Here is a 144,179-nt window from a genome sequence, read left to right on the forward strand (position 1 = left end):
CCGCAGTCCTTTAAAGTAGTTGTAATTAAACCTCTTGATTCAGGTGTTTTAGCCAATTATAGACCTTCCATTTATCTCTAACGTCCTTGAGGAAGCAGTGGTCAATCAGTTGTGTGAGTTGGTTTATTTTAGAGCCCATCATAGCCCTGATGAAAGTTACAAATGACCTCCTAATTGCATTGGACAAAGGACTTCTCACTGTACTTGTCCAGTTAGATCTTGATGCTGTATTTGACACCATTCACCATCACATCCTATTACAGAGACTAGAACATTTAATTGGCATTAAAGTAACTGCATTAAAGTGGTTTAAGTACTATTTATCTGATTGATTTCAGTTTGTACATGTTAATAATGTGATCCATGCACAAACGTCAGACATGAAGTTCCAGTTCAGTTCTTGGACCAATACTATTCATCTTGTGTACAGTTAGGTCCGGATATATTTGGACAGTGACGTATGGACATCACCAAATTCTGGGTTCTCTTCTTTGCAATGCTTTGCCAGGCCTTTCCTGCCTTTACAAACACAAGGGACCCATACAGTGCCACTGAAAGCCGTGCATACCCAAGTCATTACTCTGCCTCCACAGATGATGTAGTATGCTTTTGATCATGAGCTGTTTCAATCCCTCTCCATACCTTTTACCCCATCATTCTACAGGTTGATCTTAATTTCATCTGTCCAAACAATGCTGTTGTCAAAGTCTAATCAGGCCTTTCTATTCTGGAGTCTTCTGAGCGGTTTGCACCCTGAGGTGAACCCTCTGTATTTGCTCTCACAAAGTCTTCTCTTTATGGTAGACTTGGATAATGAAATGCCTACATCATGGAGAGTGTTCTTCACTTGATTGGATGTTAAGGTTTTCTTTACCATGAAAATGATCCTGTAATCATCCACTGCTGCTGACTTCCATGGACATCCAGACCTTTTCGTTTTGCCAAGATCACTAGTGTGTTCTTTTTTTTCTCAGAATGTACCAAACTGTTGATTTGGACAATTCTAATGTTCTTGCGATCTCCCTGATGGATTTTTTTTCCTGTTTTTGTGGCCTAAGAATGACCTGTTTCACCTGCATTGAGAGCTACTTTGTGTTGTGGGTTCACAGCAACAGCTTCCAAATGCAAACACTACACCTGGAATCCACTCCAGACATTTCACCTTAATTTGATGACGAAATCATGGAAGAATTGCCCACACCTGTCCATGAAGCCTGTGAGTCAATTCTCCAATTACTCTTGGATCCTGTAAAAAGAGGGAGCTACATATTAAAGAGCTGTAATTCCTAAACTCCTCCTCCAATTTGGATGTGAATACCCTCAAATAAAGCTAAGAGTGTGCACTTTAAGTCCATATTCATTATATTACTGTAAATTGAATATGTTTTTAGTAAACAGGTAAACTTGTATCAGTGTCCAAATATATGTGGACCTAACTGTATGCTTCTTTTAGGTAATATTATTCAGAAATACTCCATAAATATTCCTAGTTATGCAGATGCTACTCTATTATATTTATCAAGGAAGCCATATGAAACCAGTTATATGAAGTTATTGTGTCTGGTCCCAAACACACATTAGCGAATTATATAACTAGTGGATGGCTGGATAGCATTACCCTGGCCTCTAGCACCCCTATAAGGAATCTCTTATCATTGATCAGCATGTCCTTTAATTACCACATAAAACAAATTTCAAGGACTGGAGGAAATCAGACGCACCCTGTCTCAAAATGATGCTGAATAACTAGTCCACCTATTTGTTACTTCTATCCTGGATTATTACATTCCTTAATCCTTATTATCAGTCTGCCCTAACAAGTCTCTAAAGACTCTCCAGTTGGTCCAGAATGTAGCTGCTGCATGTATACTGACAAAAACTTGGAAAAGAGATCATATTTTTAGCTTCACTACACTGGCTCCCTTTAAAATCCAGAATAGAATTCAGAATTCTTCTCCTCACTTACAAAGTTAAAGAGGAGTTTTTTCTTGCCACTGTCACCAAGTGCTGCTCATGGGGGAATGTTGGGTTTCTGTAAAATAAACAGTAAAGTCTTCACCTGCTCTATGTAAAACGTGGCTAGAGATAACCTCTATTGTAATTTGGTGCTATATAAATGAAACTGAATTGAATAAAATTGGACCAGTATAATAAGACAGAAGAAGGTGTATGTAAGTTTATGTATAGGCTGAATATAAAGCTGTGTGTATGCACGTGGTATGTATATGCACACATGACAGTATATTTAAAAATCTCAACACCACACTATGGGAAATATTGTAACCCACCTGCCCACATCCCTGTTTTGTTTTACAATATGTTTAAAAAAGACTTCATAAATTCTGGTTACATATTTATATAAAAAAGACAGAAGAATATATACAAATATCTTGCTGAAAAAGTTGAGTGCCTAACTTTTGCTCTTAGTATGCTATAAAAACAATTTTCAGATGCATCCAACTACAGAGACTGATTGTTATTTTCCTTAAAACCTTGAAAAAGTGGACAATATATCATCCAAAACAACTGAAAGTTCCTGAATAAAGCATATAGGCTGTAGTTGTATTGTTGGTCATTATGATTAGAACATGTATCAATCAATAAAATAGTATTACTAAACCTCTAATAAAAGAAAACACTCGCAGCACTTGTTTATAAAATGAAGAGAGTATGATGATGGAATTATGACACCATTGTTATTACATAACAACAAGTAGAGAAGACAAGGTGGAGGGATAAAGTAACGAATGTTAGAGTATGGGATGGGTTACCGCAGATTTTCTTAATTGGACCTGAATACAGCCTCACTGAGCCAGGAGTCAACTGCGCAACAGTGTGTGTGTGTGTGTGTGTGTGTGTGTGTGTGTGTGTGCGTGCGCCCGTGTGTTTTGTCAGAAGTATGATGCTGCTGGAGAGACTGTGAAATTTTGTCAAACAGATGGGTTAAGGTCAGTCAGCAGGAAAAAAGTCCACGTGTCGGTCAGATTAGAATCGGGCCGGCAGAGCGACCATGCTGGAGCGCGCGCGCGCCCAGCGTCCGTCTCATTGATTTGAATGAGTGCTGACACATCCACGCAGTCAGCGGAGGCACGCGGCTCAGAGCGCAGCGCGAGGGCCAGCTGAAGAGAAGAGCGGGCACAAGTGATGCGTTTACGGGACGTTGGCACTGTGTTTGTACTGTGAAACCTGAGCAGCAGCAGAAGCAGCAGCAGTGTGGAGCTGAACAGCGGGACTGCGTTTGGATAATATGTCTCTGCTGAAACAGCGGGGGAGAGAGCTCGAGCGTTTCGACGGACTGTCTCTCATTTACTGGTACGTGACAGGTGAACACGTGTGGGTGCAGCCAGCGCGCGGGGGTTCTGCTCTGGGGAAACAGATACAAAACTTGATTACAAAGTTTGGAAATGATATGTTGCCTTAAACACGACTGAAGACCTTTAATCAATAGGTTCACACATAGCTTAAATAAGACGCTAAACACTCTATCAAGCGCAGAACAGTGAAATACATAACAGGTGGAGCATTTACAAGTGCGCATTATTTAGAATTACCAGACGTCCTTTAATGATGATTTTCAATATCCTTACTGTTGTATGTGTGTGTATGTGTGTGTGTGTGTGCGTGTGTGTGTGTGTTTAGTTCTGCAAAATGTTCATGTTTCTAAAATACACATTTTCTATTAATTGATAATATGTAAGTGGTGTACGTGCGTGTTGTGAGTGATGGTGATGGCCTGACATTCATCTGAGGTTTTCTGACTCTGAAGAGATATTTAACACGTGCTAAATGCTGCATTTATTTACTCTTTTTTGCCTAATTTTGAATTTCATTTTCATTACAAAAAAAAAAGAAAAAGAAAAAGGATCATTTTTTAGCAGAACTGTGTTATAGTCTAAATCAGCTGTGATTGTAATACCTGTTATTTTCACCTGTGTCCATAACCAATCAATGTAAACCCTACAGATTAAGCAATTGAATAAGTAACATTAATGTACAGTGAGGCATAGTATAGTTAGTGTATTATAAAGCACAGCAGGATGAAACCTTTTATTCTGTGGCATTTTAACATTACATTGACACAATTAAGCACAAAGAAATGACAATGAATTATTTATTTATACATTTTTGCACATTATTGAAATCCCACGTGTTATTTCATGGCACACTGTTAAGGAACACATTGAGAATACATTTAATACTGTATAAAGCATCACTTGCCACAGAAAATAATACACTTTTAAAATAAATAAGAATGACATGCTAATGATCCCATGGTAAAAAAAAAAGTGCAGTTTGGAGAGAGTGAGTTCATGTTGTGCTTGTGTTTTGTCCCAAGGGGAGGAGTCAGTCAGCTAAATGTAGGTGCTGAGTGGACTGTTGGGGTTGGGTCAGTTGGGAGCGCTTAAAGGCGAGCTTAGGGGGAGGTGATGTAACACTGCTGGGTGCCCCCCTCTCTGGATGACACCTGTCTTTTGCCAGCGGGCTCTCTTCCACAAACAACACCACCCCCCTTTAAAGTTTCCCTCATGATTCTCTCCTCCCAGAAGTTACCAGAGCTCTGGGACTACTTTCTGATTTACGTTTCAGGAGCCCTAGAGTTTAATCCTGACAGCCGAGACGTAGACCTGGGACTGTTTCCTCTCAGGATGAACCCCACCATTAAGAGCAGGTAGGTGTGATGCAGGCAGAGACAGGATCAGAGGGTTTTGGAGAGATGTTGAATAGTCTGCTGTGGTTCATGAGAGATGAGAGACTGCTGCTTCATATTGCTGTCAGGAGAGAGTTCGGTTTGTCTGGGTTGCTTAGAGATCAGTTGTGACGAGTGTCGGAATGAAACCTGACTTTTAATGGATTCGATAAGGTGTCGCTCACCGGTAGAGTTGAGTAATGTCAAAAAAAGGAGAATGCATGTGAATTTACATGGATCTTTTTTCACTTTTAGGTGGTGAGTCCTAAATTTGTGACTTTGCATATTTTAAAATGTGTGCTGTTTTACAAGAATACTTACAGGAAGTAGTTCTTGCAGGAGAAACTAGTTTGTTGAGTTTGAGCTTGACTGAATATGGTTCATGGTTTGTCCTCCAGTAGTAATCTATGGTAAGCTGTGGTTGATTTGTTCTCATGTGGTTGTTTGCTTGTGGTAGTGCTTATATAATGACTTTTTGTAATCATTACTTTATTGACACTTTGCATCCATACATCACCATATAATATATATACAGGTATTGTATACAATTCTCATTAGTTTAAGACTGTTGTATGTCTCTGAATAGTCCTTTACAGAGATAAATAATACACAGTGATGTAGATGTAAAGTGTCAGAGAGCTTCTTTTTTTAAGGAAATAGTCATAAAAATCAAACAAAAAAACAAACAGGTAAAAATCTAAAACAGTTAACAGTCGGGAGCGATCTTTCTACAGCAGTATTACACCATTTCATAAATGTCCACTGTAATTTCCATCCATGCACTTAGATTTGGGCTTTCTTAGGACAACCATTTCCTGGTACGAGTCTTTTTATTTGCCACCAGCAGAGCATTTATTCAGTATTCTCTTTTTGGCAATTCTTCATGTATAGAGCCAAAGTACATTATCTTAATTTCCAGAGTTATATAATGCTTAAAAAGAACTCATAGAGCATTATGTATCCTTTTCATATAGTCTTTAATCACAGGACAGTCCCAGAAAACATCATGGTTTGCATTTCCTTCTTTTTTGCATTCTTTTGATAATTATGACAAATGTTCTCTATGTGTACTCAATGAGCCACTAGGTGCTTCCCCTGCAGACTGATCAATAATTGAAAGTGTCAGTCTGTGGTCTGATGTTTGAGATTTTATTTGAGGATGGTATTATTCAGTAACATATATATTCTCATGATTCATGACAGACAGTGAGGTTACTTTTAAACTTGTAGTGTGGTCCGGTCATCCATTGCTGCCTTTTAGTTCTGTTCTGCCTTATATTCACACTGACAAACAAAGACAAAGCTGCAAGTGTGAAGGGATGGACTGACAAGGTTCTGGTGATCATCAGTGATACATGCATACACACACTTCCTGTGACTGACAGGCTCCATGACGTATTATCTTCTCTGGTGTAACTTAGAGCTCATGATGAAAGAAGTGATTATTGGAACTCATATGTTATAAATAATGATGGACAGCATCACAGTGTACATAGTTATTATGTAGTGGCTGTGTTTTTAATGAGGAACAGTTAGAATCCATAAAGAGTGCGACACAAGCTCAACACTTGTCACCTTTTCTGCACTCTTGTACTGATTGGAAAATGTGTAGCCATGGTTACCAAACCATCTTACATGATTACAGATTTATAGTTTGATTTTAAACTGATTTTGATATACTTTAGTAATTGCAAGTGCAAAGAATTACTTCTTTCTACCTTCAATTCCACTTTTCCTCATTTAGGATTCTTTAGTGACCTTCTGCACTGTGAAACACCTGCACAGTGATACATGGAGCCATTGTCATACACAGGATTGTAGATATACTGAGGTCCAAAAAATGAGTGTGCCAGGGTTTGAGGAAATGGCCCCCTGAAAAAATGTTAATTTACCAGCAAAAACTTGGATAAGAAGCATAAGATAAGCATGACATAGCTTCTAACCATATCTGCAGACAGTAACATACATTATCTGTAAAGGAGTGATACATGAGAATCAGGTTAAAGCTCGGAAGGAAATGCTGAGACCCAGCAAGAATTTGGAGGGGGAAAAACAAAAATTCCAACATTGCTAAAAGCCTTCTACTACACTGATATTTAAGCCAAGGATATTTCTACTCCAACTTTACATTGTAGTGGAATTTGCTTTTAACCCAGATTTGTTTTGGTGTAATTAAAATGATGTTTGACCTACTTATTTTAGAGAAGGCAGAACTTCTCCTCTTCTGTTAGTGCTTTATTTTTCCACTTGGCTGGATCATGTAGAAAGGCGTCTGTTTGACTGACATCTCTCTCTCTCTCTCTCTCTCTCTCTCTCTCTCTCTCTCTCTCTCTCTCTCTCTCTCTCTCTCTCTCTCTCTCTCTCTCTCTCTCTCTCTCTCTCTCTCTCTCTCTCTCTCTCGTCATCTTTCTTCCTCAGCATTGCTCTACTTGTCTGGTGTCTCTCTCTCATTTTCCTGACTGTCTCCTGTGCTCTTTTGGTCTTTTTTCTATCTATAACCTGCTGTCTCTCTCTCATATCCTCTTATCTTCTTGTCTATTTGCATTCAACATTATAGATAGATAATGTTAGATAAAACCAAATAAGGTTAAATAGAAATAATTATTAAAGCAAAGTAAATAAACAATAACATCAATATCTTAACATATCGTAATCAGAGGCTTTTTCTGACTATTTTCTGATATTATAAAGTCAAAAATTTGCGAGGAAGAAAACTCACAAATTTATGAGAAATACAAAGTCTTTTCAAAGTACGGATGCTTGGAATATTATTAGATATTTAGTGACTACTTACTGCTAAACCCAACTGAAAAGTACATATTTGATCAGTTCTTCCATGACAGGCGTAATGCATGACAAGTGACAATGTGACCTCTTGGCAGAATAAAACACTTTTTTCACAGTTTTTTTCATTTTGTGAGTTTTTTTTCCTCGCTAATTTGTGACTTTATAATATCAGAGAATATCCAAGTTTTTTTCTGGAAAATGTACGACTTTAATCTCAGAAATGTCTCAAAATATTACCCTTCCTCCTCCAGGTCAGTATTTTTGTTTAGTTTTGTTACATATATGGCTCTAATACGCTGTCGTAGTTACACATGTACAGAAATGAAATGTCCCTAGAGCAAGGTTAAGCTAGCCAGCTAGCATAAAATGTAATGGATGGTCATTGTTTGTAGCCTGACTGCACAGCTGTTTGTCAAATCATGTCTGGGGATGAATAATAAAGTCCACAAGAAAAATGTTGGATGTTGGAAAATGCTGTGTGGAACAATATCCACCTGCAACACACACACACACACACACACACACACACACACACACACACACACACACACGGAAGCACTGCTCAGGCAATGAAGTGAGTGATCTCTGTATAAAAATCTTTGCTGCATCATTTTAAGCAGTTATTTCTCTGTTATTATTATATACATTGGGAACCATAGCAGTGTGCAGAGCTCAGGGACCTGTATCCTGTATCCTGTATTCTGTATGTACCATGAATCACACACTGCTGCTGCCAGCATGGATCAAACAGGATGCTGAGACAGTGAGACAGACAGCGCACTGCTAAATGCAAACACTGTTCTTTTTCTATCTCTGTCTCTTCTACTTGTGTTTCACATTTAGCTTTTGGCTCTATAGATGCTCAGGCTACACAAAAACATCACGCTATTATTGGCCATTTGTTATATTCCTGCCTGAGACTACAGTATGATTGTTTTTTGCTTCAGGAGGATTTGACTCAACAGTCATAGGAAATCTGGCTCAGCCTGCCAGATGAGAAATATCCCCCCTCACATTGGAACAGAACTAAATACAGATGTGACAGAGGCTGGTCAGAAGTTTTGATAATTAGCTGGAGAAGTCAGAGGAGCTGGAAGAACAGTAGAATGGAGGGAGGTGAGGGAGGTCAGACTGGAGGATGGGTTTGGGATCAGATGCTCTTCATGCAGATGTGAATCAGTGACTCTTCTTATCTCTGGCTGGATTAACAGTAACATTATACCCCAAATTTTCTGCATTACAGTTTACAGACCAACTTCCTGGCAGGACATTTCTTACTGATTTCAATCCCTTTAAATCAAAAGTTGGCACATATGGATGTGGTAATAAGATCATTAACACTGAGCTGTATGATGACAGCTGCGCCTCTGATTCAAATCACAACATGCTGCTCCTGTTACAACAAACACTACACACATAGATTCATATTCATACAGAGGAGCTGTGATGCCTCCTTGAAGTTTAGGCAAATAAAGTGTTGGCTATTCAAACAGTGCCCAAAAAGTGAAAAGTTGGTATAGTGATTAACTGACAACAGAGTGAAAATGTTTTAGCATAGAGTTTGTATTTCACTTTTATCTTCATAATAATGATATTGTTATAATTGGAGAGGTTCCGTATAAATTTAGTTTCAAATACATTTTTAAAAACCTTTAGATACTGTTCAGAGTCAGATTTGAGCCTGAAATTTGACATCCTCCCCTAATGTGACGCAGAGTATATATACCTGTATAAAAAAGAAAGAAATATATTTGACACATTCATCGAAAATTTGAAGAATTTTTGATAATTCATTGGAGTATTTTTGTTCTGTAACATTAGACCATAATATAGTGTTTTCCATATAGTTTTTTAAACTCCCTCTGCTCTCTGAAAGCTTCATTAAGGATAAATCATGTTTATTTGTGATTGTTGAGGTCTTTATGAATGATATGTGCTTCATAAGTTTGGTATAGAGACTAATTATGTGAGGAAATACTGTGATGGGTGAGAATATGAACAGTATGTGAGGGTTATAGGAAAAAAAATCCTCTTTATTCTCAAGATCTATAATTTTGTCAACTTTTCCCAAACTAACCTTGGTCAGAATCTCACAGATAACAGCTTTTTTTTATTTGACTTGGTGTCCTTGAGTAAATCTGAACCAAAGCTGTGACAGTGGTTCAGGTGTGACTGGATACACTGTGACAGCTTATTTACTTGACTCCTGTCCTGTGGAATTCAGGCCTCTGGTGGCAACAAGCATCACTTTAGTCCTGCTGTGACAGATGAAAACAACATGCTCTCATTAAGTCACCTGGCCTTAACATCTGCCACTGTCCTATCTGGGACATGTTATTATGATATGCCTCCCTGTTCGTTCAAGGGCATTATTGCAGAAATGTAGGAGAAGAATGCAGCCTGGCAGTATAGAGGAGTGCAAAAACTGCTTTTTCATTCATTTATTTTTTACCTCACTCATGCTGTTTTTTCTCTGCTGCTGCAATTGCATAACCTAACCTCTGGGACTGTCTTAGTGAAAGGGTAGGGGGCAGTCCTGCATGCTCTCTATAGAGAAGCTTAGAAATGCTATTTATCAGAGGTGGGGAAGTTAAGCAGGCATGCCTTTGTCAAACCAACCAGTCAGACATCATCCCTGTAGTCTTTCCTCTTGTAAAATTGAAGAATAGCATTAAAAACAAACCTAATGAAGCATATGTTTTATCTTTCTGCAGCTTTATATGAAAACAAAGTTTGATAAGCCAATAAGATCAGATTTATGCTTTATCAAAAGTTATCAGAGTTCCTCTTTTGAAAGTGAATTTGTTTGTTTGTTGATCTCTGGTCCAAGTTTCAAAAACTGCATTTTTTTTTGTGACCATTTTTAAAATTTCATTTTCCAATTGGACTACACATGCAACACAGGGCAACCAGACAGTACACTTAAGGCCCATTTATGCTCAACATACGTACGAAAATGTATCCGTCCTTTTCAAACAATGTAACCGTCACTGCTCACATACTTCCATGTGTCCTTTAAGTTGGCATAGATGTTAACCAATACATCCACCAGGGGGCAGCGCAGAGTCAAAAGTTTATGACAACAACAAACTCAAAAACAAACATGGCTACTGTGGAGGAGATATTGATAATGTACCTCTTGCATAAAAGACAAAAACGATTTAAAGTTTCTAACCAACTCGCACAACCTTTCCTCAAAAAGTTCCGCCATTGTTATTTCTTCTTCGTGTCTCACTAGGGCTACGTATCGGGTAGTGACAGCAACACTGTCCCCCCATGGTTTCCGGTGGTACTGCTCTGGTTGTAAGCTAAGGTCTGTAAGCTTTATGGAAACGTGCAGAAATACGGACGAAATGAACACAGAGCACGGACAGAAGGCTCTGTCTGTATCCGAATGTGTATTTAATATTGAGCATAAATGGGCCTGTACAACATGCATAAGTAATATAGTCATGCACATATGACTGTGTCATATGTTTATACAGTCTGTAGCCATGAAGGGCAATGAAGGGATTTAAGAATGGGGAACAGGATCCTCTAAGGCAGGGGTGTCAAACTCATTTTCACCAAGGGCCACATCAGTATAATGGTTGCCCTCAAAGGGCCACATGTAACGGTAAGACAGTATAAATGTAACTAAATGTAATGTAAAATAAATGTAACTACTCCTTAATGTTAAATAACTCTGAATGTATTACTTATTGTTTTTTGGAAGGCTAACTTTGGCATACTTCTTTATGGAAATAACCATAAATACAAAAGTTATACAAGATAAGATACACTCACAAATACTAAAAGGTAAATTATAAAGAGTAGAAACACTTCTAATATAAATTAAATAAAGAATCCAATTATCACAAATGATATCATATTGCTAATAAAAAACACAGTAATAAAAGTAAATTGCACAAATCCTGTATCACATAAATACACAAGTAGAACAAAATATAAATTGAGTTATAATTTGTTAGTGTGACTCATTTTACTTTTGGCATCATTAGGCTTCCATAGCTGCGCTAGATTCCTCCGCTCCTCCTACTTCAGACTCAGTGTAGAGACCTGAGGTTAACCTTCTCCTCTCCTCATCTTATACTTCTGACTGAGATCTTCTCAGCAGGTAGAAGCTGCAACAAGCTTAATGATCCACACGTGACATTATAAAAAGAAGACATGACGTGCAAATGAGCGATAGAAAACCAATTGTCTTTCTTTTTTTTGGGTGCACCCCTTAATTATAGCTTAGCGAGACAAAATTCACTTTGACGAGAAATATCATCTCGCGAGATCTCGTCACACCCGTAATGGGCATGAATTGTGGGAAATGTAATTTATGGTCAATGCACGCTTTTGACTTAGTTATTTTAAGACAATCAGACCTTTTAAGTTCTCTTGTTGAGTTTGACACATGTGCTCTAATGCAATGAGTAAACACATAAACCTATAATAACAAAGAGACAGTATGTTTAGAAATGTCTGAAAATGATTTTGTATGAGTCAAAAATATGTCTCATTAAAGTCCGTGTAAAGTAAGAATAAATAAGTGTTCTGAGTTTGACATACCACAGAAAAGTGTGTTGTTAACCACCCTGCCAAATTTGAATGATTAAAAAAATCGCCAAATATATGAAATTATGCTTCAAAGTTGTGTAAAAATCAGCCTCTTTCTCTGCTACCAAACGCTATGGGAGGTCCCGCCGAGTTCACTGAAACCCCGCCCCCTACCAAATGTCATCTGTCAATCAAAGTTACCACCTCTACCAGAAACATGGTCTGAGAGCTTTGTGCTGCTAACTCAGCAATTAGCTCGGCGGCTAGCTCAGCGGCTAACTCGGCGGCTATCTCAGCTGCTAGCTCGGCAGCTAACTCAGCTAATTGGCTAACTAGATTGTAGTAGTAGTAGTGTGTGCTGAATGTATTTATACCTCTACAGCAGCAGGGGTGGGTTTATGCTAATCAGACCCCCCCCCCCCCACTAAATCCTGAACACAGAAATGTTGAAACACAGTTTGTGAAGCCTAGCTCCACAATTCAAATCTAAATGGTTGAAATGCTTTTTACATCTTTTTTAGAAATACATTTATGACCTATTTAATGTGTTTAGAAGAAAATGTCTGAATTCACTTTACACTGTCTTTAAGTATAAAGATGTAACTTCAGTGTGTAGTATAATAAGACTCTTTTATTCTTATAGTGATTACAAGTCTCAGTCTTCTTAGGTGTGCCTCTTCCAGCTGTGCACACCTGCAAAAGTGCAGTCAGTCTAATTCCGATCCACTCATCCTCTGTCAGACTGGATTAGGATCATTATGAACTCTTATCTTTAGGTCTCTCCATAGATTCTTAGTGGAGTTCAAGTCTGGGTTACTCAGTGACATTCAGAGATCTGTCCGGAAGCCTCTTGACAAGCTACTTTTGTGTCATTATGTTGAAATGTAAATCTTTGCACCAGCTTTTAGTTTTGTATTTGGCTTCATTCATGGTTCCTTCAATTCTGACCCAACCACTACAACCATAGTGATTGTTGCCATTTTATTTCACTTCACTCCTTCAGCTTGACACTGTGTTCATGTTAGATGTGTGGTTGGAAGTTATTTTCTTCTTTTTGCCCTTCATCATTTTCAGTCAACACAGGAGCTACACAATCAATACTTGTTGCAATTTTTGTGGCCATTTTTCTGTTTCAGGTTCGCTGTGTAGTTATTATACATTCGGTTCCCATTTTAACTGTCTGGTCAATTATCATCAATAAGCACAACACCAGACCTCTGTGGAAATTGTAATGTTGTGTACTTCCTCTTTCCCCCTGACTGGCAAAGAAACACTGTTGAAATTGTTCCAAAAACAATCAGGAGGCCTTCAGTGAATCAAATCTGTTAAAGTGTTTTGATTGGCTGTAATTCCTGTCACTGTTTGTTAAGAGTTTTAATTTGCCTGTGCCTGTGTCCTAAAATGATTGTTGATCTTGAAGAAGGCCTGAGGACTGAAACGTTATCTACATAAATGAATATGGAGCTAGAGTCTGGAACATTTTTTCTAGTTTTAAGTCTACTTAGTGATCAGAATCACAACAACCATTGGTGTGTGTTGTGTCTTTTGTCATAACTCTTTATAAGGCACTTATTGAAATACTTAATAATGTTATTTTTATGTTGCAAATCAAGGTCAATGAAGTTACCATATATAAAACTCCACATGGTTGTAGAACCTCACAGAGAGGCATGGGGAGGATATTTTGGATGTTTATGGAAGTTATCAAATACAGTCACAGGCCCGATAAAGGGATAACAAGACTGTTGGTATGAAACACGCTGGTGATTAAAAATGAACCCCAACCTTAACCGTAATGTAATGTGTAATGTGTAATGTGTAGTGGTTTACAGACACCTTTCTTTGAATAATACACATATTTTACTGTCAACAGGATTTCTTCAATGTCAGTAGAAAGTAGTTCCAATAAAAACTATTGACAGTGAGGTCTGTGGATTATACAGAGTACATGTCACTCTTTAATTTCACTCTTTAATTTGTATTTGTATTCAAGGCTGCTAATATCACTAATTTCCTTTACCTCGACTGTATCTCCAACAATATTCAGCAATGCAGATGTAGATGGTGAAAATAAGCCTGTGATTTTATTGAACTAACCCATTAGTCCCACCACAAGTATAACATATCTACAGTTTGTCATCATAAGATGCTCTTTGCAAAATGTATGTTACATTTATGTACTCTATTACATAGGGCTGGGCAACTAATCGAAAAATGATTGAAACCGACATTTAGAAACTCTGATGGACTTAATCTTGCTCATGTCAAGTAATGGTGGTGTTCACTGTTGCCATGACAGCAAAGGTTGCACATCTTTAAGGAATTTGAAAACTTGTCTCCAGTGATCATTTGAACCCAAACCATGATCTTTACATAGTTCTAATCAAGTAAACTAGACATTAACCACAGCTTAGTCACACCTTAAAACATCTTTATTTTCACTCCCTAAAGATACTCATGTGTGAGGGCAGCAGTGGAAAATACTAAACTAAAGAAACTGTGAAAATACATCATTGTTCATCAAGGGTGGAGATAATCCTTCATTAATCATAATCAAGGTTAAAAGTTCCATTAATCGTGATTTTGATTTTTGCCATAATTGCCCAGCCCTACTATTTCACCATGCTATAATAATCCAAGCAGTATTCATTATCTATAGTATGGATATTTATTTGGCTTCCTCTGTCATATGGATCATGAACCTTACATTTGGTTTGAAATCTGTTGTGACTGTTGGATGGAAATGTTTCTGGATGCCTCTCAGCGTTAGATGTCCTTGTGTAGCTGTCCATTAAATTCTGCAGACTCTTAACAGACACTGTGAGAATCAGCTCCATTCTTCCCTGTCAGGTAAAATCAATGAGCAGTAAAGAGATTCCAATTCACTCCTTATCGACCTCTCTCGTTCCCCCGTTCCGCTGGTGACCATCGATCTGCTGGGAATGACTTCATTGGATTTGATTTTCTCTCCACCTTTAATGTGGATCCTGAAGTAAAACGCTGACTGGATTTAGCCCCAGGGGGAATTTTGTTGTTGCTGATTTTTTCTCTCTGCCCCTCAACCTATTGATGTTTCCTCTCTTGTGTAGCTGACTGGTCTGTTGTGTCTATTTAGGAGTGTCAAAGGTGTCAGCCACTTGACCTGTTCTTGTTTCTTCATTAGAAGTGAGAGGATGTGTGCCCTAACAGCTGTAATTAGCTGACACCAGCTCAATGCCTTTCATTCAACTGAAGGCTAATTAAGTCATTGAGAGGGCCTTCACTCATGCATTTTAATGTCCATGTTGCCAATAGGATGTGGCAGCTTAGAAGTCAATTCTTTTGTTTTTGTTTGTATTTGAAGTCGTTTAAAAAAGGCAGGTTTTTGAATAATTTACAAATTTATGATACAGTCACTTGTAACTCTTTTATTTCAGAGTTAGGTCTTGATGTGAAAAGTGCAGTGTGTAGGATTTACTGATATTTAGTTATTTAGATATTTAGTGAGGTTGAACACATAAATACCTCCTCCCTCAACCTTCTCTTCCAAGGATGGTCGCAATGAAACAAGAAAGGCCAGAGTTTAGTTAGTCTGTCCATGGAAGAGGAGATTATACACATATTTAAAACATACTTAAGTAAATTATATTCCATTTCTGCCAAGTCTGATCCATTAGATGCCATACTGCACCTTTCAAATTCTACATACTGCACCTTTAACCTCTTAACGCACGCTGTTCCGTCTATGGGACGGACCGGAGGTTGGGAGGTAGTGACAAGTTCTTCTGAATGTTTTAAACACCAACCCTTAAACACATATATTCATGCCGTACATTGTTAGAAAGCTTAGATTCTCCTGATTCATTCAAGACCACTCACGACTTATATGGTTGCTCACAGCCGTAATAGTATTAGCGATTAGCTCGGCTAGCCACTCAGCTAAGTAAGAAAAGCTATAATGCTACATACCTTCAAAGTCTTCCCTTTATCCACAACGATCATCTTATGACTCAGGACTTTCTGTACAGCTCGCCAAGTATCCATTCTTGTGAAATATGAAATCCGTTTCCATAAAACTGAAATACTTTCCTCAATATGTCAACATGTATTTAGTCCAACACGTAACGTAATAACACAAATAACAAACCATATACGGTCCGTTTACGTCATTCCCTGACCTGCATGTCCATCTCAGAGTACACGTGACTAGATTTTTACGACCGTGAGGCTCTTCTGCTTCTGACGACACCACACACAAGCCAATCGGTGTTTAGGATTAGGCAGTACATGTATCCAAAGCCAATGAGGACATGTGACCGACGACAACGTGGCTTTGATTGACAGCTGTTCCAGCCTATGGAAATATTCGGTGAAATGAGGTTGATAACCTTTTAGCCAATAGTCAGAGGTTTCCAACGGTGTATGACACTAAGCTATTAAGTTTGGCTGTCCATAAACAAACTCCAAGCGTAACCGGCGTGCGCCCTGTGCGTAAAAGAGTTGAACCATATATCATTACGCACTCGGCATTTTGGTACACGGTTGGTTCTTCTTCGACTTGACATATGACTTATCGCAAAATAAACAGATAGATAGATAGGCAGTTAGTCAGATAGTTAGTCAGTCAGTCAGATAGATAGATAAGTAGAGTGTTTCCTTTCCAATGATACCAGACACATCTCTGAGTCTCAAACTATGTGGGATCTGTGCTGCTCACAACTTGGGCATGTCGTTTAGACAAATAATAAAATAGGGGCGTGTGTTAAGAGGTTAAGTGTGTATTTTGGTAAAATCATGAGGTAGTGTCAAATTGAGATACTACCAACCCACTTAAAATACATTTTGATCTCAATATTTCAATGATCTAACACCTCAGCAGTAAATCAGGCCTGATGGATATCATAATATTTCTAATATAATGCATCTGTGTTTGTATTGGCCAGCTGCGTGAATTTGCAGAGAAAACTTTAACAGAAGAACTGTGACTGTTGCTGTCTTGTTTGAATGAACCAAAATGAAATTAAGATTTACAATGTCCCTTTGGTAAATGTTGCCCATCCTCAGTAAACATTACACAGTTTTCTGTACTGTTGCGCCAACATCCAGTATCATACAAGCCATGTCCCATTTAAGGTGTTGTACTCTTCAGAGACTGTGTTCTGTCAGGATGACAGCTCAAATCATAGCTCTTTTTCCACAACAGCAACCTAACAAAAAGACTCGAGTCAAGTAGAACAATGTTTGGATAGAGCCAGCTTCATTGTATTAATACCAACCCTACCTAACATTAGTGGGAAATGCAGTAACATAAGAAACACTGACAATCAGTTTGCACTGACTAATGGCAGCAAAACATGTCAAATGAGAATATTCAGAATATTCATTGTGTATTGAAACAAACATCAATACAGAGCTTATTTTTAACATATGTGTCTGCCAGGTTTACTGTGTTGTAAATGCACAGCGTTAAACCTCTGGAGGCTACTGTAGCATACATATTACCACGTGAATAACTGCTGTGATACATTAAAGATTGCTCTGGATCACATGTATATAGTACATTTATTCTTTATTGTATATAGTATTTGGAGATTGTTTTTATTGTATGTAATATTTTATTTTTTCTAATCACTCTTAAAGAATACTGTTGTGTCAATTTTGAATTTCTCTCTAGTGGGATCAATAAAGTTCCCCTAAAGCCCTAAAGCCTATATAATATCAAACAGTGTAAAATGAAGCAGCGTATTTGGGATTGATTGTAGTTACATTGTGTATCTCAAGTCTTCAGATTTCAAGCGTGGTTTCTCTGTTCATCACATCACTCCTGCTTTACCCTCCCTCTGATCCGATTACATGGCGGTGTAAAAAAAAAAAAAGTGAAGGTACTCACAGGAAATTAAACAGAGCAACTACAATCTCTAATGCATGTTGTCTCCTCTCAACACATATCCATCCAGCTTGCTTTTAATTTTAGAATTGTTTATTAATAAACTCTAGATTTTTTTTAATTGAGGTGAGCAAGGACACAATACAAATAACCTTTCAGCACCTTTCACAAATTCAATTACATAGAATTTAGTCTGCTTCAATTGTTTAAGCCACTAACTTACAATCACATTCAGCTGTCATCAAATGAATGATATTATCCTCACCCATGCACACATTTCATACATACCCCTAAACCCCCGAAATATAGAGAGACACAATTACTCACATATGCAGACACACACACACACATACACACACTCGATAAGAAAGAGCAAACAAAAAAAGATGTGGTTCCTTTGATTTTATAGAATAAACTTTTGATTCTTATAATGTCACAATGTTACAATTGCATTTAGCTGACAAGTTTATCCAAAGAGACGTACATCTGAGAGTTAATACAACACAAGGAAGAGACCAACATGAGTGTCATATAGGTTGAAGTCTGATAGGACTTAGATGCCAACAGGCAGAGCACAGATGTAATGCATAGTGAATAGAATGCATTGGTCTTTAGCTTTTTCTTATGATGATGGTGTAGTAACACCAGACACCTTTCAGAGTGTAATGAGCGAGAGGAAACACCTTAAAGATTGTCTTAAGTGAATTCAGATATTTTCTTCTAAACACATTAAATAGGTCATAAATGTATTTCTAAAAAAGGTGTAAAAAGCATTTCAACCATTTAGATTTGAATTGTGGAGCTAGGCTTCACAAACTGTGTTTCAACATTTCTGTGTTCAGGATTTAGTGGGCGGGTCTGAAAATCATAAACCCGCCCCTGCTGCTGTAGAGGTAGAAATACATTCAGCACACACTACTACTACTACAGTCTACAGTTAGCCAGTTAGCTGAGTTAGCCGCCAAGTTAGCCCCCAAGCTAGCTGCCAAGCTAGCCACCGAGCTAGCCGCCGAGTTAGCAGCAGAAAGTTCTCAAGAGTAGCATCCATGTTTCCGCTAGAGGTGGTGATTTTGATTGACAGGTGACACTTGGTAGGGGGCGGGCTTTCAGAAGACTCGGTGGGCACTCCCACAGCTTTTGGGAGCAGAGAAAGAGACTGATTTTTACCCAACTTTGAAGCCTAATTTCATATATTTGGCGATTTTTTTAATCATTCAAATTTGGCAGGGTGGTTAACAACACACTTTTCTGTGGTATGTCAAACTCAGAACACATATTTATTCTTACTTTACGCGTACTTTAAAGAAGAAACAGGAGCTGTTTGAATTGCTGTTTTGTAAGCCAGGGTCATGGTCTTTGAATTTGATGCAGGCAGTACTGAGAGCCAGTAGAGAGGGGGGGGGGGGGGGGCATTTTCTGTTTTGGTCCAACCATGACACCAAATCTGGATCATCTGCAGAGGCTTGATGTACATATGGGGATGCCTACCTGTAAGGAGTTGCAGTAGCCAATATGTGCTATTGCAAAAAGTTTGTACCAGGAATTGTGCTGCCTGCTCACACAATTAAGGCCTAATCTTGCTGTTGTTGTGCAAAGCAAATGGACCTCAAGCAATCAAAGCCATGTGAACCTTACCGTTTAGTCAGTGATGAATTATGACACAAGTTCTGGGAGAGTTGGGCTGGTTTGATTGAGTTGATTCTTGATTCTTCCAAACATCTTCAGGAGGGAAACTACTTCTTTTAGTTCTCAAAGCTTTAATATTTTAAAATGTGCTAATCCCTTGCAGACGCTAATGTTTGATGGCTGGCTGCTATCTCTTACTTAAGTCAGTGAAACTTCTGAATGGGGGCTGACTTGAGGACAATGTACGTCATAATCCTTTTTGTCTGAGATCCTTTTAGAAATGTGTTGTTCCTCAGTTAATACAGGGAAGGTCAAGAGTACATGAGAGTCACACTGTAGAACGCATCATCGTTTTCCTCCTCGTCTTCTACATCAAACGACAACATTCTCACAGATTACAACTAAATAAATCAACTTTGAAAATGAACACAGGCAGAGGAAACCTTGATAAAACAATCTCTTCTAATCATCTGTATAGTAACACACTGTGTTTTTTTATCCTTGAAATATGCAAAAGCTGAAAGAGACTTGTTAAGATGTTTTAATTAATATTTCAGAGGAAGGAGAAGTCTTTGATAATTTTGTTTTGCTTGTTTATCTATACAAAAGGCCAAAGAGGCCACAGGTTTAATTATTTTGGATTCTCAAGATCACAGAATAATTATTTTTTTGATGACAACATCATTATTATTACCAACTGCAGCTGCAACCCATGAAAATGCAATCCCTTTAATATCTCTGAATTATTCCTATAGAAAATCACTTTGTACAGTATAACCAATAGAGACATAGAACCCTGTTATATCTCTATAATATCTGTTTTTCCCTCTCTCATGCTGTTATCAACCACTATCTGATTTCAAATGGATTTAATAGCAGCTCGACTTTTGAAGTCATGTTAAAATGATCACATAACCTAACACATAATAAAAGCAGCAGTGTATTTAAATGGCTGTGTAACTAACTGTGGACTTTGTGACCACTGTTAGCGCTGTGGAGCAGTGTTTTGATGAGCGCGTCCCCTCTGCTAGCACAAGGACACACATGCACGCTCCAGAGCATGTGGGTGTCACACACTCGCAATACACATCACATCCCTGGCAACAATTTCAGTTGACTGCCTGCCAAGCCATGAACACCCACGTCCTCCCAGCAGGGGGTAGCGGGGCTGAGCCGCACTCTGGTTGTCCTGCATGATATCAGGGTAAAATGAGGTCAACTTGAGATGCTTCTAACTAAATCTCTGTAGTGTGCAATCTCATTTTACTCCTTTGTTCATGTTTGTAACTGCTGATATCTTCTATTTCAACCATTTCATACTGCTTCACATGAAAAGACTTCCTTACTTCCACCATGCCAGCATGATGATAGCTCAAGGCTCAGCTCAGCACAAGCATCCTCACCCACACAGGAAAACACTGAATGTTAACAGAACTGTTTGTTAGGAAGAAAATGTCCTCATGCTGCTGGTCTCCCTGAAACCTCTACATGGAGTCCTGAAACCTCCAGAGGGAACGCTGGATGTTGTGGACCTGTTACACTCAACATGCAGTTTCCCTTCCTCTTCTATAGAGGGCAGCCTTGTAACTGCAAAGTCTTCACAATGATTGCCATCAAACAGCCCCGGTCCCAAGCACACACACACACACACACACACACACACACACACATGTGTCTGTGCGTGTGTGTGGGTCTGTGATTGGGTCTGGGCCTGTTTGATTTCTCAGTGTGGTTTGGATTATCCCATAATCTGATAACGACCAACTGTGCAGATTTAGTGATTAAAGTTCTGAGGCAAATGGTTGTTGCTATGGCTGCCAAATAGAAGAAAAGAAGAAGAGAATAAATCTGTGTGTCTGAGGAGAAAAGTGTGTGTGTGTGTGTGTGTGTGTGTGTGTGTGCGTGTGTCATTGGGGTGCTATTAATACACAGAGTAATGCTATTAGGCTATGTGTATATGAGATAATATATACAGATTTATATTCTAGTAAGACAGTGCACGCATCTGTAATAAATGCACATTATTCAGATGTATTCCTCTAAGAGAGACGCACTGCTGGCATGTTTACATGCTGATCCTACGAGTCATTTAAAGGATCATTTAGTGATTTCCTGCTGTTTAACACAATTCATTTCATTAATAAATGTCCTGCTTTCAACTGCTAAATATGGAGACTCTAAAACAAAACCTCTAATCATTTATTTTCTTAGCAGTGTTGTGATCAAAACTCAAACAATGTAATGGATTACACATTACTCCAAAAAAAGTAATTTGTTACTTTACTTATTTACTCCCTGTGGAAAGTAATTACTTGTTGTATTACTTTTGCATTACTGCTTAGCAACGCCTGCAATGTTGTTTAAAAATAATATATCAACAAATAAAATAATATCCTGACCAGTCTAATATATTATATTATATAGTCAGTTCACTATTATCGGTATATTTATACATAATAATTGAAGAAAACTGTAACACAAGTAACATCATATTTGTTTGTTTAGTAACTGTAATGTGATTACTGAATGTAGACAGTAACATGTTACAATACTGTGTTACAGATAAATGTAATGTGATTACATTTGGTTACATTGTAATGCATCACACCAACACTGTTTGATAGTCTCATTAGATTTAGCTTGAAGTCATTTATTCAGAAATCTGGGTTTTGTAAAATGACAAATACGGTATGATCCCATCTTCATTATACAATTCCACTGCAATTCAGTGAATGATAGTCAAATATGACATTATTTAAACACTCATCGAATTGTTGGAGTTGAAGCAGCTTCACCGAGAGTCATGCTCTCTGGTCACTTTTATGTAAAAGTCACTGCAGACGTTTGAAAGAAATGCTGTGAAATGAACTTACTGTAAAGGTTACAGCAGCATAATGAATGAACAGAGACACATTCTGCACTGAAACCAAGGAAATACCATGAAACAGAACATTCATTTAAGTAAAATGTGCTTCATAAATTATTAAACATAATGAATATGCTGATTTGACAATAAGGACATAAAGATCATTTAACCCCTTGCAAATGGGGCAAAGAAAGTTAAAAAGGTCATGTTACCATAATAATAATCAGACCAGCTGTGTTCCATATACAGTTTGTATTCATCTCACCTGCATTGATAAATAAATGCTGTAGATATACAGCAGCATGTGAACAATAGGAATTAAAGATTGTATGCTTGGGTAAAGTCACAATGAATAAAGTAGGCAGCAGAAATCTCTACTTAATAAATGATAAAGTAGAGCAAATGTATTAGATCATTGACTACAGAGAAGATGAGACACATGCTCACAACTGTCATTTATTATAGCTTCACTGGAAATGTTGCTTCAGTGATGGAGCTTGTGAGAGACCTTTCTGATCATTAAACCTTTCAACTCACTTTTGTTGTCCAGCAGTGATGTCACTATCCCCTGTGAGCATTAGACTCTGTAAACATGTGAATGAATGTGTGAGGAACATTAATGTAGAAGACACCTGCAGTATGTCTAAATGACATGAAGTCAGCTTTAGCAGTAGTGTTACCTACTCAGTCTTAAAATTGCCCTTTGTTCCTCTCAAACATGTTTTAGATGAGGAGGCATTACAAGTCAGCATTTTTCCCATCACATCAGATATACTGTAGCACTGCCTTCAAATCAGTCAGTAGAAAGTAGGAGTTTTCTTAGGAGTTGGTGGATAATAAACCAGAGCTAAAAGGAGACTGAATATTGGACTTACATGACTCCAAATGATGCTCTGTGTCTGCTGGACGTGTAAATAGCAACCTTTTGCTAACATGTTCACCATATCAAGTGTTATACTGTGTACATAGTATGATAAATATTAATGTTTTTTTCATCTTGTTCTGCTTCCCAAAAATGGCCAAAAATCAACAAATGCAGTTTTAACCCTTACATACTGTTCAGGGTCAGGTCTGTTCAGGGTTTTTTTTTACATTTGAAAGTTGTAAAAACACCATATACACATTTCTTTTAACTAGACATTTCCTAATGTGAGCCACCGTATTCAAAAATAGAAATACAATTATTTTTGTGTGTGTGTGTGTGTGTGTGTGTGCAGCCGATCCACATTTTTATATATGCAAATGTACAAATTTGACCTGTGTTGATTTAAAAATAATAATAATAATAATCAAAAATCTGCATTAGAACATTCTTCATATTCTATTCTATGACTGATGGGGAGAGACTAATTATGAGTCATTATGAACAGTATGTAAGACTTAAATCTTGTCAATTTATTTCATTTTGACATAAAAAATATAAATGAACAGAATCATTATGTATCCCTGCTTTAACCCAGACTCAGGCAACTCAGAATGTGACCAAATAGTAGCATGCTGGACGCATGGTGACACCCTGCAGCCTTCTGCTCTTTTGGTTTTGGGTTTAAAGCGCCCTTCAGTTCTTCAAAGCATCTTCCAACGATGCTTTGAAGAACTGCTAAGCTTCTCTAGGTATTAGATTTTTTTTTAATGTGGGATTTCATATGTTATGTAATCCAGCAGCTGATCAAAGTAAACACAAGTCACCAAAATCAAATGCTCATTGAGAGAACTTCAGATTGGATTGTCTTCTTTTTTTTTAAAAACACGTAAATAAGCTAAACCATTCAAACATGTATGACAGAGAAAAGAAGCTGCTGATGAAGTGAATGTAAGGCTTATGGTCCTGGGTGAGAGAGTCATGTCCTTTTTAAAGGCTGTCAGGATGATGAAAGAAACAAACTGCAACTCAAGTGATTCCTTTGGCTCACAAATAATAATGTCGACATTGAACATAAATGTATGAAGCAGTAGTGTAGTAGTAGCAAGTGTTCCTCTGATCACTGCTGCAGGAGGACACTTTGAAACATTGTATATTCTATTCATGCCATTAATTCATGTAGCTGCCTCTTAATGTAGTAGATTTGTGGAATTCAAATAGGGAAGGAAATGGAATGATGCATGTATGTGCTGGACATTATGCATCACAGAAGAAAAAAGCCAGTCAGTATTACAGTCAGTTAACCTCGTTCAAATCTTTTATATTAAAACAATGTGAGGTGATGAATCCTCTCAGCTCACGTTTGATTGGCTGTGCTATAAACAGTTAAACCAGTTGTACTTCAGTTGCATTTATAACAAGATAAGCTGCTTAAAGAACAACTTAACACTTTCACAGATCACTGCTGTGATCAATCAATCAATCAGTCAATCAATCTATATCTAAACTTAAATCTTTTATATAGCTCCAAATCACAACAAGAGTCATGTCAAACACTGCAGCCAACCACACCCATCAGTGATGTTGCTTGTGATTAGACTTTACAACCTGCTGCCCTCAGTGATCAACATGTGTCATCTCCAACACATCTACATTATTATCATACACTTTTGTCATCAAATCATCCAGGACTGAAATTAGGATTATTTATTATTTATAAGATTTATTCACTTCAGTTGAATTTTTTCTGACTAACATACATTATTTTTGACTTTTAGAGCCAGTAATGTCATGACATTAATGACAGAGTTTCCCCTGGTTCACCCCCAGTAAGAGCTGCTAAAGAAGGGATAAGACACTGGAGGTTTTAATACACCTTAGAGACCAACACAGTGACAAGCTTATTCAGCCCTGTGTTAATCTCAACAGAACCCAGCAGGCCCAGTCACAGAATATAGATCATATAATATAGGTGTGTGTGACAGTCATGCCAATTTATTCCCTCATTATTTTGTGATCTTTTTTTAAAATTATTATTCAGCAATAAAGTTTAAATTGAATATAACAGCAAATCATAAGCATCCTCAAACATCTCTAATAATGGACATAGATTGTTCCAACATAAGATAGATAGAATAGATATTTATTGTCATTGCAAGTATACAATGACATATATGAATATATTGAGTTTGAACAGTCCAACTGCAGGATAAAAATATAAAATATAACACATAACCCTAGTACACACACACACAAGCCCAAACACATCTCACCCATACCCATGACCACAAAACTTTAAAATATGTGTTAATACTCTGAAATAAAATAAATAAATAAATAAATGTATACATAAGGGGCAATGATCATATGCATACAAATATGATGACATTTATCAACTGACTGACAAGTCTTTGCTCCTTCAGTCTTTAAAGTTTCCCCTCCTCCCTTCCCCCCTCCTGGATGGCATGCATCAGCATGATAGCAGCAGCATGATGCAGTAAAGATTAACTAGCAGACATGGTGTGAAAGAGTAGCAGTATAATATTAACCCTTTCATGCATGAATTATGATAACCTCAGTCAGGATTTCTTTCCTAATTTTTTCATTTCTCTTTAGGCATGAAAACAATTTTTTTTCTTTCACCAAATGATATAACATGACATTATAATCACATAGATCAACTGATCTATAACCAAAAGCATTACTGCAGGTTTAGTGCTGATGTATGGGATGACACACTGTGGAGGCTGAAGTGTAACTATGCATCAGAATCCTTTCATATATTAGAAAACAGCTATTGAATAGCTGTCCACTGCAGTAAGCACTATGTGTGAATGTTCTGAGAATGAATAAAGTCGTAGAAACAAATCCAAAAGATAATTCATTTATATACGTGAGCATGTAATGTTTGGTATCAGTAAAAGTAACATTGGTATCGGCTTTCAAAAACTCACATCAGTCAAACTCCACAGACACTAATGGAGCTTTCCAGAGGCAGAGAGTGATTTACAGTGAGATGTCAGAAGCTGCTGTGACTTCTATCAGTCATTCTGTCCTGATGCCATTATCATTGGCATGTTGGTGTGTAAGTGTTACATCATCATGATGATGAAATTTGGTTGTAAAATCTGACATGCGATAAGTCGATCATGTGTAGTTGCTTTGCACCTTAGTGAGTGCTGGCACTAATCTCTACTGCTGCTGTCATAGAGTAGACCATTCAATTTAGGAATAGTAAATAAAACTGAATATGCTTAATAAACTTTATTTTAATTCACTATTCTCTCATTTTAAGTTAATACAGGTTTCCATCCAATATGTTGTGGTACACATACAGTAAGAACGCTGTTTTTTTTTTTTTTCAATAAACTGCTTGTGGCCCAACAAGACAGCATGACCAAATAAGATGACAGCAGTGACAACAAGTTGGCTACCCAAGCAGTCAAGTGTTAGCAAAGCTTACATCTGTGCTCCCAAAGCCTGTCTCTGGAGTCCGTACAAGACCTCTGTTAGGTAAGAGGCTGGCCTGCCTCCAGCATCTTCTAATCACAACAACTGAGTAAACACCAGAAACCCTGGCTCAGCTTTACAGGAAGCTTTTCTTGTGTAGGTGGAAACAGTACTACTACGTGTTTAGTAGTAGTGCTGTTATTGTAAATGATGCTTGATTTCATTTGAGAACACAGAGATCCAACGGGGCTGATGAAAAACTACAAGCTAGTTTGGAATTAGGCTGATAGTTGGTTCAAAATTCAACCAAACAGTATTCAATCTTGTATAATATGTTTCTTTACAATGCATGCTTGGTTTGTAATTAAAACTTGAATAATCTAATATAAAGTTTCTCACAGAATCAGGTTTATTGCCTAGTAGAATTGCACATGCAAGGACTTTGGTTTGGCGTCATGAGGCAAAAATAAACACAGAATTATAAAATATGATGAAATAAAAGTGAGAAGAGCCACTGTAGCTTTTAATGAATGAATAATTATAATTTATTTAAAAATGAATCATAATCACAGTAAATGTTGCTAGATCAAAGATCACAGATGGGAAAATATGAGATTATGGGATTTTACATTAATATAACATGTAGTGTCTATGGGAGGGGTAGAGTCTGTGTCAGTGGGGGTCTTGAAGCTGGCAGACGGCATGAAGCTGTTCTTGTGGTGTGACGTTTTGGTCTTGACTGATCAGTCTCTTGCTGCAGGGGAACGTTTCAAAAAGTTTATGAGTGAGATGGGAGGGGTCAGCCATGATCTTTCCTGCTCATCTCAGTATCCTGGAGGGGGACAGCAGATTGCAGCCAATCACCTCATATGCTTGTCCTTGGTAGAAGCAGCATTGCACTAGTTGGTGATGGAGGAGGTGAGGATGGACTCTTTCACCATCATTGACTTTGGTAGGTTGAACTTCTTCAGCTGCCACAGGAGCCTTCTCGACGAGGCTGCTTGATGTTCCGTTCCCATTTGAGGTTCTGGGTGATGATGGTTCCTAGGAAGTGGAAGGACTGTTCTGTGTCGAGTCACACAGGGTGATGGGGGTGGGTGGGGCGGTGTTCCCTTTGAAGTCCACATCTATCTCCACTGTGTTGAGTGTTGAGTTCCAAGTTGATTTGTCTGCACCGAATCACCAGACGGTCAACCTCCCACCTGTAGATAGTCTCATCCCGAGATCAGCCAAGTGAGGGTGGTGTCATCTGCAAACTTCAGGAGCTTGACAGACTTAAGAGTCAAGGTGCAGCTGTCAGTGTACAGGTAGAAGAGTGGAGAAAGGATGCAGCGTCAAGGGGGAATAAGTAAATGGTAAATGGACTGTACTTATATAGCACTTTTCTACACTTCCAACCACTCAAAGCGCTTCTACAATACATGTCACATTCATCAGATGGAGACTATCATCCACCATTGATGCAGCCATCAGGAGCAATTGGGGGTTCAGTATCTTACCCAAGGACACATCAACATGTGGACTAGACAGGCTGGGAATCAAACTGCTGATTTTCTGATTGGTGGATGACCCACTCTACCTTCTGAGCCATAGCCGCTCCTGCTGCTGATGAAAAACGTTTCCCATCAAGAACTGGAATGATCATGTAGCGGTGTTTAGCTCAGTGGGTAGAGCACCCGCCCCATGTGTTGTGGCTACAGTCCTCGGTCACCTGTAGCGAGGACTGTAGCCGCAACACATGGTGACCCCGGTTCGAATCCTGCACCCAGCGATCCTATCCTGTGTGTCATTCCCCCCTCTCTTCCTGTCTCTCTCTACTAACCTGTAAATTAAAGGCAAAAAGCCCCAAAAAATAAAAAATCATGTTGAAGGCAGAGCTGAAGTCCACAAACAGGATCCTGGCATTGGTTCTGGATGATGCATTGTTGACAGATGTGTTGGTTCTGTAGGGGGACTGTAGGGGTCCAGGAGTGGATCTGTGATGGGGTTGAGGTAGGACTGCAGAGGAGGAGATGCTCAAAGGACTTAATTACCAGAGCAGTCAGCAGTCTGAGTGCTGGCAAGACTAGGAAGGTGCTATATAAATGCCGTCCATTAATCATCTCTGCTATCCACCTCAGCTCCACAGAGGAATTTGGCTTCTTTTAGCTCTTTGTTTTGGTTTCCAGCCCAGAAATGTATTATCTTATCACCAGGAGCATAACTCTAAATGAATATTGCTTCATATCTATAGGATACAACTTTGTAAGATGATTTCAATATTGTGTTTACAACTTTTTCTGTTGCCACCAAGTGGTCAAAAGAAGGAATTGTTTCAGCTTTAAAGGCGTTAATAGAGTTACACACTTAGAGGATGCTTCAACAGCTGCTTGTGCTTCATGCTAAAGCAAACCACAACAGGCAGAACCAGTAAAATATGAAATACAGTTGTACAGCTGTGTAATCTGTGCTTCCTGTTTGGAGTGATTGAGTAGCCCTCTCATAAAGGCCTATATTTAGCACGTTGTTGTGGCATATGGATTTGTGTGTATTATCCTTTTGCCATAAGCTTATCCCCTCTTTATCAACTGGCACTCCTCATATGTGTTTGGCAGCAGCAATGCATCATAAAAGGGAATATACAGAGCCAATGTTAACTACCGGCAATCAGACAACCAGGCTGTTTCCCAAAAACAGAGCCATGTTCCAAAGGTTGAAAGTGCCTCTAGGTTTTGCCAGGTATGTTTTCAAACTGCTTCACATCAGCCACATTTACACGCAGATGGATCCTGTGCCTGCGTGCCAGGGATTAGAGACTACACTGAGCTGATGTGGTATTCTAGGGAATGTTCACGTTAACGTAGTCAAAATGTTAAAATGTCTCTTACTTATGTTACTCATGGTTGTGTTAAATTAATATTTAGTTTGCATACTACTACACAGGGATTCAGAGTTGTATGTAGGGTTAAGCTAATGTTGTTTAAAGCTGCCAATAGCTCTTATTATATGTCAGTAACTTTATTTTTCAGTGTTACTCACATTTATTAACAAAATAGTTTTCAGACAATGGAATGGAAAAGAATGACTGTTTGAACTCAGACATGAATTACTGCATTCCACTGCAAGCTTATTGAACTCCTAACATGTTAGTAGTTTATTAAAGCAGGTGTGCAGTAGGTAACACAGCTTAAATTGACATAAAACTGGATTGTATTAGTGTGATGATGTTTCTGTGTGTGATGGGTTGGACATCTGGGTGATTTCCCACCTTTTGCCCAGCATGTGATGCCCTGCAGGAATAACAGAGAACATGGACAGATGGATATTTCAAGTTGTGCCAATGAGCTGAAAATGTTCTACATGTGACTCATCATCACTGGTTGCGGTTCATGTCTACAGGTTATGACCAGGTCATTTAAGGAGATGCTTTCTCCCCTGTTTTATATGAATTTAGATTTTTTTTAAGCAGTCCAAATGTGTCAAATTTTCATTTTTAAGAAAAGCAAAAATTAAAAGTCTGAAAAAATAAACACAGTGGTCGGTGACAGAGCAGTTTTTTTATTAATCTGCTTTTCTATCTTGTTTTTAATCTGATGACTGATCTGAGAGTTATCTTGTGACTCTCAGGTTAAGAACCACCGCTGTAAATAGATGCATGAAATGATGATTTTGTGGGATTGTTATTATCATAACTGCTCATTTGGAGGAACCCCTGTAAATCAGAGGAAATAGAGCTACAAGCTTGTGTCAATTAATCAGTTAGTTGTCAACTATTCAATTCATCATTTGGAGATTAATCCATAATCAAAATAATCGTTAGTTGCTAGACTGAGCCACAGCAGATTTGTTGTAATCACACACACACACACACACACACACATACACACACACACACACATAGACACAGGGATAAGTCCTATAATCAATCACATCACATCATCAACATAAACATCACTGCATACTGCACACTGCTCTGTTAACCATTTAGCACATTTAACATAAAAAAAACAACCTTCACAAAAATAATCAATATATTGACTGATAATGACATGAATTTTTATATTTGCTGACCCAGCAGGCAGCGATAAAACACAGATGGTTTAGAGGCTAGAATGTCAAATAGCAATGCTAAGTGATGGCTGTAAAGGAAGGATTAAATTGCTGTTTCTAAATGGAGAGCAGGGCACTTGCGCATTAATGTGTTTTAAGTCAAATAAAGCTCCTCCTGCTCTGCTTCAATTCTGAACTAACATTTGTTAGTGAGGTGTGGGGGGGGGGGGGGGGGGGGGGCAGAGGAGATATTTGAGTCCCAACATCCATCCATTTATGATTGTGTGTTATAAGTTTTAATATACTATAGATGTTAAATATTTAAACATGTGAGTATATATAAGAATTGCCTCCAACGATGTCTAATAATGTCTTTTATAAGCTGGTAAATATTGCACATACTTACTGTAACTGAGAAAAAAATTAAAAGCCTAATAATGTATCATTAATAGCAATAATAACAGTGGAAAAAAGGGGACAGGCTTTGCTGTGGATATCACATTTTACAACTTCAGCTCTTCTTTCATGCATCACATAAATCCTCGTCCTGCTCCATCAGGCAGAGAAAGATGACAGGTGTTCTCTGAGAAAACGTGTGAGAGACAAACCTCAACACAATACATTTCCAGCCTCTTTTTTTGTGTGTGTGTAATTTTTCGGCGTCTTTAGTTATGTAAGAGTAAGAGATTAAATCTGTGGGTGAAGGTGGAGATGTTTGGAGCGGACAGTCTGACTCTGTGGCTAACTGGAATTAAAGGCAGCGCGTGTAGACAGACCATCATGAAGCTGCTGGCTGAAGACTGAAAGGCTGGGGAAGCTCCGACCCGACCGTGCGTCCTACCGATGAAGCGGTCTCCATGTCAAAATGCCAACCTTTTCAGTCATGTATAAAGGAGCTGTCATCATTAGCAGGTAACTAAATAACAAAACAAAAAAAAGTAATGGTGGAGTGTCGTGTGAAGGTGATTGTGGATGAAACGCTGCGTGACACTGCTGTACTTTAGTCAATTGTTGCGTGTGTGTGTTGTAGTGGCGGTGCTGTACGGCGTCTGTTGGTGGAAGAGCAGGTGAAATGTTGAGGTTATATTCATTAATACATATTTTCATTGAAGTGTGGTGCTTGTGCGTCTGTGCTTGTGCGCGTTGATGCCTTATACACGCGCTGGAAACCAGGGAACGTGCCGCTGCGTTATACTGGCGTTTACATGCTGGAGCTTTGGTGTGCAACATTCATTTCCTTACAGGTGTTCAGAGCAACAGATGATGTATCAGCTGCAGGTAGAAGCACACCTGGCTGCAGATCGTCATTGTGTTGTTTAGGTAATCATTGTGCAGAACAGGACAGAGCTCTCCATCTGTCGTGTCCGTGCGCCGCGCGCAACGAGAGCTGCTTCAATTTGCCTCCATGCTGTAATGGACATTCTGTGGCTTAAGCCTTTGTTTTTATTATGTACTCTCTAAATAGTTGTAGATTCTTTTAAAATGAAACAAATGATGGTTTGTGACGTTGGAAATAGATAGTGAATCCATATCAGAAGTAACACCAAGCTTCCTTATGATTTAAACATGATTTAATGATTAGTGCTCTCTGCACATAATGAGCACTGGGACTTGTAGCTAATGACCTCGTTTCCTGTCTTTGGAAAAAGAATAAAACATGTTACCTTTACCTTTTTTAACCTTAACCTTTTTTCTTGTAAAGAGGAGGTATAGACACTCTTTTCTCATTTCTGAAGAATATGGTGTCATGCAAGTCAAATATCAGATCAATCAATTTGGCAATAATAAAAGGTTTGACTGTACTGGTAGTGTTATCTTTTACTGATTTTGGATCATGAGTTGTGCAACCCATGATCCCCAATCAATCATTACTTAAATCACATGAGAATGTGTAAAAACTATATCTTTTTCAATACAATATTTCTTTAATGATTGAAATGAAGTTCAGGCTTGTTGATTATTCTCATGTTTAACATAACTGGGTGAATTCTAGAAGGAACACCACTGCCAACTCAGCAAAAACATATCATTTTAACTTATGGTGTTATTATTTAATGGTTAGTTTTCAACACTGAATAATATACAGACAACTGTTGTAATGTTTAATCTTTGTGATCCACAAGTTTGCCATCAATACCAATTAAAATACAATTTGATGGAGCTGGATGTAGACAATATTCTTGCTAAACAAGTGATGGGCACATATTAAATAATGAGAGTGCACTATAACTTGTTGGTGTTTTTTAGGCATAGCCAGAATACAGAAAGAATTCAAAAGGAAATACCAACTTTTCTTTGTATACAGAACTCTAAAGCTGATTTAACAGAGTGAATAGGTGGATAAAGGACACAAAGCCTCTACTTTGTCTAAAGTCATTTTTTCCTCTTTCTCATTATAATGCAGTCTATATTTGCCTAGTTTTTCTTGGTATGGCTCAGTGTAACTTGTTTTTTCACAGGTGCATATCTTATTTAAATATGCCAATGTCCAACATGCATGAAATGAAGGAAATGTAGACTATAGTGGTGCTGTAGTGCAGTGTTTGATGTGATACATATTCCTGCTGACTAGTACTGGTTGTTGGTGTTAATGAACTATACTATGGCTATAAAAGGTGGTATAATAATGTGGTGGCATAAGAGGAGGAGAAGATGACTGCAAGGCAATGTAAACAATGTCATGTTCCTAAAAATAGAAATAGCCTTTATGTGACGGAAAATGCATTAAACATGTTTGTTAGACTAAATGTCAGACACGAGACAGTTGTTTCTGACCTTGATAAATAACTAAATAATAATACAAAAAATAATAATACATTTAAGTCACGGTCAATTTGCCATTTTTTCCCAGAGCTTTCAACTGTATCTCTTAGCAAACTCCGAAATGACAAACTCTAAAATGTCCAAAGTGTGCTTTTAATAGAGAGTCCCATACACTTCAGGACTGTCAAGATCACCATGCAGATGTTATGTCCCTCTTAAGAGAATCTCTAAAATCTTGTGTTATGTGTTAGTGTGCTAGTAGTCTGAATGATGATCCAAATCCTCCTCCTGTCAGATATTATGCTGACCTCTTAAGGACAGTGTTTTCATTTGAGTTCAGCATGGTCTCATTGTTTTTACTGACAGGAGTAGGAGTGTCAGGTTGCTCCTGGTGGACGCTCTGCAGCTGAAATATTAATCATTCTTCTTGTCATATGGGTGGCCGTCATACAGGAATGTGTAGCTTCATTGCTGAGGAGACAGTGTTTTAGATTTCCAAAATTATGTGCACAAAAAAATCCTTAAACAAAATGTTACTACTGGTAAATAACAGATATAATGTACTTTACATTATCTTTTGTAGTGTACAGTGCGAGTGAATGCTTGCTACTTGAGCCAATGCTAGTTAGATTAGGAATAAGCAAAATTGGACAAAACCAGTTTGGGCAGTTCTTGCAGTACTGTTACATAAGACTACAATCATTTCTGCCAACTTCATTTATTCAAGATTATCCACAGATCATCCACCATCCTATAGCTAAAATTATCTAGTTAATTAATTTAGCGGCATCTAATATAGCTTAAGCTTCCAAACCCATCATAACCAATTGCATTATCAGCAAAACTCAGTATGCACACAGTGACAGAGGGTAGAAAACATACGTGCCACATCTATGTCTGGTGTATTTGAGCTTTAACATGTCAACCACAAAACCTGAAAGATAAACACAACTATGGGACAAAGTCAAATATTGATGATCATTGATACAAAGGAAACCTCCCCTTCATATGAGTGTTTTCTCTATCTGGTGCCTCCATCAGCAAGACAACAGCTTTGCACTTCCCCTCTGCTCTCTGAAAGGTTTTAGCTCATCGTTATGGTTTTGCATGCTAGAAACACCCCTGTCATCATTGTCATCCTCCACCAGCTTTTTCTTCAGTTAAAAAGCAGCAGACACACAGTTAGCAACTAGCTTGTGCGCATTGCAGAGCATTTAGCAGCGAGAGAGACAGGTATGTTTTGGTGGAGACCAAACCAAAGCAAAAACAATGTGAGTGAATATTGGATTTAAATTAATCAGGTACAGACACACACAACTCCAAATGACTGTTTATAGTGCTCTGCAGTAATTGGTTGTTCACCATAGAAATGTATAAGATGATAATATTGGTGGAAGTTGGAATTTCCGAGTACCTAGTCGGAAAATTCAACTGGAACGCCCCCTGATGTCGGATCTCCAACTCGAAAAAGTCACATGTACCCAAACAGCCCCAACCTCAATATCCAAGATAGCAGCCCCATGTATCAACAGTGTGAACGTTGTAGTAATATCCTGTATATTAACACTTTTGTCTTTTTTGTGTCTCATTAAATCAGTCATACACACAGCACTGTCCAACTTCTATCTGTGGACATGTTTCTGTGGTGTTTATATGAGCAAAATACAGAAAAATGTGTTTTTATCAACTTATTTTTCTATCAGTGGCTAACCTGGCTACAACTGGCTTTCTGACTTGTAAACTGGAAAGACACAAACTTGGGTTTGACGTCATTCCCAGTTCCGACATCCGACTTCCAAAGTAATGGAACGCAGCATAAGTCATTGTTGTATTTGCATCTTGTTACACTGCGCCCAAGTGGCCAAAAAATAGATTAATGCAGCTTTAAGTTCAGGCGCCTAAAAGTACTTGGTTGAGGTTAGAGCCAGATGGGGGACAACTCTGACCGTTGATAGACTCCCTAACAGCTTTTGAGGCACTGTAAGGGTTTGTGTTAGAAAAGAACTAGTTAGTTTGACAATATCATGTTGTTCAAAATGTCAACACTTAATGACAGAGAGTGCTGAGTCATTATAATCATTTACATGTTGATAATGCTGTCTCTCCTGGAAGACATTCATTTTATTGCACTTGTTAGTATCATAGACTGTATAAAGATGGACTTAGTGAAATGAAATGTTTGCATTGGAGTTGGTTTGAAGCCCTGAGTTGCAGTTTATGGTTAGCGCCATAGCGCCGTTTTCTGTTTGGAGCCAGGAACTTCCATATAAGGAGTGCAGGGTTTGCCTCTTCTGTTTACTCTGGAAACACGCCGTGCTACCTTGGACCCAAGCTAACGGTAACTTACTGTGAACATCGGTTGGTTTAGCAAAATTTGTGCGAAATCTAGTAGCATTAAACTTATCATGACAGCATTCTGTGAGCTGTGGTACAAATTCTCTGGAGATAAGTTCCAGTGGACTACGTTACTGCATTGTAAGGCTCATGGATATTTTTCTGTTTTTGTATTGTTTTCCACTTTTTTCAACATGTCCTCATACCTGATGTTAAAATATCTTGCGGTCATAGGTTAAGGCCATGCTTAGAGACTAATGGAACACATGGAATGGCGTTATGTAATTAGTTTACTAAAAAAGGTCACTATATTCCGTTAAAGTTACAGGAAAAAAGGATGTAATCAGATTACAGATACATTTAGTAAAAATGGGGATTATTAGCATGATTATCATTTTAAAATATGTGGTAAAATAAAGAGCAACACACTACCATGCACTGTAAAAGTCACAAACGTAAGCAGAGCAAGAACAAAAGGGAAAAAATAACTCAGTGATCCACAATTGTGTGAGTAGAGGATGATATCACAGGGCAGGTGTGCACAGTGAGCGCACGTACACACACTTCACACACAGTGAACTTACATGAATGTTGGGAGAGCAGCTAGGGACGTTCATTACACACTGTGGCACTCCCAAATACTCATACTAGTTAAAAGAGTGCTTGAGTTTATGTCAGCTTGAAGTGCATATAATGGTTCTCCAGTGAGAACATGCCCAGAGATGACAGTGTGTCACTGGTCACTAAATAAGTTGGAGAAAACTCCAACTTATCACACAGATAGAAGTGAATAAAAGGTCACAGTGAAGTTCATGATGCTGCTGCATATATGTCTGCTACTGCTATTCCTCTGAGAGGAGCTGTGGAGGAGGACAGTGAACACCAGCAAGAGGATCTTCTGTGACATACAGTATGTCTGTGGGCCAAGTGCTGTTTCATTAGAGGCTTTCCCTGGGAATGTTCTCTGTAATGCACATTATGTGTTGTGCACTTCTATTATAGATCCATAGGCTACTGGCTGAATGTGATTAATGAAAAACAAGTTGAGAATACACAGAGCAGAGGTCATGTTTTTGATGCTAAAAATCCCAATTTTGTGATAATACACTTAAAGTCCGTGTAAAGTAAGAATAAATATGTGTTCTGAGTTTGACATATCACAGAAAAGTGTGTTGTTAACCACCCTGCCAAATTTGTATGATTAAAAAAATCACCAAATATATGAAATTATGCTTCAAATTTCTTTCTCTGTTTAGATTAGGCTTTCTCTGCTCCCAAACGCTGTGGGAGTGCCTGCCGAGTTCGCTGAAACCCCGCCCCCTACCAAGTGTCACCTGTCAATCAAAGTCACCACCTCTACCAGAAACATGGACGCTACGTCTGAGAGCTTTCTGCTACTAACTCAGCTGCTAGCTCAGCGGCTAACTCAGCTAACTGGCTAACTGTAGACTGTATTGGTAGTAGTGTTAGATGTAATAACAATAACTGGCCACTAGGCAGGTTAACCAATGAGGAGAGCAGACTAGTCTTATATAGTAGGGGAGGGACCAAGGGTACGCCACTACTGTACGTCATGGAGTAGCCCTTTTCTGCAGGCTCAGAAAATCAGGAAAAATGAGAGGCTGAGAAACAGTTTAAGGCTCTATCTCCACAATTCAGTACTGCATAGTTATCAGCCTTTTTCCAACCATTTTCCAACATGTATAATATGTTTAGAAGTAAACCAATGAATTGACTTTACACAGACTTTAAGCAAAAATCAAAATATAGATGTTCTCGTCTTTACTATTGCATATTTAGTATTAGGGTAATCCAAAAGTAACATTAAGTAACAAAGTAACATTACTTTAATATTGTGATACATTTTTTAACAGGTAATTTTAGTAATTGTATTAGAATACATTTTAGAGCAACCCTCCCAAGTTTTTATTGTTATTTGTTAGCTAACAAGATGGTCAGAAGAACAGAAGATTTTAAAAAAGTCAACCCAAGATAGTCTTTAACTTCTGTCAGTGAAACATGTGAGGAATATTTACATGTGGTAAGTCAAAGCTGTCAGACTGAAACCACCTATGTCTGTTTTAAACATTGTCTTCACTCTGGGTGGATCGTTGTCTGAGGTGGCAGACATTCCACACAATTGAATATTTTTTTCTTCTCCAGGCTCAATGTTGGGATGCTCTATTGTTAAAAAAGTACACAATCTTTCTACTCTTGCATCCAGAGCTGAATGTTTGCACCTATCAGCAGGTGATGGCAGACAGCGTCAACAAAACAGTCTCACCAGAATGACTTTGTGGAATGTTACAGGGAATACAGGGACTATTTTACCTTTGACTACACACTGGTCAGACAAAAACTGTCAAGAAGACCATAACCTGTGTCACTGTAATGTGCTGGTTTTCACATGTCAGACTGGTCTGAGCTGGAAGAGTTGTTTTACTCTTTGATTGATCCAGCTAACTCTTCCCCTGCAGTGTTTCAGAGCTAGCAGCTGTGTTTCATTGTGTCCACTCTTAAGAAAAGGAAATGTGGCTTTTTTGAAAACAATTTTGGAACTTTTACAGGTTTACAGGCTTCAGGAGTTGAAGATTTTTGAATGGTCTCATGTATGTGTCAGTGTATGGAAGACAGTAGTCATAGTCTGACTTTGTAGCTTTGTAATCAAACGGTCTCATCTTGGAAAAACAAGCAAAATCGCTGATTTAGCTTCCCAAGTTATGTTTGTGATGTACTTATTTTTCCTCCTTTCTCTCTCCTCTTTCAATCCATCCCTCCATCTCAACCAGGACACTTATGGGTCCATACGGAGTCGACCGCGCTGTTCATTCCATGGAGTTCACAGACTGTGAGAATGGCCTGGGTAAGTAGTGTTTTTTCTCTTCAGCTCCTTCCTTCCTTCCTTCCTTCCTTCCTTCCTTCCTTCCTTACTTCCTTACTTCCTTCCTTCCTTCCTGGCACGTGGCACCTTTAGCTGCAAATATTAATGATATAATAGGACATACATTTGTAAATTACAGCTGTTGACCTATATGATCAATAAATGTAGTTGGATATGGTCATCAGTAAATATAAATCAATATAAGTTCTTAAAATCCTCTGAGTAAGAGATTGGCTGTGGAGTACACTGTTTAAATTCAAACTTTTAATAAAGTGCCATAGGGCGTGTCTCAACAAACAAAAAGCATGTCTTCATTACAGTGAGTGATGAGGACATGCTTCTTGTTGAAACCTCCAAATCTTTACAATTCACTTATTTGATGCTGCAGGCCAGAGGTGTTATTGTTGCTGGCACAGCACATCTAGACAACTTAGCATAGCTACTTCCCTGGTTTCAGCAAACTCAATTTCTGACCACGTTCATCATCCACAGACTGCTTTGTGATACACTAAACTGATCATTGTGTTCTGGTACTTTTTCAAAATCTTGTGTGGCTCCACCTGTTAGCAGCAGCTGTAGCCAGTTTGTTTTTCCACTTGTTGAGGCTTAGAAGTATGATAGACATCAAAAGAGTAAGTGCATCCCATTCTGCCACTTTCTAGCAATCAGCATTAACCCTAAATAGTCAATATATTCACATAAAGTCCAAATCACATTGCTCAGCTTAAACTAACAACATAATGAGTATCCCTACTCAATCATCCCCCATGGTTTGACAACGCAGCCTGTTTTTGAATAGCTGGAAATAATGTAAATCCTACTTTTAAAGGGATTTTCAGTGCAGAGTAGGCATCCTTGCTAAGCATCAATGTATTTGCCTGGGAGGGAAAGTAGGTCATGTGGCAAAGCCCTAACCCACTTAACTCAGCTGGGTTAAGAATGCGGGGAGCTGCTGTTGTTTTTATCCTTACTTCACTTCCATACCATCATGCTGGTGGAGCCTGGACACAAAGCTCACATGCATGATTACAAATACAAACTGCTAACTAACCCACTCAGGAATAGGTGCAAATACATGTAAATATACTCACGACTAAATTATAGCTCACTGTAAATGTGTTAATTTCTATGTGATGCAGCTGCACCAGGTCAATCATTTTGAATCTGTTGACGTATATTAAAAAAAAATAGCCCATATTACAGTTTGCATGTCTTTATGCTGCAGTCCTATAGTATACACATCAGAAGGTAGCAGCAGTGGCTCAAGGGAAGAGCAGGCCAGCCATTAAACTTTGAGTTGATGGTTCAATTCCTCCGCCTGCCCACATGTTGTAATGCCATTGAGGAAGACATGGGACCCAAAATATCTGGCCTGGCCGGCACCATGCATGGTAGCGCTGCCACAATCACTCTGTGAATGAGACACACATACTGTAGTAAAGCACTGTGGATTAAAGCACTTTACAAATGCTGTCAATTTACTATGAGGAGAGGCATGTCACTGTGGATCTGATGTAGAGGGAAGCTTTGGACAAGATTTAAACATTCTGTTTTAATCAGTATCCTCCAGCTCATGGTGATGTTTGAAACTCAGCTGTGACTGATGGGTTCACATGAATCATTAGTATATCTGGTGTGTGAATACAGAGGCAAGATTTGCAATTAGCTTCTTATTTGACAGTATGAATATCTCGTATTAGTTTAAGTCTATTCTTCAAGATTATTAAACCATCTCTGGAATCATGCATGGGCCTTGAATTGTGTGGTGACACGCACTGTGCACAATTGTCAGAGTGTGACTTTAACTTCAATCAATCAATCAATCTTTATTTGTATAGCGCAAAATCACAACAAAGTAATCTCAAGACACTTTCCACATAGAGCAGGTTCTAAACCAAACTCTTCAGGTTTTAACTTTAAAGAGACCCAACATTCCCACATGAGCAACAGTGGCAAGAAAAAACTCCCTTTTAACAGGAAGAAACCTCAGAACCAGACTCAGAGTGGGTGGCCATCTGCCTCGACCGGTTGGGGTTGAGAGGAGAGAAAGGAAGGATAGGAGAGAGACTTGTGATTCATTCTTGCTATACAAACATTGTTTACATTTCAAAATTAAAACCTTGTATTGGCTGAGTTATATTTGCAATGTAAGTGAAATGGGCAACACTTCAGCATTATGGGCTTTAATGCATTATGGAATATACACTGTACATGTCATTATTGTGAGCTTATGTACAACTGTGCAAAACTGAGACTTCTGAAATTTTAATGGTAATATTTATGTAAAGGAAGTGAGTTATAAATTAGACTGAATGTATCTCTGAATGGTAGGCATGAATGCATTATATAGTTCATAATAACTGCTCATGAACGCATTTTTAATTTGAATTAAGTTTGTCCTAATTTCAATGTCACAGGCATGCTGTAAATACAATATGGGTCAGCTAGGCTTTATAGATATTAATGTATTATATAATGCATAAACTAGAAATGTCATTGTAGTGAACTCATGTACAGTTCACAAGTCTACACTGATGAGCACTTTGAAGTAGAGTTACAATGAAACTAAGTGGGCCTCCATAGACTTTAATGCATAATGTAATTCATAACTCAGCTGTAGGTAAACAGTGTATGTAAATGATCATTTTTGAAATATTAGTTTGTACTATATATGGTGGTTGAGATATAAATATGAATAAGTCAATAAGATAAACTTCAGCTCCCATCCACAAAGAATTAGGCACAATATGACTTTGCAACTTCTTTAGGTAACTTTAAATCTATAGGAGGAGATGTATACAAAAAGTGTCATTTAAAGCAGGATTTTTTAAAATAGCACATTAAATATGTAAATTAGATAAATTAGGCATGCAATGTATGCAGTGAATATGTAACATTAACAATTTGCAGATTAACCAAAAAAAGTTTAAAAATAATTATTTAAGACAATTATGCCTCCAGACTTTGAACAGTGAGAAATGACAGCAGCATAAACCACATGATCGCCTGATGTACTGTAGGAAGATAAAGACTGAATATAGTGTATGAAGATAGTAATGGAAGGCATAGCATGTGAGGAGAGAGCTAGACTATAGGCTGCGTGTGTGTGTGTGTATGCACTCACAGTACTTAAAACAACACACAGGTGAGAAGTAAAGCAGCTTATCCAACTTATGCATGTGCATGTACATGCTGTCCCAATACATAAAGCCTAAAGACCCCTTTACTGTACATCTGAAGCACCCTCAGCTGCTGCAGTGTGTCTGCTGTACACACTGTAGCAAACATTCCTGCTGTCCTACACTGAGGACAGCACATGCTAATCTCTTTGTTAATGCAGCTGAGAGCTGTACCACCTCAGCGTGTGGGCGGGAGAAAGTGTTCATAGTGGAAATCATCTCTGTCACACTGAATTTTCTCGACATTTTGGTAGAAGAGTGGGCTTTAAAGAAGCTCTTATTCACTTCTCAGAAATGGCTCTGCTTAATTCTTTTAAAAGATATTTTCTTGTATCATTATGCATATTATTAAGCATTTTTTAGAAGTGATCATTTCATTTTCATAACATGTAATTTTATGATCTTTACAATAACTTAAGTGTCGGAATATTAAATCATTGGGAAGTAAACATGCCCTTGATGCATCGTGAGCAAGAAATAATGATTTGAAAATACAAAATGTGAAGCTGAATGGGGGGAAAAGAGGCATGTATTTTATATTTGCTCCTGCTGCTTTATGCATTAGAATGATGTTTTTCTTATCTGATGATAGGCGGGGGGAGGAGAGCGCTTTGAGGCTGAACAAAAGAACAAGGAACCATTTTCCTCTGTGAAGAGTAAGAAGTGAGGGAGGACTGAGACATGGAATTTTATAACCCCAATTCTTCCAACAGGCAGTAATTAACATGCGCCCCTTTGCTCCAGACCCAATTAGTGTTACCATTTTGTCTCTGTGGTAACAGGCCAACAGCAGCCTGCAGCTCAAGAAACCCTCATCTAATGGTTAAATAAGAGAGACTTTGCCTTTTTCAATCACTTCAGTGGAACACAAGTACAGTGATGTAAAATGTCTGTTGGGGGAGATCTGAAGGACTGTCAGAGATGTGGGTGCTGTATGCTCTGAGTGGACTTCTATATGTGTTATATTCAATTCAAAGTATGAACAGAAATTTGTTAGTAGAAAAGATTTTCGCCAGTTCAGATTTGTCATCACTGATGACTTTACTACATGGTGTTAATAATGAAATGCTGACTTCACTCTCAACAATATCCACTGGCTGCCATGAGACACCTGCAGGAGGAAACACCACCAGTCTAAGCTCAACAGTCCAGTTATTGCTTCCTCTGTGTAGTATCTCTGTAGCTGCCGTAGCTCTGGCATGTTTGCATTCTAAGGTTTAATATATAGAAAATGTAATAAAAACAAAAATATATGATATTTGTATTTAAAGTCTGATACCAGGAATACCCAGTTCCCAGCCAGCATGTCCATGTGGGCCACACATGGGTTAAATGTGGGCTACGTGGGTACTGAGTGGGCATGGGCTTGAACTGGGGAAATGTTGTGGGTCCCACATGGTTTCAGTAACATGGGCCCCACATGTGAAGCCCATATGGGCTGACTATGAGTCCCATAAAGGATGAAAGTGGGCTAAGCAGGCATGGGCATAAACAGGGGAAATTGTATGGTCCCCATATTGTTTCAGAAACATGGGCCCCACATGTGAAGCCCTTGTGGGCTGGCTAAATGGGCCCCATTTAAGGTCCATTCTGATCCCACTTAGTGGGATCATGTGGGCAGACATATTGTGCCTACATGGGTCTCACTAGGTTGGGCCCCTCCTGATACTCAGTCAGAACCCACTTGAAGTCCATATGGGCAAACACAGGTGGCCCCACCATGGAAACTATAAAAAACCCACTTGGGACCCATATTTGCAGTGTGCAGAGTGGCAGTGTGATATTTTGAGTCAAAAGTACAGGTGAGCATTGTCCTGTGAATCCCTCATTTGCAGCAATAGCGAACTCGATGTCTAAGAATAAAAATTACCATAGAGAGCTAATGAAAGGATTTAAACACACTGGGTGGCTATTTTGAAAACATTTGAAGTCCTGAAAATCCTAAAGGGTAAGGCTTGGCAATTGTCTATGTTTTTCTTATTGTCAAATAATCTCATGTGCAGAGCAAAACCAACAATGAACTCATCCTAGTTTAAAGTATTGTGTGTGTGTGTGTGTGTGTGTGTGTGTGTGTGTGTGTGTGTGTGTGTGTGTATCAAAGTCTGAGACACATTATTCCTCTGTGCTGTGGACCTCAGTTGTTGTCCAAAAACTATTAAAAACACGAGTCACACTGCTGCATTGGGTGACATGTTCCTTCTCCATGATGATGATAGTTACTGTAACTTATATAGAAATGTCTCAGAAGGGTAAAACAGCATCAAGACGGTGGCCTGCCACCAAACTAAAACCCCTGTATTTACTGATGAAGGAACATGTCACCCAGCACAGCGCTGTGACTCACTGGGGTTTTTTAAATAGTTTTTGGACAACAACGGAGTTCTACAGCACAGAGGAATAAGACACATCAGACTTTACTTGTTAGCAGATCAGTTCATTGTTTGTTTGGCTCTGCACATTAGATTTATTAATATTAAGAAAAATATAGAAAATCGCCAGACTATTCAAATATACGGGGTGTGCAGGCTGGTCAGGAAGAACACAAGCTTCTTCTGTACGCAGATGATGTTTTATTGATTTCCAGTAACCCTGAATCTTCGGTCCCAGAAATCTGCTCAGTTATAAATCTATTTTCAGAGATATCTGGATATACTGTTAACTGGTCGAAATCAGAAGCCATGCCGTTATTGAAAATGTGCCCTCCAGATATCAGAAAGAATTGGAAATTCAGATGGATGCCGGAAGGATTAACATACTTGGGCATCAAATTAACGCCTGGTCTGGAAAAAATAATGGAGGCCAACATATCTCCAGTCATACAGAAAACCCAAATTCTGTTACATAATTGGGGTAAGTTGTGTATTTCCCTAATAGGCAGACTCAATTTGGTAAAAATGATTTTAACTCCCATGATTAATTACATCACTTCCATGTTACCGCTACATCTTCCTTCCTCACTACTTAAAACATATAACAGAATGATAGAGAAGTTTATCTGGGCAGGAATCGGACCAAGCTATATGCTGCAAAAGACAAGGGGGGATTAGCACTATCACAAATAGACTGGTATCACTTATCAGCTATCTAAGATTCATCTACCACCTACAAGGGTCCCTCTGCGGGTCAGGATAAAAGAGCAACTAGTGTATCCTTCTTCTGTGGAGGCCTTCCTTTCACAAACAGATAGACCGGTTCCCTCCCAAGACCCGGTATTGGCTTTTGCTAGAGAGTCATGGAAAATTGCACATCAAATAACAAAAGCCAATCCATATTTATCAAGCAGATCATCCATATGGTATAACAAGAAACTGTTAAAAGAAAAGAAGAGTTTCTTTTGGGATAAATGGATTAGGCCTGGTATTCACATTCTTGAGGATGTGATGGGAGATGTTGGATTCAGATCCTTTGACGAAATCAAAAATAAATATGATCTGTGTAATTCAGAATTCTGGAGATTTCTACACCTCAGACACTGCATTCTCTCAAATAAAGAACATATTTGGCATGCTAAAACTGAAATTCAAGAAATAAGGTAGGAGATAAAAACAGAGGAGCATCAAAATTCTATGAATTTATTAGAAGTACACAAGTGCCAAAACTGAATGGTCTAAAAGTATGTTGGGATAGGGACCTGGCCCAGGAGATACCAGAAAATGATTGGAAAAAACTATGTGCATCATGGTACTGTTACTCACGTGAAACACAGTCACAACTCATTTGTTATACGATATTAAACAAATCCTACTGGACTCCTTCCAAATTGGCAAGACTAAAACTCAGAAACAGTGATGCTGGAGATGCAATAGAAAGGTGGGAACTCTGGTGCATATGTTATATGAGTGTGATAAAACTAATGATGTGGAATGCAATAGTTGTGTTCTTGAATAAGATGTTGGGCACACATTTGATCAAAAATGCCTCATTATGTCTTTTGGGATTACTATGAGATAATGTTCAAATGTCAAAACGCCGAAAATCATGGTGTCGTTTTTGTAATTGTAAAATGTAACAGTTGTGGTTTTGTATTAGTCTGACCAAAATATCAATAAAAAAAAAAAGAAAATCACCAGACTTATCCGTCCTCCGAGGCATTTATGAAACGTCACCCAATCAAATGTGACTTTGTGCAAGCAGTTGATCACACTAGACATATAAAACCACACTTCACTATTTGTGAGTCATAGTAGCTAACAGTAGCATAATGGAGAGATACTGTATAGAAGAGATATGTATTTTGATATCAGTGGGCAAAAACTTTATTTTCATGTCCAGAACAATGTGACTGAACTCTAATTGATTTAAAGCAATCTTTGTTATCTTAAATTAATATTATCTATCACATTACAAGCAAAAAAAACTGGATCACAGCTGAAAACTCTAAAAGAAAATGTATCTAAATACAGTTTATAAAACTTCACCTAAGCCAGAGGTCCAATACTGCCTCCAGTGAATAAACAAACGTGTGCCCCTTCAAATCAAAGAATGACCGTTGGGTTGACATCCATGACCCTCCCATTCTTCTGTCAGCAGTACGCCAATAAAACAGCAGCTGCCCACAAATGACCTTCCCTTTGTTCCCCTGAGGTCACGATATTCAAAATCCCATCTGGATCAAGTTATTATTATTCATATATGGACAGTAATTAGCATTTGTTCTATTTGGAGTTTATCAGCTTTTTACTGTGAAACCTGAGATAGTGATACTGACATGGAGGAGACTTATAGGTTGAATAGTCTGAACTCTTTTAATGAGACTCTGATATTTGAGGAAAGTGCTTGTTTGTGCTTCTGAATATGAAACTTGTACTAAGTAAGTAGTTGTAGATTTCTTTTATATTTCTTAGCTCCTATTAATGATCATTTTGATTGGTATGTTCTTGTAAAAAATATACCCATAGAACAATAAGGGAAAAGAAAGTCAAATTTTCCCTATAATCTACACCTCAGGTTGTAGATTGATGGCATGTCTGAAGTGAAATGTATGATGTACGATCACAGTGATAATGTGATAAATCAAAACCAAAACAGTCTTCTCCTAAGCAGCTGTAAGCAAGAAGAAAAAGCAGAACTTTACAGCGAAGTCTCTCGAGTCACTCTGATCATATCTCTATGGATTAGAAATGTACCCTTTAGTGATTTTCTTCTTCTTCTTCAACAGGAATTAAAGTGATTGGTGGAGTGAAGGAGCTGACTGGAGAAGAGTTTGGAGTCTACGTCAAACGGATTTTACCAGGTGGCCTTGCTTCAAGTGATGGTAAGCTTCACCTTCTGATAATACGTGTTCTTGCTGTGCCATGTTTACTTTTATTACTTCCAGCTCATTGCCTATACTTGAAACACCTCATATCAACAGCTGTTGCTTGTGTAACCTGCACTCGTAACCATTATTGAACAAACTGGTTGAGCAATGTGCAAAATCTTTCATGTTGTAGGGTAAGTAGATGATTATGACAAGTCTCTAGCATTATGTTCTCACTCCCACTGTAGATAAGACTGTCCAAAACATCTGTGATGACAGCCAGCATGTCCATGTGGGCCCCCGTAAGGGTTACATTTGGGCTGCAAATATGGGTCCCAAGTGGGTTTGTCCGTAGTTTCCATGGTTGCCCCACCTGTGTTTGGGCTTCAAGTTCTGACTGGGACCCACATGGACATGCTGGCTGGGTTATTACCTTTGTTTGACATTCACTCGAGCCAGGAATAAGCAGTCAACACCATGACTTTGACAGGTGGTCTTGTCTTTAGAGTGTACCAGAGATGTTAAACTGTTGAATGGTTCATGGTCAGTGCTGACTCTGTAACCTGAGGACTCTGGCTATATGTTTGTATTTTTTACTTGAAATAACACTTGTATGTCTTTCTTATGATTTACCTATTCTCTGTGGAGCCAAAATTGCAAAAAAAGGCCCATATTCTGTTAGAAGATGTGCCAGGAATACATATATGACAGATTACAGTCATTGGCTCCATGAGAGCTACATGACATTATCTGGATCTTTGTAGAGTATATGGTAGTTGTGTCTGAGGACAGTAAAGTTCAAATTAAAACCTATTAAGTGCTAAAAAGGGGTCACACTCTATTTAAAGTTTAGTGTTTTTAATTGTAGTCATAGTGAACAGATGAAGTGGACGTCCTGTCTGACTGATGACCTCTGGAGTAACATGAGACTTATTTTTGGAGCTTCTCTCATGTGACTTTGAAATTATTAATAAAACACGATAACATAGCCACGGCCTACTTTCACCACACCACAAATAACAGATATAGGACACAGATTTGTGGTGAAACAGAGAACAGTTTGTACTTCAATCATCCTGTTTGATATTGAAGTTTAGATACATGTAGTGTAAAGATGAGGTTCATTCAGTGTCATCCATCTAAGCAGTGTTATTGTCCAGAACACTATTAAACACCACTGAATTTCTCACTTATCTTGTCGTATTCAGATCAACTGGCTTCTCTCTGCCTTTGCAGTGTTAACCTGCTACTGACCTACCACATAGACATTTCTACTTCAGTTCAAACAACAGAGAAGCTCCACAATATCTGTCCTACACTGAAAACTCATCTTTTTACATGGTATCACCACTCCTCATTTAATAAGATTGTGTATTTTCCGTATTAATTTAAACACATCTCTTGACACTGTTTCATAACCTGTATAAGGTCAAATTGGTGACGGGCATTTTAAACACCTTCATCACATTTTTCATATATGTAGTTTTTATGTAGGGATTTTGGGGGGGATTTTTCCCATCTGAATCGAGGGTCAAAGAACAGAGGATGTTGTTTAGATATACAGACTGTGAACCCCCTGCGGCAAATTTGTAGTTTCAATATTGGGCAATATAAATAAAATTGACTTGACAGCTCACACAGACTTTACTGACGTTTTCACCACATTTTATGACAAGCCAGATAATCAAACTGAATTATCATTTCATTTAATAACATTATTTAGACTAGCAGTGTTCATGTAGCTGTGTTCTATTTGAGAGGAGATTCAGCAGTGACTAAGGAATCTATCATATTGACACCAGTTTTAGTTGATATGAAAGCTGTGGTAGTGTTTCACCAACAGAAAGGTAGCATATTAATAAAGTTCAAATCACACAAATCTGCTACTGTCTATATGTAATGAACACTATATCTGTAATGATTGATCAAGGTCTGTCAAATAAATACAGTAGAATTCATTTATTACTATTTATACTCAACTTGTGGGATTCAAATAAATAATAAAATAAGATAAAAAAGAATAAGATAAATACATGTTCTTTTCTTATATCAAATAAAGATGGTATTTCAAAATAAAGTGCATTACAGAAAGCTTTTGGTTGTGCTTCTTAAATAAAGTGCTTAGGTTTAGATAAATAAAAAAGAATTTTACTTTACTTTTAAATTTAAACCATAAACTTCATTTCACATCTAATAACTATAATAAAACATCTCAACATTTTTTTCTCTGTGTCTATCTCACTGACAGTCCAGTCTCTCCACATGTCTTGAATGCACGGATTTGATTGGCTGATAACCATCACATGAGAAGACTGGCTATGCACAGTGGTTTGTGAGTTTCTGAAGACCGCTCCACTTTTACCGTAATAACTGGAGAAGCTGCGCCTGTTAAAATAGAAACACTAAGACAAAATTTAACAATCCTCAAAATGTCATCAGTTACAGGTCCAGGTAGGACGGCGTCTGGGTCCGGATGCAGACCGATGCGTCACTGGCACAAACACAGCGTTGGTGTCTCACATCTGATGTAAATTTAAAAGTTGAACAACACATCTTACCCAAACCACTGCACTTCAGGCTTTACTCCAAATCTGCAGTCCTAGATCAGCAGTCACTACTTCCATTAAAAACTACAAAACTCACAGAGCACAGAGCACAGAAAACTTTAACCACAGAGCACACTTTTCATCAAGTTAGACAGAACAATACGCCATGGTAACAAAAGGACAGATTAGGCACACTTGCCCAGCAGTATGTGACCCCTACCCACTGTTGTGTGAGCCTAATCACTGGACCTTATTTTATAGGGTTTTTTTTTGCATTTGGTTATTACATTTATTCTGCACTCTTCTAAGAGTGAGTAAGAACTAAATGCAAATTAAAAGTGTGATTAAGAAGGCTGTGAGTCGATCACACAGAGGTTTAATCCTTATCCCCAAATTCTAAGTAGAGGAGTAAGACAGCATGTAGAAGGGTGTGGAGAGTTTTTTTGAGGACATGACAGGATAGAGGAGGTGAGGAGGTGACTGCAGGCCAGACTGCGAGTGCAAAAGGTCATCCCATCGTCACACAGCGAGGGGGAGAGGAAAGTCAGTACTAGGAAAAGCAATGATCAGATTGCGGGGGGGGGGGGGGGGGGGGGGGACTGAAGGAGAAGATCTGTTAGTAGTACGCTTGGATCTTGTAGCAGATCTTAAGAGTTAAAGGCATCACTGTGAATATAACTGATGGCTTATAGACTTGTAATTCCTTCATATGACTGCAGCACATATTTTCAGAGTGAAGGAGTCAGTGGTATCAGCTGGTGTTCTGTTCGCTCACATCTACAAACTATTTTTCATATCGCTACAGTTCTTGGCCCAATTACTATGTTAAATTATACAATATTCATTTGACAGTCTATTTATCTTTCAGCATGATGTATCCACAACTTCACCAAGGTCACCAAGGTCAACAACATTGCTTTCATGTTGCTATATTTTAACAACATTTCTAGCAGGAAATGTGCATTTATTTTTCTTAATCTTTGTTCAGTTAATGTATATAATGATGTCACTGTCTCTGTTATGAAAAGTAGAATGTGAAGTTGCTCATTGAATTTGTTATTGTCTGTTGTTGCTCATTTAACCCAGTAGGAACCCACTTGAAGCCCAATGGGCAAACACGGGTGGGGCCACCATGGAAACTGCAGACTAACCCACTTGGGACCCATATTTGCAGCCCAATTTTAATTTTAACTTATGGACAAGTTGGCTGGGATGGCTGACATGGGATGCCCCTAACCCTAACCCTGCCCCCCCCCTCACACACACACACAAAAACCCCAACAACAAATAAAACAAAAACAAACAAAAAAACCTCAAACCTGAGCACTTGAGGCCTTTTCCCAAGCCTACTGTCCTAGATTATCAGCAGTCACTACTTCCACTAACAAATACAAACTAAAAAACAAACAAAGAAAAAGCTTTTGTTTTATATTATAAGGCCTTTAAAGTGCTCTCTGAAACTAGGTCTGGGACAGCTTGTGTAAAACTTTGTTCTAAGAGCTAAACCAAATACATTTGGAAAGGTCTCAACCTGGAGGGTAACATATGTCAATCTGAAGATTTCAAATAGCTCCGGTTTTGAAATACTGACCTTTGAACCGTGAAATTGGTGCAACAGCTTATAATTCAGCAATAAAAGGGGTTACAGACATGTTAGAGAGAGCTCTTGACCTCAGCTACAATTATACCACTGCAAAAATCAATTGAGTCAAAGAAAAGCTTGTGAAATAAATAATGAAAGCCAAACACAACTGATAGCTTTGACTTTTTACAAATGTTGTTGTATATGGTGTGTGACAAATTTGAACTTAAGAAATTATGGTGAGATGAGATGTTGCGTTAGTGGCTGTGAGCAGCTGTATGCAATAAAGACAATTAGCCATATCAATGGGTTCATATTGTAAGTGGTAAGACATTGGCCACAGTCTAGCTTTTGGGTCAGTGTTGGTCTTGGGGTGGGATATGGGTTCTAGTGGTGACCAGACACACTGGAGCCTTACCAGCTCTCATACCAGCCTCATGACATTGGGCCCTGCAGGAAGTGAGGAGAAGAATAGCCCTGATCCAGGTTATGATATTGCTTCATACAAACTGGGCAATCTTCTTAACAACTTATAAGGTGAAAGAATAAATGACAGGCAGGTGTAAACTAACAAAAAATGAATTACCCAGTACGTGAAAGCTCTACCTTTCAATATGATGAAATATCCAGGGTCTGGAGCGTGACAATAGAGAAAGGACTGGGCTATAGATATAGTTGGAGTGACTTGACGGACTCAAAATGTATTGCTTCTTGTTAGGGACCAAGCAGTGAAGGAATGAGGACACATGAGTATAGGATGGAAGTAGGGTTTTTATTAGAGCCAGACCGATATATATGGGTCAGCCGGTATTAACGGCCAGTGTTGGGAGGGTTACTTTTAAAATGTATTCCCCTACAGATTACTGATTACATGTCCTAAAATGTAATCTGTAATGTATTCCCTTGGATTACTCAAGTAAAGTAATGTATTCTAAATACTTTTGGATTACTTTCAGCTTACTTCAAAATCATCTAGTTGAACGTGTTTATCTGGGACACTGATTTTAGTTAACACTTTCTTTAGAGAACTATCTTATTCCTGTCTTCAGAGAAAAAGTTATGCAAATACACAAAACATAAATGTGGTACGTTTTGTCCAGCAATTGATACTATTTAAAGAAAACCCTGTGTTAGCATTGAGGACGATGAGGCAGGCTATCTGCAATTCATCCTCCATGCCATGTAAATAAATGGAAACTGGCTTGAATCGACTCAAAATGATCCAGAGACATTGAAGTAGCTGTTACTAGGAATATTATGCGACTAGACACAACTTTTAACCATAAAAACAGCGGAGGTATGATATAATTTGTAGTTGTAAATTTAAACAAACTTTGTTTGGATTTTTCTTTGACGGTTTACTCCGCGAGTCACGGTGTCATTCGTGCTTGTTTAACTGCGAGATGTTTTTAATTTATGGGGGGCGGGCTCTCGGGTTTAGTTGCCGGTGTCGTGCCAAAAAGTGATCGTCTGCCAGAATCTGATTTGCGGCCGCGGGAGCGCGCACAGCAGCCCGTTGAGCGGTAGCGCTATAAAACGTCTGATTTTCTTTGGATTAAACGGTCATAATATGCATATACACACAATTATCACACAATATCACAACTGTGGCCAAAAGAAGTGTAGTTTGTAGCGAAATAAGACATGGCAATTACGTGATAGACATGTCTCTACAGTGTGTTTGATTTATGGGTGTGTTTTCAAGAAATTATCACTTTTGCAATGATCCTTGTGACTCTGCATTGTTTTTTATCTGATCTGGGCCCTACGTAGTATTTGCTTCCCATGTTTGGATGTGTTTTGTATATCTAATATTATTGTTTATGCCTACTATTAAAATAACAAACAGTTTTCACCTGCCAAAAATTGATTGGAGGCCAAATGCAGTTACTGAATGGTGATTTCTGCCTAAATATGACTTGATCTCATTCAAGAGCTTCATAATATAAACACTAGAGCTCACAGGACAGTTTGGAACTCTTTTAAAGGACCATTTCAACACAAAATGGGCTTTTTCACCTGCCAAAAATTGATTGGAGGCCAAATGCAGTTACTGAATGGTGATTTCTGCCTAGATATGACTTGATCTCATTCAAGAGCTTCATAATATAAACACTAGAGCTCACAGGACAGTTTGGAACTCTTTTAAAGGACCATTTCAACACAAAATGGGCTTTTTCACTTGCCAAAAATTGATTGGAGGCCAAATGCAGTTACTGAATGGTGATTTCTGCCTAAAAATGACTTGATCTCATTCAAGGGCTTCATAATATAAACTCTAGAGCTCACAGGATAGTTTGGAACTCTTTTAAAGGACCATTTCAACACAAAATGGGCTTTTTCACCTGCCAAAAATTGATTGGAGGCCATTAATTTGATAATGAAAAGTGTTTTCTTGCTTTAAAAGACTTCCTATTATTCAACAGAGCAATATTTAGCTCATTATAGATTAACCTTTACTCTGTACCCTCTGGAAATGGTGTAAAGGGCCAATGCTACGCAGAAAATGCAGTTTTTTACTTGCCAAAAATTGATTCCTGCTCCAAATTTGATACTGAAAATGGTTTTCTGCCACGATATGTCTTCATGTAACTCTTCAGAGTTATATTTACCTGATTATACCTTAACCAGTACTTTACTGTTGAATGTCTTCAATAAAACAATGTTCCTACTTTATGACCATAGAAACAGCGTCTTAAAATAAGTAAGCCACTCCATACATGTCATCACAAAATATTATTATTATTTACATACATACATACATACATACATACATACTTACATACATGAACTATGAATTATTAACTGTCATAAAATGTCTTAACAGCATGCTAACAAATATATACAAAAATACTACTATATACATTAGATAAACAAAATGCAACTATATACAATTGGGGTTACCAGCCAGTAGCTACCCTTGCTACTGGCATGCTGCACAAATAAATGTCTTTTTTCCTCTGTCTGGCTTCTTTGTACACGTCCTATGATACCACCATGGGCACATGTCACAGCCAATCTGAAATTATTAGACATTTATAATATTAAACACTAAAATGTATTTTGTTTTGTGTATTCATTTTTTTATGAAATTAGAAATAATGTTTGGATTAAAAAAAAAAAAGCTTAAGAAGGACAAGGAAAACATAAGCAGTTACCCAATTGGTGTCCCCATCCAGCTCCCCACAGATATGACACAGGTTTGACAAGTCATCTGCCAAAACAAGGAATAAAGATAATTTTCTTAACTATGAGCAATGTTTGTCAGAGCAAATGAGCCTAATATATGTTAATTTTAAAATGTAAGAAAAAAGAATAACCTGTGTTCTCAAGAAGAGAGACTGCAATGCACTCTCTTATATTGAAGACACCTGTAGTGGAGTTGTCAAACTCCAAGGGCAGTCCACCCAAGATGCACTCAGCAAACTGTGAATAAAAGATGCAAGAATGGATTTATCATGGGAAGGAACAGTAATCTTAAAATAATCATTTGAATGTCATTGAACTATACAATGCCCAACACCAACACTGGCTTTAATCTTTGTGTAATTTTAATTAATTAAAGCAACCCAGTGCATGTAAAATTGGAATGCCAAAACATTCTTAACTATTTTACATTCTTTCTTCCTCTGTATATCAAATAACCCTACTTTTGAGTAATACTCAAAAAAAACGAGCATTGCACCTGTTCCGTGCAATTTTTTAATGAATTTAGTTGTAATGCCTTTGCATCCATGCATGGTTATTAAACATGCTTTTGTGTAACGTTAAACATTTAAGGCAAAGTTCAGAGTTTAGATCATCTAATCAATGATGGAGTTAATGTGACTGACATTAGCTTCAACTTATACATGTTACAACTTTCAGACGTCTCTACGTAAATGTTTCTAGATTGACTACATCAAATCATCAATAGACAGTGTGCACATTATCAATTAAACTTGCTATTTTGATGACCCAAGAGCTTTTGCTGCTTGTGATTAAACATCACTTTCATTCAAATTCTTATAGTATGCTTAATCATACTGTAATACAAACCTTCAATGCATAGGCCCCACAGGACGTTGCATAATTTTGAATTGGGTGGGGCATGGTCTCACATGCCCATCTTGAGGGATTTAGCCCCCTGTGTCTCATGAATGATCTATGAATGATCTAAAAGACATGCAGTAAAAATTGGTGCAACATTACTTGAACAGTCTTTTAATAAAATGAACATTTTAAATGTCCATTGCATCAATGTCATTAAAATTTTGATAACAGCAACATATGCAAAGTTTCTTACAGTTTCAAACCACATTTTTATTGGAATAAAGCATGAAAATGGAGAATGATGTAGTAATTACAGACATAACTTTGACTTGTAAGTACAGAAAGCGTTGTAAAAGGCTAAATCTTTTACAAATGTTTACTACAGCACTGGGAAACAATATTAGTATAACTGTTAACTTGTTTTTTTCCTCATTTGCTTTAAAACTGAGATTCACATTGAGAAATGAAAAAAATCAGGGTTTTAATAAAGTAAGACTTTTGAAAAAGGAAATAGTGAAATAACAGTCTAGGAAAGTTCTATATTTTTAAAGTCATGTGGCAGACATTCAACAGTAAAGTACTGGTTAAGGTATAATCAGGTAAATATAACTCTGAAGAGTTACATGAAGACATATCGTGGCAGAAAACCATTTTCAGTATCAAATTTGGAGCAGGAATCAATTTTTGGCAAGTAAAAAACTGCATTTTCTGCGTAGCATTGGCCCTTTACACCATTTCCAGAGGGTACAGAGTAAAGGTTAATCTATAATGAGCTAAATATTGCTCTGTTGAATAATAGGAAGTCTTTTAAAGCAAGAAAACACTTTTCATTATCAAATTAATGGCCTCCAATCAATTTTTGGCAGGTGAAAAAGCCCATTTTGTGTTGAAATGGTCCTTTAAAAGAGTTCCAAACTATCCTGTGAGCTCTAGAGTTTATATTATGAAGCCCTTGAATGAGATCAAGTCATTTTTAGGCAGAAATCACTGTTAGAGCCATTTTGTAATTTACACGCAAGATGGTAAATAATTTAATTTGGTGGATTTACCCTTTATGTATTATTTGAGGTATAAGAGTACTTATTGGTTAATAGCAGCTGCTCTCTTCTTATTGGCTGAGACGTGCGTAATGTGATAGCCTATGTGCGTAATTTAGTTCAGTACGAATATGGAGGCGAGGAGAGCACACTAGTTTTTGACCGTGACAGCCGTGATAACAAGATAACGTGACAAAAGTGGATTTATGATAATGATTATCGCCTAAGTTTGGATTGCTGCACAGTTTATTTCTTTTTTGTTGTAACTTTAAGAAAGGTTTCAATAAACCCTCGTGAGAAAGAAGAACTGTGGAGTTTTTTGTGGCCTAAGACACGCGTCAACTACCTGCTCGCTCCATAATTGAAGTGTGTTTTTTATGAAAGATAAAGAGACGGAGCCACACTTACAATCACCATTCAGTAACTGCATTTGGCCTCCAATCAATTTTTGGCAGGTGAAAAAGCCCATTTTGTGTTGAAATGGTCCTTTAAAAGAGTTCCAAACTGTCCTGTGAGCTCTAGTGTTTATATTATGAAGCTCTTGAATGAGATCAAGTCATATTTAGGCAGAAATCACCATTCAGTAACTGCATTTGGCCTCCAATCAATTTTTGGCAGGTGAAAACTGTTTGTTATTTTAATAGTAGGCATAAACAATAATATTAGATATACAAAACACATCCAAACATGGGAAGCAAATACTACGTAGGGCCCAGATCAGATAAAAAACAATGCAGAGTCACAAGGATCATTGCAAAAGTGATAATTTCTTGAAAACACACCCATAAATCAAACACACTGTAGAGACATGTCTATCACGTAATTGCCATGCCTTATTTCGCTACAAACTACACTTCTTTTGGCCACAGTTGTGATATTGTGTGATAATTGTGTGTATATGCATATTATGACCGTTTAATCCAAAGAAAATCAGACGTTTTATAGCGCTACCGCTCAACGGGCTGCTGTGCGCGCTCCCGCGGCTGCAAATCAGATTCTGGCAGACGATCACTTTTTGGCACGACACCGGGTTAATTTCTCCGTTGTTTTGTCCCCACTCCCCACACAATGGTTATAATTTATAACACCCGACCGGCTAGCTAATGCTTATTAGCCAATTTAACTCAAGATGCTTCTTCAAATTAGACGTGGAGTCTCTCGATGCTGAATGCAGCTTAGCAGCTAAGCAGAGCTTGCACTGCACGTTGATGTTGCAACCTTCTTTACCAGGTGTGTAGGTAAAATGTTCTCTGTATTTTCATGGCAAAAAGGCATTATTGTCCACTTCAGCAATTGTCATTTGGTGTTGTGTAAGTGCTCAAGCGCATTGATTTGCAGCGTATTTGCGCGTGCATAATGCTGCATGCGTCCGCACAGTGCAACCTGCGTGGTGCAGTAAAGTAATCAGTAATCTTTTTTAAGAAAGTAACTGTATTCTGAATACACCAATTTAAATTGTAACTATAACGGAATACAGTTACTCGTATTTTGTATTTTAAATACGTAACGCCGTTACATGTAATCCGTTACTCCTCAACCCTGTTAGTTTCCCTATTGGCAACAGCCCCAAAAATGTAAGACTCAAAGTTTAAAAAACTCATTCCAAATCAAAGAAACTGTGTCAATTGTTTGGTGTGGTTGCCTGCAAATGAAATGAACCTGTGTAGATAAGTAAACTTACTGTGGAGTCAAATATCGTCCAGTGCTGCTCGTGTTTTTTCTGGAGGTATTGTGGACATACCTGCTTTTGGTCCATTTATGTTGACATACCTGACTCATTACTTACTTTCTCACATAGGCTATCCTCTGGTCCTGTTGAGCTAATACAAATGTTTTCTCACCATTGTGCACAAAATGACACTGTATTACAAGTTCTTCCTGTAGCTACCTCCACTGTACGCTGTTGGACTACTATCTGACCTTTCTCTGATCTGTGACAGGAAACCTGTTGCCAGGAGACCAGATCTTGGAGGTGAATGGGGACAGTTTAGTAGGAGTCACAAGTGAGAGGTAATCTACTAAAGTCTACCTGCTCTTATCTTTATCTGAACACTATTATTGACCGAAGTGACACTGTAACAATCATGTAATGTGTTTTTGTTTCTTGCATTTCCTTTTCAGAGCTGTGGACGTCCTGAGAGCAGCCTCTGCAACCAATCACATGCGCCTTCTCATAGCCAGAGATGAGGAAGCAAAGTAAGTACAGTACAGTGCCACGGTGCTTGTTAGGGGAATGATCATTTTGTGAATGTTCCTCAAAGCTAAATAACATCTGTATAGTAAACTATCAGTTCAGAGTCATAACTTTCTAGCCTACTGTTCAGTATTCATACCCAGCCAGCATGTCCATGTGTGGGTTAAATGCAGGCTACGTGGCCATAGGCTTTAACTGGGCAAATTATTAGTTTGCCCAGTTTGCCCAAATTATTATTTTCAGTAACATGGGCCCAACATGTGAAGCCCATGTGGGCTGGCTAAATGGGTCCCATTTAAGGTCCATTCTGATCCCACTTAGACCCCATATAGGCAAACATATGGTGCTTATGTAGGTCTCACACAGTTGGGCCCTACCTTAAACACAGTCAGAACCACCAACATAAGAGGGGCCACCATTGAAACATCAGACAAACCCACTTGGGACCCATATTTGCAGCCCAAATGTAACCCTTATGGGGCCCACATGGACATGCTGGCTGGGTTCTTTAATATTTGATTCATACTTGAAGTGGTTAATCTCACATATGTAATTAGAGAAGAGATGGCCATTTTAAATTTCCAAATTGAATGTTGTTTTTTTTCATAAATGAGATCTAAAGCCCATGTTTCTAAGGCTCAAGTCTGGCAACCTCTTTAAACAAGCATCCTGGGAGTGATGCCAGCATTTTGAGGAGGGTTTGATGCTCCCCCTGCAATCACTCTGCATCAGAGCTAATGAAAACAACTGTATTCGCTGAAAAGAAAAAATAGTACTACAAACAGTTGCACTAGTTGTTTATCTGGTTTTGTGTTGTCAAGATAGTTTAGTGTACTTCCAGTGAACTCTGCTGTATGTTTGCTCGCAAACTCTAGTACAGCTACAGGATTTAGTGTTTGTAGATATGGAACTGTGGAAAGTGATCAAGAAAATAATATGCTATTATGATGCATTCAAGAAAAGTTTGTCATTCCAAAGAGGTTGCTCTTAGCAGCTGTTGATCAGGCTAGTGGAACTAGTTATACGGTGGTTTGATACCTGAATAGGCCAAGGCACTGTAGTTTCTAGTTTGGCTGAAGATTGGATTCAAATAGACTTTTAAAGATGCAGTGGGTCAGAGGATAAAACGTCTCCTGATATAACTATTTGGAAGACTATTGGTGTTAGATAGGTAGGATAAGTAGGAATAAAGGCTGTACTACTGAATAGGTCATGGCATTGTGATGATACTGCCTATCATGCTAGTGGAGCCAACCAGTCTCATGGTACAAGATGCCTCTTTTTCATCCTGTTTCTACCTGTTTGTCATCATTGATAAAAATGAGATTGAGTTTTAGTACTGAACTAACAACTTTTATGATCAGTTATTTCTTCATGAACTCTGACACCAGAGAAGAGAGAGAAATACATCAGGTGTAGATTTCATTCCATGTGTTCATGTAGTTTTAATGATACAGGATGACATCATCACAGCAGTCTAATGAATGAGTTATCTGTCAGTCCACATGACTTCATGTTTGCTCCTCATGATCTGTTTCTTATAAGTCAGCATGTACATGAAACAGACCTATGGATCATGTATTCTTTGGTCAGACTGTCTTGCTGTCAAAGCAGCCACAATGAAAGTAGTAGTGTGACTATGTGATCTCAAAACAACTTGTAGACAGCATATGAAACAGATACCGGAAATACTGGCAGCAGAGGCTGGTGGTATTAGTGTTCCGCCGGTTTTCTAATCTCACCGTAACCAGTTTATGGTCAAAACAAGGTCAGTGCCAGCTGTTACCATCACAGGCCTCATCTTCCCCTCAAATCCACCTCATGATCCTTAACTGCAAGTTAAGGAAGGTAATAGTGGATTTGCATATTTTAAACGAGTGAGACTACTGCACATGAGTGTCAGCCCTGATATTTCCTAAAAATGTTAGCTGGGTTCTGCCTGTACATGTAATCCTCACTGAAGAGACTCTGACACAGGCAGGATTTACACCTCAGCTATTTGAGAGAGTGCGTGTCAGAAATGAGAAGTTCATAGTGGTAATAGTGCTGTGACACATCCACACTATGGATTTATTGGGCATGATCAACATAGTGAACTGCATGAATGTGAAGCAAAATGTTAACAAGTCATGTGACAGTTTCCAGGCGATTATTACTCTTATTCTTACAAACAGTAGTGGTGTCAGTGGCATGGTAACCTGAGCACCACCTTCTTAACTTTGTGTTGCTATGGAGTGACAGCAGACTAAGGGAGAGGAGAAGGCTTAACCTAGGACTGTGCTCCTGACGAGATGAGCCTTGTATGTTAATCTGTGCTCTTACTACCATGCAGCCCACAGCAGAGAAGCTGGAGGGGGGGGGGGAGTGGGTGGCAGGGAGAAGGGGGATTATGCCTGTCTGTCTGTGTCTTACCCCCAAACAAATTCCCTCTACTTCTTTTAAGAACAAGTCAAAACTAGCTTAGCACTAGCTACATGCATACCAGCTATGAGAACCTCGGTAAATATAATGAAATGAAATCCCCACTCTACTGTTATCATACGCTCAGCAGGGCCTAGAACTTAGAGACAGACCTACGTAAGCCACAATAAAACACAAGACAACATTGTCAAAAATAATGTGGCTTTCCTTTTTTCAACTACAGTACAGTTTCCACACACACTGCTGTCTGCCACACTGTGTTTTATGATACTACCTTTCAGGGTCAAGTTGGAACATTTCAAATTCTATACGTACATGCTTTGAAAGTGTTGCCAGGTGTACTAATAAATATTGCATTTCTAGGAAGAACAAACATTATATACAGTGTTGGGAAGTAGCAGTGTTACTGGTTTAACTACATTTCTCAGTAGCATGGTCGCAACGCCGCTGTTTTCTACATCAAATAGCTTTTCAGTAGTGAAGCTATTTTACTGATCAAATAACACAGTAGTGTCCACAGAAGCTACATTTCCCCAGGCATTTCTAGACCTTGAATGCAGCTGAGTTTTTGCTGCGGTCTGAAGCAGTAACCTAGGTGACAGACGCTCTTCCATGTGATGTCACGTACCTATCCTTCTGCTGCAGAGAGGCATAGGGCTGGGAAGAGCGCAGCAGGTGACAATGACAGAGGGAAGGGGGGGGGGGGGGGGTTGTAGTCCTAGTTCATCTCGTTAATCTCCATAGCCGTATCTTGACAAGTTTCTGTTTCTGTTGTTTTTGTTAGCTTTGGGAAATACTTGAATGTGTTTACTTGAATTCATGTTTGACGTCACTCATTTTTAACCAGGCTGTTACTGTTTGGAGCAGATCTTTCTTATTTTGCTCCTGTGGTTTGAACCAAGTTTTTGAGGTCATTTTATAATTTGTCCTCCAAATGTGCCTTAAATGAACCATACATGCAAACACAAGTGTACTTCCCCCACACTATCATATACACACCACCTGTTGTTGTGATTATGTGACTATGTTTTTGTTGGTTTTTGTTGCCATGCTTTTGTAGCAGTAAAAGCAGAGAGAGAACAGTTTAATGAACTATTGAACTGAACATGTATTGCCTATCTGTCTTACAGTTTTATTGATCACTAGATAGCAATGAATTGGAATGAAGTTGGTTCGATGTTTAAAAAAAAAGCTTTGATGTACTTAAACTTGAGACATTTCTCTGGTGGGAAGCTTCAGTGTAGTGAAGCTTCATTTAATGTAGACTAACTGGTAGCTTAGCTCACTACATTTTCCAAGTAGCTTGCACAGCTAGCTCATTGCTATGTAGCAAATAAGAGCGTACATCCGAACCAGCTGCAACAGCAATGATCAAAAGAATGCGTGTGACCATTTGTCAGATTATAAAGACTGCTTCATTGTTACGATCATTCATTTCAGTGTGAGATAAATGAGCCAGCCCTTAACCCAATCATCTGTTGCTGCCGGTTATGAAAGAGGTGCAGTCTAAGGTCGTCTTTTTGTGCTGTCCAAGAACAATTTGTGTCCTTATTTACCATGCAGCCAATGTGACTGCTTATCATAATCTGCTTAGAAACGCCACATTCAAATCATCCTCCTCAGTGGATATTATATTGTTGTATTATAGATGATGATATTCCAGCAGAAACAGGGAGCGGATGCACCGTTTCCAGTCCTGTGAAGCTGTGATGTTGTGGATTTATACCCCAAAATTATCAGTTTGTTATTGAAGTATGCCGATATGATTATTAATGAGGGAGTAATGATGAGTAACATATCATATTCATCAGTATATTTCCAGTTATCACAGTGATGTGTAAATACTGTAATCAGGTCAATAACTGTCTATAATACAGGACAGTTAATGACGAGGCTTAGTAGTTCTAATTACAAGAAACTATACAAAAAACAATGTTAATTTAATATGGTTTTATTTGATTTGATGTAATTATATCTTAAACTCTTTCATACACATAACACACTCAAAAGTAGGCAAAAACGACAAAGAAAAACCAAATGACAAAACTCTCAAAATAAAAAGCTTGACTAAAACAGAGCATAAAATATGAGAGTAGAGCATAAAATAATGATTTGTGGATATCACACAATACACAAGTAACATTCAGAGACATTAAATATATACAGTCATCTCCTCTCATTTCATTTAATAAACATTTGTTCCTGACTTTGTATAATACCTTAGGATTATAGCTATGTCAGTCTCTGTTTAAATTCAGTAAATAATAGTAAATAGATTTTTTTCAGTTGGTATAATATCATGGTTAGTTTTGGTTCATCCACTGTCCTGTTTAATAAAACTGTGTATGTGCACATCTTTTCATCTGTCTCTGCTCTTATTGCATTTCTCTTGTTGTTTCTCTGGAAAGGAGAGAATTTGCTGAGCTGCTGGAGAAATATGGATCCAATGGTAGCACAGGATCAACACGCAACTCTCCCATCCAGCAAGGTAAGCAATACCTGCTCAGTCTAAGGCAACGTTCACACTGCAGTTAAAAGTGACCTGAATCAGAATTGTTCGCTCTAATGTGACCCATATCTTATTAGTTTCTGAACAGTCAGGTCACATTTAATGTGACATTTAAAAGTGTATATGAACAGACAAACAATAAATCGGAATTGAGCATTAAGGCCTGCAGTGTGAACGTAGCCTAATTCACATTTTCTTTATTGAATGTCACAAAACACAATATCACCAAGCATCAAGAATGAATTAAACACAAGACTGATGTTATATATAGAGAGAGTATTTCCTGTGTGTGTCTCAGTCAGTGGTCTCCAACACTGCTCCTGGAGAGCTATGATTAAGCAGCTGAAGATTATCAAAGGGCTTGATAACGAGTTGATTATTAGTTGAGGTGTGTATCAGGTGTGTTAGAGTGAGGAGATACCTATAACATGCAGGGCAGTAGCTCTTCAGGAGCAGGGTTGGAGACCACTGCTCTAGGTCAGCCATCTTCAACTCATTCCACAAAGGGCCATGTGGCTGCAGGTTTTCATTCCAACCAAGCAGGAGCACACATGCACACCAATCAGCTGAGTGAGTTCAGCTGATTAAATGAATTGAGCCAGGTGTGCTCCTGCTTGGTTGGAATGAAAACCTGCAGCCACATGGCCCTTTGTGGAATGAGTTGAAGATGGCTGCTCTAGGTTGATGCATATTGGGCAGCAAGACACACTCCATCTCTCCTTCTCCTCTGAGTACTTTCAATTAATTTTAATTTTGAGAAGCTCTTTGAAATCGGAAATGTTTGAAATGTTCACCTTGCTGAAGTAAATGTTCTGGGGGGCTCAGCAGGGTTTGGTATATTTGGTACACACTCTTTTCCACTTTCATCTACAAGTGCTAACTCTAATTTATTAAATGCATCTTGTACGATGTCGGCAAATGTCCAACACATATCACCAAGCACAGAACACCTAGCCTGCATCATGTCTGGGTGCAGTTATACACTATGTCCTAAAATGGTGCAAAGCCTTGAGGATAAATGGAGTTAGTCGGCCTTTAAAAATGGCTTACGACAAGTGCACATGTCCATTACACAATTTGCCAACATCTGTTTGAGTTGGGTAGGAAGCAGCCAGCTGTTGTAGATTTTGAAAATAGGGTTTGATCATGTGAGCAGTCTTGTGTGTCTTATGTGCAGCGGGTGATGTTGATACATGAGAAGACATGGCAGCTACAGTTAAAATCTTTTTATGTTTTTATGCTCTTGATTTTATGTTTAGAGGAATTTGATGCAACCAGACATCATCCATGTTAATATAGAAACATTACCGAGCTTTGAAATGAGTATTTTCTCACATTTGCTTTTCTTTTAGAAGCTTACTTAGAAGCCAGAGTAAAAGCATGAGCTCTTTTAAACTCTTAATATCAAAGAATTCATGGCATCCTCATGTATACTCTACATAAGGCAGTGGATAGAAGCAGTTTGGGGGTATATTTGGGATGCTCTGCAGTTAGTTTTGTCAGCATATTGGGTATTATTCAGTGCTTAGAGATGTTCAGACTTAACAAATGTCTGACAGGCCGATACATGTTTTTCAGTGAAGAGCTTCGGTGCCAGTGAAGCCATTTGAAATCTTCTATTTCAGTATGATTGAAGTTTATTTCCTGCACAGCTGTCTCTATAAAAGACATGTGAGGGGGCAATCCTGTTTGTTTACTGCCACTCATCTCAATAATTACTACAAGTTTTTAAAGGCATTTTGGCATTAAATGGTATTTCTTCCTCCTAGCAAAGAGCAGGTTAATATATATATATATATACGTTTCTTTTCCCAATCCAAAGGAGGCCGCTACCTGGATAGCACATCATCTGGTTCTTCATCTCGCTCCCAGAGTCCTTTGCTGTTGAGCCCGGCAGGCTCTCAGAACACGTACAACAACAGCGGGGCCATGCTGCGCTCCCTCAGGTGAGATTTATTTCTACAGGATTCAAGAAGCCAGCAAATACTCCTTCTAAACACACATCTACACATTGTTTACATCTGTATTCATCATTACTACTTATGGCAGGTGAGCAGGACATATTGAGAGATTTGTGTTTTATAGCTGGTGTGCAGGACTTTTGTCCCCCCCTCCTGGCAGTGAGAGTAATTACAAAAACATTATTGACATGTGCTTACATCATAAGCTCCACCATAGCGCCATCGCAACTGTTACAGCTGTAAAACAGTGTAGAAATGTTTCACTATCTGATCTATTCACTATCTGATCCATCCACATGATTAAATGATTTTTATCCTCATTTAAGTTAGCAGAAGGCGAACCAGAAGTTAGCCAGCATTCTGTAATAATGGATTCATCAGGGGAATCCCAATCCCAGCACCAGATTAAAACCTCTGGTGTATACACAGATTTAACTAGCAGTGATAGGCTTAATCAGCATTGTGTGAACTTGTTTGGCAAGTGCTTAAATATAACAAATGTTCATTCCACACTGCAGGTTTTAAGAATCCTCAGCTACATCATGACCTGTGATCACAGAATGTAAAGTGCTCCAATCAGCATGTGGAACAGAGATATGTGAAACCTCCATGAAACATATTCATTTCAGTGTAGCAGCAATGAAAGCTGAGGTCAGCAGAAACAGAAACTGTAGCTGGACTAAACTATCACAGAAAGGACTTAATTTAACCCTTACATACTGTTCATATTCTACACCCTCACAGTATGTTCTGTGTCTGTTTTGACCTGGTCTAAGAATCTCCTCATAAAAACCACAGATGTGTTTAGAAAGCATCAATAGTCAACCTGACTGATCAATAAATGTGTGATTAAACCTTGATGGATGTTTCAGAGAGCAGAGAGAGTGTATTTTTTCATTGTTGGAGAAAAAACAGCTACTATCCACAATATCATGTCCTATTTTACCTAAGACATGAAAATATAACATAGCAATAATGATGTAAATGTATTTAATGTAAAGGTAAAATGAGCAGAACTTTATGGAAGTGTAGTAGAAATCCTCATAACATTGACCCAGAACAGCCTCAATGGACAAAAATGTGTAGCATTTTAAGTAGGACACTTTAGGAAAAGTCATCAAATTTCAGAGTACAAGACATGTGGGTGTTTTGAGCTGTCAAATGTCAGAATGGGTCAAATTTGACCCATACAGTATGTAAGGGTTAATAAACAGTGTGCACTATTGAAACCTTCAGTCAATATAAAATGTTTGGATATTTGTAGTTATATACAGTAAAATTGGTCAGTTTAACATCATGGGTAATGTTTTTTCATGTAGACGTATCCTTGGTCCACTGAGCATCTGTCTGTGCTTTGTACGCTCTGCCTTCACAAAAAGGAACCCATTTGTTTAACTTGAAATATTTAGGTGTATATATGTCTTTGTGTTGTCAGTCATCCAGGTGAAGGAGTGATTCAACTTATTACAGTGGCACGATCCAGCAGTTTGGGCATCACCATTGGAGGAGGCTCCAACCGGCCTGACGGCCCTGCTGTCTTCATCCAGGAGGTGCTGTCTGGAGGAGACTGTCACCGGGTAAGCATGGAGGCAAAGGATGAAGCGAATAATGTTGCCACAAGCCATACAATTATGTTTTAATCATGCAAACAAGGGACCAGAAGAACAAAGTAATTAGTCAGCCCTGGTTTTTAAGCTTCTAGCTCTGTTTTGGTATCCGCCAAATCCCGAGAGGATCTGGCTCACCAGTCACTGACACTGTCTGGGTGTTAAATCTGTGTGGTGTCAGGACACTGAGCTACCCATTTACATTGTATACTTACTAGATAAAACTTTAAAAAAATTAGAAGTCAGGAGGCCACTTCAGAAAATAGTCCTGTGAATAAATACAGCTTGTTACTTGACTTTTTTGTATATATTAAAAAATCCACATGGTTCTACATCCTCACAGAGAGGCATGGGGAGGATATTTTGGATGTTTAAGTTATCAAATATAGTTTTTTGCCAGATTAAGGGTTAAAATATAATAATAGCAAAGACACAATCTTATACAGTATTACTTTTGTTCCATTTTACTGGAAAACCTCAACCTAACCTTAGTAAATAAGAAAAATGCAGTTTGACAGTTTCCTTAGTGAATATGCTCCATTTCTCACATAACTTCACTTTCTCTCAGGAGCATCTCTGATTGAAAGAATCATAGAACTAGCTTGTTGTGGAATAATACAAGACTTCTTAAACAATACAGACATGCTTCAACTACAACATGTACACGTGAGTCAATGAATTCTAGCTAAGAAATTCCCTATCTGCTGTAAAGATGATATTATGACTTGTGGCTCAGTGTGCTCACTGGTTCCCTTGAGGAACATGAATCTAGCTGCGTGACTGAGATGGATGCAGTGCAGCAGAGAGGGACTCCTTGTAGGGAAATGAAGTGAACATGATGGAGGAAGGCGGAGGTGAGACAGGGGGATGAAGAAGGAAATGAAAGAGAGCACATGCAGACCTCTGCAGCTTTGGCGTCAGATTAGTATAAAATAGTGCTGAGCCACACTCAGGTCACAGGCTGCTGATCCTGGTTTTATGACTAGATGTCACCTCCAACCACATTGTATTTTCTTTACAAATATATACTGTAGGCTACAACCAACCAGACTGAGTTACTGAGTTCTAACATATCATAGATCTTTAGCCTTTTACATGTGCAGTGATATGAGTCAGTTTCATTTGATTTATTTTAGTCTTTGGATGAAAATGTGTTTTTTTTTGTAATGTTCTTTTTATTGGTTTTCCAGATTTGTGAACAAACAATAGCAAAACATACAAAACAACTAAAAGTCCCACCCCAAACTAACATTGAGCGCTGCAATAAACATATTTATATATATACACATATACACACATACATACACATACTCAAATAAAAATAAATAAATAAGTAAAAAGTAAAATAAAAACAGTAGACGGGCTACAGGAATAAGTAGTCATTCGATTTTTAATAGTTTTTGTATTTGGAAGTTTTGGCTAAGTATTCTGCTGTCACCGTCTTTGATGTGTGCAGTTACCATGGTGATGTCCCTAACATCATTACTAAGTTAGTACCATTAACCAAACATGACATCAACGTAACTGTGTTAACTAAAACTAACATTAGCTGAAACACTTATGTTATACAATGCAAGTTTCTGCTGTTTAGTGCAACAAGTCAAACCACTAAATTCACTCCTGAAAGATTTATTTGTGGAGGTAGAGGATGTGAATGATTTGTTATTTTCATGGTTCCATTCACTTGTATTTCACATGATCTCTTTCTTCCATGTCTTAGTTAAAAGGTGTAATACATTGTGTCATAGTTTTCCCTTTTCCTTTTTATTTCCTATAGCTTTCATCACAGAAAAGTCTTTTAATCACTATTGTTTCAGAAACATGGGTCCCACATGTGAAGCCCATGTGGGCTGGCTAAATGGGCCTCATTTAAGGTCCATTCTGATCCCACTTAGACCCCATATGCGCAAACATATGGGGTCTACATGGGTCTCTCCCAGTTGGGCCCTATCTGAAACCCAGTCAGACCCCACTTGAAGCCCATATGAGTAAACACAGGTGGGACCACCATGGAAACTGCAGACAAACCCACTTGGGACCCATATTGCAGCCCAAATGTAACCCTCGGGGGCCCACATGGACATGCTGGCTGGGATGGTACTGTATGGTGTAGCAGTAAATAACAGGCCAGTGGGGACTTTTCAAAACACTCTTGTAGCTCAGCAATGAAGAATAAACACAAAGCTCTTCCAACATTTCTTCCAGATACCACTAATCTGATACCTTTGTTTCTCCTAACACAGAATATTTATAGTATGTTTCTATTATTAGCAGTGTCACCTTGATTCCCTGTAGGAAATTAACATACAGTGACAAATACAGTCCTGTGAGCTCATTAAGTCCTGATGAATATTTAGGATTTCATGCTAGATTAAAGAATGTTAAACAGTGCTGCTTGAATATTTCTTGGTCGTTTGTGTTGTTTTGTGTCAGTGCTGCTTTATTAGAGGAGTCCCAGAGTCCCAGAACAGATACAGTACACCAAGTGTGAAGGGCAGCCATATAGGACTTTTATAGGACACACATGCAGGATGTTGTCTTACATAGTGGTAGTATAATATGTAGATGCTACAGAGGCAACAGTAGTACCTCACATTCAGACCATGCTATCCCCTCCTGGTCTGATACACACCCATAAGTCACTTTATAAATTCAGTATGTAGTTGGATTTTTTTCAAAACACTCAGTGACTTTATCTACTGACGGCTGTAGTTTAGCAATAGTTAATCAAACAGGAGGAAACATGGAGCGCTATCTATCTACTTATCACTGATCCTTACACATTTTATATGCTGTTTTTATATCCAGTGCTGCCGACTAGCCGAGGGTTGAATGCATTAGAAAGGAAATTGAATTATTGGAAGCATTAAGGGTTTAGATGAGAGATGGAAAATGTTGGAAATGTTCCATGTGTTCTGATGAGATGTTACTTGTAAATGTGATTGATGAGCTCTGCAACCCGGCCAGAGTGTCCGGGGGAATACTGGGAACACACACATTTTTGCTTGACAAAAACAAAGCAACAAGTGCTGTACACTGCAACCACTCTATACCTCACTACCTCACCAGCATGGCTCAGTATGTCAAATGGACATTACATTATATAGACGTCCTCCATATGATTAGATAAGACAGTTAGTTTGGTCTCCTGCTATTAAAAGATAATTCCAGTTTATTACAATTGGACCTCTGATAGAACACTGGAGTTGGGTTTGCATGAGCTGATTGGTGCCAACTACATAATTCATGCTTGACCTGAATCGTGACATCCAATCCTATTCATACAGGTATGAACCATGGATGTATTATAAGAGCTGATAAGGGACCTCTGCTCAGCCTATCAGCTGGTTTTCCCCAGTGGTCATTCATAATATCAATCAACAATCAATCAATCTTTATTTGTATAGCGCCAAATCACAACAAAGTAATCTCAAGGCACTTTATACATAGAGCGAACTAAACCGAACTAAACCAAACTCTTCAGGTTTTAACTTTAAAGAGACCCAACATTCCCACATGAGCAACAGTGGCAAGGAAACTCCCTTTTAACAGGAAGAAACCTCAGAACCAGACTCAGAGTGGGCGGCCATCTGCCTCGACCGGTTGGGGTTGAGAGGAGAGAGAGGAAGGATAGAGGAGAGAAGCACAATGAAAATCAACAATGAAGCTAGAAGGTCCGGGACTGGAATCTGTCATCCGGACGTCTACAGGCCCAGATTACCTGTGAGACCAGAAAGCAGAGCCAGAAACCAGAAACCAGAAAGACAACTCCGGGGAAGAAGTTTAGCTTATTGAATGCATTAATAGAACATGAATGTTAATGGATATAGATGGATGGATAGAGAGAGAGGGGGAGGAGGAGAGAGGAGCTCAGTGCATCGTGGGAGTCCCCCGGTAGTCTAAGCCTATAGCAGCATAAGCTAAGAGCTCTAAGAGCCCTAACTATAAGCTTTATCAAAAAGGAAAGTTTTAAGCCTACTCTTAAATGTAGGGAGGGTGTCTGCCCCCCGGACCAAATCTGGAAGATGGTTCCACAGGAGAGGAGCCTGATAGCTGAAGGCTCTACCTCCTGTTCTACTTTTAGAGATATTAGGAACCACAAGTAGACCTGCATGCTGGGAGCACAGTCTTCTAGTAGGTACATAAGGTACTATCAGTTCTTTAAGATATGACGGAGCCTGACCATTAAGAGCTTTGAAGGTGAGGAGGAGGATTTTGAATTCTATTCTGAATTTTACAGGAAGCCAATGCAGTGAAGCCAAGATGGGAGTAATATGATCTCTCTTTCTAGTTTTTGTCAGAACGTGTGCAGCTGCATTCTGGACCAGCTGGAGAGTCTTTAGAGACTTGTTAGGACAGCCTGATAATAATGAATTACAGTAGTCCAGCCTAGAAGTAACAAATGCATGGACTAGTTTTTCAGCATCATTTTGAGACAGGATATGTCTAATTTTTGCAATATTACGCAGATGAAAGAAGGCAGTCTTTGAAATTTGTTTTATGTGGGAATTAAAGGACAGATCCTGATCAAAGATAACTCCTAGGTTCCTTACAGTGGAGCTGGAGGCCAGAGTAATGCCATCCAGAGTATTGCAGCTAAAAAAAATCCCCCTGCGGCCCAAAAAGCATTTTCACCAGAGACCACCATTATAAAAGAGATGTCTGTAAAACTGTATAGAGGACACCTCCAACTGCAGAAAAGGCCAATTATGATTCTTTCTATCGTGAGTTGTTGATCCCTGGAGGTTTTATATTTGTAAAATTTTCCTTGAGCAGAGAAAAGTATAAAAATCTGTGACATCATGACAGTGTAAAGTCTGTGGGCCTAGAGCAGTGGTTCTCAACCTTTTTTGAACAAATGCCCCCCTCACCTCATCACGAGGCTCCTGACGGAAAATGGTTTGAAAAAAATGTATTATTTGTATTTCCACATTCAAACACACATTTAACATTAATTCACGTGAACAACATGCCTCAATTGGCCAATAACATGTTTGGTCACGCCCTTAATTAAGCAGACCATCAATTAACTATATACAATTAACTGCCTTCTAACGGAAAGTGGAGAACAAGACAGCAGCAGCAGTTGCCAATTTAAAACAGCACACAACAAAGAACTACAAATGCTGTGATCTGGACATTTAGTGGGCAACATTAGGGACAACTTAATGTGAGCCCTGTGCTTGGTGGCTTGCTGCGAGTTTTTTAACATCGGGGTGCAGAGATGTCAGTTTCAGTCGCAGTGCACCAGAGTCCACCAAATTCAGACGGTTGCGGTACTTCGTCTGCATGTGGAGAGCTTGGCTGAATCCCTGCTCAACGAGGTATGAGGTTGGGAAAGCCAGAAGCAGAAGACGGGTCTTCTCCCACAGCAGGGGGAAACGCGCACCTTGCGCAGCCCACATGGCGCACCACCCAGAGACGCGAAACGTTGCCTTGGCCTCCTCGTCATTTTGGAGGTCAATAAGGCTTTAATAAATAATAAATCAATATTATTAAACCTTGGTTAGGTAAGGGAAGCTGTTCAGCTGACGTCTGCCCAAATTGTGCCGGTACAGGTCCAGTTTGGCAATTAAACTGCGGACAGTGGCCTTTGAGCGGACGAGTGTCTCAGCCTCTCCTTGGAGCTTCAGTGACACCTCATTCATTTTTTCAAAGAAGTCTGCCAGGTAGTGGATGTCGTGACGGCTGGACCACAGCATACCCCTGAGCTCTGCATCCACCCTTTCGAGGAACTCTAGGACTGATGCGAATAACTCACACAGCCTCGCCAGGCAGTTGCCTTTCGAGAGCCAGCGCACCTCTGTGTGCAGCAGCAGACGCTCAAAGGCCTCATTGTTTTCCCCACACAACTGCCTTGATTTTATTTATGCCCTTGACTGCAGTGTTCAGCGACTGGTGGAGGGATGGACTGATTGCCTTGGATGCGAGGTTGTGGCGGTGCAGCACGCAGTGCACTGCCAACACTTTTGGCACACGCTCCTTTAACAAAGTTGCGAACCCGCGGTACCTCCCAACCATAGCGGGAGCTCCGTCCGTGGGACAGGCGAGGATGTTGCCAAACGGGATGGAATTGGCCTGGAGGTACTCATCCAAGGCGTTGAAGATGGTCTCTCCTCTTGTGTCAGTGGATAGATATTTTGCAAACAGTATGTCCTCAGACACATCCCTCCCACACACATAACGGACATATGCCATTAACATGGCATTGTTGTCTGCAGTGGTTGTCTCATCCAGCTGGATACTAAAATAGTTTTCTCGCAGTGTGGCACACAGCTGCTGTTCGGTATCCAGCGCCATCTCTTTAATTCTCCGCGCCACACTGTCATTGCTGAGGGGAATGGCCTTTAACACCGGTGCCGGGTCCCGCTCCATGACAGTGGAGATGGCCTCTTTAATAGCAGGGAGAACCAACCTCTCCCCCACGGTAAAAGGTAAGCCGGACTTCGCTATCAACAAAGATATGTTGTAGGAAGCAACTAACCCACTCTCGGACCTATCTACCTTCCGGGCAAACAGACTGGAGATGCTCCGTTTGGAGTGCTGCTCCTTGAGGGCCTGGAAATATGCCGTACCCTTAGATGCCTGGTCTGGATGAATCTTATTAAGATGGTCCTTTAAACGAGACAGTTTCATGGCTTCGTTTGAAAAGACCTGCTCGCAAATCAGGCACATCGGGAGATGGATATTTGTCGGTGAGGGAATAAATCCATAATTAATATACTCAATATTGTACTGTCTGCACTTCTTCTTGCTTTCCGCCATGTTGTTTGATTTAGTTTTGATATTAAACTTTTTATACGTAATTGTGCTTGTGTACATTTTGATTGGGTGTGGCATTTTAACCCGCGAATTCGGGTTCGATTCATAGGTTCGACTTCTGTCAACTGTCAGGAGCTGTCAAACAGAGTCGGTTGGCCTGGCAACCGCGAAATGCATTATGGGAGGAAGGTAAACAATAGGGCGACGCCATATTGAGCGTCCACACGACTTATTTCATGTATGAACTATATATTTTTTCCTCATATAAATGCGTAAATTGAGATTAACAAGCATTTCTCTGGCAAAAAAAAAAAAAAAAAAATACTGAGAAGTGAAAATAAATTAACACCCCCCATTTGTGTCTGAGCGCCCCCCTCTCAGCTGGATCATTCAAAACGCCCCCCGACACTGTCCTAACGTCCCCTGGGGGGCGGTACCGCCCCCGTTGAGAAACACTAGCCTAGAGGAACTCGTGGGCGGGTTAGGGTTAGGGTTAGGGCAAACCTGGAAGCTAGAAACTTTTTATGGTGTATGTGTCAGCCAAGAAATTCTTATTGGACTGACTGGGCACCATTTTTGGTCGAGTATGTAGCTCTTATCATACATCCATAGTATAAACATGTGCCTTTATAACATGACTCTTCTCACTGACAGTAGACATAATGAGGCCAACACTGCCTCCACCACTCCAAGCTCCTTTTTATGTGAGATGTGATATTTGAAGTGTTTATTGAAGGGGAGTAGTTCTCCTCTGATTCTTTGACAGCTCCCCTAAAGAACAGAGCCTTTCTTTTCATATCTGTATGTACCAGTATGAAGGACATTGTACTCATCCAGCACAGTATCTGTAGGGATTGGGTCAATATTTGGCAATTGTTCACCTCATGAAGTTCATTCAATGCCAGTGTGTTTTTTTTTATCTAGTGAGGTTATGGGTAAGGGTGTAGATGGGGGTGTAGCCTGGAGACCAAAGTTCACACCACTCTGCCCCTTAGGAGACTTGCTGTAAACAAACAGTAGTAGTATTTCACTTCTTTTTTCTCTTTCCATGTTAGTGCACAATGCAATATGATCTCTTTGGACTTTGCTGTAGCAAAATTGCTGCTTCTCTTCATTACTTTCTTACTTTGATAAGCACAATGTGATCACAACCAATAATAGTGATCGGCAAATCTACAAAAAATAGGCCCAATGTTGTAGATTAACATTTTTTGTTTTGATGATGGATTTCAGAGAGGAAGTATCAATAGTTTTAAATATTCCTGGCTAAAAATATGTTATAATGACAAGGAGCACATAAATATCATCACTTTAAGAGAAGAATCATCATTGATCCCATAGGCAACACACTGAAACAAGCCTACACACCCCTCCTGTTTGCACATATTGCTGCTTTTTTTTTCGTCTCCTCCAGCTTCTTCTGATTTCCTCTCCCCAATCCCATCCTCCTCGCCTCTCTGTCCACCCACTCACTATCAACTGTCGACAAGATGACGAGTGAGAAAAGAAGGAAATGAAGGGAGACAGAGAATACGTGAATGTGCACTTGTGTTTGCACGCTTGAAACGGACTGTTTCCAAGCAGCTGTTTGTTCTCCTACAAAGTTTTACATCATTTGGATTTAGCAAGTGAGTGAGTGCCAGTGATTCACCAAGACCATCGAGGCTAGCAGGGCCTCAAGGCTAAGTGTACTTTTTGACCAAAAATGGGCTTATACAAATATTTCTACTTTGTCACTACAAATAAAATATAGCTTTCTATCATTAATACAGTATTTTCCTGAAAATGTTGGAATATGACCATGTTCATTGGTCATTTTATTTATATGCTGATTTCATTTCTTTATTTTATATTTTTGCATTTAAAGCTACACTAGTGGTTTAAATATATAATAATCAATGAAAGGACCTTGTGAGATGTTTTGCTCATTTTTTTGGTTTTAGTGTAAACTCTGCTGCCATCAGACTATTTACCAGCAGCAACAGGAAGCTTTTATCATACAAAAATCTGAGATAAATAGAAAGAGAGAGCAAATACAACTTCAACAAATTTATGAGATGATCATTTGTTAGATGTTAAGTTAGCATAAATGAAGTAAAGCTGCCAATAAAACTCACACATTAACTTTTGAACACAAAATGAAGTCTCTCAATAAAGACTCTCTCTCCACACATGCTACATTTGTCCAGAGTCACTACAGGAAGATTTGCTCAGGGATGACACAACAGTGCAGCTGACATACATATGCATTAGATTTATTTTGGCTCATTTCCTTTCTGTCTCTGACCTCCAGACTCCAAATCTTTAATAACAGATGGTGAATGGTACTGTACAGAAGTCTGCATGCAAATGTGTAAGAGTCAAAGCTTTATGACCACACACTGTCATCAAGTTGCTTTTAACTCACTTGACACTGTACACTAATGCTTGGCTCTATTACAACAGCAACTGACACCAACTCTCTGTTTGTCAGTCTTGTGCTTATGGAAGCAGGTTGTCCATTTCCTCCAAATCCCAACTCTTAATCCCTTGTGTCATATAGGAAGCAAGCTAGCATTTCATGCACTGAGATTTTCTGTATGGGATGAGTCAGCGGGGGATTATGCAGCCATGCGTGCATCAGAAGTGTGTTAGCTATAAGGTGACAAAAGCCCATGTGCAACAGGAGAGATGGATTTGCACATAGATGAGCTATTTGATTCTTTGTCACCTGTAGAGTAATGTCCATCAATACATTCTTTGCAGGGTGTAAAGGAGTAAATACCTCTCAACCCCAAATGTTGCCTTAAAAAGAGAATGAAGCTATTTATTGGGAGTTTCACAGTGTTCAGACCTCACTCTTTTGTGGCTTGCAATCAGTGTTGGGGGGGGGGGGGGGGGGGGGGGGGGTAACTAGTTCCATGTAACAGCACTACATAATTTAATTATTAAGTAACTGTAAACTGTTCCAGTTACTGATGAAAATGTTGATGATTACAAAGGAGTTTACATCTGAAGTCACACCTTTATGATTTTGCTCAGGAGGGTTTTTTCCTCATTTTTTAATATTGAACATGTTACTGAATATATTGCTGTTTTTAATTATTTGAAATCTATATATTTCTTTATATTTTATAAATAAATCATGATGTGGGTTTATTTGGAGCACACATGGGCTTAAATGGAGTCACAGTACCAATTAAACCCACTTTATTCATCAAATAACTTAATTTTATATTCCAAAATCGACATGAACTAATGAATACATTTTCAATGAGCGGTAAATGTTGCTTTATAAGAAATGATATCCCTTATAAATCATGTCAGTATCCATGAAAAACAGCTGAACATGGATTTTGGTGCTTAATGGGAACACTTACCCTCAAAGTCATCAAATGTAATAAGTTACATTACTTTGGTGAAGTCATTGAAATAGTTACATTACTTATTACATTTTAAATAGCATAACTAGTAATCTGTAAACTATTACATTTCCAAAGTAACCTTCACAACCATTCTGCTGCAATGAAACTTTGTTTGTCTTGCACATATAATATGTCTGGATTTGAACACCCTTTCCTCTTCATCAGTACATTCTTAACTTCACAAAGCATACACATACTTTGAGCTGTGCTTATTATAGTCTGACAAGGTTCAAAATGCATTTCAAATAAGCTGAGCATTACTCCATCATAAACACCTTATTGGACTAACACAGAATCTACCTGCCTGTTATTGGCCTATTGTTTCAAAGCAATCAGTACATACATAGATTTGAGTTGAGAAATCAGCTGTGACATCTACTTGAAATCTGATACTTGAAAAGCTCACAAGGTTTGAGACTCAATACAAAACAGACTCAATGCATTATATCTGTCTGTGTTATTGTATTCATAAATCACTCATAGTCCTTTTTACTGTAGAGGCTTAAACATGTACTGTAAGGAAAGGAAAGGAAAGGAAAGGAAAGGAAAGGAAAGGTGTACTTTATTGATCGCCATAGGGGGAAATTCAAAATTATCAAACAGAAGTGATATACAATAGAAAACGAAATACAATAATCTGTAATTATATAAATCTACAATATACATAAATTCCTTCTACTAGAACTTTAACTATAACTGTACATTAAGGCTTCATATAACCTTTGTTATTGTGTGTGCACTGTATTTTACAAATATTCAAATACTTCATTTAAAATCCACACATTGGACCATTCCAACTACTCATTGGTAGGTGAGTGAAGGAAGTAGTTGTGGGATAGAAAACAATGATAGTGTTGTTGATTTTATCATTCATTTTCTTTCATAAATTACATGAACATGAGATAACATGTTCAGGATACAGCTGAGGTTAGCACAAGCCAGTCAGTGGCCCAAAACCACATTCACTATCTCAATTTTATTACATCTAGGGATACGAAAATCATTTCACTTTTATTCTTACAATAGTGATTCTGATAACTTCTCCTCATCTGTACTGATCAATTGACACAGACTACCAATCAGTTTTAAAATCTTACATTTTTATGTGAGTGTAGCCGGTCTGGCCTAACACCTCGGTCTGCTACAATCTCTGTGTTGTGTTTGTGTATGATGAAGAAGAAGAAGATGCTGACAACTGCTGGTCTGCTTGGCTGGATTGGCATTTATTCTGTGTAAAACACATAAAAGTCAGTACAGCAACGTCTCATGACCAGTCTCCGAATGCACACCTCTCTCCTCTCCAGATCTAGTAGCCGAGTGCATCATAATATTTACTATGTTCAGTTACATTAAATTAATTCAATAAAACAAAATACAATCAATTTTGCAATCACAGAATATTTTTCTACCCGCCAGCAGCAGTTTTTTATATATATTATTAATTAACATGAAAACAAATAACAAAAAGGGGAACTCACATTCCTGTGTAAAACACATAAAAGTCAATACAGCAACGTCTCATGGTCAGTCTCCGAATGCACACCTCTAAAAAGAAAATAAACTGCATCAGAGACGGTCTCTACGCTCTGGTAGCCTAACTTAAAAACAGGACCTAACCCGCTACTATGAAGTGCTGTACATGACAAAAAAATAGACATACACAATAGAGCAAACATTATACTAATAAAATACCACATGTGACCTATACAAAGTACAATTTGTACCTATATTTAGCGTTTTTTACATTTTTACACACTATAAACAAGAACACTCGTGCAGTCTTACCTCTCCTCTCCAGGGCTAGTAGCTGAGTGAGGAAAACTACCGCGAAACAACAGGAAGTGATGTCACAGAAATGTCAAAGGTCACGCAATAGAAAAATAAAACTAACAAAATAAAAGCTCCCCAAGAGAAATACAGACACAGGATTTTTACACGAAAACTAATAACCAAACATGAACAGAAATTTTAAAAAATGGACTTTTGGTGAAATATAAACCGTCTTATTTATACATCGGTTAGGCCATGGTTTGCTGACTGAATGAATGTGACATAATTCATTAAAGACTGTGTAAAGATATTTTCTTCTAAACACATTAAATAGGTCATAAATGTATTTCTAAAAAAGGTGTAAAAAGCATTTCAACCATTTAGATTTGAATTGTGGAGCTAGGCTTCTCAAACTGTGTTTCAACATTTCTGTGTTCAGGATTTAGTGGGGGGGGTCTGATTAGCATAAACCCGCCCCTGCTGCTGTAGAGGTATAAATACATTCAGCACACACTACTACTACTACAGTCTACAGTTAGCCAGTTAGCTGAGTTAGCAGCCGAGCTAGCAGCCGAGTTAGCCGCCGGGCTAGCCGCCGGGCTAGCAGCTGAAAGCTCTCAGACATTGCGTCCATGTTTCTGGTAGAGGTGGTGACTTTGATTGACAGGTGACACTTGGTAGGGGGCGGGGTTTCAGTGAACTCGGTGGGCACTCCCACAGCGTTTGGCAGCAGAGAAAGAGGCTGAGTTTTACACAACTTTGAAGCCTAATTTCATATATTTGGCAATTTTTTTAATCATTCAAATTTGGCAGGGTGGTTAACAACACACTTTTCTGTGGTATGTCAAACTCAGAACACATATTTATTCTTACTTTACACAGACTTTAAATGTAATAATGTCATGATAACTTAATGAAGAAACTGTATTTGATATGAATGGTCATGGTACACTTCATAAGGTCAGTGTTGGTGCTGATACCAATCTAGCCTCAGATTGGTGCATCCGTAGCCACATCCATATTCCTACCAGACTGTAACAACACATCTGTTTGACCAATTCCAAACATCTGCATGACAGTACCTGGAACTTGCATTTACTGTCAGTCCAGGAACAAGAGAGACAGTGGAAAGAAAACCTGAACCTGTGACAATTCATTCCTGTTCCATTTTGTTAAGTTCCTGCTGTGGAAATGGTCTGATAATAATAACTATACTTAGCCAAGTGCTGAGAGGGCATTAGCTCATCGTTTCATACACGCCAAACCCCCTGTGGATAAATCAAGAGGATTTAAAGATATTTACCAGCGTAGGTCACTCAAGGAAAATAGGCCACCTGTCTGGTTCTTGAGCTCAGTGTGAATTAAGGCAAGTGTCTCTGAGCTGTGTGTGTCTCTGTGTTATGCAGGATGGACGTCTGAGGCCTGGAGATCAGCTCATTGCCATCAACAAGGAGTCTTTGATAGGTGTGACCCACGACGAGGCCAAAAGCATGCTAAACAAAGTCAAATTCAAGTGGGTGGTGCTTGTATGACAGTCATCCCTCTTTCCTCTGTTTATATGTACATTATTGTGTATATACTCATGTTTGTGTATTTTTATGTCTCCAGTCAAGACACTGTAGTGGAGATAGCCTTCATCCCAGGTAAAGGTCTCTTCCCAAGCAGCACATCTCTCCACAACGGCGTCCAGCGAGCCGCAGGCAACAACTACAACTCTGGACGCTTAAAAGTCCACATCAGATCACCTGAGGTCAGCGCCACTATAGCTAACACTTCTGGATATCCTGTCTGTACATTCCTAAATGTTGAAGCATTTTATCACAGCAACATGAGAGAGGAAAATCAGTATTTCAAAGTGAATAAAAAATCACAAGGATGGGTTTCAAAAACAAATCTTAGACTCCTGTATCAGCTTATTCACAGCAGGATGGAAGATGAAAGGTGATGAGAGGAAAGAGAGCTAAGGCTATAAAGAGTCAAGATCATATATAGGTTATCTCATCTACTTCACTATAGGGTGCAATTTTTAATCTGCCTTGTTCTTGTTATCTGTGCAACCTGGAGTGTGCCACTGGAGTCATTATAGACTTTTAGAGTTAAAGCCATAGTATTATATATTAATTGATTAAGCTTTTAAAGAAATAAATAAACTGATGTTTCAAACATCATTCAACATTGACACCATTTCTTTCTTTCTTTTTTAAAATTTTTTTAAAATCTGCGTTGCGACTTAAAATAATAAAACAATTAACTTTCCAGGCTTTCGTAAATAGACTCATTTATGAACTGATACTAATCGACCTTTGAAAAACACCCTTAAACTCCTCCGTATACACACACACACACACACACACACACGCTGGGACTAAGCACAATATACTGTATATGGCACTACTGTTGCACTCAATATTTATATATCTATATATTTACTTGTAAATATATAGATATACAGTATATATTGGGAATCTGCTCTAGATCAGCAGGTCACAATCACATAGTTTGTAGGATTGTTGAAAATCCTGTGAATCAAACCCACCTCATCAAAACAGCTTCAAATCATTCAGACTGAGCAGCACTGGTATCATTTAAAGAAAACTTGTCATCAGTTTAACATCCTTTGTTTTTCATTGTGTGTTTTGTACAGATCTGTACAGAGGAGCCAGCCCCAGAGTCTTCACCTTCTCCTGACATCTGTCCACCAGACATCCACATTTCAGGTACAACAGCTCACTACACAACCTCTGTATCTGTATCTGTATCAGCTGTGAGAACTGCTGATTCACAATGGGAATGATAGCAGCTGTTTCACATTACAGGGAAAAAAGCAGCTTCATGTAACTTTAAAGGCAATATTCTGTTTTTCTTTTTGTCAATTAATCTCATTAGAGGATCAAATGAATTGGAGCCCAAGCCTGATATATCTCCATTTTTATTCAAAACATATTAAAACACATTAATTAGCCACACTGTTGCACTGACTTCCTTCATTACTATGAAAACACACATTGTAGTTTATTTTGATTAAATCCATCACAAATACTATCCTGCTACCACATGTGAATTAAGCCACCACTAAAAGTCATCCTCAACAAGTGTCATTTGTGAGTCGTCTTTTCAATTTACATCTAACGTAGGAGCCAATAGGTTTGTGGCTGAGAGCCACAGACAGTGTATGGACTTCAGAAAGCTTTAAGGAGTAAGGTCTAACACACTGGTTTTGGTCTGTTGGTGGGATTTATTGACAATAAGAAAAATGTAGAATAACACCAGCCAGGAAGAAGAATTAGGATAATTCTAAGGGCCCATGACTGACAGGGGTCCTAAAAATGATTAGAACATATGTTGATTTTTTAAACTTGTCATCATTCATCATTAATAGACATTAAAATAATATTATATTTACACTGTACTCATTAAAGAGGCTTTATGTATCTAGTTTTTGGCTTTGTCTTCTTATAGAGGGTGTCAGCTTGCATCAAATATTGAATTCCACTGTATGCAGAACGTTTCCTGCATGTTTACACAGTGTTATATTATCACAGCTCATTATCAGTACATATTATACAGTTAGTATTAGATTATACAAGCCTTCACGGGTAGAGTCATTTAAAGCTTTGGAATGGGTTGGTGGGTTCTAGAGGTGTTGTTACAGCATTGGTGTGACTGTGCCTGATGGCGGGACCCAATGGAATTTTTTAAATTTTTTTATGAGGCACAAAATCCTGACAGCAGCCTTATTATCTAAGAAAATATGTGACTGTGCAGTTGAGTTAGTATGTTTTAGTGTTTGTTTGCTCTGAAGATCACTGACTGCTCTTCTTATACATTTACACCTATCACATTCCTTCACCATCACTGTCCTCCACGCTCAATATCATCCTGTCCACTTCTGAAAAAAGAAGATATGCTATAAAATAAGCTTTTAAAGTACTGTTAGAACACCTGCTCAGTCAAACTTCACATTTTCAATAACTTGTCCTTGAAGTCACTCAAATCAAATCAGATACACACTAAATAAAGCCAGCTGATCAGAGAATGAAAAAACTGGGGGGAACATTTGCTCCCTTACAGAGAGATTAGTTGAAGAGGAGAGGACAGGATTTAATCGAGATCTCAGCACAGTAGGGAACCTCAGAGTACACAGAAATGTGAGGGGATCATGAAAAAAACAAAACCACCAATCTTCATTATTGTTCTTCAGTTGTTAGCACTGGTGTGTCGGTGATGGAGAGGGAAAAAAGACGGAATTAAAGAGAAAAAAATAGTAAGGGAAAAAGAAGACAGATAATACCAAACAGTCCTTCATGTTATCAAAAAAGAAATAACAGTACTTACATAGCAGCTGCTGTTTCAAACCTCAATTCAAAAATCTACCTTAAGCTTACATAAGCTCATGTTGTTTTTAACACTCTTTATAATGATGTTGTGACTTCTGTGTGCACGTTTAGCAAAAAATCCTGAGCACATGATGATACATGATGGTTGATCCAGAGAAACTGAGAACAACTTCCAATGATAAAAGAGTTCCACATGAGGACCACGTCATGAAAATCCTCGGATACATTTCTATCTGTTGTTCATTTAAGGGTCTGATAAATGACCAGAATTCTATGTAGTAAAACAATATATGAAAGGTGACATGATTCCTTATAGCTGGTGGAGAGATCAGAATTGGTGTGATGTGGTCAGATGATCTTCTGGTCAGCGGTGGTCAAATGAGGTGTTTCATTTAGGTTTAATATGTACACGGTCGCCCATGAAGTTGGAATAATTTAGTTTTCAGACACATTCCTCTTTTTATTTTCTATTTATACACATCAGTAATCACCTTTGACCGGGTGCAATTACATTGATCAATACAATTTAGAGAATATATAAACTTTATCTATCAAGAATAAATCACATTTTCACAATCATTTCATGGAAAGAGGTAAAAAAAAAAATTTATTCCAACTTTATGGGCGACCGTGTATTTCAGATGTCAATTTAACCCTTACTGTTCAGGACCAAATTTGAGCCATTTTTAAAGAAATTGACAGCTGTGAAAACATCCTATACATATTTCCTTTAGCCAGATGTGTCCTAATGTGACCCGCAGTGTACAAAAATGGAAATAAAATGCTTCTTTTTTTTATTTTTGTGTAGCTGATGTACAAATGTGACCTGTGTTTATTTATTTATTTTTAAAAAGCAAAAATCAGCATTCAAACATGTTATATTCTTCATAATATATAAAATGTTCTCCTGGACTATAAATAGTGATTAATCAAACATTTATTAAAGACTGATGGTGAATGTATGAATGTGACTTGGTGTAGAGACTAATAATGAGTCAGAATATGAACAGTATGTGAGAGTTAAACACAACATCAGTGGTTGATCTCTGGCTGTGTACGTATGGTGCATGTATAATCCCTGTTTATCTCTAATGACAGATAAACAAAAGCAATAGCTGTTATGAAGCATTTTCTGACTTTTGAAACAGTATATCTGATGGAGAAAAACCACTCTATCTCTACTTCATATGCATACTTTTTATACTTTGTGCTTTAACATCCCAGCCAATCAGCAGCTCTAAATGTTAAGGGCCACCCGCGGGTCCCGGCTCAGAGCCACCCAGCATCCCAAATCCTATTGGCCTGGATTACCACAGCCAAGGTTATTTCCTAGGTGTTCATACCACTTAGCTTTCTTTTAGGCTCTTATTGGTTAAGCCAGTTGCTAGCCATGACAGATGTCAGCAGTTTTGAGGCGAGCTGAGCAGATACACAGTAACATAAATCATTTCTACATGCTTTCAGAATTATGAGAAGGACAGGAGCAGAAAGTTAGATCTCATACCTGTGCTTGACTTTAAACCTGCACTCACCACTGAGGGTCTCTCACACACACACACACACACACACACACACACACACACACACATGCACACTTCATCTCTTTGAGCCAGTCTAACCTTCTTCCTGTACTTGTGTCTTGTGCTATGTGTGCCCTTAAAGCACAGCGGGGGGGGGGGGGGGGGGGGCGGGGGGGGGCAGCTCGTCAGAGTGGTCCAATCCTGTTAGGAAGATAACCGTATGTGTGTGTAGATATGTGTTTAAGCTCTTCTTGCACGCTACTTAAATCACCTAGGGTCCTACTGTCATCTGCAATAATTGCATCATGTCTTCTCTGGGACTCTGACGTGTCTCTAATCTTGAGCTTTTTACATTTGTTGCAGTAGTAAAACATGTGACAGTGTCTAAGAGTTCTGCAGAACTTCTACGAATGTTCCCCCCTCCCGCTCAGAAAAGGCTTTTGCTTTTTGACCTTCCCTGTGCAGAATGATGTATGTACAGTTTGAGGGAAAAGCTTCTCACCTTAAATCTGAAGTTAAGACCTCACCTGTATCTATGAGCAACTAGTTTCAAGCCAATCACAGTCCAGAATGCAGTTTACACAAGTGGAGAGGAGAAGAACTAAACTAGATCATTGAACCACATCAGACAGAAACTATCATCTTCATATGATTTTAAACATGTGTGGCAGGAATCTTTAAGTGTGTGTTCAGAAGATTCATAGAATAGATTGTGTTTATTGTCATTGAACAACTATATGAGCAACTATACAACAACATTGCACTGCTTCTCCTTTTATTTCAGTGGAATATGAAAGAACAAACTAACAAATAACTACAAAAAGATCAAAAAGATAAAAGAACACAATCAACTTTGACTCATATATACAGTAAACCAATGAATGAATGAATAAACAAATGAATGATGATAATAATAATAAAAAAAAAAAAGATAAATAAGTTGCGTATTATATCCCAGAAGGCAGCAGAGTGAAGAGGTGATTGGTAGGATGTGTCGGGCCAAACACAAGATACACACACACACACACACACACACACACACACACACACACACACAGAGAGAGGCGGTCAAATCTGTCATCAAATGTTCAAAAAAGTCCTTTGATTCTGTGTCATTTGGAATTCCATATAATATAAAACACACTATTTTTGTTAAGAATTGACTTTATTTTTCTATAATTACAAATCTAAAAAAAATAAAACAATTCAAATCATTTCTAATGTATTCTGCAATGACAAATCCTTTGTACATATTTATAGTTCAAGTTTTCCAGAGGTTATGTGTTTTAAACATTTTTATTATATTTCTTCAAGTAAGAAAAATGCACTTCTTTTATTTTGGTAAGTGTAGTAGAAGTTTGTCCAACCTTTTATACTGGAATAGAATAGACTTGTTTGAGTACATCTGGGGTTTAATGCAGGAGGCAGTTGTCACGACAGCAGGTCTGTCAATCATCACTACCAGACGGGGGGGGGTGCAGTCTAAATCCTTTGGGTGGGACGAGGAGGAGGAGGAAGAGGAAGAGGATAGTCAGCTCATACCCCTAGCAACAGGGGGTGTGCTTGCTTACACGCGCGCGCACAACACACACACACACACACACACACACACACACATTGGCATCACCATAGCAGGCAGATACACAAATCTGGGGCAGACAAATTCATCAAATTAATATTAGGCATTGGCTGTGTGCCCTCCTCCCCTCCCTCACTGTTCTCCCTCACTCTCATCTATATAATCATCCACCTTTCCTCCACTCCTCTCTTTTTAATCATCTGCTTTTCATCCCCACCCCCAACCACCCACACACACTCACACACACACACACTTCCCCTGTCACCACAACCACAGCCTCCCTCTTTCACCAAATCCTGTCTGATTCATTTCTCTTCCTGTTGTTTACCAGCTAGTACTCCTTGGTGTGATATCTCATTTTATATTTTTTAACTATATTTCTTTATACATCAGAATTTAGTTCCATCTAAACTCCTCGAAGCTTCTAGAAGCCCTGAGAGGCAAACGATGAAGAAATTCTGGTCTCATCTTAAATGTTTTCTCTTCTGTTCTTAGAATAGGGTTTTTTTTAGGTTTAGTTTTTAAACCCCCCAAAAACCAAAAAGTCAGCTGTCAAATATTGTTTCCCCCTGTTTTCAGATCCAAAAAAAGTACGTTGATAAGTAAAATGATCCTGACAAAAACTTTTTTATTCTACCTGTTCATAGTTTTCCCCTTCATCTTTTCTCCTCTCTTCTTCTTCTTCTTTTTTTCCCCCTCTCCCTTTAGGTTCAACCAACCAGAGGTCGCCGACGGGGGCCAAACCTAAAATAACACTGGACCCCTACATACGCCTCAAATTAGACAAGTTAGACCTGGTGAGTCCTGTCCTCCTCCACTCAGATAGAAGACCTTCTTTTACAGACATACATCTCTCTCTCTCTCTCTCTCTCTCTCTCTGTCTCTCTCTCTCTCTCTCTCTCTCTCTCTCTCTCTCTCTTCTGTCTCTCTCTCTCTCTCTGTCTCTCTCTCTGTCTCTCTCTCTCTCTCTCTCTCTGTCTCTCTGTCTCTCTCTCTCTCTCTCTCTGTCTCTCTCTCTCTCTCTGTCTCTCTCTCTCTCTCTCTGTCTCTCTCTGTCTCTCTCTCTCTCTCTCTCTCTGTCTCTCTGTCTCTCTTTCTCTCTCTCTGTCTCTCTCTCTCTCTCTCTCTCTCTCTCTCTCTCTCTCTCTCTCTCTCTCAATTCAATTTTTCAATTTCAAACAGCTTTTTTGCTTTTTTGGCATGAACAGAAATGTGTTGTTGCCAAAGCATTTACAAAATATTTACATACATATTATAATATTATTACAGTTCATATTCATACAGTACAATACAATTTTATACAATTAGATATAAAGTGATGCGTTTTCAGATATTCTCTCTCTCTCTCTCTCTCTCTCTCTCTCTCTCTCTCTCCCTCTCTCTCTCTCTCTCTCTCTCCCTCTCTCTGTCTCTCTCTCTCTCTCTCTCTCTCTGTCTCTCTCTCTCTCTCTCTGTCTCTCTCTCTCTCTGTCTCTCTCTCTCTCTCTCTCTGTCTCTCTCTCTCCTCTCTCTCTCTCTCTCTCTCTCTCTCTCCTCTCTCTCTCTCTCTCTCCCTCTCTCTCTCTCTCACACACACACATGTACTTGTGCACTACTAGTTCACCCTAAAGAATTCTGTAAAAATACTTTTTTGCCAAATAACAATACTGGGCATCAGTATTCATTACTATGTTATATATTATTATATTATCATTCATTACCACAAACGTTATGACTAAATGTATTTAATGGACATTTCAGTGCTGTTTCACACTCAGCTTTTTTTAGTTCTATGTTCACACATTCATCAGTGAACCAGTCCAATCCATACAGCAGATTCAGACAGCCTTAAATTCAGATATTCTTCTTCCTTGTCACTTCTGCCTACATTACCCACAATGCAACTCAAATGCCAATTGTGTGGTCACAGATTCAGAAGTATACAAATCAATTAGAATAGGTGATTCATCATTTTCATTCTCATCCAAACAACCAGTGATCATGTGACCTCCTGTGTTCTCCACTAAGGAAGGATTTGTTATGTTTCTCCTCTCATTTTTTCAGATTTGAGAAAAAAACAAAATAAAGAAAATTACACATTTGTCTTTTTTTTAGCACTTTTTTACTCCCAGCCCCAAGCTCTCTCCTCATCTAATGATTGATCTCTCACAGTCACTCTCTGCCTTTTCTATCACACTATCTGCTTCTTCATTCTTACATTCTTTTCTACCACACTGTATCAGCACTTTCCCGTCCCTGCCCCCCCCCCCCCCCCTCCTCTCACCCTGCTCTCCCTCTCACCCTGCCCTCCAGCATCTCCCTGCTCACCGTCTCATATTTTCCTCTAACTGGTTCTCTAGCGTTCTGTCTTTGCCCTCTGTGTAGTTTTGTTACCGTTGTTCAGCTATAATTTTCATTTTTTTGTCCGGATCCCGCCAGAGGTTGACCGTAATCTACCAATTCATTAATGGGATTAGAGAGATAGAGAGAGTTTAAATGTTGAATACAGGCACAGTCCTCTCTCTTGAGCTGTTGGCTCTTTTGCAAAACAGAGAGAGAGAGATAAATGATGGATATTTATAGCTTAGAGATACTGTAGTAGGTGAGGAAATGTCACAAAGGACAAAAACCCAATGAAAGAGGAATGAAACAAACAATGAAGTGTTGAGCACAGTATAATCCTACTTCAACCCTGTTTCAGATGAATAACTTTTATCTATGTTTCTTATTGATAACACATCTTATAAAAAGAGCAAACGCTGCAGACATAACAACAGGTTCTTCTTTTTTTTCTCAACAACATGACAGGTACATGTACATTTTCCCCTTGTTAAAGCTGCACATGAATAATTAGGAAATGATAACAGTAATATTAGAAAAATAAATAAATAAATAAAATGAAAAATGGAAGGAAAAGAAAAATAATAAGTAGATAATTTGAACAGGTTCTTATTGATTTTTCATGACTGGATATGATACATTATTATTAAATTATTAAAGGCTCACAGTCAATATTCTTATTCTGCTAAAAAAAAAAAAAAGCCTATTAAAAATAAATAAGATGATCCACAAGATTGATAAGAGAGAGAAGAGATATAATTAAACATATCAAAGATGTACTATTGAGCTCCATTTAGCAGCTGTTCTGGAGCTTTCAATCATGAATTCATGTCATTGGACCTTCTATTAACTCTTACATACTATTCAAAAGTTTTAAAAAAACAAAATCATTTTACAGCTGTGAAAACATCCTGTACATATTTCCTTAGCCAGAAGTTTTCTTATGTGATCCTGAATATACACAAATATAAATAATTTGACCACATTTGACCATTTGACCTGTGGTTATTTTTAAAAATGCAAAAATGGAGCATAAAACAGTGATTGTGAAAGTCTTTTTTTCCAAAAGATGAATCAAACATTTCTTAATGATGTTTATTTTAAAATGTCACACAAACTGCACAATCCCTGCAGACAGATGACAGCGTGTGTATACTGACGTGATGTTGCACTGAGGTATAAATATCTTCCTCCCTGTCTTCATCCTGTGTGTGTGTGTGTGTGTGTGTGTGTGTGTGTGTGTGTGTGTGTGTGTGTCTGTCTCTCTCAGGCTTTGACTTTCCTCGGGTTGGATGTCACTGAAGAGAAAAGAAAGAAGTTGAGACAGAGCCTGACCGCAGACCCACAAGGCACTGTGGCCTATGGAGGTGAAGCACATGGACACACACACACACACACACACACACACACACACACACACACACACACACACACACACACAAGCTACACAAACTTCCAGTTGCTTCAACAGCAAACTGATAGATGTGTGTTGAGACGCTGTCAGATCACAGGTTGTGTGTGATGGCTGTGTGTCAGTTACAGGTAGTGTCTCTTGTGTAACTATGAGCCTGCTGTGTGTGTGTGTGTCTGCTGGTACCTATGTGTATCTGTACATTTCTCTATTGATGTCTTATGTTAAAGTATGAAGTTTAATGAAGTGTGATTCAGATTGTTTTCTTCTTTATCTACCATATATACTGCATACTATCAATCAAACGTAACGTAACGTAATGTAACACAAAGTGCTTTAAGGTTCAACGTTCCTTTATTTGTCATTCAGACATTACATCAGAGATGCACTGCAGAACCAAATTATGATCACAATAAAAACAACAAATATAAAAAAAACAGCTTAGAATGAATGAACAGGTAATAAATACATCAAAAGTAAAATAAATCATTAAAAATAAATAAATAAAAATAAAATAAAATAATAAAATATTAAGAATATATAAAAGGAAAGAATAAAATCACTATAAAATCATCACTGTAGAATAAAGTGGGTAAAACCAGAAATGTTTGGAGTAAAAGTAATGAAATAAAAGAGACATGAAAGGTGGCTTATGAAGAAGAAAACAATAAAACAGAATAGTCCAAGTAGTAAAACAGGCTAAAATAGAACATAAAAGACAGATTAATACATAACTAAATAAAATGCAAAGCCATATTTAAAAAAAAACAAACAACTATAGTTGTATATGTGATGTACTGTGTGAAGCATCTGAAGGTTATAAAAAATACAAACTAAAATCACCAGACACAGTCTCTCAGTCTCTCAGTCTTAAGTCCAGATGTCAGAACATGTCAAGAACAAGCTGAGTTTACTGATAGGACATCAGGACATACAGAGGGGAAGTACAGTTTAGGGTCACTTCCTGCTACAGCAAGAGGCACAAGTGTACTGAGCTTAAACTCTGTGAACTAGTTACTGAACATCAGTTTAAATTTCAAACATGAAGTGACATATCTGACAACCATAGCTGAAAACTTCACTAAGTCCCAAACACAACCAACTCATATTGTTTCAAAGATCTCTGTTTCTTTGTCACTTGAATGTCTTTTATGATGAATATATCCAGTCACATGTAGCTGTAATAGTCCTGCACTGTTCTGCACATGTGTCATTACAAAAGTATACTGTATATGAACCTTTACACAATCAAACAAAAGCATTATATTCAATAATATTCCATATACAAATCTGTCAACAGAGTAATACAATAAAATGTTCACATTGTTAAATTTTCAGGCAAGTGTGCAACACAATTAAGACTCTTTAAAATGATTTTACATTTTTAAAAAGTACAGAAACAGAGAAGTAATGCTATGTGTAAGAGCTGACTGTAACAACACCAACACTGTACAACCTGTTTAGTTCCAAAACGTTCCTGCATCTTTAATGAGCAGTTCAGAATTCATATTATGTTAAACAATCAATCAGGAAATGATGCATGTCCATGTTTGAATGAAACACAAGAGCACAGAAACCCATATATTTCAAATGTATCCTTTTTAATATGCTTTATTTATTGTCATCATTTCATTTTATGCATATTGTGAATGTAATATAGGCTACATAGTGATGACAACATTTTTTGGATACAACATAGTAATAATGAACATGGCATTTAGTTAAAGTAAATCAATAACAATATTTACAGTACAGTTTTAAACTGTTACAGTGTGTTGTAGTCATTTTAAATTCAGAGAAAAAGAAAGAAGAAAAATTCAACTTGGATTTTATTTCATATTTCATAAAGTGTGCTGCTGTATACCATAGGTCCATAGGTTTGTTCATTTCCCCTCCTCAAGAGCAGCAAGCATCTAAGAAAATTGAATTATTATTTTTTCATCTTATTTGAGAAGTAATAATAATACACATCTCATCCTGAGTTTAACACAACTCTTTGGCTTCTCACTTTGTCTGCTTTTTATCACATTTTAGCACAATCACTAAGATCTCAGATTGAATGTAAATCTGTGTGAAACTCATCTTTCCATCTGTTATATGTTGTACTGATGATCATTTTAACCTTGCCATTTCTACCATCAACAGCTAAATCTGTTCATGTGTGTTGACTCTCAGACTTCGTGGAGGCAACCAGAAACACCTTCCAAGAGAACCTGGAGGAGCTGGGTTTGGGGACGGGTCCCTTCATGTTCTCCTATCATGAAGCAGCTAGTCTGATGGACACATCGGCCTTCCATTCCCCCGTAAGCACTTCTCACACTCTCTCACATTAGACAGAAAAGATCACAAACTGCTACAGCACCTCGCTTTCATCTGTGTGGATAAAAACATCACATCTGTAAAACACTTGTAAATCATCCCAAAGTGAGGTGTGTGAAGAGCAATAGACACACGGACTAACATGTAAAACGTGTGTGTGTGTGTGTGTGTGTGTGTGTGTGTGTGTGTCTGCAGACGTATGAATCAGAATGCAGCTACAGCAGTGAGGAGATGGAGCAGTTTCAGACAGAGGTGAAGCAGCTGCAGACCCAGATGAAGCAGCTCAAGGTGAACATACACACACACACACACACTCACAAACACACACACGCACGCACACACACACATACACGCATGCACACACACACACACACACTAAACATACAACTACTGACAATTGTGCAAAGGAGCAGGAAAACAGCAGCAGCCATTGTAATGAGTTCACACCTGTTAAAGAAAAAAATACTTGAGTTGGTAGTTCATTCATTTCATAAGGGATAAATCATTCTTGAGAATGTCATTGTAATGGCATTCTATTCTTTCTGTAGTGGATCCTACAAATTATACATTTAAGAGAACTTCTTATATTCTGCTGTATGAATAAAATCCAGCTGGTCATGTACAGGTAGTCTTTCTGAGGAACAGTATGCATTATAATACTACAGTACTATAATGCATCTGTATGACTTTGGTCAAATGAACAGAAATAAAATGAAGGAGTCGCTGAAATAAACTGAATGCCAGAGGTGGAAGAAGTACAGATCGTTTACTTAAAGACAGAATGGGTAACATTTTCCTAAAATAAAAATAAAAACCCCAAACAAAACCCCAAGAAAAGTAAATAAATAAATGTAGTGAAGTGGAAGTATAAAGTAGCATCACATGGAAACCTCCAAATGATGCTTACTTTTACTTTTAAGTACAGTACTTGAGCAAATGTTAGTTACTTTCCACCACTGCTTCACTGTATCATTATCATCATCAGTATATTTATATTGGCAGCTAAACAGTATAACTCCATGCATGTTTTAGTGTGCTGACATATGACTGACTACACACACAGAGCAGGACAGGTCACCTGTATAAAGCTATTTAATGATGTCAATTACACCAGTGATCAAATCTCACAAATGCTAGGGTTAGGGTTAGGTTAGGTTAAGGTAAAGGGTTAGGACATTATCAGGTTTAAATGAGCAAGTTACGAAGAAATTGGTGTAGTGAGTTTAAATGTGAACACTTGTATGGACAGAAAGGGTTAGGATGAGAACAGACACTCAGCCAACAAGTTTATAGTGAAAACAACTGATGCATGTCCTTCATGACAACTGAGAGAGGGCGAGGTTCTCTGTCATGTAGTCTGCTTTCACTCAGTCAGACTATTGGCCTGATGATAGAAATCTGCTGGGCGAAATATTGTTCCTGTTTTGGCAGGTGATGCTGAAGGACATGGAGCACAGCAAGAAAAACCTGGAGGAGGAGCTGCAGAAGACCTCAGAGGTGAGAGACAATATATATATAATACTATTATATCAGTTTACATACTGTTCATATTCTGACTCATCATTAGTCTCTACAGTGGTTCACATTCATAAATTCCCCATTGCATTAGTAAATGTTGATTAATCCTTAATGAAGCTGTCAGAGAGCAGACAGAGTGTATGTATTTGTTTATGGAGGAAAAAGGAGATCCATTTGATACAACAACATGTTTGAATGGTCATTTCTAAAGTTTTTTATGAACATATGTCAAATTTGTACATTTGCATGTATAAAAATGTGTGTGTGCACAAAAATTTAAAAAAGATGCATTTTATTTCCATGTTTGTATACTGTGGCTCACATTAGGAAAGGTTGGCTAAAAGAAATGTGTTCTGTGTTTTTACAGCTCTCAAATGTAAAAATAGGTCAAATTTGAGCCTTGAAGTAATGTAAGGGTTAAAGATAAAAGGGGACAGTTGTAGGTCTCTGAATGCGTCTAACAAACAGAATCATCCTGTTGTTCTTCACAGAAAGCATGTTTGACTGTGGAGGAGAACACCCGTCTGAAGAGCCGCCTGCAGGCAGCCGAGGCCGACGTGGTGCATCGGCAGACCAGCAGCGCCGAGCAGGACTATGAGGAAGTGATCCAGCTGCTGGAGGCTGAGATCAGAGACCTGAAGAACCAGCTGGCCAGCAAGAGACAAACACTAGGAGTAGAGGCCACCAAGGTGAGCTGCTAGTAACTATTTCTATTTAAGCAGTTATAAAACATGTAGTGTAGTAAAAAGTAGAAATAGAAAATGTTACTCATTAGTTCGTACATTTGTATCTTACATACAAAACATTATTCAATAATATAATAACTATTAATATGTGCATTATGCCTAGAATAAATATGTGTTCTGAGTTTGACATACCACAGAAAAGTGTGTTGTTAACCACCCTGCCAAATTAGGCTTCAAAGTTGTGTAAAAATCAGCCTCTTTCTCTGCTCCTGTGGGAGTGCCCGCTGAGTTTGCTGAAACCCCGCCCCCTACCAAGTGTCACCTGTCAATCAAAGTCACCACCTCTACCAGAAACATGGACTCTACGTCTGAGAGCTTTCTGCTGCTAACTCAGCTGCTTGCCCGGCGGCTAACTCGGCCACTAACTCGGCGGTTAGCTTGGCAGCTAACTCAGCTAACTGTAGACTGAGCTTCTTAACTTCCTTCATGTTCTCTTCACCGTCATCATCAGCAACCTGTAGGAGAGATAACTAACAAGAACAAGATGGCGGACGGCAGTGAGTGAGATGTGCGTGTCCTACTCCCGGGGGAGAAAAAAGTGATTTTATAACCTTAATCAACTTTTTGACAATGAAATAACACTGCTCCATTAACTCATTAACTCAAAAAGTGGATTTTATAACGCTGTTCGCCATTTGGGATAGAATTTAGTCAATACTTTTGCGAGTTGACTAAAACAACAAACAAACAATTCCAGCATCTGTGTATGCCGCGTAAAACACGCTCCAAACCGACAATGGAGAAAATCCAAGCGACACTAGATACGCTGGTAGCATCAAATTAACTTTGGTTAACTCGATTGGCGCGCAGCTGGATCTAACTGAGGCCAACTTGCTTGAACAATCCAACAAGCTGGAAGCGCAAGAGTTGGTCATCAAAACCTTGGATAACAAATTAGAGGAAGCCATGATCACTATAGACAATCTGGAGAACCGATCCAGGAGAAGGAATTTCAGTTTGATTCACCTGCCGGAGAAGAGTGAGGCAGACTACACCATGGAGGCCTACCTGGCAAAGATCCTCTCGTCTCTCCTATCCATTCCTCTGAAGGAAAACGACATCGAAATCGCCCACAGAATCGGCCCATTGGACAAGAACGCCGCCAGGACCCGCACAGTGATCTTTAAGCTCCATCATCTGCAAAAGAAGCGCTCCATTGTGGAGACAGCCAGATCCACCGTGCTGGAGCCCACTGACCTGCCCGGCGTGAGGCTACGGATCTCAGAGGACATATCGGTGCGTCGGAGGAAACTGCGGGACCAGTACTGGCCGCTGCGAGAGCAGCTCCACGGAAAAAACATCAAAACCAGAGTCCGGGACCCGGGCACCCTCCTTGTTTGGATCGATGATGAACCCTTGAAGTTCGTGAGCTTAGAGGCGGCCTTGGTCGCTCTAAAAGTTTCATTTCCCGACCTGAAATAAGGCCAGAGCCAGCACTACTAACGCTGGTTCGGGCGCTTTGGGGTAAGTTGCGAGTGCCACTGCAGCTCCCCCATTATTTTTTGTTTCGCTGTCTAGCCTATTTCTATTTTTATTTTTATTCTTTCTTTCACATCGCGGCCTGGTCATTTGGGACTTTAAATAGGCTATGCCTATTATATTGTTTATTGCAAGACTTACAATAAATCTTGTTTATTGAACCAGGTGTCGATTGTACATATATGGAAATGTGTTGTTTGCTAGACCTGCGGTTGGGTGGCTTTTTCAGCTGGTTTTTGTTTGTTCTGTCCTTAGTTTGTTTCGGTGGTGGCTATAGGCCTATGTAAGGTCATATTATTTTCCTTTAATTGATTAACAGGCCTTAGGCTATTGACTGCCTTGACGGCTTAATTTATTTTTTTGATCAATTGTTCTCCCCCCAGGAGTTTCCTTGGGACTCGCCTTCTTTCAGCATAGGTGGGAGGGCTAGGATAGGCTTACATGGTTACATTGGCAATATCCAGGTATTGCTTGGTACTGTTTTGTTCAGTCTCGTGTGTATGTATGTGTGTGTGTGTGTGTGTGTGTGGGGGGGGGGGGGGTGGTGGGGGGGGGGATTCACTAGCTGCCATGTATGTGTTGTGTGCGTGTGTGCGTGTGTGTGCAGAAGGGTATGTGCGCTTGGTTGTGTTGTTGTAGTATGGGTGTGTATGTTGTGTGGTGTATGTGTGTGTTTGGTTTGCGGGGCGGGGGGGGGGGTGTCAGGTCTTGCTCTGCCTGCTTATTTTGTTTCGGTTATCTACAGCTTATCCTTTATCGTACAGTCAGGTCCATAAATATTTGGACATTGACACAATTTTCAGTATTTCAGCTCTGTACCACACCACAATGAATTTCAAATGAAACAATCAAGTTGTACTTTAAGTGCAGACTTTGAGCTTTAATTTGAGGTTATTTACATCCAAATCAGGTGAACGGTGTAGGAATTACAGCACATTTTATATGTGCCTTCCACCTTTTGAGGGACCAAAAGTAATTGGACAATTGGCTACTCAGCTGTTCCATGACCAGGTGTGTGTGATCCCCTCGTTATTTCATTTACAAGGAGCAGATAAAAGGCCTAGAGTTCATTTCAAGTGTGGTATATTCATTTGGAATCTGCGGAGGTCATCTCTCAATATGAAGTCCAAAGAGCTGTCACTATCAGTGAAGCGAGCCATCATTAGGCTGAAAAATCAAAACAAACCTATCAGAGAGATAGCAAAAACATTAGGTGTGGCTAAATCAACTGTTTGGTACATAATTAAGAAGAGAGAACGCACTGGTGAGCTCAGCAACACCAAAAGACCTGGAAGAACACGGAAAACAAGTGTGGTGGATGACAGACGAATCCTTTCCCTGGTCAAGAAAGATCCCTTCATAACAGTTGGCCAGATCAAGGAAACTCTCCAGGAGGTAGGTGTGTCGGTGTCCAAGTCAACAATTAAGAGAAGGCTTCACCAGAAGAAATACAGAGGTTTCATCACAAGGTGTAAACCACTAGTGAGCCTCAAAAACAGGAAGGCCAGATTAGAGTTTGCCAAGAAACATCTAAAAGAGCCTGTGCAGTTCTGGAACAAGATCTTATGGACAGACGAGACAAAGATCAACTTGTACCAGAGTGATGGAAAGAGAAGAGTATGGAGAAGGGAAGGAACTGCTCAAGATCCAAAGCATACCACCTCATCAATGAAGCATGGTGGTGGTAGTGTGATGGCGTGGGCATGCATGGCTGCTAGTGGAACTGGATCTCTTATATTTATCGATGATGTGACAGCTGACAAAAGCAGCAAGATGAATTCTGAAGTGTTTCGGGCAATATTATCTGCTCATATTCAGCCAAATGCTTCAAAACTCATTGGACGGCGCTTCACAGTGCAGATGGACAATGACACGAAGCATACTGCGAAAGCAACCAAAGAGTTTTTAAAGGCAAAGAAGTGGAATGTTCTGCAATGGCCAAGTCAATCACCTGACCTGAATCCAATAGAGCATGCATTTCACTTGCTGAAGACAAAACTGAAGGGAAAATGCCCAAAGAACAAGCAGGAACTGAAGACCGCTGTAGCAGAGGCCTGGCAGAGCATCACCAGGGATGAAACCCAGCGTCTGGTGATGTCAATGGGTTCCAGACTTCAGGCTGTCATTGACTGCAAAAGGATTTTCAACAAAGTATTGAAAAGTGGGCAATTTGATTTATGATTATGTTAGTTTGTCCAATTACTTTTGGTCCCTTAAAAAGTGGAAGGCACATATAAAATGTGCTGTAATTCCTACACCGTTCACCTGATTTGGATGTAAATAACCTCAAATTAAAGCTCAAAGTCTGCACTTAAAGTACAACTTGATTGTTTCATTTCAAATTCATTGTGGTGTGGTACAGAGCTGAAATACTGAAAATTGTGTCAATGTCCAAATATTTATGGACCTGATTGTATGTATTACGATCTGAATGACTAGATTGAGTGTGCTTTCTTTTAATGCGCGGGGCCTCAATTTGCCCCATAAACGCAGTTTTCTAGTTTCTAGATGTATTGAGAAGAGAGGGAGTGGATTTGGCGATGGTGAGTGAATCCCACATGCTTCAGAAGGATGTCCATAAATTGCAGAATAAACATTACTGTGTGAAGGCAAACACTTCAGCCCTTAATAAAACGAAGGGAGTATTAATTGTGGTCCGCCGTTATTTTCAATTCACCAACTTAGGTGTTGGGGGTGATTCAGATGGTAGGATCACTTTTATGAAAACCATCATAGCAAATAAAAAGATTGCATTTCTGTCTATTTATACACCTAACAGTTTTGACTCAGATTTCTATGTGCGACTATCTAATATGAACTGGCGGAATACTAGTTAATTATAGGAGCAGACTTTAATGCAGTTTGGGACCACTCTGTGGACAGGACGGCTGTAGCGAAGGGCAGTGACCAGAGGGCAGCGTCTGGTGCATTAAGAAAATAGGCTCATGAATTTTCATTAATGGATGTATGGCGCGTCACCAATCATAACAAACGAGACATCTCGTTTTTTTCAGCAAGACATCGGTCATTTTCGAGAATAGATTTCATTTTAACATCCAAGGATTTCCTTGAAAAGGTAAGTATGGTCATGCTCCCCTTGGCCTTTTCAGATCATAAGGCGGTCTGCATGGCTAACCTTTCAGAATCACGCGACCGCGCTCCACGTTGGCGTTTTAATGCCTCTTTGCTGCGTAATGAGAGCTTTCTAAATCAACTTGAATCTGGCTTGGTTGAATTCATATTATTTAACGAATGTTCAGTAGAGAACCCCCGCATATTATGGGATTCTGTGAAAGGTTATATTAGAAGTAACTGTGTATCGTTTGCGTCCAATTTAAACAAGTCTAGACAACGCAGGGTTCTTGAACTGGAGCGCGAACTCGGTCAACTTGAAGGTGCTATGCACAATAACGTTACTTCAGACTCAATCACCCAACAAAATAAAATAAGAGAGGAGCTGAACTCCCTATTTCGACAGCGTGCCGAATTTCTTATCCATCGTACACGTCAAAATCATTACTTTGAGGGAGCCCGCCCCAGCCTTTCACTTGCCATAAGTCTGCGTGCCAGTGAAACTTTTGCGCATATTCCTTCTATCAAAACACCAGAAGGAGCTCTGGTAACGGATCCCAAGTTGATTAATATTACATTCCGCTCTTTTTATTCCAATTTTTACACTTCTGCGGTTCCTTATGACTCTTCTAAATTTGATATATTTTTTAAGACCTTAAAACTCGCTAAACTGCTGCCCCAGGAGGCTATATCTCTAGATAAACCATTTACCTTAGTCGAATTGGAGATAGCTTTACGCAGTCTTAACAAAGGCAAAGCGCCTGGGTTTGATGGAATTCCTCCTGAACTCTATTTACAATTTTGGTCTCAGCTTGGCCCTTTGTTGCTGAACATGATCAATCGTGCCATCTCAAGTGGCTCCTTTTCAAGGGATGTTAACACAGTCACAATTACTTTACTCCATAAAAAAGGGAAAGACCCAAACGAATGTGCAAATTAGTGACCTTTATCACTTTTGAATGTTGACATTAAACTGTTGGCGAAAATGCTTGCGCTAAGGCTTGAGCCTCTTATGAATAAGCTCATTCATCCTGACCAAACTGGTTTCGTAAAATCTCGCTTATCCTCAGATAATGTACGTAGACTTTTGCATATAGTAGAAGCTTCCGCTGAGGTTCAAACTCCCTGTGCAGTACTATTGCTGGACGCAGAGAAAGCCTTCGATCGTCTTGAATGGCACTGTTTATGGGCTGCTCTCCACCATATGGGATTTGGTATCCACTTCATCAATATGGTAAAAACACTATATGCCATGGTAATGACTGGCAACATCTGTTCCACTTCATTTCCAGTGGGCCGCAGCTCTAGACAAGGCTGTGTTCTTTCGCCACTATTGTTCATTTCATCTTTGGAACCTTTGGCCCAGACGGTTCGTCAGTCACCCCATACGCCTATTACGGTTCATGGAACGGACCATTTCATCTCTCTTTATTGCGATGATGTATAACTCTATCTTGGTGATGCAATTAATTCTACACCTCATATTCTGTCTATTTTTAATAAATTCGGGAGTATATCTGGGTATAAAATAAACTGGTCCAAGTCGGCTCTTCTCCCTCTTAACGATTTTATGCGACAAGCGTCTGTACCAAACGATATCCAGTGGTTGACCAGTTTAAATACTTAGGTTTATCCATTTTTGCTTCAATACCAACTACAGTCTCTTTTAACTACAACTCGACCCTCAGGCAGGTGGAAGCTGATTTGGAGCGCTGGTTCTCCATCCCCAATTCATTTCGAGCGAGAGCTTCTATTATCAAAATGAACATCCTACCGCGAGTTAACTTCTGTAGTACAATGCTGCCCTTAACACCCCCTGTTGGACACTGGGAGAAACTACATAAATTCGTCTCTAGATATGTCTGGAAAGGGAAACGCCCATGGGTCAAAATGTCCATCTTGCAGAGGCATAAACTTTCTGGTGGTCTTGGTTTTCCAAATTTCCAATTTTATTTTTGGTCCTCAACCCTCCGACCTCTACATACCTGGTTAAATCCGGCGGCCCGGGTAGCCTGGCATTCTTTAGAGGAAAATCTAGTTAAACCACATAGGCTTCAGGACTTAATTTACTCTAACATCCCTATCAAAATCCGCGAATCCAAATTTGGCTCCTTAATATCGCATCTGGTCGCCACATGGAGAACAGTGGAATCACACTCCAGCATTCACTTGAAATTCCATCCTCACCAACCCTAACCCTAACCCATTATTTAATAATTTTTCCCTTTGCTTGGGTGGTCACCCGATTTTCTTCCCTCAATGGAGTGATAAGGGTATTAATACCCTTTCTGACATCACATCAGATAATACTCTCAGATCTTTTCAAGACCTGAAATCTCATTTCAACCTACCTGGCACTTCTTTTTTCTTCTACCTACAACTCCGCAGTGCCTTACGGGCATACGGAGTCCCCTGGGGGGAAAACTTGGAACCTAATCCAATCCATAAAATATGTGGAAATCTTTCTACCCAAGGCTTGGTGTCTGCCCTTTACACGTTCATTTCTAAACACGCAGAAAAAACTCTGCAATTGGATAGTCGCTTGAGTCAGGATCTCTCAATGGCACCTTCCACAATCAATTGGTCCATAGTCTGGTCAAAGATTGACCTATCATCTCGTAATCCCAACCATCAGATGATTCATTATAACTTTGCACACAGACTCTACTGCACTCTGCACAAATTATTTTTGATGAACTTAAATCCATCTCCCAACTGTCAGCTATGCTCTTTAGGAACCACAGGAACCTTTGTGCACATGGTCTGGGATTGCCCTGGTGTGAGAGACTTTTGGAGTATGGTGTCCAACAAAATGTCTACAGTGCTTGAGCGTACCATCCCCTGCTCCCCGACTATCCTATTGCTGAACGATTTCACGGGTTTGGATCTTTCTTTGATGCACCAACGCTGGTTTCTGGTAGGCCTTACTGCTGCCAAAAAGCTTATAGCACAGAGATGGAAAGCATCTCATGATCTATCTTATCAACCCTGGGTGAACACAGTAATAGATCTGGCTAAGCTAGAGAAATCTGTGGCCAGTATGCATGGCGCACAAACTAAAAATATCAACTTGTGGTCATCCTTTATCGATAGAGTGTTGGGGGGGGGGGGGGTAGCAATGGTTTACTGTCCTTCTTCTACTTCTTGTACATCTGGTATCCTAAATTTCTTACACAGACTTAAAAACTGTACTGAGCTGTTTAGATGACTGGTTTTCTCTGGGTGGGAGGGGCAAGACCTGTGGGGGGGGGGGGGGGGGGGGTGAGTGCGTGTTGATGAATGTTGTATGTTATCTCATTTGTGTATGTTTAACTGTTTAAAGTTAAATGTTGTATGTTGTCTTATTGTTATTGTTGTCTTATGTATGTCTATCTGTTTGTTGTATAAATCAGAAAATAAATAAAAAATTGATCACAAAAAAAGCAACCTGTAGGAGAGGATGCAAGCAGCCAATCAGAGATATTCTTGTCTCCATGTGACATCTCTGTAGACCTAAGACCAGCCTCAACAATGAGTATAGAGTCACACCCAGAGCCAACAGTTACATTGCAGATGACATTGTGTGATGTTAAAAAAAACAACCCAGCATCAGGCTTTTTCTCCTCCACACACTGGAAGCCCTGCAGCTCTGTCAGTCCGCTGCCTTCTTTTGTAGCCGCGTCTCTGTGAAACACATCAAGCTGCATTTCTAACAGCTCGACTGACTGAGCCGAGGAGTCCTGCCTCTGTTTTCACCAGCATCCTGCTTTGATGAAAAGAAGGCTTTATATTCATTTGCTCTGGCTCTCAGGCTTACTGCCTCACTACCTGTGGCTTTTTCATCTCAGGTGGTAAATCCTCTGGCTGCACACTGCCTCACAGGAATCAGCTGCAAAGCAATATCCAGTCACAAAAATGAGGACAGCTCTTTATCATTCTACTCCACTGGAATCATGAAACTCAGACTTTTTCTTCAGTGTCAGTAGTAATCCAGGTGGTTGCTGTCTGTCCATGGACACAGTGTGGGCAGGAAGTGCTAGTAACTCATTCAGCATGACTTTCCACAGCACAGATATGTCCAAATTATAAATGAACAGAGGCTGATCTATGCACGCACACACACAATATAATTCATACACAGTAGTGAGAAGACTCCTCGAAAATTAAAAGATATTCTTGGATTATTCTTACATGATTTTGGAATGGGTTTAATAATAGATTCATACTTCGCTGATTATACAATACTGTATTTAAAACAAAATATAAACAAACAGAAAAGCACATTAAGAAGTGACGATTACTTTAATACCTCATTTGGGAATCCACACCTACAGCTTTCTTCCTCCAGAGTAATACCATAATTAAAAAATATAATAGATGAATATCCATGTTGATTCATATTTCTCTTCAACTCATCTTTTAAGACACGTCTGTAAGGAAGACAACATCAAAATTATGGGAAATAAGCAAAGTCTTGCTCCATTTTTTAAGTACACTCTCATCCCTCGTGTCACCAATATCCTTATTTAAAACAACCTCCATCAGTATTTTCTGCAGTCTCCCAGGTCCTGATTTATTCAGCTCTTTTCTCCATCTATCTACATGTAGGTGTAGATAGTAAATGTCTGATATACAGCAGGGTTCATCTGCAGTAACTTTTCAATAATATCCGTTTGTGTGACACTTGGCAGTAGATGGACACTGATGAGCTAAAGTTATTATTCAAGTCTGTCTTAAAATAACAGAGTTTTCCAAATGAACATTAAAGCTGTTTTTCTTACTGTAATGATTCCTCCTGTTCATACTGACCATTAGAAGATCTCTTCATAATACTCTTACAATGGAAGTGATGGAGGACTAAATCCACAGTCCTCCTTCTGTGTAAACATGGATTTAAAAGTAGATCTGAAGCTAATATGAAGCTTGAGTCAAATCTTTATCTTCTATGTTTCAACGTTAGTGTTTTGTAAAACTGTTCATTGATCAGATGTGTGTGTGTATGTGTGTGTGTGTGTGTGTTACTTGTGTGATTCAGGAGGAGGTGCATGACCTGAACAGGAGGCTGACAGCTATCGACTGCCAGCTGAGAAAGTCCGAGCTGAACAGGAAACACCTGGAGATCTCCAACAAGAAACTGCTAGGCTTTGCACAGGTGCAACCCTTCAACACCTTCATATATAACACCTGTCAGTCATTTAGAAGCAATGGTTTTACAGCTAGAACTGGTGGAAAAGTCCAAAATGTATCTGTGTAGTCTAGATACAACATGACATAACATATGAGGTTTTCAATGCTGAGAAACAACTGATTTTATTTAATAATATATGCAAATACACTCATTAGAATACTGTTTTTCAATGCTATTGTGATACACGTTTCTACTAATAATCACAAATAAATTAGTCAGATCTGTAAGATTCTTGATTCAACATGTTGCTGTTTTAGTTAAGAAGCAGCAGTTCATATATAAAGATAAACTAATCATACCCTGTATAAAAGAAATGGACGTCATCACTGTGACATCACCCATTACTTTGCACTGGAGTCCGTTTGAAACTCAGAGTTGCAGCTTACAGTTTTCTGTTTGGAGCCAGGAGCTTCCTAATAAGGAGTGCTGGGTGTTGTCTTCCCACTCTGGAAACATCACCTAACTACCACAGCAGGTATCATTGTCCAATAACATTAAACTTACTGAAATATGTGGAGAAAAATATTCCAGCTCAGTGCATGTAATGGAACCAGGGAGTAAACTGTCAATCGCAGCTGTCAATCAATGCCTATACAGCAGACATCAAAGCTACTAGTTGTCTTTCTATCTTATTAAGGGAGTAATCATTTCCAAAATGAAAACCAGCACATTTATTAAAGGGCCTGATTTAGAAATTGAGACTATAATGACTCATTAAAAAACTAACTTATTATTTCATGAGAGGAGTTGATGCTTTTTAAATAGAAGTCTATTGGAGCCATGGATTTTTTTGGAGCCAGTAACTAGTGACTGTCAGTATTAAACTTTAAGGGATTCCACATTGGCTTCAATTTCAAGCCGTGGTTGATGCTGCTTGAATTAAATGCAAACCAATGGTTGATGTCACAGAGGCTAGTCCACTTCTTTTATAGTCTATGGTTTCCATCACTGTTATGGAGCCAGTCTGCCCCCCAGTGGCTGAGACACACACTGCTTTGATAAACCAGCCAAATACACTCACAAACACTTGGTTAGGAATACCTGTGCAAACTAAAGCAATCTAACACAACCGCTCTGCCATAAATGATACTTTTACAAGGCTTATACAATTGTAAACAGTTTTGTTCACATTGTCAGAAAGGTGAAAATTCTACGTTGTTTATTATTAGATTGAAGTGGTATTGGGTAGGAGAGGTGCAATGTAGTGCATTTAATTGAAGAATGTTCTTAATATTTTGTCCAGCCCTTCAACATGTGCTATACAAACCAATATAACTCTAATACAAAGGTGAATAATAGTCAAATTATCTTTCTGACAATGTCAACAAAACCTGAAAATATATAAGCTTGTCTCTGTCTAGTCTGGACACAATGTGAGCCACCAAAATAAATCCTTCTTTTATCAAAATGAGGTCTTCTATGGTGCATATAAAGACTTTACCTGCAGTTTGAGTTAGATACCACCCAGACCTGAGGAGGAAAGTGTGCACCAGATATCCTCACAGGTCTTAAATTACACCAGAACCAAAAGGGAACATATGATGCACATCAAAACAGACAACCTCAGTCTGAAAGAGACCTGAGGACAGTCAAAAGCTGAGAGAACAGAACCTCATATAACTGGTACAGTTCCCTTTCTCTCCTCAGAACGTCCACAAAGTGTTAACCACACCCAGCCTGTTTGTAGGAGAAGTCAGGTAAGAGACGCTAAACATCTACAGCTCAACATCACCTTACTGGTAGTTCTGCAAGTTATGTTGTAATAAATCTTCCTGCCTGTGTGTGTGTGTGTGTGTGTGTGTGTGTGTGTGTGTGTGTGTGTGTGTGTGTGTGTGTGTGTGTGTGTTCTGTATATCAGGAGCAACAAGTCATCTCCAGCCACAGAAAGTCCAAACACTCCGTCACCTCTTCTTGATCCTGCCTTACAGCTGGCTGCTGAGGCCAAGGAGCTGGTGCAGGGAGTCTGCTCTGACACTGATGACAAAGGTGCAGACTGCACGCTGGATCACAATGAAAAAGAATAAACTATAACACACCACCTAAAACTGGATTAAAAGATTAGCTAGCTATTTATTTTCCAGTCATTTTCATGCAGTTGATGGGATTTTATCCTGTGCAGCTACATCACCATGCATGACACATCAGTCTCTAGCTTACACTCCATCAACTATAATATTAACAAAATAATAGTACAGTTTGAGATTTTTACATAGAGATTCTGCCTCAAGCTCTCTTGTAAAGTGTTCCTTAATGTTTCATGTTTTGATGTGACATGATGATGCTGATGATACAGTGTGTAACTCTTCTGTCCTAACTGTGATTGATCTGCAGAAGCAGCGAGTACATCAGAGGCGGCATCAGTCCCGGATGTTAGCCCTCCCCACATGTGAGCAACACAGAGCCAGAGAGGACTGTGGGAGGACGCGGGGGGTCGGCTGGAGCTTGAAGGGGCCGAGAACGATCGGCTGAACCCACGACGGGGCGACGCCATGGTCAACGGACAGGACGCCATCCAAATACACCTTTTTAAAATAGTCACTGATCACTACAATTCAAGTCAAATCCACAGCGGACAGATTGAACGCAGCGATTGACCAGCCAACGATTTAATGCCAAAGCTTGCTCGCACACATCAAATTATTATCTTCCTTTGACATATTTCAGTGTTTATGGAGGGTTCAGCAGTGAGATCTGACGGACTCAGCCGTGACCCAAGGACTCTCAGTATTCAACCATTAATCATATGTACAGAAGTCTCTATGAGAAGTGCCCTGCCAAATAAAAAGTCTGCTGGAATTCTCTTTTGTGTTACTATGACAGCAGGTGTTGTTGAAGGAGCTGCATGACCAAGTCCACAACACACAGACGCTGCTGTTAAACCTTGTTAATACTCCTCCCTGACTTCTTTTCTAACCCCCCAACATAGATTCATATGGGCTGCATGTAAAGGACAACTTATTTGCTGGGAAAGGACAATCCAGTGTCTTCCTCTGCCATCTGCATCCTTCGCTTCTTTGCTCCGCCGCAGAGTTCATGAACTGTCAAGCAAAAAGTAGACAAATAACAGTACCCGCCCTGCGTCCCCTCTAACTCTCCTCGTGCCCTCGTTCATGAATAAAAGGCAAGGAATGAAGCGTTCACAGATCATCTGGACTCGAGCGCTGTTCATTCAGTGTCGTCATATCACTGCATGTTGTGTCTCCTGCATCCAGGAGCAGCTTTTATGTTGTACATTTTGGGAGCTGCTGTAGCGCCTGCTGTGTAAACTTGTGTTTGGTAGTCAGCGTGTAGGCAGACATCCATCATAGAATACATGTGGAACATTGGTTTTGTTTATACAGAAAGCTGCAAATGCATTTAAAGTAAACCGACATGTCCTGTAATTCAGTCAGATTGCATCTTTGGTGTGGCCTCATATTCTTTCTGTTACTGTTTTATATTAAAGGAATAACTTATGACTGGACTTGATTAGTCTCCTAATATTTTATTACCACTACTAAAAGTACTGAAGCAGAACTTAACCCTTACACACTGTTCAGGGTCAAATTTGCCCCATTTTTACATTTGAGAGCTGTAAAAACAACATATACACATTTCTTTTAGCCAGACTTTTCCTCCTGTGACCCACAGTATACCAAAAATAAAGTGCATCATTTTTATATGCAAATGTAAACATTTTACCTGTGTTGATTAAACAAATTCAAAAATCAACATTCAGACATTTTATATTCATCATATTCTTTCAAATGTTCACATGGACCATAAAACAGTGATTGTGTCTTTTTTTCAAACACAAGGATTAATCACTTTCATCAACATTTATTGATGACTGATGGGGAATTTATGGATGTGAATTGGTGTCTATAGCCTTACTTAGATGTAGGGGCTAGTAAGACCTTACCTTGATGAGATCAATGTGTGGATGACACACATGATGTGATTTTCAGTTTGAGAGCATGATTTTATTCCTTTTCAGTGACACAGTTCCTTGTCATGCTCAGATTTATTCTCCTCATGCTCACATTTTGTGCTGGCACTGAGATGTCTGCCTTCTTTCAAAATGTGTGCTTGAACTCAAAAATCACATGCTTGTACTCATTTCTTCTTCTTGGACACAAACATTTCGCTCGCATTCAAATATGTCCTGTGCGCACTCAGAACTAAAGTATGCGCTCTCAGATCTAATGTGCATGCACTCAGAACAAGCACGCCCTCTTCTTCTGGGCCTTATTGTTCGACATGTAATACAAGGATTTCTTGTATAACTTGAGTTCATTCTTCCAACCATTGATGTGAGGTTTCATCTTGAGGTATTTACATTTGTGAATAAAATGTTTCCCAAGTGAGACTAGATTGTTCACCAAAAAGTTCAAGTTCTTCTCCTTTAACTGTACTCCAACCTTAATAGACATCCAGTTCAAAGGGTGCACTGTTATTTGTTTGGTTAACAACCAGTTTTGAAATGAAGACCAAAATTCCCCAACATGATCACATTCAAAGAAAATATGCTCCACTGTCTCAATGTCACGCTCACAGAATCCACATAAATTGTTGTCCCAATTAAATCTTACATGTAAGAATTGGTTAGATGGATAGATATTGTTTAATATTTTAAATGTCACCTCTTTAGCTTTGGGAGGGATTGGATAAGATTAATATTTTTTTCTTATTTGTCTTGCCTCAACATCATTGTAATCACGCAGAACATATTTTCTTTTTAGCTGACCAGGATAGTATTGTGTGTTTAATATGGTTCTAATGAATTTATTAGAGAATTGTGTACTACCTAAATTGACTCCTTCTACACAGAGTGATCTCATTTCCGACACAGTTGAATGCACCACCAATTGTTGCGTCATTGCTTTAAAGGGAATTGGAATGGCTTTAATTACTTTATTGTACTCTTTTAGTGAGCATTGAAAATTAAACTTAATGCAAAAGTTCTCATGATTTAAAAAAATTGCCATGGTCATCCATTAGATGTGATACAGCCCAAATTCCATTATCCAACCACGTTCCCAAAAACAATGACTTTCTATTGAATAGAACATATCTGTTATTCCACAAGGGTGAGTTGTGAGGAGTAAAGTTGTGTTTGTATACCAGGTTCCAGTAAAGGAGAACTTGCTGGTGATAGTCTGATAGTTTCACAGGCAGTTTACATATATCATAGTCACATCACAACAGAAAATCAATGCCTCCCACTTGTCGAAAAATTGCATTGGGGATGGTAAACCAAAAGGAGTCTTTGTGCAGAAAAAAGGAATGAGCCATTTTCATTTTAGCACACCATTGATAACAGAGAAATCTATAGCATTTAACCCACCCTCTTCAATATTCTTGTCCATATCAGCTCTTCTAATATATTGACATTTGTTTTTCCAAATAAATTTAAAATTCATACTGTTGATAAGTTTAATCATTTTATCTGAAATTTCAAGTGAGAAAGCAGGGTAAATAGCTCTTGACAGACTTTCCATTTTTGATAGCAGGACCCTTCCAAACACAGTAATGTCCCTCTGTAACCAAGCGTTCAGAATTTATTTGCATTTATCCACATTTTTACAAACATTTTCTCTCTCCCTTATTTCTTTATTCTTGGTGATAATAATACCCAAATATTTAACTTTTGTTTTCACCGCAATGTTACAAATTGAGTGTGCCAGGTGGTTAATATTTCACATTTATCAATATTTAGTTTCAAGCCTGCTGCTTTGGAAAATTGGTTAATGGAATTTAAAACTTTAGGAATTTGCCTTTCATTTTTTTTTAAATAATGTTGTATCATCCGCAAATTGACTTATTATAATATTTCTTTACAAAATGTTTATGCCTTCAATATCATTATTCTTTATCATAATCGATAACAGCTCCGCTACCAGAATAAATAGTGAGGGGGAGCTGTTGCAACCTTGTCTAATACCCCTACTGACATTAAATCTTGGGCAGGTACCATGTTCCAAAGCTACACAACTATTTATGTCTCTGTATAACATACCAATCAGGTTAATGAATTTTGGTCCAAAACCAAAGTAATTTAGAGTAGCTACTTATTATGAAGGGGTGTTCGACTGAATCAAAAGCGCTGTAAAAATCAAGGAAGAGAATGAACCCCTTTTCTGACAATACATGACTATAGTCAATCAGGTCTAAAACCATTCGTATGTTGTTGTGAATAGATCGTCCACCCAGAAAGCCAGATTGCGTTTCATCAATAATTTGTGACAAGCCATTCTTCATTCTAGCTGCTCTATATCCAGAAAGCAATTTATAATCTGTATTAAGAAGTGTGATAGGTCTTAAATTGTCTAAAATCATTTTATCTTTGTTGTGCTTAGGAATTAGTGTTATCAGACCTTGTTTCATAGTGGGCATTAATTCTTGATTCTCTATGCATTCAAGTATTGCTTTGAACAATAGGCTTCTGATATCTTTCCAAAAGAAATGGTAGAAATTAGCCGTGAGCCCATCAGAGCCAGGGGCTTTATTTAATGGCAGTCTCAGACTGACAGCATCCAGTTCTTCTCATTTTAAATCAGCATCACATGTGTCTTTAAATGTATTATTTATGTTGGGTATGAAATTAGTAATTTGGTCAAAAAAATTAAGTTAATTTTAAGTAAACTAGCTAACTGTATATAAAGTAGTGTAAACTAGCTAACTGTATATAAAATAGTGTAAACTGGCTAACTGTATATAAAGTAGTGTAAACTAGCTAACTGTATATAAAGTAGTATAAACTAGCTAACTGTATATAAAGTAGTGTAAACTAGCTAACTGTATATAAAGTAGTATAAACTAGCTAACTGTATATAAAGTAGTGTAAACTAACCAACTGTATATAAAGTAGTGCAAACTAGCTAACTGTATATAAAGTAGTATAAACTAGCTAACTGTATATAAAGTAGTGTAAACTAGCTAACTGTATATAAAGTAGTATAAACTAGCTAACTGTATATAAAGTAGTGTAAACTAGCTAACTGTATATAAAGTAGTATAAACTAGCTAACTGTATATAAAGTAGTATAAACTAGCTAACTGTATATAAAGTAGTGTAAACTAGCTAACTGTATATAAAGTAGTATAAACTAGCTAACTGTATATAAAGTAGTGTAAACTAGCTAACTGTATATAAAGTAGTTTAAACTAGCTAACTGTATATAAAGTAGTGTAAACTAACCAACTGTATATAAAGTAGTGTAAACTAGCTAACTGTATATAAAGTAGTATAAACTAGCTAACTGTATATAAAGTAGTGTAAACTAACCAACTGTATATAAAGTAGTGTAAACTAGCTAACTGTATATAAAGTAGTATAAACTAGCTAACTGTATATAAAGTAGTGTAAACTAACCAACTGTATATAAAGTAGTATAAACTAGCTAACTGTATATAAAGTAGTATAAACTAGCTAACTGTATATAAAGTAGTGTAAACTAACCAACTGTATATAAAGTAGTGTAAACTAGCTAACTGTATATAAAGTAGTATAAACTAGCTAACTGTATATAAAGTAGTGTAAACTAACCAACTGTATATAAAGTAGTGTAAACTAGCTAACTGTATATAAAGTAGTATAAACTAGCTAACTGTATATAAAGTAGTGTAAACTAACCAACTGTATATAAAGTAGTGCAAACTAGCTAACTGTATATAAAGTAGTATAAACTAGCTAACTGTATACAAAGTAGTGTAAACTAGCTAACTGTATATAAAGTAGTTTAAACTAGCTAACTGTATATAAAGTAGTGTAAACTAACCAACTGTATATAAAGTAGTGTAAACTAGCTAACTGTATATAAAGTAGTATAAACTAGCTAACTGTATATAAAGTAGTGTAAACTAACCAACTGTATATAAAGTAGTGTAAACTAGCTAACTGTATATAAAGTAGTATAAACTAGCTAACTGTATATAAAGTAGTGTAAACTAACCAACTGTATATAAAGTAGTATAAACTAGCTAACTGTATATAAAGTAGTATAAACTAGCTAACTGTATATAAAGTAGTGTAAACTAACCAACTGTATATAAAGTAGTGTAAACTAGCTAACTGTATATAAAGTAGTATAAACTAGCTAACTGTATATAAAGTAGTGTAAACTAACCAACTGTATATAAAGTAGTGTAAACTAGCTAACTGTATATAAAGTAGTATAAACTAGCTAACTGTATATAAAGTAGTGTAAACTAACCAACTGTATATAAAGTAGTGTAAACTAGCTAACTGTATATAAAGTAGTGTAAACTAACCAACTGTATATAAAGTAGTGTAAACTAGCTAACTGTATATAAAGTAGTATAAACTAGCTAACTGTATATAAAGTAGTGTAAACTAATCAACTGTATATAAAGTAGTATAAACTAGCTAACTGTATATAAAGTAGTTTAAACTAGCTAACTGTATATAAAGTAGTATAAACTAACTAACTGTATATAAAGTAGTGTAAACTAGCTAACTGTATATAAAGTAGTGTAAACTAACCAACTGTATATAAAGTAGTGTAAACTAGCTAACTGTATATAAAGTAGTATAAACTAGCTAACTGTATATAAAGTGGTATAAACTAGCTAACTGTATATAAAGTAGTATAAACTAGCTAACTGTATATAAAGTAGTGTAAACTAGCTAACTGTATATAAAGTAGTGTAAACTAGCTAACTGTATATAAAGTAGTATAAACTAGCTAACTGTATATAAAGTGGTATAAACTAGCTAACTGTATATAAAGTAGTATAAACTAGCTAACTGAATATAAAGTAGCGTAAACTAGCTATCTGTATATAAAGTAGTGTAAACTAGCTAACTGTATATAGATCAAATTAAATTACAAATAATGTGAATTTTTGTTTACATTTGTATTTGAATTGAACAATATAAAATATTTTAACTAAACATCATTGAATAAATTGAGTTAACTGAGCAGATCATAATCATTTTTTCTTATTGTGACATATATGTCACATTAGGTTTTTCATGACAATTTTAAGGTTAAAGGGCCGATGTGACATATATGTCACAACGATATTTACCTGACTTGTTTTATGTCAATTTGTTCATGAAATGTGTTCACAACAGGTTAAATGTAATAAAGGATATCTTATGTAAGCATTACAATCCTTAAATGGTTTGAATCTTACCTTTGGCAACCAAAAACAAGCTTTTTAAATTTAGCTAGCTCTGCCCCTAATAGTAACCTGGCACACAGACATCTTGGAAATGTTGTTATGGGAAGACTAAATCACATGACCTGTCACATGACCCACCAGGATGTTAAGTATGTGTCACTCTGGGACTTCTTGAGTTAAAGTCAAGGATAAAGCTGTTCATGGAATTTTCCAGAACATTTAAAGGACGTGTGACACCTGTGTCACAGTGGGTTCTTATGGGTTAAGAAATGTATTATTGTGCTAAATTCGTGAGAAAATTAAAGTGTGTTGTTACTTATGAAAAAGAATCAACTTCTAATGTTACTTTTTATAAAATGGGGCTTATATGAGTCGTTTTTTGGTGGTTGGGGCCGGTGTTATGTCGAAGTTGGTTCACCTTCGAATAACGTTCCCCTCCTAGTAAACTTAGGTTATGGTTACTTTAGTTGGTTGGGGTTAAGGTAAACTTGGGTTAAAGTTAAGCACGTCAGAATAGGACTGGTTTGGATTATTTTTGAGAAGCGGGGACACATATCGCCTTGCACATAACACCGGCGTGAGGCTGCGTGACCTGGACACGTCACTGAAGGCGTTACTGAACGTGTTCAACCACACCGCTTAACTTGAGCACTTATGCGCACATGTTACGTCACGTTTTACCTGACTTTAAATAAATATATAAAGCAGTAATTATCTATAATTAAGTCAATTTTTTTGCTCATTGCACTGCCTGCCCACCAATTTCTGAGACACTTGGTGGCTCCATTGCAGCACGTTGTGACCTTTTATGTTCTGTTTCAGAGATGCTGGGTTCCCTGGGTGAACAGACGTGACAGAGTCACCATAGTTCACTTTAATAATCACATTGCATTCATGTCATGTCCCAGAACTGTACATTTCATTATTTTTCACATCAAATTTGTAGTGATTTTAAAAAGACAGCAAAACAGACGTGTTTTAGTTGCAGTAGAATACACATCATGGAGGCTGTTTCTTTCAAATTCTCCTTGTTCTTGACTGTTGCAGGCAGAGCTACTGATGAGCTGCTCAGTGTGGAGATGAAGGTCATGCTGCAGATTGACTGAAAGTGAGTGCTGCGATGATAAAATACCATGGTGATTATCAAACCCTGAGCAGTGATCAGTATTGTTCCTGCTTTAACTGACTATTTTCTCTACAGCAGTGTGTGGAGCAGCTGGCCTGCAGGGGGCAGTAGACAGCCAGGATTGTTGTCAGGTATGTAACAGTTTGCATCCTGTATGTAGTATAGAAAGTGTAACCCCAATCCTGTACTGCCATGGCAGAGACATCCTTATCTGCTGTGGAATCTTAGTATTGGGAGAGAAACGTCAGGACGTTGGCACAGATTCAAGTAACTATTTACCAGAATCTGACTCAAGACCCGAAACATGCTCCTTGTGAGATATTCTATTAAGCTAACATGTGAATTGCTTTGTTTAAAAACAAGTGCTCTCTAGTAATGTTTTGTTGGGTTTTTTGTAGTGTTGCTTGACTGGTGTGGAGAACTGGAGTCCACCTGCTGGGATGTGACCAGGCACCTCTGCTCAGCCTGAGTTTGAGGATGCAATTTAAACTAACAATGATTACATCAACTTTACTGGAATGTACAATCCGATGGCTGAATAAAATTGGAAAAATCTGCAACAACTATTTGGTTTATATCAGGTTCTTTTTTTTCCAGATTTGACTATTATCAGTGTATTCAACAGACTGGATTAGCCAGAAATTGCACAGTCTGAGGCATGTAGAAGTGTCAGGCTCTGGTTTTGATTCTACTGTTGGATCATAATGACAGTTTTACCAAATATAACTGGCACTTTAAGCACACTGGTTGAAGATGTAACTCTAAATGAGGTGTTATAAATACATTTACTTGTTTCTAATAAGGAAATGGTGCATTTGGACTATTTCCAGCAGGACTGGATCCAAAATTAACTGCTGTACGTTGTACACACAGTGCTAATGGTTTGAAAGTGACTAGATGTGATACACCAACTACACCACTGGAGAATGAATTATGGTACATGAAAAGTCAGTGATTCCAAAATAGTTAATACATTTTTCAAGAATAAGCTGACAAAAGTAAATGATTAAAAATGTAAAAGTATTTTATTACAAATAGTTAGAAAAACAAAACACAAGTGGACTGGGGCTAGCAGATCTCTAGGTGTGCTAACATATACTCACTTGTGGAGGGACCTCAACCAGAGGGACAAACCTATCCCAGCAGACTGGCCCACAACTCCACTAAATCTAATAAAACTACAAACAACTACAAAGGTTAAACAAAAATAGTTGGTCCTAATCTCCAATATTTATAAGGCTGTACTAAAAAGGGCAGGCAAAAGGCAGCAGCAGATGGCGTCCTACAAAAAGAGACGCAGAGTTAGTTAGCCACCTGCATACACAATAGAATCAAACTGTCCAGGCACCACTTTCCACCATAGTAGGGAAAAGGGTCTACGAGCTGGAGACACCAACAGAGAAACTAAGCATAGAAAACCAAAGTTAGCACTCAGAAACTAGAACTTCTGGCAGTTATATCTCAGCCTACCGACCTCTGTCCAGAACACATGCCAGCAGAAAAGGAAGAACAAAGGTGTCTTAAATAACCTTGCCCTGATTAGAGGCTGGGCCAAGCCTGGGGTTGCATTCAAGACCTATTGAGGTGAGGGAGCATTCAGTGTTTGACCAACGGTGGCTATATGACAGGCTACATAACAATGCATTAATTCATTATTGGTTTGGACCTCCTTTGTGGAATTTGTTGAAAACTTTGCTCAATTTGACCAAAGAATGAAACCTAAAGAGTAACATTTGTCCTATTTATCCTGAAAAGTGATACATCTCTAAACACCAGTCTGTTTTTTGATAACACAAAAATGCAAAAGGACTGAACTGATTTATGACTAGTGTTTTGACACTTAACTGTAATTACAACACATGATCAGAAAGAAATCCCATTAACACACAATATTAGAATTATGACACTCATCAACCACCACCCAAGCTTATTGTGGTTTTTCCTCATTTTGTCAATCGTGAATGTCTTTTTTTCAAACACAGGGATTAATCAAACATTTATTAATGACTGATAGGGAATTTATGGATGTGAATTGGTGTACAGACTAATTATGAGTCAGAATATGAACAATATATAAGAGTTAACAGTTTTATAGAGAATATAAAACATAAGAGAATGATCTAAAGCTGTGGTAGATGTAGGGGCTATTGATCTCATCAAGGTAAGGTACCACCTTACTTAGACGTAGGGGCTGTCGCCCACCATCCACTTTGCGCCGATCGCAACATGGGGCCCTAAAAGTCCAAAACCCAAATGAAGCTTTTACTGGTGGTGGTCTGAAGTTTTTTATTCTTTTAGGAGTCCTTGATAACCTTGTCTTACAAGCAACCAACAACGTAAGAGCTAAAACTAAATATATAATTAGTTTATAGCATTCAGCTTTAATTTATGTAAAATTAACTTTAATTTCAACAGTAACATAAATGTACTACAACACTTTCTCTTGTTGCCACTTTCAGCTGGGCTAATTAATAATGCTCATGGTTTAGTTCAACCCCATAGTTATTTTCCTTTCATCTATGTGATGCTTGTTTACTGTATACCATCAATTTACCAACCCTTTCAAAATAAAATATATCCGTGAAAACAAATACTTAAAATAATACATTGTAAATAAAAACCAACCTGCACTATGTTGGTGTCCTTTACACTGAAGATATTCAGTTTATCATCATGTTCAAAAAGCTGCAACCAGTTCATATTAGTTTTACATTTTTGCTTAAAAAAATGGCTAAAACAATTATTCAATTATAGAAATAGCTGCTGAGTCATCAGTTGGCCAACTACTCATTACTACTTATTTTGTTTTATTTGAATAACTTTTAGAGGGTTGACAATGTAAAGAAGTGATCTATGAGCGATAAAGCAAACATTAAAAAAAAAAAAATCAATAAATCCAATATTTTATGTCCAAAATATATTTGTTCTATACCGTATCACCTCATGATCCCTTTGATGAATCCAGTGACCCCACTCATGTAAAACATGAGCTGAGTCAGAACCAACAGAAGTAACTAAAGCCTCATGCACACTACTTTATAAATCTGCTCTACTCCATCTGATCCCAACCTGTGAATGTGAGGATGTCAGGATGATTCCAGTGTCACAGAGAATGATTGGGATATTTTAACAAGCAATGACTGCAGGATGTGATGTGGTGGAGAAAAGAAACATAATTTAATCTTAAATGCACAGAAGCCTCACAATGGCATCAGAGTGAGAACAAATATCTACCATAATATCTAAAATGGATAAACTAGATAAAAAGAAAAACTGAAAACCCATTCTGAGAGAAAGTTGCAGTGCAGTTACATATCTTGTCTTATAGGACATCTGTCTGCTCACTCAAAGCATTATTGGTTCATTTATTGTCCTGACTGGCTTCTTAGAGCAGTTTCAATGTAAAGTAATATACAATAAACACTACAGTTGTTGTTCAGAAGCTAAATAATGAGGCTGGAAACACAAAGAAGAACATTGGTACAAAAAAGACAAACATCTGAATAGAGTTCTTCCAGGGTGTCTACTTTGTGTTTCCTTGTTAAAGCTTCAGATGAACAACACTCTTTGACAGCCAGTGTAGAGAGGACGAATGATTACAGTGACCAATAATGCTTTAAATGTACACATGGACATGAGTAATGTTTTAAGTCCTAAAAAAATATGAACCAATAAAATCATAACAGTATTGTACTGCCCCCACCACATAACTGCTCATACAGCTCAGTGTCATTTAGTTGAACACAGAGGTCATTATTAAGGCTCCTCCACAATACTCTGTGTAGAGGTTCAAACTTAAAATAGAAGAATATATCCATACAAATGTTTAGCGCTACTTTTTTTTTTACACATTAATACAAGTGTTCTTGTATAAATAGAGCAGTGTGAGTGTCTCAGTGTGTTTGAATCCCCATAAATTAAATGTCACGTGTATAATCAGATCATGTCTGTACACAGTGTGTGGAGAGTCCATGAAGAGGTGCTAGAAATGTCTCTGGAAGTTGAAAGGGGGTGAGCCCACACTGCTCGGGCTGCGGAGGTTGGACTCAAAAGAGCTGGGCGTCATTCCCACAATGCCATCTGCCTGGGCCGGCTCCCCGCACAGGAAGTCGTCCTCGTCCTCCCTCGAGGCCTGACGGACACACAGAGTGAACAAACACAACCAGGTCAGTGTGTTCTTTATGTTTCATCATACCACAGAGGAAGCAGACTTAAAGGGGCACTCCGTCATTTTTGAGAAAATCACAGATAATAACCCTGATGACATCATCAGGGTTATTATCTGTGATCACTACGGATTTGTAGCAGGAAGTTTGTGTTACAAGGTTGACAAGTGTGGGGATTCACAAGACAGGAAGCAGGAAGTTACTATCAGGTTGCATTCAGGGAAATGTAGGCTCCAGCTTTTCAACCCCATAGACTACATGTCTTGATTTTGACTAGTTTGGGAGCTGAAATGATTATTTGATTAATCGATTAGTTGATCAATAAACAATAGAGCCTGACCGGTACTGTATGTTTGGGGCAGATGCTGATACCAATATTAGGGAGTAAAAGAATTCCAATATCGATATATTGGCCGATAATCTTATATATATATATACAGAATATGGACATAAATACACTTTTTTGTGGTTATCAAACACTTGTGAAAAAAAGATGGAGGTCATGATATTTAACAGTTTAACAATAAACTTAATTCTTATAAAATGACATCAGTGCACTGAAACTGTAAACTTAACTGGGAAGGTAATATGTATATATTAAACATGAATTAGAAAAAGGATTAAATAGATATAAAATGTGGCCTATTTATATCTTTTAAAAAATATCAGCGCACATCAGATGGAATAAACACCAATACAGAGATATATCTGTGACAGGCCAATATCAGCTGATAATATCGGTGGTCTAATCAGCAGTAATCAGCATTTGGATCATCCATTTATTATTAATGTGATTTTTTCTGCACAAATGTTAACCACGCTCTGGTTCCAGCTCCTGACCTGTCTTTCACAAAGCTTCCATCATCTCACCTGTTGGCCTGCTTTGGTGACAAGCAGCTCTGTGTCTGCTGGTTCCTCCCACACCTGATACAGAGGCTCAATCACCTGACCTGACCTACACACACACACACACACACACACACACACACACACACACACACACACACACACACACACACACACACACACACACACACACACACACACACACACACACACACACACACACACACACACACACACACACACACACAATTAGTAGATGTTGAAATATCAAATGTAGTGAGCAGCACCTCTCTTCATGTAGTGAATGGACCATGTGATGGGATAGTGTACCTCTTGAGCAAGTAGGGGTCAAAAGGGAAGAAGCTGTCCAGTGGGTTTGTGTTGGTGGTCACACGGTCTCCTCCTGCAGAGCTGCGGACCACCGGCAGCACAGCACGGTTGTTCCTCTCTATGATGGTGTAGCAGAACACCACCTGATACTTCCTGCAACACAAACACATCAATAGCTACTGGAGGTGTGTTTGAAGAAAACACATTCATTAAAAAACCAAGTTATTGAGGACATGAGTCAGTTTCATTTGCAGCAATTATTTAGTGTTAAATGTTTGGACATGAATAATAATATTCATAAACATCTGATGGCTGTTGTTATTGTTTAAGATTGTAAGTATGTGAACAGTGTTTTTTGTGAGAGAATCATCTCTACTGTCCACTGTGTGAACAGTGACATTAGTTACACATACCTGGCTGTCTATGACTTCCAAGTGTAGAGCTGAAATGAACAATTATCTTCTTTATCAATTAATCTCTTGATTAGTTGATTCATTATTTAGACTATGAATTGTTAGAAAATACTGAAATTATGCTGATTTTTTTTGTCTGACAGTCTGAAATGTTCAGATATTCAATGAGCTGCCAGAAATGAAAAGAAAAAAGTGGAAATCTTCACTATTTTGAGAAGCTTGAACCACCAAATATTTGGCATTTGTCATGTAAAACGTCTGAAACAATGAACTGATTATTCAAATCGTTGCAATTAAATGTGTGACGATCAAAATGCCTGATTCATCTAGTAATTGTTGCAGCTCTATGCAACTGTTCATATTCATTAACAGCTTCAAATGCTTGGTGACAGGATTTCTCTTAATGCACTGCAGGAGAGTTAGATGAGAGTTACTCTGATGATTTTTAGGCAGAATGAGCGATGAGGTAGAGGTGCTAGGTGATAGAGGTTCTGCTTGCTGCTGCTGCTCAGTGTTTACCTGGTGATGGCAGCAAACATGTTGGTGACTGACGGCAGGCACACTTTGAGAGGATTCAGCTGACACATCACCACCCGCTCCAGGTTCAGACTCTGCAGGTACTCCAGACCTGACACACACACACACACACACACACACACACACACACACACACACACACACACACACACACACACACACACACACACACACACACACACACACACACACACACACACACACACACAGATCATCACATCTGTGACTCTATGATGTTGTTGCCATATTTTACATTTTTGTCTGTTAATATGATGATTTACTGATTTATACACTAAATTGATAGAAGAAAAGTAATAGATCAATTAACAGTAAAGATAACTTCTTACTTTTACTTGTGAACTGGGGTTGAACTATTTTGCCATATTGTTTGTACCAATGTAATTACACTTGTCATATTAGTCCACCATTGCTTTAAAAGGTAACACTGAATGTAAAAGATTTTTGTTTCAATGTGAAGTTCTTTGATTAAATGATTAAATTAGCCAAAAACATTCCTGCCTGATTTGATCCATAATTCAGGAAATGGATATACATATATCTACACAGTGAGAGAGGATTTTATCCTAAAAGATTGGTGGAAAGGATTTTTCAGCAATCAGTGTTTTTCTTCAATCCTATCTCACACCAAAAACAGCCAATCAAACACTGTTATAAAAGTCCATTTCACCCAGAGATGATGGCTCTGTTTGCTCTGTGTTGTTAACAATTTGTAGAACATAGTCACAGACAGAAGCTGAACACACACACACAGGTATTCAGACACACTCAGGTGTTAAAATGACTCATTATGTGTCATGTGTGAGCAGTATGTGATGCTTGACATGGTAGTGATGTGGGCTCAGTTCAGAGGTGTGTATACCTTTCTTCATGTTGCCCCCCAGGATGGCTCCATGTCTGAAGATGAGTGTGTAGAAGACGGCCTGGCAGGCGGTGTAGAAGGGTCCGTGCAGGCTGATGTCACAGTAGGCCTGTTTGCCGCTGTTGTCCTGGCTGTCGATGTAGCGATGGATCCATGAAATGAGCAGGTCCAGACAAGCCCGCACAGTGCTGCAGGAAGAGAGGAGCTGTAGTAAGATTCATTTAGAAGAACAACGTGCTGGCTTTGTTCTCTTTAGCAGGAAGTACTAAATGAACTCACATCACAGGGATGAACTTGGCTCTGCCCAGCAAGCTTCCCATGTATCCTGCAGCAGCCTGACGGAGGACTGCAGGCTGAGAGGGATTCTGCAGGATCTTCCACAGGTGTTCCAGGAAGGCCTCTGCCAGGGCCTGGAACATACAACACACTAAATACAATGCACACTACGCTCCATAGTACTGTTTATCCAGATATGTGTTCAAGCATCATTAAAACTGCTCTTCTCTCACTCAGCACACTGGATGAATGTTAACACACAGGCCTGATGTTTCCATAACATTAACTACAGTGTACAACACACACAACTCCATCATGTAGATAACATCTGCATATTATTTTATACACCAGTAAGACTCAAGTCCTCTTTTCTATTTATGTGAAGGTTGAAATGTTTGATTATTAGATACATGTGATGTAACGTATGTCCTCTAATGAAGCTGGAAGATGCGCAGCTCTTTGCCGTGTTTCAATCCTCCAGATTTCACAATGTGATGAGAAGTTGAACAAATGAGAGTAGGAGCTACACACTTTTATTTGGTTTATAATTGAAGTCAACTGGTTGAAGAAGTGTAGTTGAAATCTCCTGTGTGATGTGTCATTGTGAAGGTAAACAGAGCACAGCTGCTGTCATTAACATACATTATGTAGATTTAGTCACACCATGTCACAGTTTGAGAAGAATGATTTTACCTCTACAGTGCAGCAGCTGAACATATAGTATTATGTTATCATTTCACACTTGCTCTATTGTCTGACAACAGAGACTAGAACATCTATACATGAGAACATCTGTCTGCTCAATTCAGATTCAGGCAGCAAAGTTACTAAAGATAATTCTACTAAGCATTTTGGTTCATATACAGATGATAATGACTTATTATTGATTAAGTTTAATCATCATAGAGCCAAACGATGTGTTACACAGGGATCTACTTGACTTCCAATCAGTACACGGTAAACATGACTAAAAGAAGAGAAAAATGACAGTATAACTGTATCATACTGTCAAATGTTAAGCTGCAGTGTACTTAAACTTTGCATACTGTTCAGGGTCAAAGTTGACCCATTTTTACATATGAGAGCAGTAAAAACACCCTGATACGTTTTACTTCCATCTGGACATTTAATGACATCTCCCAGAATAAAGAAAAATGGAAATACCTCAACTTCTTAAAAACGTGTGTGTGAAGCTGATGCACATTTGTTGTAGAGTGTTTAATCCATAATTAAAAAAATACTGAACATTCTTCACTCTTGCACGTTTTTTCGTGTAAAAACTGAAGAATAAACTCTCTCTGCTCTCTGAAAGCTTCATTAAGGATTCATCTTGCTGTTAATCTGTGACTGATGATAAGGTAGTCATGAAAGAAATTTGATACAGACTAGTTATGCTGTGATACTGTGAATGGTCTGAAAATGAACAGTTGTGTGAGGGTTAATGTCGGGTGTCCTCCAAAGACTTTTTTTTTTTCTTTAAAAGGAAATCAAACAGTTTGTAAATATAAAATGTTAATTCCACACAGTGTTTTTCTGTCAGCACAGAAGACTTTCTGTTGTTTCTAACCTTTAAATCACTCATGTTAAATATGGATATAGACAATTATACAGCACAACTGTTGTCATTCATATTTATCCTCTGATTTCATTATATTTGTATTTATTTATTTTATGTATATGTATGTATGTATATGTATATAAACATATATATGTGTATGTGTATATATATATATATATATATATATATATATGTGTATGTGTATATATATATATATATATATATATACACACACATACACATATAAATAATTTATTTAATTGTTTACATTTTTTTCTATTTATTTATTATTATTATTTTTAATATTTATTTATTTATTTTTATTTTGTATCATTATTATTATTATTTTACCTTGGTTGTTTATGTATATATGCCTACATATGTATGTATGGAATATATATTTATTTTTATAATATGTGCATATACCTATTAGGTTGTTTTTTTCTTCTTCTCTTACGCATTTTGTATGTTTATACTTTTCCTTAAAATAAAATAAAACATTTAATCACAAAAAACTGTTGTCATTAACTTGTATTTATGTTGATTATTAAACTATGAAATAATGATTTAGGTCAGCTGGCCGTCTGTCCTTCCCGTCTCTCTATTGTTGAGCTGTATCACTGGGCGCAGAGGGAACACACATCCATCTGACCATGTGTTTCACAGGTTAAATGTTACAGTCATGCTGGTGTGTGGAGTACTGACCAGTCTGAAACTGCACAGGTAGAAGAGTGTGTACTGGACGTGACAGGAAGCGTGTGTTGGCAGAATGAGCTTGTCAAACACACTCAACAGTTCCTTATACAGCTCCTTGGTCCTTTCCACATGAAAAGAGCCTGAGAGAGAACACACAGGACAGATGACACAACGTACACACACTACCACACAACCTGAGTAAACTTGACTTTGGTGTTTGTTACAGTTAGGAAATGTAGGATCCTTAGAGTCAAAGTGATGCAGCTACCGTTAAGATGGCAGACATCTTTAATGTACGCCAACAGCACCGCCATGAGAGAGTCCAGCCTCTCAGCCACCGGGTGAGCCATCACTGCTGTCCTAGAGGGCTGATCAGCTGACACGTCCTCATCCTGACACACACACACACACACACACACACACACACACACACACACACACACACACACACACACACACACACACACACACACACACACACACACACACACACAGTGAGTTAGCTCCTCCTCTCCTCCTTATCAGCAGGTGCAGCTGAGTGCTGTATGACGCTGTAACCGTCTCCAGCCGTCTCCATGTTTCAAAGGCATCTCCTATACATACCCTTGTTTTGTTTCTCAAATTGTCGTATTTGAGAGTCATAACGAGGCTGTTTTGGTTTTGTAACATCAGACATTATCTGCAGTGTTCCTAGCTGCAGCTCAGTGGCAACTGGCAACCTGGCTGCTGAAACACTACTGACTTGGTGACTGGTAGCTAGGTGGTGGGTGGTGCATCAGGCCAAAACACAGAATGACAACATAAACATTATTTGAGGGCTGCAACTGAGCTTTTCAAATGTGAATATTCTGGCTGGACTAATACTGTCAGTGATATCAGTGTTTGAAATGAACATGATTCCTTAATGTCTGACATATTAGGGCAATTTTATGATTACTTGGAATATATTTGTTCCATACAGCTACTTTAAAAACAAAGAAAACGTACAAAATAAATAAAAACACGATCAATAAATCAATCAAAACAATCAAACATTATGCTAAATATTTACATTTATGTTGTTGTATTTGTTTTATTCAAGTTCATGTTTTACTGTCATAGCTGCTTCTCATCTCTTTATTCTATGTCATCTTTTTTTTTATTAGCTGTGTTTGTATCATGTTTTTATCTGTTTTTAAGGCACAAATGGAGTAGCACCTGTAATATCATTATATGTCATATATAATGACAATCAAAGCTTTCTGTTCTATGTTAGCATGTTGAGAATTTTGGAGACTGTGCTATAAGTAATGTACGGTCATTCAACACATTCTGAAATGTGGCAGAGGAATTAGGCTGCATACCATATAGTTTATTCATTTATCCCACTTAGACTGATATTTCATTTGGATCATTAGTATTTCAAATGATCCTCACATTTCAGCTGAACAGGCAATAACTCATTTTAAAAGTTACACATTAACTGACACTTAAACTCTTTTTCCTGCTATAACTTCATCTGATTCATCAACTCCTTTTCTATTTTCACTTAAACTGATGCTTCAGCTTCACCCAGTCTTCCACTATCACTGCACATTGGCCCTTTCTAGTTATCTAGTTCTCTAGTTCATTTATTGTCATGCAATTTATTCGGATACACAACTACTGAATAATGTGCAGTGGTGTTAACAGTCAGATGCATTGGGTTTTTTACTAACAAACAAATCCCAGCAGCCAGTGTGCCATAGTGTTAATAATATGAACTAACACCAGCCTTATCCTTTCATATCATTTACTACTGTAGAAAAGACTTGAATCACTGGGTATGAAACAGTTTGTGGTTGTTACCATATCAAAGAGTCCTTCCTCTGTGTGCTCCTCTGCCTGCTGGCTGTGCTCTGCGGTCTCTTCTGCTTCCTCTATGTCTGAGCGGGAGGCACTCACCTGAAATAAAGCACACACTGTTACACTCACACTTCACTATTCCAAGTTTCACCATCACTTTTTAATGATTGTTTGCTTTTTAAAGCAATAATTCAACATTTTGGGTAATACATTTATTTGTCACCATTAGAGCCCGATATATCAGTCACACTGACCTATATATCAGTCATATTGACCTATCACATATATATATCGGTATTGGCCTATATGTTGTCTGATATGTGCCAATATTTTATTAAGTTATATAGGCTGCATTTAATTCAAGTTTAATATATGCATGTTTTTTGTTATGTAGTTAGTTATAATCCTAATTATAATGTTTATATTCATGTGTAATTTACTGTTTCAGTGCACTGATGTCAATTTATACAATAGAATTTATCATCAAATGGTAAAATATCATGGCTTTGTTGTGTTTAAGGGACCATGGCATACTGGATTTTTGGAGCTGGGTTAGGCCCTAGTTACCATGATATCCCTCTCACATCTGTACAGTAGATATGAAGCTACAGCCAGCAGCTGCTTAGCTTAGCTTAGCTTAGCGTAAAGACCAGAATCAAAGAGGAAACAGTTAGCTTAACTTTGACTTGTTTTTGGCAGGAAACAGTGACTTCCTGTAGTCTTGTTATCACCACAAGGTTCCAAAGCAACAAGTTGAGATTCCAGGAAGTCTGGCCAAGAAATAGTCATACAACCTCCTCTTAACGCCACAGTGTGTTTTCCACTTTGTTTTTTATACAGATTAAACAATATAATAATGAATTAGTGGCATCAGCTTTTAGACACGCTGGTAGATGGAGACAGAGTCAGGTTAGTGGTTTCCTGTTATAATGGTAGCCTAAAATCTCAGCAAGATTTTCCTTTAAATGTAAAACAGACCTTTTTCCCCACTGACTTCCATATGCACTCTGTTATATGTGTTGTGTTTTACGTATAGTCATTTAAAGCTGGACCACTTACATCCAGTTTGAGCATCTTTCCAATGATGAGCTCCAGTACGTCTCGTCTGATGGACGGTATGTACACAGTCACTCTGAGGAGGTTGTGGACGTAAAACTCCTGCACAGAAACAAACCATCCAACCGTCATTACAACACAGCTGTTTTAATGATCACATTCAATACGTTACAAAATACTTGTAAATACACTTGTTAATATAATGTGAATCGAGCAACAAAACACATTTATCATAGATGAAAATAATGTCTTTGCTTTTGTGGCATAGTAAAGTGACCAAGTAATCAGATTCCTCTCACTCAATCTAACACTGACTGAATGTCTTTTCTGCCTCAGTTTCCTGATGTCAGTGAAGGCACCACATGCTACTGTTTGAGGCCTCTCACATGCAGAAACAGGCAGTGTGTTCAATGATAACATGATGTATGGTGTGTATGGTTGAGTCGTCTCTCACCAGAGTTCTGGAGGATTTCTGTATGAAGGGGAAGTTCTCCTGCAGGATGGGCATCAGGAAGCGACTTGTGCTGAAAGGACAGGAGGAACATTTAAAGTTCAATAAGCACGACTGGAGTGTGAAATGAGTGTTTGGGAGCATCACATAAAACGAAGAATATCAGAATTTTCCTTATAACTAAGAAACTACAGCAGGTCATTAAAATGACGAATCGTATCATCACTTTAGTCAAAGAGAATATAAAAACTGTTACATTTGTTGTGAAACAGTGTGATTTGTGTCATAACTAAAAAAAAAGATGGAGCATAACATGAAACAATATACATTTTTCTCTCATCACACAATATCTATCTTCATATTGCGCAGCCCTAATTTATATTATGTGTAATATTTTGATAAATGGGTATGCTGAATAGACACATATTTTGAGGATAAAAACACAAAAAAATAGGAAGAGAGGAGGGATGATGGCAGGATGATGGGTGACTTACGATGGAACATATTTGGTGATGAGCTGCAGAGCCTGGTGACACTGGTCAAAGTTCCTGGGGAGGTCTGAACAAATAAAACACACAGCAGAGAGTCAACTCACATGATAAAATGCCTGTTTCATATTCACACATCTCATCAATCAGGCAGCTAAAAGAAACCATTACAGCCTCAGGTCATATAGAGTGTATCAAACAGACACTTAATATATGCTGATTACATTATGAAATAACAGAGATGACACTTACTCTCATCTTCATCGTCTGAATCAGAGATATCAACTCCTCCTTCACAGATGGTCACTCTCTCTGAAAACACACACACACACACACACACACACACACACACACACACACAATTCCTCCATGAAGCACTGCTGATATTACATGTAAACTCAAATCAACAGCACTGTGATGCGGGTTAGGGGAACGTACTGGGAGTGAAGTGGGACACAACCATCTTGAGGCAGGCACACAGGTAGACAGTCTGTGCTGACACCAGGTTACTGAGGAAGGCCATGTACTCCTCCACCACAGCCTGGCTGCGACCCACCCAGGGAAGCCTCTGCAAGCAAACACACACACACACGAGTTTCAGCATGTAACCACACACTGGTTATTTTGTTTCCAATTAGTTTTAGCTGATGTTGGTCATCATGCCTGCTGAACATAATCAGAAACACTTTGAACACAATGACAGTAATGAACATGAGCATTTAACACTATTTAAAAGTGTAAGTATCAGTTAACCTTTAATGGCATTTGATACTGATCTACCGATACAGTGCTATAATACATTTTCTGGACAATCAATTGACAAACTGCTAATGGAGAATGCTTGTTTAACTTATTGTCAGATAATTGAGAAAACTATTTTCCAGAGCTGAAGCTTATTCTGAGCAACATTCTAAAAAAATCCCCCAAAAAGCTGGAACCAGCAAATGGGAAGAAATATGATGAGTTATTTGATCACTGATTCATGGTTTAAGTAAACTTTTCAAGCAAAAACATCAAACATTTGATGCTTCCAGGTTCTCAAATGTGAGAATTCTCTGCATTGATTGATGTTATTTTACAGCGCTGCTCTATAGAATACTGTGATAGATATTTGATAGTTTTATAGTTTTTATAATAGGTGGCATAGAGGCTGACAGGAAACAGGGAGCTGCAGTATAGGGCCCTCAAACCAGGGACACTGCTATTATGTGGCAGTAACCACTCGACTACCATGGTTCTCAATTTTCATAGTTTTGTATAATGTTTCACAAACTGATAAAAATGATTACTTTTCTGTCGACTGACTAAATGCTTCAGTGGGGATTTAAGGGCTGTCTAAACTTTTGTTCACTCTCTCTTGCTGCCTCCAGACTGAGACTTGGGTTCAGGCTTCCACCTGCCATGTGGACCTAAGTATCACAACCTCCTGCATTCAACACTTCAGACAACATACTTCACTCATCCATACACTACACACATGACTGACTTTTAACATAACCATCACACATACTTTTGTTTTACTTTTATATAAGTTTCTTATATTTGCTGGGTATAATATGATTTCTATTTGACTAATTTACCTATTTAATTTCAAGTTAAAATGATTTAATAATAAATTAATTTTGATTTGGTATCTCATGTGTGGACTCCCTTTATGCCACTAACTGGCCCGGTTTGTGACATAAGTGAATCACTTCATCAAATCAACTCAGTTTACTCATGCAGACAGAGAAAAACAGAACTTTCACATCTGAGAATCTAAAATCTATAGACAATGATTGGTTTGCAGATATAGCAGCCTTCATACTCACCAGCACAGTGTAGATCAGCTGTTCATGGTCTTTGGTGAGCTGGGTCACACAACCTCGAAACTCTTGCAGCCAGTTGATGATCTGAGCATCCTGTCAGAAGATGAGAGCTCAATGAACAACACAGTAACACACACAAGCCTTTCTCCAGGTATTACACAGATCCCAGTACACCCAGTACAAAACACCTCAAAGGGCTTGGCAATTTATCAATATTATATTGATATCATGATATGAGAGTGGATATTATCTTAGACTTTGGGTATTATCATTATTTCCTAGTTTTAAAGGCTGCATTACAGTAAAATGATGACTAGATTGTTCTATTATTTGCCTTTTACCCACTTAGTCATTATATCCAAATTACTAATGATTATTTATCAAAAATCTCATTGTGTAAATATTTTGTGAAAGCACTGATTGTCCTCCCAACAATATTGTTGCAATATCGACATTGAGGTATTTGGTCAAATATATCAGGATATTTGAGTTTATCTGTATCGGTTTTAGGTTTTTGCAGCTTAATGTGAAGAGATAATTGTTAAGTGTTCATTCAGACTTGTGTACATTTATTTATTGGAGTGTTTTACATGGTTGTGTTGACATTTCTTTTCCCTGTCTGCCTTCATTGATAACTGAGGTGATTCAAATCAGAGAAACTTTACAATAAAAGTGTTTACACTGAATATTTTCTTCTTCTCCTTATTTTAAATAGATCATTAAAAAAATCAATAATTATCAATATCGACTGATATGAAACACTTTTACGGTGATAGTTTTCAGCCATAGCTCAAACACACTGATGCTTCACTCTACCTTTATTTCAGGATCAGCCAGCTGGTGTCTGAGCAGCTCATAGTCACCACAGTCTCCCTGGAAACAACAACAACAACAACACTTATTACTTAAAGCAACACTGACTCTATATTAATGATTACACTCACTGTTTACATGACTTTAACGAACTTACTGAACGGCTCATAATGTTCCAACTCACCCGTTTGTGTTTGGCTAACGTTTCAGCTACACTGCCTCCAAACCTGACAGTCTTCACAGGAGGACTGTTCATAAAGTCCCGGCCGTCTATCTCCATATCTCACATTTAATGGAGAGAGGGGCTCGTGTTCGCTGCTGTGCTAACTGTGCTACAAGAGCTAAACACCAGCTAGCTTCGTTGTGCTAGACGTCATTCACGGTTCAATGTTCAACTGTAACGTTCCTGCTTTTTTGGGAAGGATTTAAAATGTTTTAAAGATGAATGACCGTTTGTGTTGTATGGAAGCAAACACATGTGTGAGCTCCATCTTCATCACAGGAAGAACACCGTCTGTTTACGGAAGTGAATACCGAACACAGGTGGTGCGTTCAGACTAGTCTTCCCCTAAACTCACACAGGGTTCCGGTTGGCCAAAAAAAAAAGCCAGAATACATTTAAAGACGCGCGCGCGCGCGCGTGTGTGTGTATGTATGTATATATGTATGTATGTATGTATGTATGTATATATGTATGTATGTATGTATGTATATATGTATGTATATATGTATGTATGTATGTATGTATGTATGTATGTATGTATGTATGTATGTATATATGTATGTATGTATGTATGTATGTATGTATGTATATATGTATGTATGTATGTATATATGTATATATGTATGTATGTATGTATGTATGTATATATATGTATGTATGTATGTATGTATGTATATATATGTATGTATGTATGTATGTATGTATATATGTATATATATATGTATGTATGTATGTATGTATGTATGTATGTATGTATGTATGTATGTATATATATATATAACATACATGTTGGAACAACAATGATTCAATGATTTCACCCTGTAATGCCTGGTGAATCATATTGGATACATGAGTTTTTAAGAGAGCTCTACATCATCAGTGTGATCATATTTATTTCATGAAAAATCTGATATATATGATCAGATACATGTAGTACTCAGATGAATCAATGCAGTGATTCACTATTTTGTAGTTTATTTTATGGTAAATTCCTGTTGAAAATGTGTGTATCAGATTAGATACAGCAGGTATAGAGGGTCAATCTAAAAAAAGTTTGAGGGTGGTGATATGAGCTTTATGCAGGACCGTAAAAAAATGTTGCATTCACTATGTTTTTGTGCATTTAAAAATAAATATGCTATGAAAAATAAATTGCAAACAATCCCCAGATATGATACAAAACAAAATGCATAGATGCAAAGTCTTGTTTCATTTTTATTTATTTATTAAATTACTTGTCAGAAGGTCCAATGAACTCCAGTTTCAAAGAATTTGAAATTATTTACAAACATCTTTGGACTTCCAATTTTTCATATAATCCCTCAACAGAGAATGATGGCATTTCTGAAAGAAATATCCCTGTTTGTGTCCTAGGTTGATGGACAAGATAATATCTAAATGCAGAGTAAAAGGTATAAACTGCTCATATTAAGCAGGGTGCAGTGTTTTCATACTACCACTTGGAGTGGCAAAGTGACATACAATACCAAAAGAAACAGATGGGGACTTTGTGAGACTATGTGCTCATATAATGTACATATAGTTATCTACACATAGAATATATGTGATGCAATAAAACATTTCTATACCAGTCTTTCAGGATAGTAAGATGGTAAAACCTCTCAACTATGTGGTTGTACAACCAACACTACTGTCGAGCTGTAGTAAGCCTAATTTCTACATTTTATATTCCCTAAATTCTACATTCTATATTTCCTAATTTCCACAGACATTAGTAGACTGTGGTGGTCAAACATCATTTATAAGGCTGCTCCTCCCAGCTGACACCAGGTGAACACTGTGTGATGATGGATCAGAGGGTTCCTGGTTACTTTTATACTGTAGGATGCATCAGAGGGGAAATAGTGTGGTTGAAGTGGAAATGAAAATCTAACTGTTGGAGCTTAAAGCATATTAAACTATTCACGTTACACCAATCTGCATTCTTTCTGATGACATGATGGTGAAAGCAATAAGAGCTTCTTCCATACCAAACACAAAGATGATGTCTTAATGTTATGTTGCATGATCACATCGCTCCAGTATTTCTCATAGGTGTTCAGTTCTGGTGACTGTTAAAGCCACAGAGTGATCACAACATTCAGTGGGCTCTCTTTAAAAAACCATGCACACTGATACATGGACTTCAGCTGGAGGTGTATTTAAATATGTTGGCCCTGGCATTTTGGACCAGACCGGCCCACCACGTTCCATAACGCACACCTTTTCAGTCTCTTGAATGTGAATACTGTGTAACTCTTTAAACCCACTTACCTTAAGCCATGCAATGACTCCCTCACTGACACATTCCTCTCCCTCGCTGACTCTCTCCTCTCTCTCACTAACACTCTCCTCTTCTGGGGATGCTATCTCAACCTAATTCAACAAAACATGAATAGAGACTGTGGAGGGAAGGTTTTTTCTACATAAGGATGCAGTCAGGTCCAGAATGATTGGATTCTCTGATAAACAGACAAACAGCTGCATTGGCATACAACTGGCAATGAACAAAATGATGTCATTTTAAAAAGTGTGATTTTCTTTCATTGTAGTCTTTAGCCACCTAGGCTACAGCTTAGCCTTGGGCTGGACTACTACTCACTCCACAAACAATAATAGTCTAATAATAATGAAATGACAATGCTGGCCGCTGACTTACTGTTATTGTTGGTGAATGGTGGTTTTAAAAAGTGTTCTCACATTCAAGACTATTTAGTTCAGGATGGAAGACATAAAAGTACTAACCTAGGCTTATTTTCTAATCCAGTCAGTGTACACACAGTGTCTTAGAAATAGCTGCTAGTGGTAGGACGTTTGCTAATTTTACCTGCGTTTACAATACAAACTAACTTGGCCATAGAACATTTAATTATTCAATTATAATTATTCATTTATTTATTTTACCAAGGAGCTGAAAGCAGTCCAGCTTACCGCAGGTTCTACATGCTCCTGTTGAGTGTCATCAGCCACGGGAGCTGATGAAGGCCCTGCCATGGCAAACATGTCGCTCATTTTTGCACATTTGGCAGCGTTTGCTTGAAATGCAAGTTTCTTTTTGTCTCACAGTTTCTCTGCGCCTCCTTTACGTTTCCTCTCCATCCCTCACTCCACTGACTGCACGCATCTCCACACCGGCGCACCGAGCCAAAGGGAGGAGGAGTTTCAACGGGCGGGTGGTTAGAAAACAAACTCTAGCGCTGACTTTCTATTTGCCGAATACATTAGACAGGCAGGACCAAAGCGAGAGGAGTCGGTGTTTAACAATGTGATTGGGCCAGCCCAGTGTCAATCGTTTTATGGGCCGGTCAGACCGATATCAGTGTCGGGACTGTCCAAGAGGTCCTGGTTGCTGGCCTCCACTGTGAGGTCTCTACCACCGCAGGCTCCACTGTCAGGACAGGAAATGCACGGGATACATTTCAAAATAAAATCGCGAACGCACTTCCGGTTTAATCGTTTTCCTCACAAATGCATTAATTAGTAAACTATATGATATAAAATCTATCAATTCCTTGTCTATAGTATATATGGTTTTTATTTATATAGTAAACTTTTGTTTTGTTTGTCGTTTTTATTCTGTGTTTTCCGTTTATATTGCATGAGCCCCAACGTGGGCATTTTGATTTATTCTGTCCAAATCTAGGACAAGCCATCCATAACTTGTATTAATTCAAAGAAGAAAAAAAAAGCTTTTGATTTGGACAATTGAAGCATTAGCCTGTGTCTTTTTCAAAACACTTCTCATTAACGACTGCCATATATGTAGACTAATATACACTGCACTGCGTAATTTTACAACTTTTAGTCATTACGAAAAACAAACGGTTAAAGCTGAGGATCTTGAAAAGAGAAGGTCAAATAGTTGATCAATGAAAACAATGGAGGGCAGGAATATCATTGGTCAGTGCACACATTTTCTTCATATTCACTAGCCATTTTATTGTGTACTATACAGTATGTACAGTACTTCGCTACCACCACTAGACATAGCTAGAAAAATACAGGACAAGTAGGCCTACAATTTACAAAGACACAACCCTCATTAAGACAAAATACTGAGGACACTTTTAAAAAAGGTTTTCAGTTTTGGAGATGGAAAATTAAAATGTAGCCTACATATTGCAGCCCAGGATTCATTCACAAGCCGGATTGTCAGTCACACAATATAAAGTAGGAAATATTCACTTTATAATCCACTAGTGTGTCCTCAGCTGCTACATCAGCTAGCATGTAGACTCTCATGCTGGGTACAACAACAACTCCCCTGATTTGAGTTTCCTTCTTCTGTCAACGCTTTTACTAATGGTCTCTTATCGCCTCAACAGCACCATCTGGTGGCGGAACTTATATAGCGCTTAACTCATAAATGAACTAACTCCACTAACTATGGATGATCACTGAAAAACACACAAAAATACCATCTTATTTTATTTTAGAGCTTTTACAATTATATAGACACAATATAAATGTAGTTACTTATTTGTAATTGTATTGTTGTTGCCCCCCCCCCCCCCTTTGTAATCTGGTAACATTACATACAGTCTATTTGTGATGATTATGGCTGTAATAAATGTACTGCGGAAAAAGATTAAAATGAAAAAATAACAATAAAACTCACATTACTCACCAGGAAATTTGATCTCTATCTCAAGCTCAGCTAATACTGCCTCACTGAGACACTGATGTAGAATAACATTAGAATATGACAGAACAAAACAAATGTGTCACATTAAATGGAATATTATCTTGATATGTTTATTGAAGTAAAGCTGATATACTTTTTTAACCTCTAGTAATTTCACATTAAAAGTTAAGTGTACTTGGTTGACATTAATGTCTCGTGCAGACAGACAGTATGGAAGTAGAGTGCAGCTACTGTCAGAGGAAACAGCAGCACAATAAAGCCAGCCTGTTCCAAAGGTTAGACACTGAGGCTCTTATCATCATGGGTGGGAACAAGAAAGCCTGCTGCCAGCTACACCTTTCTTTCCACAGCAGCTCTCTGTCTGTTGATTACATTACATGTTTAAACAGTGAAATACATGTGGAACTGCACGAGATTCAACAATACACATACACACACATTTAAGCTCAACAAACAAAACTCAATAACACATATGCACACATTACAAAATAAAACTCAACACAAAAAGTACATAAAAAAACAACACAAAACACAAACAACTCACAAATATGCCATAAGTTTTAGAAAGCAAGCAGCAAATCACCCATGACTACATGACTGATCCCTCTTTAGAAACAGTTTAAAATGCTCCCAGTCATGGTCCATTTAGAGTTCTGTGGATAAAGAGTTCCACATGTTGATCTCAGTTACAATTCCCAGTAGATGCACTTTGTGTTTCCTAGCCAGAAACCCTGAGCTGAACACCTGAGGAGCCTGATTTTTTAAGGCTTTTATACATGAGTTTAAGTTTTCCTGTCCAGAGTTTTAATCATAAATCATCATAAACAAAACATCTTCTCTGTTTCAGTTATGTAGTCTACCTGTGGATGAAGCTTTAAACTGACACTCTTAAATAGATTAAAAGGAAGTGGCCTCCCCCCACACATGTTTATTGTTGGGAGGCCATAACCTAATAGTGAAATGAAATTGTGATTTAAGAATTTCCTGTGTGTGTGTGTGTGTGTGTGTGTGTGTGTGTGTGTGTGTGTGTGTGTGTGTGTGTGTGTGTGTGTGTGTGTGTGACTCAACTGATGGTGCAGGCCTGTCCTAGATATTTAACAATGTGTATTCATCTCAAACAGACTGAATCTGGACACAGAAATCTGACATACTGATTAAAAACATCACATTTAATAGGAAAATATACAATTTTAACAGTCTTTAGTACAGACTCAACAGTGCTTCATAATTAATTTGAATTAATTAATTAAACACACAAACAGTAAAAAAGAGCATCACATGGAGCCAGCTGAAGACACTGCAGGACGAGCTCTCTTCAGTTCAGTGCTGTGAGGATCTACTCCAGTGTCTGTGAGTTAGAAAATGGATAAAAGATGATTATTAAAGCTTCTCCACTGTGCAGAGATAAGTAATGTATTATTTAGTGGTGATCACAAAGTCATTTATTTGCCTTTTATCAGAGACTTTTACATCAATCTGTGAATGATAAAGTTTTCAAGGAAGTTTAAGGTATGCTGTTGCTATTGTTTAAACTAGGCTTGACTTTGAGTGAGCAGCATGAACTATAGTTAATAATTATCTAGTGATAAGAGCTTTTTACTACCATGGCCACAGATAGTCCTTTCAGTTCCTTATTTAAACTACAAACTGAAAGAAAATTAAATTATACTCAGATAGGATGACACGTTTTTAAATGAGACCTTTCCCATGGTTCTAACCTTTATTTAACTAATCATCCAACCAGGTTCAAATAGATTTAAATTAGATCTATGATTACTTTTGGGTCTATAACCCTAAAACATTTTGGATGTATTAGTTTTATCATGTCCCATATTGATCAAAGTCACAAACACACAAAATACCATGCAATGAAACTTCACTTTGTTGTCATTTAAATACTATTTAATATTCTAATATTCATGTTTAGTGAATGAAACATTTGTTGGCTTAACCTTAGTTTGATATGTGTTTCTATTTAGGAGAAAAGGTCACATGCAGGATCTCAGCTATTATTGAGGACACTAACTGCTAAAGTGTGAATTTAGTGGTTTTAATGACCTGAATAATGACCTACAAATACACACATTTGCTCATTCAGTTTTAGGTTAAATAAATAATAATAATAATAATACATTATATACAAATAAAACAAGATTTCTTTCAATTATGGATCTCTTTCTTATTCTCATTAGAATAAACCCGCTTTGTAAGCTACTCCAGTGAGAAGGCTGTGAAGCAGCTGTTACACCATCACACAGGAAGATAAACTTACAGAAAATATGAACCTAGTAGAAGTAAAAAGAATATACTGAAAATAAATAGGACATGTCAGACATGTTGGTGACTAGTTTATAACAGTTGTAGGGAAGCACGGGAGAATTTGACCTCACTTTTTTTTAATCCAAGCCACATGCGCAAGAAAGGTTGAGTTATCATGACTGTTTAAATAAATAGATCTGACAAATAAAAGTGTCAGCTTTCCATAATACATAATTCATTGGTTGCTAAAATGATTACATATAGCCTAGTGTTAAGTCGTCACCTGTCGGCCTACATCATGCAGGTCAGGTCTCTCTGTAGCTGTGTGCATCTCTACACAACGTCACTGGCCGCCTCTGTAGAAACAGTAGCTTGCGGGGTATCCTCATGCGGGGTTACCGTTGCCATAGCAACTGCCACTTGCTCCCCCTGCGGTGCCGCTGCCTGCCTGGTAGCTGACCTCTGCACGCGGGACGGTCCTCCGTTCCTCCGGAATGAGTTCCTGATGCTGCTGGACACTCTGCTGGAAAGACGCCTCACAACCCCGCTCAACCCCCCCTTATCCTTCTTCAATAAGCCCACATCATCCTCCAGCTCTGCCGGGGGAACTTCGATATTCCCAGAGTACCAAAACACCCACCAGATGAGGCTGAGGAAGATGACGATGGCGCCCGCGTAGATGAGCAGGTCATAGAAAAACACGTTGACGAACACACCGATGAGAAGCACCAGCAGTCCTACTATGTCAAAGGCTACGGCGAGCCAGAAGCAGCCCGCACAGCGACCCAGGCCCCGGTACTCTGGTTCCATATCAACACACACACTCAGTAGGCCTATATGACTCCAGAGAGACACGGGGGTCTCTCACAATACCTGCTTATTTCCTGGCTTTATGGCGTGGCATTGAGTTTCAGAGTGGCTGTAAGGTGAGCCAGGTGAGGCGCTCTGTGTGGCTCAGGTCGTCTGACTGAGACTCATAGAGGAGGGGCATGGTGCACCCACTGGAGGAGGGGCCGGGAGATCTACCTGGCCAGGACTCTTAGAATAGACTATTGACTCCGCTGCAGGTTTTATTGTCATTGTTTGTGAGTCACCCACAGTCTTGTTTCAGTGCTCTTATTGTGAAATACCCACCTCACCTGTCCACAGGCAAACATCTGAGGAAGAACACATGAGGTTACCTGCATGCCAGTGTCAGTGAGGCTGATAATAATGAGTTCATGTATGGAGTATGTTATACAGTGGATATAGTTTTAGTTTAAATAACAGAACCATACAGCACACACACAGTAGCTTTGTAAGGTGGAAATAACACAATGATCTTTATGCACACTGTTCATACTCACTATTAAAATAAATCCTCTTACCTGACATGAAACAGACTCAGACAAACAGCAGGTCAGCTACTCTGTGTGCTGTAATAACTTCTAAGCAGTTTAAACCAATGGTTCTTAAAGTGGGGTCCGGGGACCGCCAGGGGGCCTTCAGGTGGTTCCAGGGGGTCCCCAGCAAAAAGGAGAATACTTTATTTTTACTATAATTCCATCTTTAAGTAACATTATGGGTGTTTTGATCATAGGTTTCATACACTTTCTGTAATAAAACATCTGAAAGGCCCATCCACCTCCCATCTCCATCCATCAGCTGTTCCAGAGCAACACAATCAGCAGGAGTAGACTCAGGACCAGCAGACTCAGGACCAGCAGCATCAGGACCAGCAGCATCAGGACCAGAAGCATCAGGACCAGCAGACTCAGGACTAGCAGACTCAGGACTAGCAGGATTAGCAGGCTCGGGACTAGCAGGACTAGCAGGCTCGGGACCAGCAGGACTAGCAGACTCAGGACTAGCAGGACTAGCAGACTCAGGACTAGCAGGATTAGCAGGCTCGGGACTAGCAGGACTAGCAGGCTCGGGACTAGCAGGACTAGCAGACTCAGGACTAGCAGGACTAGCAGACTCAGGACTAGCAGGACTAGCAGACTCAGGACTAGCAGACTCAGGACTAGCAGAAGCAGAATCAGCAGCAGTAGATTCAGCTGCTACAGTTTATTGGTCTTAATCTGCATGTAAGAATCTACAGTGCAGACAGATGGGTGTACTGTAGGTACTGACAGCTGAGTGGTCGAAAGTATGCACTGCATAGGGAGAGGAGAGGTCCATCAAATTCAGAAAAGCTGCTCTAGCCCCCCCCCCCCCCCCCCCCCCCAAATAGAATAAAATAAAATGAATCAACAAACCCATTCATCCATGAACAGAAACACAAACATAATGACGTGAAACATTCTAACCAACATTCTACTTGAACTGATATTCATGCATCTGTGCAGGATGTCTGCATGTAGACAGATGGACTGCAGGTTAGACCATGTCAGATCATTTCATTCACTTTGGCCTACAGCCATAGCACAAAGCTGAAATGTGTGTGTGTGTGTGTGTGTGTGTGTGTGTGTGTGTGTGTGTGTGTGTGTGTGTGTGTGTGTGTGTAGGGGTGGGGTTTGGGTGGTCTACATTGGGTGGCCATGTTGATGTCAGAACAATCAGAGATGGATATGTCCACTGGCATTTCTCTGCCTGGTTAATCCTGTTCTAAAGGATTACACAGGCCAGCCAGCAGCCACAATAAATAAATAACAGAGAGAGAGCAGAGAGTATGCATCACAGCGAGACAGATGGACACCAGAAAATGAGCCGTGTGTGTGAGAGGAAATACAAACTCCACCGTTTTTACTGCAACATTTTGACATTTTCATGAAATAAAATACAGAAAAGAAACAAAGGTTCCAGTCTGAGTTCACCATCAGTGGTGTTTGTGGTCCACTTGGAGTCCTGGAGTGCCATGGTTGACCTTAGTAAGCGCCATGTGCTCCAGACTCTGTTTGAGCACAGGGACCCAAACCAGACCAGTAACCAGGAACATCAGACCCACAGAGAGGAACAGAGGCCCCAGAAGATAGGAGACATTTCCCACCTGGGTGAAGTAGAGCAGGGACAGAGCTGTGCCTGATACAAACAGCAGCGTGCCGATACTGATGGCAACCATGGGCTTCATGTAGAGCAGCCAGCAGGATGCGGCTGTTACGTCCCGATGGTGAGCGGACTCCTGGACAGGGTTGAGAGGTGTGGAGGCTTCAGTGTCCTCTCCATCCTGGGAGGAAGGATCCATGGTTGGTGTGGTGACTGCTGTGGAGAGCATCATCATCTTCATCATCATCATCATCATCATACTGGAGATAACATGGCTCAGGTTAGACATCAAAGTCTGATGGCTGCACAATATTTAGTGTTTGATATTTTTCCTCCCAATGAAACCAACGTCCATCTCTTAATACCTTCCCCATGCTAGGCTCTCAATTCTAAACCCATTGATTCCTATTGAAGATATACATCTACAACTTTTTAAACTTCTATTTTTTGATGGTTGGTTGGTCACTACTTTGGTGCAGATGGAAATATTGTGTTGGATGGATTGACATGAACTTCTGATTCATGTTGTACTCAGGATAAATTATAATAACTTTGATAATTCATCTAGTGACATCATCAGGTTACCGTGCATAACACTTAAAGGCAGCATCCCTGGTTCCACTGCAGAAGGGGACCTATGCTTCAGGTCATTCCCCCCTTTCTCTCCCTCTCTCTTCCTGTTTCCTGTTGGCCTCTCTGCCAGCTACTATCAAAATAAAGGCGAAAAAGCCCGAAAATAAATCAAATGTCCAATACTTTGTGTTATAACCAAAAACCCTGCAAACCCAGTGACGCTACATCAACTTCAGCTCTACTTTAGATTTTTAGTACTAATTACTGCTAGTTAACACACTAAATTATGCTGACATTAGCATTTATCTAAAACCACACAGAGCTGCTCACATTTGTAGTCTCATTCATTTCCTAAAACTGCTGACTGTAGTTTTTATCAGATGATACTCAAGGGAACAGTGCATTTATTGAGGACTATTTTCAGCTGTGGATTAACACACATTTGGTGCTCTAGTGAGAGATTCTGGCAGCACCGTGGTGTGTGTATACTTGACCTAGAGCAAAGGTTCCTTGCCTGATTTATTATTTAACAAGATAATTGAACTATTTTAAATACAGTATACTGTCCTAGATTGAGCGGGAAAAACAATCAGGAACGTTTTTGTATGAAAAATCAAACACAAAAGTACAAGAAGGCTGAACATGATATAAACTGTCCTACAGTTACAACAGTAACTACAGCATCTTCTCAGTGTGACAGTGACAATACAGACTGTTGTATAGATGTGCTGTATGGATTCATATGAACACGGTTAAGAATCTTTAACTCGACTCAGCTGTAAAAGACATATTTATGTATGAAATGATATAACAGTAAATCTCCATCTTACCTAAAGCCTTTCAGTTTATCTCCCTGTTGGACTGACGCTGACCACAGACTGACTGCTGCTAGACAACTGCACCCAGCAAAGCCACGCCCAGAGATGCCCCTCCACCCACACACCCACCCACCCACCCACCCAGCATCACCACACTGTGAGCCTCTTGCATTAAACAGGACAGTGACATTCTGCTACAGAGTTTTAAAAAACACTGTACACGTTTCTTATACTTTTCCTAATGTGACCCACAGTATACAAACATGAAAATAAAATGCTTTTTTACATTTATTTTTGTGCAGATGATACACATTTTTAAATGCAAATGTACACATTTCACTAGTGTATATTAAATAAATTCAAAAATCAGCATTCAAACATATCATATTCATCATAATCTATAAAATAGTATTAGAAATAATTAGTAATAGGTTATAAATGTCTTTTTTCTGTAGGATTAATCAAACATGTATTAAAGACTGATGATGAATTTATGAATGTGAATTGGTGTAGGGACTAATGAGTTAGAATATGAACCAACCGTATGTAAGAGTTATACATTATATATTAAAACTAATTGTAAATAAAAAGATATGAATTAAAGTTGTAATAAAGTTACATTTTAAGAATAAAGTCCTACCTCTTTACTTGTAGGTCTGTTAGTTATAACATGTTTGGTTTTCACTTGTCAGAAAACACCCCAGTTCTTTATATGAGGCACAAATACACTTAAATTGTATTTTTTTCATCATTTTTTAAAGTTATAAAAAGGATCTTTTAATTCTTAATGTCATTGTTGAAATATCAGCTTCCATCATCATCTGTCACCACATCTTCATCTTATTAATACACAAACATTTGAACCTTGGACAGGAGTGTTTGACTGTTCAGCTTTATTTGACATTTCTTTCATCACAACCATCTTCATCAGCCAAAACCCGGCCGTCTTTAAAGAATACATGGTTAACTCTTCAACTGACATACAGTAGGCTGAAGTCCACAGAGCTCAGTTATCTACTTTCACTCAGCTAATATTTCAGTATCCATCTCCATTGTATTTAGGTGGAAGCAGAGATCTTAAGAGACAGACCAAAAGAATCTCACTCATGATACAGTAAATACCACAAAGACTTAGAATTTGGGTGAACTAACCAGATTCTTAGGCACTGTTGACATTTAGCGGCAGCAGACTGGTAAATATATTTCCTTTGATTAATAAAGATGATGATTAAAGGGTAACTCCACCAAGTTTCCACATTGATGTGTGGAAAAAGAGTCCAGAGGCAGCTGTGTGAAGTCTGATAAATTGATGAAGTGATGTATGTGAATCAGCATCATGATGTGTAGTGACCAGCGGAGAACCCACAACGCCCCCCTTGGTACTGACACGTTTGATGGTGCAAATGTCCCACTACTGCTCTCTGGTGGACAGAATGTGTAATGCAGATACATTACCACATTACATCTCTGTGCTGACTTTGAGCACCACCTCAGAGATGAGTCTCTGACTTGCAATGGACAATAAAGTTTTTCTGATTTCTTTAGTTTAAGAGCCATGTCTGCTGTCACTGTCATGCATGTGTTCAAAGCTTGAGAATACTGCTGATAACTATTTTTGATTTATCCTGAAAAATAAATCATTAACAGTAGTTTCAGAATAAAAATGTAAACATGGTAAATATGATTTAAAATGTTAAAATAGAGTATTTAAAAGCAGTTCCCATGCAGATTTATTTCAAAGAATGAAGTGTCATGTTGAATATTACTGACTGGTTTTTACTGAACTCTTACAAAAATGTATCAGTACAGATGTTGAGCAAGAGATCCACTGGAATCTGGAAATAAACACACTTTGTCTTCCCAATTTAATATTTTATTGTCATAGTTG

General features: G+C 38.5%; 5 protein-coding genes across 5 annotated transcripts in view; 1 reads left to right on the plus strand and 4 right to left on the minus strand.

The window, feature by feature from the left end:
* Positions 1 to 3,247: 3,247 nt before the first annotated feature.
* Positions 3,248 to 106,433, plus strand: si:dkeyp-72e1.9 (syntaxin-binding protein 4). Its single transcript, XM_053338081.1, has 20 exons — positions 3,248 to 3,312; positions 38,608 to 38,681; positions 47,037 to 47,132; positions 58,255 to 58,324; positions 58,436 to 58,510; positions 63,338 to 63,417; positions 65,261 to 65,384; positions 66,835 to 66,976; positions 80,349 to 80,455; positions 80,551 to 80,692; positions 81,587 to 81,659; positions 87,087 to 87,175; positions 89,968 to 90,064; positions 92,284 to 92,411; positions 92,623 to 92,715; positions 93,859 to 93,924; positions 94,437 to 94,634; positions 104,260 to 104,373; positions 106,057 to 106,106; positions 106,268 to 106,433. The coding sequence occupies exons 1-20, from the start codon at positions 3,248 to 3,250 to the stop codon at positions 106,431 to 106,433; spliced, it is 2,049 nt and encodes a 682-aa protein (XP_053194056.1).
* An 11,326-nt stretch (positions 106,434 to 117,759) lies between these two features.
* rrn3 (RRN3 homolog, RNA polymerase I transcription factor) lies at positions 117,760 to 131,292 on the minus strand. The gene is made up of 17 exons (XM_053337691.1): positions 130,991 to 131,292; positions 130,810 to 130,866; positions 129,997 to 130,086; positions 128,624 to 128,753; positions 128,438 to 128,497; positions 128,192 to 128,255; positions 127,701 to 127,770; positions 127,250 to 127,348; positions 126,194 to 126,289; positions 124,635 to 124,758; positions 124,376 to 124,506; positions 122,116 to 122,246; positions 121,837 to 122,024; positions 120,939 to 121,047; positions 120,007 to 120,159; positions 119,701 to 119,785; positions 117,760 to 118,796 (listed from the first exon to the last, which is right to left on the minus strand). Exons 1-17 carry the CDS (start codon positions 131,084 to 131,086, stop codon positions 118,647 to 118,649), a joined length of 1,833 nt encoding a protein of 610 aa, XP_053193666.1. The 5' UTR covers positions 131,087 to 131,292; the 3' UTR covers positions 117,760 to 118,646.
* Positions 131,293 to 136,665: 5,373 nt separating this feature from the next.
* On the minus strand, positions 136,666 to 138,868 carry si:dkeyp-72e1.6 (transmembrane protein 238-like). Its single transcript, XM_053337713.1, has 2 exons — positions 138,217 to 138,868; positions 136,666 to 137,022 (listed from the first exon to the last, which is right to left on the minus strand). Exon 1 carries the CDS (start codon positions 138,741 to 138,743, stop codon positions 138,267 to 138,269), a length of 477 nt encoding a protein of 158 aa, XP_053193688.1. The 5' UTR covers positions 138,744 to 138,868; the 3' UTR covers positions 136,666 to 137,022; positions 138,217 to 138,266.
* A 1,865-nt stretch (positions 138,869 to 140,733) lies between these two features.
* On the minus strand, positions 140,734 to 141,159 carry LOC128378522 (phosphoinositide-interacting protein-like). The gene has a single exon (XM_053338082.1). The coding sequence runs from the start codon at positions 141,157 to 141,159 to the stop codon at positions 140,734 to 140,736; it is 426 nt and encodes a 141-aa protein (XP_053194057.1).
* Positions 141,160 to 144,126: 2,967 nt separating this feature from the next.
* The window catches only part of gspt1l (G1 to S phase transition 1, like), a 17,470-nt gene continuing 17,417 nt past the window's right edge, over positions 144,127 to 144,179 (minus strand). The window contains exon 14 of the mRNA XM_053337692.1: positions 144,127 to 144,179. This exon is cut by the window's right edge and continues 654 nt beyond it. The gene's annotated coding sequence lies outside the window, so the exon portion shown is untranslated.

Source organism: Scomber japonicus, chromosome 18 (assembly GCF_027409825.1).
Source record: "Scomber japonicus isolate fScoJap1 chromosome 18, fScoJap1.pri, whole genome shotgun sequence".
Classification (NCBI taxonomy): domain Eukaryota; kingdom Metazoa; phylum Chordata; class Actinopteri; order Scombriformes; family Scombridae; genus Scomber; species Scomber japonicus.

Bases quoted from the DNA above. Each gene is read 5' to 3' on its own strand.
- rrn3 (XM_053337691.1), bottom strand. From the start codon at position 131,086: ATGGAGATAGACGGCCGGGACTTTATGAACAGTCCTCCTGTGAAGACT. The intron at 130,867-130,990 runs GTGAGTTGGAAC...TGTTGTTTCCAG, and splicing joins CGTTAGCCAAACACAAACGG to GGAGACTGTGGTGACTATGA. The intron at 120,160-120,938 runs GTAAACACTGAG...TTTGTGTTGCAG, and splicing joins ATGTTTGCTGCCATCACCAG to GAAGTATCAGGTGGTGTTCT.
- si:dkeyp-72e1.6 (XM_053337713.1), bottom strand. From the start codon at position 138,743: ATGGAACCAGAGTACCGGGGCCTGGGTCGCTGTGCGGGCTGCTTCTGG.
- LOC128378522 (XM_053338082.1), bottom strand. From the start codon at position 141,159: ATGATGATGATGATGATGATGAAGATGATGATGCTCTCCACAGCAGTC.
- si:dkeyp-72e1.9 (XM_053338081.1), top strand. From the start codon at position 3,248: ATGTCTCTGCTGAAACAGCGGGGGAGAGAGCTCGAGCGTTTCGACGGA. The intron at 3,313-38,607 runs GTACGTGACAGG...CATCTCAACCAG, and splicing joins GGACTGTCTCTCATTTACTG to GACACTTATGGGTCCATACG. The intron at 92,716-93,858 runs GTGAACATACAC...CTGTTTTGGCAG, and splicing joins CCCAGATGAAGCAGCTCAAG to GTGATGCTGAAGGACATGGA.